We start from the raw sequence: 144,179 nt of genomic DNA, 5'->3' as shown, positions 1-144,179 counted from the left end.
GACCAGCAACTTGACACGACGATGCAACCGCAAATTCAACAAAACAAAACCCTAAAAAGATTATGCAAAGGCTCAGATTGGTTCGGATATGATGAACTAACCCTAATTTTTTTTGTGGCTTTTTCGTGGACTGTAGGTATGAAGAACAGACTCGATCTAAACTACGAAAAACTGTAAAATCTCACCGAGCAACCTGGAAATCTGATACCACTTGATAGAGGCAAAGGTGTCCCGTCTTTCGATGAGATGATGGATATCGCTTTGGTGGAAGTCGACTTTGACGATCCGACTACGAACGTGCGAGGACGTCGCGCCTTAGCAATCGCTAAACCAACTCCGAGAGGTTATCGACCACGCCGGAGCATGATCAACCTGACCACGAGGGTCTGTTTCCTGCGAGCAAACGAAGAACAAGCAAGAACCTGAGATTGCAATCCGGATATTGCGAATATAAGATGAAAGCTTTATTGATCAAGGTGGGGTTCTGTGACGCGAAGTTGCAGCTAGGACGAACTTTTAATCTAAACAAAACCCGAAGTCTAAACGACGCCCTAAGGGCTGTATATATGGAGGAAGAGGGGGGGAATTTCGTGGCCCTTGAGGAAGGGGTCCGAAACCAACCCTATCTCTTGTTTCCCCACACATACGGACTCTAAAAACAGCCTATACTTATGTATTTCGAAATTACATGGGCCTGGCCCAATAATAAGGTGACGCAGCACCTAGAATAGCCTCTGGACGAAAGTTATGAAGTAGCATCTTGTATATTTCGTCCAAGGCTTCATGCACGCATTATGGTGGCTTCAACGTCCTGAAATCATCACTTGTAACTCCGTTCTTGTTCCCCATGCGCATGCCATCATCTCCATGCTTGTTCTTGCTCCAATGTTCATCCTTCTCAAAGCTAGGCCCTTCATTTGTAAGCAAAACAAATGTATCCAATTTAGGCAGCATCATATTCTCATGAACATTAGAATCATTAGCAAGAAACGAAAGTACCTGGTAATTTAATTGGCGTGCGCGAGCTCTAGTAATTGGTCCAGTATGTATAGCAGCAGGGCCTGTGGGTGTAACAATGGTATTGATGTCCTCATCATCTGGTCCAATGAAATCGTCTCCGGCGGCAACGGTGGGATCGGGTACGTACTCTCCGTGCATAGTGCATGCATGCTGGATGTGAGGGAGGAACAGAAGAAAGAAAAATTAGACAATCATCTCACCATAGGGAAACGTGAGCTTCATGTTCATGTTGCAGCCGCCGGGGTTCCTTGCGCTTGTAGAAGCCGGCCGGATGGATGCGTGAGGTGATGTTGCGGCCGCGTGGGTTCTGGTCGTGCGTGAGTTGTCCTTTTGCGTGAGTTGTGCCCTTCTGGGTGCCAAAGTCCTTGGTATTTATAGGGAGGAGTCAAACCCTCTTGGTCGTACGTCGGCGCAAACCTTCCGATATTTGGGGTTTCCGTCTTAAAACTTGCCTTTCCATGCCATCGTTCTTCTTGCCCTGCACGGCTGCAAAACAAATCGTAACATACCTAGCTAGCTAGCTCCAGACCGAACGTGTGATTCTTTGGAAGACCAAAACATGCCATCTCCATGTATACCTGTTTAAGAACACCAAATAAAATAACACGTAAAACCCATACATGTATCCAAACTAGCGTTTGTATTGGTTTAGTTATGGACAAAAAGGCAAGTTAACCAAGTATTGTATGGGTGTTCGGGTATACGTACACCAGCAAGCTTGCCGGCCGGCCGAGATACTCGAATACGTATATACGTATCAAGTCTAGGCAAAGCTAGCCACGTACATGCAAACCTTCTTTTTCTTGAACATGCATGCATAAGGTAAGTGCATATGATAATAAACCAAATCTCACGTATAATACTCTTTTTGCCGATGAATAATGAGTCGCCCTCGGACATCTTCCTACAAGGCAAGTTCAGTTTCCAATTTTTATACAAGGAAGCTACATCCTCAACGCAGACTAAAGCTCCCGGTCGATGCTATTTCTTGACGCGTCCGACCAGGGCTCTTGCACGGATCTTGCCATGTAAACATCATATGAGCTCCTTTAAGGATGAGACCCTGGGCAGCGTCTCAAAGCTTACGAATTCGCTCATTGTCGACGACACGTCCTATTGGAAGATAAACAAAAGGTACAACTTCATTACCTCTTCACAAGCCAATGCATTGCTTTACCTATGCACGTCTTGAATACATGCAAGAAAAACATGTGTTTCTTGGTCTCCTGCTAATTTTGTATTTGTTGTCTTCCCCCGTGTCATCAGGATACCATGGGAAAGAGGTCTGGGTGGAGTCGAGATGCTGACGGCTCGACGAGTGGTACTAAGAAAAGCAAAGGTGACTCGACTCCTCCCCCACCGCCAAGCAGGTCAAAAGGTAGCTCTAGCGGTGTGGAGTATGCGAACTTGACGCCTCCGTTGCCGGGTGCACCACGATCTTCGCGACATCAACCTAGCCGAAACTCCAAAAATTCTAACAGGACGGTCCTCTCCCTTGACGCCGATGCTCCGCCACTAGGGAACCTGGAGGTAAAGAAAATAGTAATAATACTAGTAACAAATAAAACTTGTATGAATGTATTTCTTCCTTTAATCCCATGTATATCATGTGTGCATGCAGGACAAACTCGAAGATGTGTTGCCACATGTGCCTATGAGTCGCGATGTGGAGCGACTCCTAAACGAAGTGATGGAAGGCATGGACCAAGACGATCTGGTCACCAAATCGGCACCTCCAGCTGGGTCTAGTTCGGCGGCGAAACACACATCACCGTCAGCGAGTGATCCAGCTGTGAATTCTTCATCTGCGGCAGGGAACGATCTCATTGCCAAATCCACCTTCCTGATGACAAAACCCGCTTCTCTAGGAACATCAACCGGGACCACTGAAGCAAACAAAAAAGGGTCACCAGGAGCTATCAACAACAAAAACGATGTGGTGAGTGTGAATAGGCCAAGATCGTCTGCTTTTGGTACGTGTATACTACCCCACCCCTCTTGCATATTCTTTCTATCTTTTTTATATGCTCTCTTGACTCTCTTTCTTTTTTTAGATGCCACAAACAAGTCAACTAAATTAGAAGGCTTCTACTCCCCTGAAGCAAAGGAGCTCCAGGCAATACTTGAGAGACACCAGAACATCCTTGCTGGAGAAAGTACTCTGCTGGAGAAGCTCAAAGTTCCTCTAGCTAACAACATCTCGACGCCAAGCCTTGTCCTCCCGCCCGGAACAGCAGCAAAGTATATCTCGATAGGACTCAAAGATATACAAGAGGCCCTAAGGGAGCAGCCGATCAATGAGGAGCTAACCATAACTAGAATAGATTCCGTGATAAGTATGTGGAAGATCCCGTATGCAAACGAGGTCCCGCCAGACCTTGAGATTCTGATTCGCCACCTTGAAGCAGTGGTGGCTTGTCTGGGCGGAAAGGGTGGTCTTGCCACCTCCCACACATCGGCACCCACGCCGGCGCAAGTGTCATCTCTGCTGGAGATACTCGATGCGGCTCATGCGGGGATCACTCAAGGACTTCGCCGCCTCGAGAAGGAAGGGCCGCGCCTAGAGGGACACCTTGCCAACCTTGCCTCCATCTGCAACAGACAAAATAAGTTGGCTGTAGAACATCGGACATGTGAGCTAAACCAATGCTAACCGTAGTACGAAGCTAAGGGACATGTATATATAGTCCAAGGGGTAAGTTGGGGGATACATGGGGTGAAACCCCTTCAACTGCGCGCAGGCAGGGCGGTAGTACCGGTCATGGGGCCAGTAGTACCGGTTTTAGCGGATATAGCGGTTGGTCCGGTGCTGTTCCGGCCTTGCACCGGTCTCATCACAGAAGCTTGACCGGTAGTTGGGCGGTTGTACCGGCCGACCGGTAGTTGGGCGGTAGTTGACCGGTAGTACCTCTATCTCTGTGTTGGGAAAATCCATGTCCATGCTCTCGGTGTCCATCTTGCACCATTCCTTCTCCTTGGTTGCTAACATGGTACCTAAGCACACCAAGCATCTCCGTTTGTGGTAGTAGCCATGTCTCAAGTGGGTCAAAGGGAAGTTCAATAGGAGAGAGTTAACCTCGTTCTCGATGGCTCTCACACGGGCTCTTGTCATTGGTCCAAGTGGTGTCGTGGGAGATGTAGGTAGGTCCATGGGGATGGCCTTGGGATGCTCCGCATCATCTCACCCCCCCTTGTGAAAGATCCGACCTCGGATCGAAATCTTCATCACCATGGTAGGGAGAGAGATCCTTGACGTCGAAGACATCGCTCATGTTGTACTTGTCGCTTGGAAGGTCGATCTTGTAAGTGTTGTTGTTGTAGCGTGCTAGCACCTTGAAGGGTCCATTGGCGCGAGGTAGGAGTTTGGACTTGCGTTCGTTGGGGAAACGATCCTTGCGAAGGTGTAGCCACACAAGACCGCCAATGTTGAATATCATGGGTTGCTTGTTGACGTTGAGCTTGGTCGCGAGTCGTTGTACTTGGCGCTTGATGGTGTGCCTTGTATCTTCATGCATCTTCTTGAGGTGGTTGACTCGGGCACTCACGTCCATGTTGGTGCGCTCTTGTAGAGGTAGAGGAAGAATGTCCAATGGGGACAACGGGTTGAAACCGTAAACGACCTCGAAAGGGGACTTACCGGTAGTCGAATGTCTTACACGATGTAGGCGTACTCGGCGATGGGTAGGCACTCCTCCCACTCCTTGATGTTCTTCTTGATTAGCACGCGGAGAAGAGTGGAGAGCGTGCGGTTCGTCACCTCTGTTTGGCCGTCGTTTTGTGGTTGGTATGCCGTGGAGAATAGTAGCTTGATTCCGAACTTGGCGCATAAGGTCTTCCAAAAGTAACTCAAGAACTTGACGTCGCGGTCCGAGACAATCGTCTTTGGAACTCCGTGTAGACGCAATATTTCCCTACAAAAGAGATTGCAACATGTGAAGCATCGTCTATCTTGTTGCAAGGAATGAAATGAGCCATTTTGGAGAATCGGTCCACAACAACAAAAACGGAATCCTTGCCATTTCTAGTTCTAGGCAAACCAAGCACAAAATCCATGCTAATATCTTCCCATGGTTGATACGGAATTGGAAGAGGCATATATAGTCCATGAGATTGAGCTTTAGACTTAGCTTTGCAACATGTAGAGCATCAATTGGTGAAGCGATTGACGTCGCGGAACATCTTAGGCCAAAAGTAGTTCTTGGAGAGCGTAGCAAGGGTTTTGTCGTGTCCAAAATGTCCCATCAGTCCTCCTCCATGAGATTCTTGCAAAAGCAACAAACGAAGAGAAGACTCGGGGATGCATATTTTGTTAGCCCTCATAAGATAACCATCCTTGATGTAATATCGTTCCCAAGATGTATGCGTCAAACATTTGGCATAAGGAATGGCAAAAGTAGAATCATGTGCATACAAGTCTTTTATGTGCTCAAAGCCAATGACATTCAATTCAAGTTGAGTAACAATCATGCATATACGGGAAAGTGCATCCGCCACAACATTTTCCTTACCTTTGATGTACTTGATGACATAAGGAAATGACGCTATAAATTCAGTCCACTTAGCATGACGCTTGTTCAACTTAGTTTGACCCTTAAGATATTTAAGTGTTTCATGATCGGCGTGGATGATGAATTCATGAGAGCGGAGGTAATGTTCCCATTCACGCAAAACTCGCACTAAAGCATATAGGTCTTTGTCATAGATGGGATAATTGAGTTGCGCTCCGGAAAGTTTCTCACTAAAATATGCTATGCGGCGCTTCTCTTGCGTTAACACACCTCCTATGCCATTACCACTAGCATCGCAATGAATTTCAAAAGGTTTGTCAAAGTTGGGTAATGCAAGCACGGGAGCATGAGTAAGCAAATTCTTAAGCTCATTGATTGCGCTATCTTGAGATGGTCCCCAAACAAAGGGTGCATTCTTCTTGCTCAAAGCATGTAGAGGTGAAGCAATTATGCTAAAATCCTTCACAAATCTACGGTAGAAACCGGCTAAACCAAGGAAACTACGCACTTGTTGCAAATTGATTGGTTGGGGCCAAGTTTTAATAGCATTGATCTTATATTCATCTACATGAACACCCTTAGAAGACACAACAAAACCCAAGAGCCCAGTAGATGATTATCAAACTGATTTCTACCTTCAGCGCTCAGTAGATGATTATGGTAGATTGGTCTCCTGGAATAGCCCAAATATGGATCGTAGTGTGCTTCTCATCAAGGTTAAGGTTATTCACATGCGTCTGATACCCAAGAGCATTGTTGTTCGTCAGCTCGGGGGAGATAGAGCCTGCTGGACTGCTGCAGTTTATATATTGAGAGGCGCGGATCGGAATGCGCATGACCCTGAGGTACCTGTTGCAGATGAAGAACCGCCCCCAGCAAATGGCATCCCTCATCCTATGTTTGGAGATGGACTGACTGCAGAGCAACTTTACCAACAGCAACTGCAAAACTGGCTTCTTCAAAATGGTATTGGCAATGATCTGGCACCTCACAATGCCCCTCAGCAGGATGGACCTCAAAATGCTCAATGGGACCCCTGGCCTCAGCCCCCTGTGCCTCAAATGCCTGCTGCTCTGGTGAATTTTCAGGCTTGGCTAGCAGCTCAAGGCCTGCAGGTTCAAGATGGAATCATTCCGGAGGATAACCTGTCCGACATTTTGAACTCTGCCTCGCTGGAATCAAGCTCCAATGCTAGCTCTCAGGGTTCCTCTTCTCTGTCAGTTATGCAGACCAACACTCTGTTTGTGGCTCCACCTGCTCCTCAAAACATCATTAATGTGGATGTTGCCATCTCTGCTGAATCCCTCCAGGTCAGCATCTCTGTTGAAGGTAATGAGCTTACTACTGTGCTAGCTTCTGATCTGATCCCTAGGAGTATCTTCACTGCATACTTGTCAAGGTCAATCTTGTCTGTTGTTGCTGCCTATGGGCCTTGGAGTTCTGGGTATGGGCTACCCCCTTTGGATTTGCAGGTGACCCCTCCCAGGTCCTTTCTTAATGTGGCTGCTAATGATGCTAATCACCTAATATGTTTCACTGCTGGTATCCGTTACCCTGCAACTAGCTCTTCGGTTCAGATCACTGAAATCACAACTAATCAAGCTGGATCCATCATGCCTACTGTGCTGCCTGATAATTCCTCTGAAACTGAGCAGATGACGCCTGACAATGATCTAGATATGATCTCCCACAGTGCTGGTGTTTCGGTTGCTGAACCTGATGCTGCTGAGGTTGGGTCTCTTTTGGCGCCAACCGTTGATTTGAATGTTGGTCCTGTTGCTCTGCCACAGCCCATGGAGGGCGACCCTGATCTGGGCTTGGCACAAGTGCTCTCTGATGCTCCTGGGCCATCCACTTCTCGTCCCCGCCGCTCCAAGTGCAAGGCTCCACTGGTGACCACTGGCGTTCGACGCAGCACCAGATCTACAAGGTTTGATGGCTTCAGAGTGCCACAGATTACTGATGTGCGCACCACGTCCTCCAAGGTTAAACCCAGAGTAATTCCCTCTGCTGCAGCTGGCCCTTCTGAGTCCGTGGATCAACCTCCCTCACCAACCCCGCTCCGCACCATGCAAGACATCGGGATCAACCGTTGTGCCATCCCCCCCAGGAGCTTACTGTTGCGGCGCTGCTGGCCTCGGATGCTGGGGCTCCCACCAGCGCCGGCGTGAACGAGGAAACTTCCTCGTCGGCTTAATCTCTGCGCTCACCCATGACGCTTCTGCGTAGCTGGAATGTCCTGTGTTGGAACATTCGGGGTTTAAATTCAGAAAAGAAACTTCTCACGCTATCAAATGCGATTGCAGTTAGTGGGTGTGCTATCGTTTGCTTGCAAGAAACTAAAAAACCTGTTATTGATCTTGCTTTTGTTAAAACTTGTTGCCCCAAGCACTTTGATCAGTTTGCTTATATTCCTTCTCATGGTGCTTCGGGAGGTATTCTTACGGTTTGGAATAGTTCCTTGTTTACTGGCTCTGTTATTGTCCGGGAGGATTTTGCTCTAGGAATTAAGTTCACTAGCACACTCTCAGCTCAGGCCTGGACACTCTTTAATATTTATGGCCCTTGCTCTGGCCCTGCTCGGGACACATTCACACAATGGCTTTATGACAGAGACATTCACACAGATGATGACTGCCTTTTCCTGGGGGATTTTAATTACATTCGTAGCCCTGAGAATCGTAATAAACCAGGGGTGATGCTAATGATATGTCAACCTTCAATGATATCATCCGAAAGCATAATCTTATTGAGCTACCCATTAAGGGCAGGCTTTTCACGTGGAGTAACATGAAGCAGGACCCCCTTCTCGAACAACTGGACTGGTTCTTCACGTCACTTCATTGGACGCATGTGTACCCCAACACGCTGGTTAAGCCCCTTTGCAAACCCACGTCCGATCACACGCCCTGTGTTGTTTCCATTGAGACTAAAATTCCACGTGCCAATTTTTTTCGTTTTGAATCATATTGGCTCTTGCATCCTGGTTTCATGGAAGTTGTTCAGAAGGTTTGGGATCGTCCTGTCCTCTCTGACAATGCTGCCACGATTTTGTGTCGCAAGTTCAAGCTCCTACGTCAGGAGTTAAAAACTTGGAGTAAAAAAATCTCCCGCCTTTCAATTGCTATTCAAAATACCAATATAGCACTTTCTGATTTGGATGCGCTTGAGAACCTTCGCCCTCTCACACTGCCCGAGGGAAACTTCCGCAAAATCATCAAGAACCACCTCCTACGCCTACTGGATTATCAGAAACAAAATTGGCAGAAAAGATGCACCATTCGCTGGGTCAAATTTGGAGACGAGAACTCCAAGTTCTTTCAGGCAGTAGCTACGGAGAGATACTGCAAGAACAACATTGCCAATTTGCAAACTAATGACGGTCTCATGGTGGAAGACCACACCGGAAAGGAGGCACTTCTTTTTCATGCTTACACCGAAAGACTAGGTACCACAAATCCAACGCAAATGCAATTTGATCTTCCATCCTTGATAAGGCCAACCGAAAATCTGAACCATCTCACACTGCCCTTCACACATGATGAAATTGACTCGGTGGTTAAAGAGATGCCTGGGGATAGGGCACCCGGCCCGGATGGTTTTAGTGGGCTGTTCCTCAAAGCTTGCTGGCCTATCATTAAAAATGACTTCTACAACTTGTGCAATCAATTCCATGCTGGCCATCTAGATCTTCAAAGCATTAATGATGGACTAATCATGCTTATCCCAAAAAATGGGTCCCCTTTAACTGTCAACGATTATCGTCCGATCACACTTCTCAACTGTTGCCTTAAACTCATCACTAAGCTGCGGGCCAACCGCTTGCAAAAAGTCATTTTGAGGATTATTCATCGCAACCAATATGGTTTCATCCGAGGACGATCTATACAGGACTGCCTAGCATGGACCTTCCAATATATCCACCAATGTCAAGCTTCCAAACGTCCAATCGTGTTACTCAAATTGGATTTTGCCAAAGCCTTCGATACAATTGAGCATGATCCAATGATCACCATCATGAAGCATATGGGGTTTAATGATAAATGGCTTTCTTGGATCAAATCCATATTCTCCTCAGGAAGATCCTCCATTCTTCTTAATGGAGTGCCGGGCAGGCAGTTTCATTGTCGAAGAGGTGTTCGCCAGGGTGACCCCCTATCACCCCTCATCTTTGTCCTTGTAGCTGACTTGCTACAATCTGCCATCAATGATGCTTTTAGAAATGGACTAATTCAGCTCCCATTCCCTAGTAACGGCCAAATGGACTACCCGATTGTATAGTACGCAGATGACACAATTTTGCTCATGCCGGCCTGTCCCCGACAAGCCCTGATTATCAAGAATATCCTCACCAATTATGCCCAATCGATTGGCCTCAAGATTAACTTTCATAAATCAATGCTTATTCCCATCAACCTGGATCAGGAGCTTGCCATGCAAATTGCCTCGATTTTTGAATGCCCGGTGGAAGCCATGCTATTCACTTACCTTGGCCTCCCTTTGGGCACATCTCGACCCACCATTCAAGACTTCATGCCTCTGGTCTGCTCCATTGAGAGAAGCCTGTCCTCCACACTCTCTCTTATGTCACATGCTGGGAAGTTGACCTTGCTTAATTCGACAGTCACATCACTCCTCATTTATGCGATGTGCACTCTCCACTTTCCACCTAAGCTTATTGAAATGCTTGACAAAATCAGAAGAAGATGCTTGTGGATCAAGAAAACAGAGCAAGGTGACAAATGTAACTCTCTTGCTGCCTGGGATATGGTGTGTAAACCTAAAAGCAAAGGCGGCCTTGGAGTCCTCAACTTACGTATCCAGAATGAAGCTTTGCTCCTCAAATTTTTACACAAATTCTACAACAAGATGGACATCCCCTGGGTTCACTTAACTTGGAACTCATATTACACGGAGAAGATTCCTCATGCCACTGACCCAGTTGGATCCTTTTGGTGGCGGGATATCCTCAAACTCTCCCCCAAGTTTAGGGGGTCTCAAGCATTAACATTGTTTGTAGCACCACCGCTTTATTTTGGAAAGATCTCTGGGCTGATCAGATCCTGCATGACTCACACCCACGTGCTTTCTCTCATTCTTTGAACAAAGACGTATCGGTCAGGGACTTCTTGGGGATCACGTCTCTGCATGAAGCGTTCCACCTCCCGCTGTCGCCTCAAGCGCATGATGAGATCAGACAACAACAGGCGATTGCCGTGGAGCTGCAACCATCAACGACGACCTCAGATGTGTGGCACTACGTGTGGGGCAAAACAAACTTCAAGTCAACGGATTATTACAGTTTCTACTTCAAAGATCTCCATTCCCACCAAGTCTTCGGCTGGATCTGGAAATCAAAATGCACAATGAAACTTAAGTTGTTTGCTTGGCTGCTGTTCCACGATCGACTTAACACGCGCAATATGCTGAAAAGAAGGCATTACAACATCGGGGATGACCATAACTGCTTGCTCTGTGATCATAGCATCGAAGAAACTATTGAGCACATGATTTTCACCTTCGTTTTCAGCAGGCAATGTTGGAATAAACTTGGCATCACCTGGGATCCATTCCCTGGCAGACTACAAGCTATCCAAGACCAGAGGAATAACCACCCGCTACCTCTATTCCTGGAAAAATTCATTGTGGTGGCCAGGAGCATCTGGAAGGAGAGGAATAATCACCATTTCCGAGCTATACCACCCTCATTCCAGTCTTGGCTTGGGAGATTTAAGAGAGACTTTGGGCTTCTACAGCACAGGGTTAAAGAGGCACATAAGCCTTTAGTTCTAAATTTTGTAAACTCTCTTACATAGCTCTTTAAAGTAGTTTTCTTCTCTTGCCACAAAGTGGCTAAGACCTGCCCATGTAAATATCCATTTGTACAGTCACCCATATCTATTAATATATTAACACAGTAGGAGTCTTTCCTACTGTTCACGGTCAAAAAAAACAAAACCCAAGAAAACAAGTGTATCAACGCCAAAAAGGCATTTTTCCATATTAGCATAAAGACGCTCTTTTTGAAGAGTTTGTAGCATGGTGCGAAGGTGGGTGACATGCTCTTTGAGAGATTTGCTAAACACAAGTATATCGCCGAAGTAGACAACAACAAATTCACCAATGTAAGGGCGAAACACATAATGCATAAGACGCATGAAAGCACATGGCGAAACCCATAGGCATGACTGACCACTCATACAAACCAAACTTTGTTTTGAAAGCGGTTTTCCATTCATCACCCTCTTGTATGCGTATTTGATAGTAACCACTTTTAAGATCAATTTTGGAAAAGATAGTTGCACCCCTAAGTTCATCTAGCATATCATCAAGGCGTGGAATGGGGTACCTATAGCGAACGGTAATAGCATTGATAGGTCTACAATCGGAACACATGCGAAAGCTACCGTTTCTTTTTGGCATAAGAATGACCGGCACGGCACAAGGACTCAAACTTTCACGCACATGTCCATGATCTATGAGATGCTTTACTTGCCTTTGTATTTCTTTGGTTTCTTCGGGGTTGACGCGGTATGGGGCCTTGTTTGGAAGAGGTGCTCCGGGGATGAGGTCGATGCGGTGCTCGATGCCTCATAGTGGAGGTCGACCCGGAGGTAGCTCGTCGGGGAAAACATCTTGGAATTCATGCAATAGAGAAGATAACACCAAAGGAAGATTGTGAGAGGTGTTAGTTTTTGGTGCCTCGTCCTTGCACAATAGGACATAGTGTAGGACACTTGATAGGTTCTCACACACTTCTCTCATCTCACGTTTGGTGGCAAATAGAACTAAGTAGTCTTGTCGCTCATCCTGGAGTCACTCAATTTTGGCTTGTGGCGCTCACTCTCTTTTTGGTGGTTCGTTCTCTCAGTAGTCTCTCCACGATGGGTGGCTTGCTTGTCGACGATCACTTGGCTTGGAGACATAGGTCGTAGCACATACTCCTTCCCTTTCATCTTGAAGCTATAGTGGTTTGTACGCCCGTTGTGGATGACACCTCGGTCGAATTGCCATGGCCGTCCAAGAAGGAGGTGGCAAACGGCCATCGGAAGGACATCACACTCCAAAGTGTCTTCGTAAGCTCCGATCTTGAAAGAAACTTGTACTCGATGCTCGACTTGGATGGTACCGGTGTCGCTTAGCCATTGAACCTTGTACGGGTGCGGGTGCTTCATCTTGACCAATTAAATCTTGGAGCATAGTTCTTCACTTGCTAAGTTATGGCAACTCCCTCCATCGATGATGACCTTGAGGGACCTTCCATTGATGCCGGCTTTGGTGTGGAAGATATGGCATCTTTGGTCTTCGTCTTGTTGATGTTGAAGAGTCAAGACCTTGGAGACAACGAGAGCGGGGCCTGAATCTTCGTCACAAAAGACTTGATCATCTTCGTCTTCGTTGTTCACTTGCCGGTGCATGGCCACTTGCTCAAGGGCTTCCATTTCTCCTTCACTCATGGAGTCATATGTTCCGTCGTCGTTGAGGATCACGGTGCGCTTGTTTGTGCACTCAAAGGACTTGTGGCCTCGGCCACCGCATGTGAAGCATTTGAAGGAACTTGTCTTGATGGTCTCATCGGTTGGGGTAGATGATGATGAAGCTTTCGGCTTGAAGTTGCTTGTAGTTGGAGGACGACTTGAGCTTGTCGAAGTTTTCTTGTAACTTGACTTGTCGGCGTTGCTTGTAGGTGGCTTGGTTGAGGTCGAAGGTGTTGGAGTCGTTGAAGCTTGGGTGTTGGAGAAGCCATAGGACTTGGATGAGAACTTGGCATACTTGAAGTCATCTTGCACTTGTCGATCCGCTTTGGTGGCTTGGTGCACTAGCTCGATGAGGTTCGAGTATGGTTGGAAGTCGGCGATCTTCTTGATAGGATGATTGAGTCCATTCAAGAAACGTGCCATAGTTTGCTCGTCATCTTCGCTGACATTGGCTCTTATCATGGCAATCTCCATTTCCTTGTAGTACTCTTCAACGCTCTTGGTTCCTTGCTTGAGGAGTTGGAGTTTCTTGAAGAGGTCGCGGTTGTAGTAGTTTGGCACGAATCATGCTCTCATGATATCCTTCATTTGCGCCCAAGTTGTGATGGGTGGTTCACCTTTGTCCTCTCGGTGCTCAATGACTTGTTCCCACCAAATGAGGACGTAGTCTTGGAATTCAAGGGATGCCATCGCGATCTTCTTCTCTTCTTCGTAGTTGTGCAAGCGGAAGATTTTGTCAACCTTCAATGCCCATGAGATTTACTCTTTGGGGTCATTGCTTCCGGTGAACTTGGGCATGGTGAACTTTAGCTTGCCGTATCGTTGCTCGTCATTGTGTTGGGGTCGGGGATGATGACGCCCATGTCATTGATGATTGACAATCTCATGTTGCTCTTGGCGAGGAGGGTTGTCAAACTCATGTTGCTCTTGTCTAGGAGGATTTCCAATGTCTTCATGCTCTTGTTGAACTTGATGTTCTTGGCGAGCTTGTGGAGGAGCTTGTCGAGCTTGTGGAGGAGCTTGTCGATGCACACGTGCTTGGAAAATACTCTCTTGAGCTTCATCAGGAAGCGCTTCTTGAGGCTCACGAGCTTGTCGGCCTCGATTGGCCATGGTTCGACTCGAATCTCGAAGGGCACGTTGCGCCTCAAGTGCTTGAGCTTCACGTAGTTGTTGTTCTTGACATTGTGCCTCGGCATCTTGTGCATCTTGATGTTGGCGCGCCCGCTCCTCTTGTTCTTGTTGTCGTTGGCGTTGCCGTTCTTGTGCTTGCGCGAATGCAGCTTGGGTTTGACGTTGTCGGTGCTCTTGAGAGTCGTTGTCGTGTAGAGGATTGCGGTTTGCTTGACGATCTTGACGCGCGGCACGACAAAGAGTGTTCGATGTTGAGGTACTTGAGCCGGAGATAGTGTCGTCCGAGTGTTGACTCGAGCAGCTCCTTCTTGAGTAGGACGAAGTGGTAGAAGAGCGGTTGACCAACAAGGCACGAATCTCGTCCATTGTTTCATCATTATCGTGCTTGTGTTCGTCAAGCTTGTGGTCGAAGTAGTCTCTTGTACGTTGCTCGGAGAGTCGCAAGTCGGTGGCAAGGTTGTCGATGCGGTCGCTCATTGCTAGTTGCTCTTCATGCAAAGCTCGTTGTGCACCAAAGAGGTGGCTCTTTGTGACGTAGGATGACATGTCGTCGTCTTGCTCCAAGAAGAGTGGGTTGGTAGAAGTACTTGGCATATCCATCATTCCAAACAAAAGATATGTGAGTGGGAGAAAGAGAAGAACCTATACCAAATGTACCTTGACCGATGTTGAAGATGGATCAAAGATCACTCCAATGTGTAACAAGGAAATGGCACAATTGGTACCAATTCTTGTCGGTTTCTCACACCTACACAAGTAAAAGCTTATGATGGAGCTTGGTTAGGATGGTGGCACAAAATTTGATGCAATTGTTAGTGAGCTTCAATAATGTTGGAAAAGATTCACAAAATTGCAAATGCAACAAGTAGACCAATAGCAAGATAAGGGACACGGAAACACACACGCAAATACATAAGTGGGGTCGTGCAACCAAGGGATGAGCCAAAATGTGAAATCCACGAAAATGCTCTTGTTGCACAACACTAGAGAGACGCTAGCACGATTGCACAATAGGCGGATACGAACTTGTGCACCACCTACTAAGCAAAAATGCAACGACTTCTACCCCAAGTATGCTATATGTATGGCATTCCGATGATATGATCCAAGATGATCGAGTATGACAATCTTAATGTTGTATGATGCTATGGTTCTTGCTTATAAGCTCTTTGCTTATCTTTCCTTTTTGCTTAAAAGCTTGTGTGGCTCTTTGTTGTTTGAGCTCTTTTCTCATGCAATTCTTCACGAACCAAGATAGCAATTGAGTATGCGATGACAACCTTGTGACAGAAGAGATGATACCAAGAGATGCAACTCGATGATATGGTATGTATGCTATAGGAAGTATGATCACTAATGTGCACAAGTCACGTTGCCGGCAATACTCAAAGGCTAGTCTCGATGGGTAAGCTACGCAAAAATGGGCTATGGCATTATCAATGCAATTGCAAGAATGTATGATGATATCACGATACCAAGATGAGGTTACCGTTGATGACGAGTCCTTTGCGAGGATGAACGACGGTGATGTCGATGTCGAAACGTTCCTAGTTAGCCGAAACACCCTAGGAAACAATGAACCACAACTCAAAGTGACAAAACCAAAGTCAAAATGGTGGAGGCCAAACTCAAAGTATCGAAGTTGGCAATGCGGAAGTGAGATTGTTTGCGGAAAGCGGTGGTGGTATGCGGATGATATGGTGGAGGGCCTAGGCAAAGATGCCAAAATGAAAAAAGTTTCAAGGGGTCAAATTGTGTTGGAACCTATCTATGTGGATGGGGGATGTCAATAGCTACTCAATGAGCTAAAGAACGCGAAAATCGGACCCTGGATGTGGAAGTTATGGTCAAAACTGTCAATCAGCCGAGGCTGGACTTGGGAGGGGCGGAAGTACCGCCTGGGAGGGCGGTTATACCGCTCCAGGAGCTTAGCAGTAGTACCGCTTGGAATGGGCGGAAGTACCGCTGGTGTCGGGGGTAAAAATGGATGGATTTCGTGGATGGAAAGTGGTGAAACTTGGGGAGATGTTAGATCCACTCAAAACCAAGCAAATCCATGGATCAAATCCAACAAAACTTCATCACACCAACAAATCACAAAAAAAATTGGGGCTATTTTTGTTGGGGATTTTCGAATTTAGGACAAAAACAACAAAATCAAGCTAGAAAACAAAGAGGGGAGGCTCCGAAATCGTGATCAATGTGGCTCATGATACCAAGATGATACGGGGTGGAACCCTAAACGGCTGATCTTTCATGAAAGGAGCGGATTCCAACTAAGAACAAGAAGAACACGAGGGGAATCACGAGGGAAAACACAAGAGGAACTCTCAAACCAACAAGAGATAGTCACACATATGCTAGATCCAAGAACACATAGAGATCACACGGTCCAAATAAAACAAGGGACGATACATAGGTAATCGGTTCTTCTCCGTGAGGAGGTCTTGATGGGGCCACCCAAGAGGGGGTCTTGAATCCAAGGGGATCTTCTTCGTAGAGGGGTCGCGGTCTCTCTCGTGCAGTAGATCCGTAATGGATGAGCAAAGCTCTATCTCATATATGAACTAAACCAATGCTAACCCTAGTACGGAGCTAAGGGACAAATATATATAGTCCAAGGGGTAAGTTGGGGGATACATGGGGTGAAACCCCTTCAACTGCGCGCAGGCAGGGCGGTAGTACCGGTCATGGGGCCGGTAGTACCGGTTTTAGGGGATATAGCGGTTGTTCCGGTGCTGTTCCGGCGTTGCACCGGTCTCATCACAGAAGCTTGACCGGTAGTTGGGCAGTTGTACCGGCCGACCGGTAGTTGGGCGGTAGTTGACCGGTAGTACCTTTATCTCTACGCTGGGAAAATCCCTGTCCAATGTCTTGGTGTCCATCTTGCACCATTCCTTCTCCTTGGATGCGTACATGGTACCTAAGCACACAAAGCATCTCCGTTTGAGGTAGTAGCCATGTCTCAAGTGGGTCAAAGGGAAGTTCAACAAGGAGAGAGTTAACCTCGTTCTCGATGACTCTCGCACAGGCTCTTGTCATTGGTGCAAGGGGTGTCGTGGGAGATGTAGGTAGGTCCATGGGGATGGCCTTGGGATGCTCCACATCACAATCCACCACACCACACTAGAGTAGGGTATTACACCGCAACGATGGCCCGAACCAGTATAAATCTTGTGTCTCTTTGTTCCTTGGGTCCGTCGAGCTAGGCCGTGAGATCTTGATGCGAGCGAGCTAGAGGGGGGAGAGATCTTCGTGCGCACCCCAGTGTTCGAACCTCAAGGGTTTTGCCGGAACCCGAAATCCGATATTTGGCGCGCCACGTAGGGGTGTGCTGAAGCTTTCCTCTCGTTGACCCGTGTTTCGCCACTCCACAAAGTCCATGGCCGACGCTCTCCGGGCCGCTCTCGCCACCCACGTCGCTCAGACGGCCCCTGTCGGTGGGCCTCCCCGTCGTTCTCCGTCCCCCGCCGCCACCGGTCCGGCGGGAAACGAGCAGTATGCGTCCTCTCTGCACCCATCTGTGCGGCGGGATGGCCGTACCGCCACTCCGTTGCTGACCCCAGCCAGTTCGTCGTCTCACGCCCATCGCGCTCCCGCGGATGCACAGGCCGCGCTGTTCATGGCGCGCGAGCTCCTGCGCTAACGCCCTGTCGACGACCTCTACGAGGACTGGTTGGACAGCATCGCCGAGCTCATCAGCACCGCCGGGGGCTCCCCTGTGCCATCCCTCTCGCTGCCTCGCCCTCCTCCAGCTCCGGGCGACGTGGCTCGTGGAGCGCCTCCACCACCTCTGCACCAAGACGATGTTCTGGCGCCAACGCGTGTGGTCCCCCAGCGAGACCCACCGGGTCAGGCGCCCGCGCGAGAAGAAGGAAGCTGCCAAGAAGTTCCCCGACCGCAAGAAAACGCTCCACCGCTCCCAGCTCCGCCACGTCAGGATCGCTTGCCGCGGCAGGGCCACGCGCCACTTGCCGTGGCAGCGCGGGGACACCAAGATCAAGCTCCACCCCCACGACGGGCCCCGATGGCCACGGCGGGCTGCCGCGCCTTCACCCCTGAGCTGCGTGGCGTCTTCTGGCCGGGCAGGTTCAAGCCGGATCTACCTCCTCGCTACGACGGCACCCCCGACCGTGCGGAGTTCTTGTAGCTCTATGAGCTGAGCATCGAGGCGGCCAACGGTGATGAGAAAGTCATGGCGAACTGGTTCCCCATGGCTCTCAAGGACGGTGCTCACTCGTGGCTCCTGAACCTACCCCCGGGCTCGATCTCATCCTGGGGTGAGATGCATGACCGCTCCGTCGCCAACTTCCAGGGCACTCGCAATCGCCCCCCGGCTGCGGGTGACCTACGCCGCATCAAGCAACAGCCAGGAAAGACCTTGCAGAAGTACATCCAGCGCTTAAACAGCGTTCACGTCAAGATCCCCAAGGTCACAGATGAGGCCATCATTTCTGCGTTTCTGATGGTGCCCACGACGTCAAGATGAAGGAGGAGCTCGCCATCCACGAGGAGCTGTGCACGGCTCTGGAGCTGTTCAACTTGGCGACCAAGTGCGCTAGAGCTGAGGAAGGGCGCCTTTCCCTCCTTGAGCTTCCAGCTGCTGACCTGGAGGAGAAGAAAGCCAAGGCCAAGGACGTGAAGCGCAAGGGACTGGCCGTGCTCGCGGCGGAGCCAGAAACGAAGTGCGGCCGGGATCATCCCGAGTCGTCCAAGAGCAGCCGACCGTTCTGCGCCTTCTACAACGTACACAGCCACAACACCAACGACTATCAGGAGCTCAGGGCCATTCAAGATGGACGCTTCGGTCGATGCCCCGAGCGCAATGACCGGGGCTACGGCCGAGGAGGAGGACGTGGCGGAGGACGCTGGGACGACCGTGGCCCCCACCAGGAGTGGCGCGACCGGCCTCGCGAGGACCGTTGGTAGGATCAGCCTCGTGAGGAAGCCTGGAGGGATCAGCCTCGCGAGGACCGCCCTCAGGGCAACGCTGGTCTTCCTCCACTGCCGCGACCACCCAGAAGGAACGACGACCACCATCAGGACGAAGGAGCTGGGGGCTTCTAGGAACCGCGCACCATCCCCTGCATCTTGGGTGGAGCTCAGGCCCCAGCGTCTCAGCGTATCTTCAAGCAGTTTGCTCGCGAGGTGAACGCGGCTCTCCCCAAGCTTGAGGCCACACGCCCGCTCAGGTGGTCCAAGTACGCCATCACTTTCAGCTCGGCGGACCAGCTCAAGTGCGCTGGAGCCGCCGGTGCTCTCCCAATGCTCTGCTCGTCCGGCATCAGCAACGTCCAAGTCACCAAGACCCTCATCGATGGCAGTGCAGGGCTTAACGTCTTGTCCGTCCACACGTTCGATCGCCTTCAAGTACCCTATGATCAGCTGCAACCGACCAAGCCCTTCTCATGAGTGACCGATGGTTCCACCACCCCAATCGGGCAGGTCCGCCTCCCTGTCACCTTCGGTGGGCGCGACAACTATCACACCGAGCTCATCGACTTCGATGTCGCCCACATTCGTCTGTCATACAACGCAATCCTCGGGTACCCAGCGTTGGCCAAGTTCAGGGTCGTGACCCACCACGGCTACAACGTCCTCAAGATGCCCGGGACTGGCGGTGTCATAATAGTTGCCTGGGAGGAGAAGGATGCAGTGTGCTCCCTTGAGCGTGCCTTTCAGGCCGCAGCAATCGAAGACCCCGACAACGAAGGAATCTTGCACCCTCCTAAGGTCATCCCCAAGAAGAAGAAGCAGCTGCTCCGTGCAGGGCCTCAGGAGAGCGGCGTCGCCAGCAGCACCACCTCAAGGCCTGCGCCCTCAGATGGGGCGTCTCGCTCGCGCACATAGGAAGGCGCGCCCGGCGCCCTCCTTGGGCAGGGCTCGGGGGCTTTCTTCTGGAGGGCCTCAGACCTCGCCAACATCACGAGGGAGGCGCTCGGGCACCACATGGAGGCGTGTTTAGCGGCATGTTTCCCTCAGGAGGGCACCAGGCGAGGAGCGCCTGGCGCTCAAGAGTTCATCACCCAGACTACCCAGGAGCTTCAAGAAGCAAGAGCCATGCGCGGCGACCGCCGCCCACCTGGCACAGCTCCCCATCCAGGCGAGGATGGCGGGCTGCGCGTCTGCATCAACATCCTAGGGCTCAACAGGGTCGCGTCTCAGGAGCTCTTCTGGCCTTCGCGCGTGGGACGTTGCAAGGGCCCGCCCCACAGCTATATTCGCATGCCATTCGGCCTGCCGAGCATGGTGGCCGCCTATCAGCGCAACCTGCGGAGCGTCCTGGCAGCTCAGGAGGCCAGGCATCACGCAGTCCTGGAGGAGATGGGGACGGTCCTCAAGGAACCGCCTGGACCCCCAGAGCCTCCCGAGGCTCAGGGTCCCGATGGTTAGTGAGGAACAACCTCTTCGCCATGTGTCTTCAGCTACCCCAACACTCCTTCGGCAATGGAACCAGGTGACATTTTCCAAGTTTATTTAGCTGGGAGAGCCCCTCGGGCTGCATCATTCCCAGGCCGCGTGGGTCCGTCCCTGTGGCATGTATCCTTTGCATCTTTAGCTTGCTCTGCTGGGGGCACCTCTCGGGCTGCATCATCCCCAAGCCGCTCGGGTCCGGCCCAGTTGCATGTATCGTTCCTGCATCTACCTAAGCTAATTCGCTTTCCATGTGCTATCTATCTATGATTATCACCTGCTTGGTTGTCACCCATAATGGGAGCCGCACGCTGACCGTCTTTCTTCAGGATCCTTTGCATAGGAGGGTAGGCACGGCATCTATGCTCGGGCCCGTCCCTGCAGCGTCGGTAAATCCAACGGCTGGGCTCTGTCTGGCGGACTGGCCCCGTTCACGTCACCTCCTGGGGTCGTTGGTGCTTGGCCTTCTCATGTGATAACCTTAGGAAATTGATTCGGCGCAGGTTGTCTAACAATCTAGCAGGACCATCGCAGCCAACAAGAACCAAGACCAGGCGCAACCCGCCTTGAGGTAGGGCCTCGTGAGTCCCGCGCTGGCTCACGAGTGCCCATACACACCTCGTCTAGCCCTGCCGTGCAAGCCACGTGTCAGGGCGGGGCTGTACACGTCCCGGGGGCTCTCCGCAGTAGGGAGTCCCCTCCCACGCACCAGTGGAAGCACCATGCTCCGCGCTGGCCGTCGACACTGCCGTGGAGCAGCTATGCCCGTGCAAGTGCGGAAGCACTATGCTCTGCGCTGGTGATAAACAACTGAGGGCGGCCCCATAGCCGTATCAACCTCAGGGAGCCCTCGAGCTCAGTGTCTGGCCTCATCGCAACATCTCCCCTCAGGAGAGTCGCCTGAGGGGGCTGGGCACGGGGGCTGTGCTCGGGTCACGCCCAAGCATACGCCACCCTGCCAGGTCCCCCGGACCTGGTCGTCGCGCTCTCCTCCCGAGCCGAGCCTCGGCGAGGGAAAAGGTACGAGGGTCGTTTGAGCGTCAAGGGGGGCTCCTGAGCATCGCGACTCAGGAGCGTAACTGGCCACGTAGCCCCTCACTCCTTGGTCTCGTCCTGGTGGTCCAGACGACCCAACGGCGGTCAAGGTATGCGCGGGGTCGGGCCCTGCCGACGTAGAACACTAGACCTATTCCCGCATCTCCTTTCTGTAAGCTGTTTGCGCGTCAAGGGGGACTCCTGAGCATCGCGACTCAGGAGCCTAACTTGCCCACGTAGCCCCTCATTCCTTGGTCCTGTCCTGGTGATCCGGATGGCCCAACGGTGGCTGAGGTATGCGCGGGGTCGGGCCCTGTCGACGTAGAACGTAAAGCAAACGGGAAGGAAATTGCAAAATCTCAAGCAAATATTACAAGAATACTGTTCTCCCAATACCAAACGCAAGTTAAACGCCTCCACGAGGCATGGTGCAGGAGTTAAACAGGAAAGGAGCCGCCAGCAGGTCACCTCGTCATCCTTGGACGCCGCCGTCACCCGCAAAGGATGCTTCTTCCATAGCAGCGTCGCCGTCACCTGTGCCGCCTGCTGGAGTTGCAGGCTCAGTAGTACCACCGGTTGGGGGCGCAGGGTCGAAGGCGGGGAACTTCTTCAGGAAAGCTTCCACCTGGCCCTTCACAGCCTCGGCGGCAGCTGCGCAACGATCGCCATCCATAGGTTCCAGTAGCTCGTTGTGGTTGGCCACGGGATCACGAAGATGGAGGTGGCTGAGGAAAGAACGCGGGCTTCTGCCTCTGCCATGGGGCCGATGCCGCTCACTACTTCCTCAAGCGCCTCGACCAGATAGGGAAGCAGCTAGGCGGGGCTGTCCTCGTCGGGGGCCAGCGGCATCTCCAAGCCCTTCTCGTAGAGTGCTCATAGTGCCATGCGGGACCTCTCCTCGAGGAGCCTAAAGGCCGCGCGGTCCTCGGCCAGGACCTTCGCCTTGCCATCAAGTTCGGCCTTCCCCGCTTCCACCCCCTGCTCCAGCTTCTCCAGCCGGCTGCGCTCCGCGGTTTGCGCCTTCGCCAACTGCTCCAGCTCGGCGTCGCGGTCCTTGACGGCGTCCTCCCGGGCCTTCATCCTCTCCTCCTCCGCCTTGCGGCCACGAGCTTCTTCCGCACGCTCGTTGCGCAGAGTCTTCAGTTCGGCCTCCAGCGCCCGGCAACGATCATGGGCGGCCTCGACATCCTTCAGTGCCACCTCTCGAGCAGCCGTGGCTTGGGCGGCGGCCTGCTTGTCCTTCTCGGAAGTCGCCGCGACCTGGCTCAGCGCCGCCCGGACGGACACGTCAGAATGAAGCCAGCCGGAGACCAGCTCCAAGCGCCCAGTTACCAGACGGGGGTCGGCGCCCTAAAGATCTTCTCGCGGCCGGGTCATCTCAGAAAGAGCGCGCTCCAAGACGTCAGGGGAGGCAGAAGGGCCGGGAACCAGCGGCACAACAGCAGGAGGAGGAGGCAACATCGTCACCATAGCCTGGGAGACTGGGAGCTCCTAAGCTTTGGGGACCCCAGCAGCCGAGCCGGACACCGGCGCCTCCGGAGCCAGCGGGGCCACGGGGGCTGACTCCTCCCGAAGCTGCTCCCCCAGGCCTCAGGAGGACGATCGAGCCGGAGAAGCGTGAGCGCCGATGCTGCCCTTCTCCACGGAGGGAGATGCAGCCGCGGCAGGCAGATTGGCCCCAAGCAGCACCACCGCTTCCTCCTTCCTCTTCTTCGCCGCGGGCGTCGGCCTAACCGCACAACGGAGCGGCGTCAAGGATCAGCAGCATAAGCAAGAACAAGGCTGGGCAAGAACGCTTACTGATCCACCGCGGTTTAGTCCCTCCGCTTGCTAAGCTTGAAGCCCGAGAGCCTCGCAGCCTGAGGTGCGGGCGCGCGGGCTCCAGGAGCAGAAGGAGGGGTAGCAGGTGGGCCGGAAGCAGCTCCAGGCAGTGTCGGAGTGGAAGCATCAACTCGGGAGATCAGCGCCGACCTGCCCCTCGTCGGAACCTCGGCCGGTGGCCTCCTCTGGGGGCTGGCCTCGGGCCTCGAGGAGCCCCCAGCCACGGGTGGTTCCTCCCTCTCCAGAAGGGCATCGGCTTCGGCGTCATCGTCGGGCATGGTGCGGAGGATGTCGGCCTTGCGCAGGGGGGAGGTCTCCCCCAACCCCTCGGGGGTCGCCTCCAGGTCGCGCTCCTCGTCTTCTTCCTGTTCCCCCTCCCAGCGGGAATTATCAGAAGACAAGTCCACCAGCGTCGTCGCCACCGGGATCCCACGGGGCGCCGGCGGCACCAGCCTGCGACCGTTAAAGGTGGGCATGGCGGCCGCGACCTGCACGCCGTCCTCGTGAAGGAACAAAGGAACGAAGGCACTCGGTGCTTACTCCTGATCATCTCCGACCAGGAGGCGGAGGGCCACAGCCAGCTCTTCTTAAGGCAAGGCCGCCAGGCTCAAGCGGAGCTTGTCCTCCGCGCCCTCAAGCGTCCACAAGGGGCGCGAGCGCGCTTGGAAAGGAGCCACGCGCAGCATCAGGAATTCCCTTAGGAGCATGGCCCCCGTCAGCTTCGCCGTCTTCGCCTTGCCCGGTTTCAAGTCGGTGGTCATCTTCTCTAGCAACAACTGCGCCCGCTCGTCAGTGAGCTTCGCGTGAGACCACCCCTCATCCGACTGGGGCATCTCTGGAGGTAGCCTCAACCGTGGATGGACGCACTTGCCATCCATCATGACCCACTTGCTCCTGAAGCCATCGGCCTTCTTTCTGGCCTTCAAGATCACGTTGGCCTTGCCGGCAGCGACGAAGTTGGCGCACCCAGAGGTGTGGTCGCCGTTGATTCAGAGGAAGAAGAAGTGGCGTAGCAGAGCCACGGACGGCATCAACCCAATGTACGCCTCGCAATAGAAGGAGAAGATCGACAAGAGAAGAACGGAGTTGGGATGGAGATGAAGGGCCTGCAACCTGTAATGGTAGAGGACGGCATAGAAGAAGTCGGAGAAGGGGGGAACCAGGCCTGCGACGATGTTGCTCATGAAGAAGGGGTAGAAGGTGCTCCCCTGAGCCTCCGGCTCGGCGGAGCCGGCCCGGAGCTCGGTCTTCCCCTTCTCATTGCTCTCCCCTGCCCTCAGCAGGCGCGTGGCGGCGAGGTTCTTCTTCGAGACATTGGGCGCTTCCAAAGCTGGCTCGTACCAAGCAGGCGGCGCAGCAGCCTTGGCCTTTCGGGGCGCCATTGGTTGGAGGCTCGGAAGGGGCTTGAAGCAGATATGGGGATTTCAGAAGCAAGGAGCGAGAAAGGGGATCTGGAGCAAGGCGAAAGGAAGCAACGAAGGCAAACGTTGCCCGCGCTAGTCTTTTGTCAGTTTGGCGGTTGCCGAGGCGGCGTGGGGAAGCGGAGACGCCCACGTCCAATCAATCGCCACGCATCGACCAAGGCCGCAGGCTTTTGGGGCCCGCGGCGCTCCACACTTGCCCTTTGGCTTTGCCTCGAAGCCAAGTCCGAGCGCACCTTGGGCCCGGGGGCTACTGTCGGCGTCCTGGGAACGGGGGTCCCCAGACTTTCCTGCCTGCGGCCCACGGCGTGGCTCCACCAGCGGCCCACGGCGTGGCTCCACCAGCGGCCCTATACGGCCCATCTTCACCAACAAACCCACAAGACCCTCGCGAGGGGCCAAGCCTCACGAGGCGGACGACACAAGACCTCTTCGGGGGCAGCCTCACCAGGCTGGCTCGCGAGGGGCGAAGAGATCAAGGCAAGGGGAACCTCGCGAGGTTGCAAGACGTAAGCCATGACGACCAAGGCCAGGTGGGCGCCAGTGCGCACAGTGTCCTCATTTCCTCTTTGGTGCTAAAGGGGCAAGCGCAGGCGAGGAGTCCCAAGGCATCAGGCAAAGGTTTCCACATCGGTGCAACAAGACCAAGACCAGAAGGACGGCAAGACGGAGGTCATCGTGGAGCCCAAGGCGGCGTCACCACCAGAGCCTTTGGCAGGCGAAGACCACCTTTAGTTAGGATAGCTTGTACTAGCTGTCCCCCTTCAAACTGGCCGTTGTGGGATCCCTTCCCACTCAACATTTGGGAAGAGGACCAGGGCCTCTATAAATATGACTAGCCACCACAGTAGGAGGGGGAGACTGGATCCTCACACACACAAGCTCACCGAGCACAAGAACACCTCTCCCCGCGAGGCTGTTCTCCCCTTGTACTGTTCATCCTCAGCCCAAGAGGCAATCCACCACACCACACTGGAGTAGGGTATTTCACCGCAACGGTGGCCCGAACCAGTATAAATCTTGTGTCTCTTTGTTCCTTGGGTCGGTCGAGCTAGGCCGTGAGATCTGGATGCGAGCGAGCTAGAGGGGGGAGAGATCTTCGTGCGCACCCAAGTGTTCGAACCTCAAGGGTTTTGCCGGAACCCGAAATTCGACAATGTTCATTACGAGATTGTGTCTCATCATCAGGAATAGAAACATCATTACTATTGTCAGAAGGGTTTTCTACCTCAGGTTCACTAGAAGCATGCATAGTTCTATCATTTTTCTTTTTCTTTTTCTTCTTAGATGAACTAGGTGTTTCATTATTAATTCTATGAGAATCTTGTTCAATTCTTTTAGGATGACCTTTAGGATAAAGTGGCTCCTGAGTCATTCTACCTCCTCTAGTCATTACTCTAACAACATGATTATTCATATTATTATACATTTCAGTAAGCAAGTCATTTTGAGACTTAGGAACTTGTTCTAATTGAGTTTGGACCATGGATGCATGTTTACCAACATCTTTAACATCATTAGCAATTCTAAGTCACTAAACCGATCAATCATGAAAACATTATGTTTCAATTGATTGGTAACATACCTATTAAAGTGTTCATGTTTAACAATGTAATTGTCAAATTCATCCCATTGACTAGCAGATTTATTGTAAGGAATATCACCATCATCAAACCTTATAAGAGAACTTACCTCTACTACCAATGTCGGGGTATCGAGTCCATGTATTTCTTCAATAGGTGGTAAATTCCTAACATCTTCAGCTTTAATACCCTTTTCTTTCATAGATTTCTTTGCCTCCTTCATATCTTTAGGACTGAGAAATAGAATACCCCTATTCTTTGGAGTTGGCTTAGGTGGTGGTTTAGGAAGTGTCCAATCATCATCATTCCTCAATATATAATTCAGTTGTTCTTCAGCTTGTTCAATAGTTTGTTCCCTGGAAACACAACCAGCACAACTATTTAGGGAATCCCTAGAAGCATCGGTTAGTCCATTATAGAAGATATCCCGTATTTTCATTTTTCTTAAGAGGATGATCAGGCAAAGCATTAAGTAACTCGAGAAGCCTCCCCCAAGCTTGAGGATGATTCTCTTCTTCAATTTACACAAAGTTATATATTTCATGTAAGGCAGCTTGTTTCTTATGAGTAGGAAAATATCTTTCAGAGAAGTAATATATCTTATCATGGGGACTATGCGCACAACCAGGAGCAAGAGTATTAAACCATATCCTAGCATCACCCTTTAATGAGAAAGATAACAACTTAAGGATATAGTAGTAGCGATATTTTCCTCATGAGCAAATAGGGTTGCTATATCATTCAATTTAGTAAGATGTGCCACAATAGTTTCAAATTCATAACCATGAAAAGGATCAGATTCAAGCAAAGTAATTAACTCACGATCGACAAAGTATTCATAATTCTTATCAGTAACAAAGATAGGTGAAGTAGCAAATTTAGGATCATATTTCATTCTTGCATTTAGACATTTTTCTTTTAGCTTACATAGTAGTTTCTTAACATCCTCCTATCATTACAAGCAAGAAATTCTCTAGTTATTTCCTCATCCATAACATAACCCTCGGGTATCTTAGGCATTTCAATTTTAGGAGAGCTAGATCTAATAGGTGAATCATAAATTTCATCATTTTCAGCATTTCAATTTCTTTAGCTTTAACAAGTTGTTCATCAAGAAATTCACCTAGTGGCACAGTTTCATTAAGTAGAGTACTGGCATCATCAATAGCATCATTCATAGCAGAAGTAGAATCATCAATAACTTGTGACATATCAACAATAATAGCAGGTTGTGGTGTTGTAAGCCTATTCAGAACAGAAGGTGAATCAACTGCAGAGCTAGATGCCAGTTCCTTACCTCCCCTCGTCTTAGAGGATACAATCTTGGTTCTATCATCTTTCAGATTCTTCATAGTGATCAATATATATATATCCCAAGTGACTCAACAAATATAGCCATGATCCCCGGCAACGGCGTCAGAAAAAGGTCTTGATAATCCACAACTATAGCGGATCGCAACAGTTTTCGAGGGTAGAGTATTCAACCCAAATTTATTGATTCGACACAAGGGGAGCCAAAGAATATCCGCAAGTATAAGTAGCCGAGTTGTCAATTCAACCACACCTGGAGAACTAAATATCTGCAACAAGTTGATCAGTAGCACAGTAGTATGGTAGTTTAATAACACTGGTACTAGTAGCAATAGTAACAGTAACGGTAGCATTAGCAGTTTTGTAGTGATTGTAACAACAACAGCAAAGAAAGTAACTTAGATCAATTTGTGAAAAGAATAGGTATTGGATTAGTGATGGATATTTGTGTTGGATTGCATTCATCATATAACATTCACAACCTAGAGCGATACACAATAGCTCCAATTCATCAATGTAATGTAGGCATGTATTCCGTATATAGTCATACATGCTTATAATAAGAACTTGCATGACATCTTTTGTCCTACCCTCTCGTGGCAGCGGGGTCCATAAGGAAACTAAGGGATATTAAGGCCTCCTTCTAATAGAGAACCGGAACAAATCATTAACACATAGTGAATACACGAACTCCTCAAACTACGATCAACGGAAAGAATCTCAATTATTGTCAGCTTGGGGTATGCGGATCATAACACATAATAGGTGCGCATAACTTGCAAGATAGGATCAAGAACTCAAATATATTCATGAAAACATAAAAGGTTCAGATCTGAAATCATGTCACTAGGGCCCTAATGACAAGAGGTAACCATCAAGCCCTAACAAATTGACTCGATTACATGACAAATCTCATCCAACCCCATCACTGTCCAGCAAGCCAACAAAGGAATTACTCACTCCCGGTGATGAGCAACATGAAATTGGTGATGAAGAAGGGTTGGTGATGATGATGATGACAATGTATCCCCCTCTCCAAAGCCCCAAATGTACTCCAGATCAGGCCTCCCGATGAAGAACAGGAGGTGGTGGCGGCTCCATACCGTAAAACACGATGAAACTTGTTCTCCTAGTTTTTTTCTAAGAGAAAAGGAATTTATAGGCTTGAGATCAGTGTCAGCGGAGCCACATGTGCTCCACATGGTACCAGGGCACGCCCAGGGGCGCACCCTCGTACCTTGTGGGCCAGTGGCGGGTCCCCTCCAGTGGATCTTAGCTCCAGTATTTTATATATTCCATAAAAAATCTCCAAAAAAAATTGTCCTATTTCGAGAACTTTTATTTCTACACGAAAACAACACCATAGTAGTTTTGCTGAAAACAACGTTAGTATGGGTTAGTTTCATTCAAATCTTGCAAATTAGAGTCCAAAACAAGAGCAAAAGTGTTTGGAAAATTAGATATGACGGAGACGTATTAAGACTCTCCCATCGGTTCATGGATAGTGCAGTTGCTAAAACTACACTTACCCATGACGATTTTAGTACTCCTGACAAAGTCAAGATGATCTCTAACAATGATGATCTCGAGTGACTCGATAGGGACAGCGGTTGGCTTCTTCTTCTTTTCCTCCTCTTGATGTTTGAAGGGTTCCTTGATGAGGACATCAATACCATTGTTACACCCACAGGCCCTGCTGCTATACATACTGGACCAATTACTAGAGCTCGCGCACGCCAATTAAATTACCAGGTACTTTCGTTTCTTGGTAATGATTCTAATGTTCATGAGAATATGATGCTGCCTAAATTGGATACATTTGTTTTGCTTACAAATGAAGGGCCTAGCTTTGAGAAGGATGAACATTGGAGCAAGAACAAGCATGGAGATGATGGCATGCGCATGGGGAACAAGAACGGAGTTACAAGTGATGATTTCAGGACGTTGAAGCCACCATAATGCGTGCATGAAGCCTTGGACGAAATATACAAGATGCTACTTCATAACTTTCGTCCAGAGGCTATTCTAGGTGCTGCGTCACCTTATTATTGGGCCAGGCCCATGTAATTTCGAAATACATAAGTATAGGCTGTTTTTAGAGTCCGTATGTGTGGGGAAACAAGAGATAGGGTTGGTTTCGGACCCCTTCCTCAAGGGCCACGAAATTCCCCCCCTCTTCCTCCATATATACAGCCCTTAGGGCGTCGTTTAGACTTTGGGTTTTGTTTAGATTAAAAGTTCGCCATAGCTGCAACTTCGCGTACTTCGTTTGTGTTCAGCGACCAGACAAAGGCGTCACAGAACTCCACCTTGATCAATAAAGCTTTCATCTTATATTCGCAATATCCAGATTGCAATCTCAGTTTCTTGCTTGTTCTTCGTTTGCTCGCAGGAAACAGACCCTCGTGGTCAAGTTGATCGTGCTCCGGCGTGGTCGATAACCTCTCGGAGTTGGTTTAGCGATTGCTAAGGCGCGACGTCCTCGCACGTTCGTAGTCGGATCGTCAAAGTCGACTTCCACCAAAGCGATATCCATCATCTCATCGAAAGACGGGACACCTTTGCCTCTATCAAGTGGTATCAGATTTCCAGGTTGCTCGGTGAGATTTTACAGTTTTTCGTAGTTTAGATCGAGTCTGTTCTTCATACCTACAGTCCACGAAAAAGGCACAAAAAAAAATTAGGGTTAGTTCATCATATCCGAACCAATCTGAGCCTTTGCATAATCTTTTTAGGGTTTTTGCTTTGTTGAATTTGCGGTTGCATCGTCGTGTCAAGTTGCTGGTCTTAGAGTCTAGTCTTTTGGAGTTTCGAGTTCTGGTCATAAGTTGTCACGCCGCCGCCGCACCATCATCATCGCCTTGCCATCTACCACCATTGCTTATCCGCCACCGCTTTGAATCCGTATCCATATACCACCACCAATCCGTATCCATATACCACCACCGATCCGTTTCCATATACCACTACCGCTACCATATACCACCACCGCTGCCATATCCTACCGCCATATATCCACCACCAATCCGAGTTCTTTTCATATTCGGTTGGTTTTAGAGATCCATATATTTTCCGTTTCGTGTTTCCTTGCCTGAGTAGGTCTCGGAAAAAAAAGTCTGGAGACCCCCGGGCAGTTTTTAGGCCAAAATTTCGGCCACCAAAAATATTTTTCCCTATCCTATTTTTAGGCCCCGGGTAGTGTTTTGAGACACTCGCCATCATAGTGATTTTTTGTCGCACTTTTTCGTCGTCGCTGCCCTGATTTCTGAAAAAAAATAGTCCAAAAATTTTGTGCCCATCCTGTCAGTTTGACCTGGGAAGAGTTTTGGGACACTCGCCATTATAGTGATTTTTCGCAAAAAAAAAGAAAAAAAAGAGGAGCGCAAAAAAAAAGAGCGCAAAAAAAAGCGAAAAAAAATTCCAGAGTGTGCTTTTCCCTTGTTTACGTGCAGCGCCGTGATTTTGTTAGTGTTCTAGGCTCGCGTCTCTAGCACGGTCTAGCCTAGGACCAGCACAGTACCGTCGTTGAGCGTTTATTCAACTTTGCATCTCTGAATTGATTATTGCTTACCATTTTGCTACCATATTATAAGCCTTCCCAGCTCCACATAAGTCTACATCGTGCGTTTGACTCTCCCTGGTAATCGCTATATCCAAGCTTTGAGAGTTTTTGACTACAACGGTTGCCGATCACCACCTGCTGCTGGGTAAGAACTGGTAAGAATTTGAGATTCGCTTGAAGGTTTTGTGACACACCACCATCACCACCACTTCTAGTAGTCTGCAGGATCATATTCTTTTGTGTTTCTATTGCTGCTAACCATGGCAGGTTCACAAGCCGATGAGACTGATTGGGAGAACATGACGAACAAGGAGTTGCATGATAAATTTCAGCAAATGATGAGTGGCCAGGTGGGAGATGTGCTAAACAGATTTGAAGAGGCTATGGAGAAGATAGATGCCGTGGAGAAGTCGTTTGAGACAAAGCTGGATAACAAGTTTACTGAATTACTCAAGCGTCTTCCCCAACCACCACCGGCTGCACATGTCGCACCTCTACAACAACAACAACCACATCTCCAACGCCGCCTTCCAAATCAAGTGGGACGGGCACAGCGCGTTCCAATTGATATTGGTCAAAATTCGGGTGCTGCTGCACCTACTGTTGATGCTTCTTTGGCTCCTGCTCCTGCGACGGCTGAGGAGGATGACGATTATGCGGGCGATTATGAGGATGAGGTTGATCAAAATCAGAACTACGTGCAGCCACCAGCACCACCACCAGCAGGTCGACCTCAGGTATATATTCGCAACGGTAGGCCGGCACCACCACCTCAGGTACGAGATCATGACCATCTCCCTAAACTGAAACTGAATATTCCACCATTTGAGGGTAGATATGTTCCTGATATATATCTTACTTGGGAGTTAGAAACTGAACAACGATTTACATGTTTACAATATCCTGAGGAGAGACGTGTTCCTGCTGCTGTTTGTGCTTTCACTAGCTTTGCATGTGTTTGGTGGTCTGAACATTGTAGATTATATCCTGTTCCAGCTACTTGGGCTGCTTTGAAAACTGCTATGCGTACTCGTTGGGTTCCACCATATTATCAACGTGAATTACTTCAAAAATTGCAGCGTTTAAGACAAGGGAAAAATTCTGTAGAAGAATATTATCAGGAATTACAAACTGGCATGATTAGATGTGGTATTGTTGCGGAGAATGAAGCTATGCTTGCACATTTTATGGGTGGATTAAATAAAGAGATTCAGACCATTCTAGAGTATAAGGATTATAATAATATCACTCGTTTATTCCATCTTGCTTGTAAAGCTGAACGTGAAGTGCAGGATCGACAGCCATTGGCGCGAACTAACTTTTCTGCAGGTCGACCTTCATCATGGACACCGCGTGCATCTTCTACTTCCACTTCACCATCACCTCCATCAGGTGCCACCTCCAGCCGTGATACAAGAAAGCAGGCACACCCACCACTATCTGCCAAGAGCACACCTGCCGGGCCTGCACAGAGCTCTTCTTCTTCCATGGCATCGACAGGGCACACAAGTGATATTATTTGTCGTCGTTGTAAGGGAAGAGGACATTTTGCGAGAGAATGCAAATCTCAGCGTGTCATGATTGCTACTGAGGATGGTGGGTATGAGTCCGCTAGTGACTATGATGAGGAGACTTTGGCTCTTATTACACGTGAAGAACATGGTGGAGATGATTCTGAAAATGAGACGCAATACATGGCTCCTGAAGACGCTGACAGGTATGAATGTTTAGTTGCTCAACGTGTTTTGAGTGTGCAGGTCACACAAGCAGAGCAAAATCAGAGGCATAATTTGTTCCATACAAAGGGAGTTGTGAAGGAACGTTCTGTTCGCGTCATCATAGATGGAGGGAGCTGTAACAACTTGGCTAGCATGGAGATGGTGGAGAAACTATCTCTCACCACAAGACCACATCCACATCCTTACTACATCCAATGGTTCAACAACAGCGGCAAGGTTAAGGTAACACGTACTGTTCGTGTGCATTTTAGTATCTCTACATATGCTGATTATGTTGATTGTGATGTGGTACCCATGCAAGCATGTTCCTTATTACTAGGTAGGCCATGGCAATTTGATAAAAATTCTGTACACCATGGTAGAAACAATCAGTATACTCTTGTTCATAAGGATAAAAATATTACTTTGCTTCCTATGACTCCTGATTCCATTTTGAAGATGACATTAATAGAGCTAATAAAGCAAAACAGGAGAAAAATAAGAGTGAAAATCAGATTGTGGCAAAGGAATTTGAGCAACAAATGAAACCTAATAATAAACCATCTAGTGTTGTTTCCGAAATTAAATTGAAAAGTTTACTTGCCACAAAATCTGATATTGATGAACTAGATTTCAGCAAATCTGTTTGCTATGCTTTTGTGTGTAAAGAGGCATTATTTTCATTCAAGGATGTGCCTTCCTCTTTGCCCCCTGCTGTCACTAACATTTTGCAGGAGTTCGCTGACGTCTTCCCACAAGACGTGCCACCGGGATTACCACCTATTCGAGGGATTGAGCATCAAATTGACTTAATTCCCGGTGCATCGCTACCCAACCGTGCACCATACCGTACCAATCCAGAGGAGACGAAGGAGATTATGCGTCAAGTACAGGAGCTGCTCGACAAAGGTTATATACGCGAATCTCTTAGTCCTTGTGCTGTCCCTATTATACTCGTGCCTAAAAAGGATGGTACGTCACGTATGTGTGTTGATTGTAGAGGCATAATAATATTACTATTCGTTATCGTCATCCTATTCCTAGGCTAGATGATATGCTTGATGAATTGAGTGGCTCTACAATATTCTCCAAAGTTGATTTGCGTAGTGGATACCATCAAATTCGTATGAACTTGGGAGATGAATGGAAAACTGCATTTAAAACTAAGTTTGGTTTATATGAGTGGTTAGTCATGCCTTTTGGGTTAACTAATGCACCTAGTACTTTCATGAGACTAATGAACGAAGTTTTACGTGCTTTCATTGGACGATTTGTGGTAGTCTATTTTGATGATATACTGATTTATAGCAAATCTTTGGAAGAACATTTGGAACATTTACGTGCTGTTTTTATTGCTCTACGTGATGCACGTTTGTTTGGTAACCTTGGGAAGTGCACCTTTTGCACCGACCGAGTATCTTTTCTTGGCTATGTTGTTACTCCACAGGGTTGAAGTTGATAAAGCCAAGATTGAAGCTATTGAGAGTTGGCCGCAGCCCAAAACGGTCACACAAGTGCGGAGTTTTCTTGGACTCGCTGGTTTCTATAGGCGTTTTGTGAGAGATTTTAGCACCATTGCTGCACCTCTCAACGAGCTTACAAAGAAGGATGTGCCTTTTGTTTGGGGTACCGCACAGGAAGAAGCCTTCACGATATTGAAAGATAAGTTGACACATGCTCCTTTACTCCAACTTCCTGATTTTAATAAGACTTTTGAGCTTGAATGTGATGCTAGTGGCATTGGATTAGGAGGTGTGTTATTACAAGATGGCAAACCTGTTGCATACTTTTCTGAAAAATTGAGTGGGCCTAGTCTGAATTATTCTACTTATGATAAAGAACTATATCTCTTGTTCAGACTTTAGAAACATGGCAACATTATTTATGGCCCAAAGAATTTGTTATACATTCTGATCATGAATCTTTGAAACATATTAAAAGTCAAGCTAAACTGAATCGTAGACATGCTAAATGGGTTGAATTCATTGAAACTTTCCCTTATGTCATTAAACACAAGAAGGGTAAAGAAAATGTTATTGCTGATGCATTGTCTCGTCGCTATACTATGCTTTCACAACTTGACTTCAAAATATTTGGTTTGGAGACCATCAAAGATCAATATGTGCATGATGCTGATTTTAAAGATGTATTGCAGAATTGTAAAGAAGGAAGAACCTGGAACAAGTTTGTCGTTAATGATGGATTTGTGTTCCGTGCTAACAAGCTATGCATTCCAGCTAGCTCTCTTCGTCTTTTGTTGTTGCAGGAGGCGCATGGAGGAGGATTAATGGGACACTTTGGCGTGAAGAAGACGGAGGACGTACTTGCTACACATTTCTTTTGGCCAAAGATGAGACGGGATGTTGAGCGTTTTGTTGCTCGCTGCACTACATGTCAAAAAGCTAAGTCACGACTCAATCCTCATGGTTTATATATGCCTTTGCCTGTACCTAGTGTTCCTTGGGAGGATATATCTATGGACTTTGTTTTAGGTTTACCTCGAACAAAGAAGGGGAGGGATAGCATATTTGTTGTCGTGGATAGATTCTCGAAAATGGCACACTTTATACCATGTCATAAAAGCGATGATGCTGTTAATGTTGCTGATTTGTTCTTTCGTGAAATTATTCGCTTGCATGGTGTGCCAAATACTATTGTTTCAGATCGTGATACTAAATTTCTTAGCCACTTTTGGAGATGTTTGTGGGCTAAGTTGGGGACCAAACTGCTTTTTAGTACTACTTGTCACCCCCAAACTGATGGACAAACTGAAGTAGTCAATAGAACATTGTCTACTATGCTTAGGGCTGTTTTGAAGAATAATAAGAAAATGTGGGAAGAATGCTTGCCTCATATTGAGTTTGCTTATAATCGTTCATTGCATTCTACTACTAAGATGTGCCCTTTTGAAATTGTGTATGGTTTCCTACCTCGTGCACCTATTGATTTGTTGCCTCTTCCATCTTCGGAGAAGGTTAATTTTGATGCTAAACAACGTGCTGAATTGATCTTAAAAATGCATGAGTTAACTAAGGAAAACATTGAGCGTATGAATGCTAAATATAAACTTGCTGGAGATAAGGGTAGAAAACATGTTGTGTTTGCACCTGGAGATCTTGTTTGGTTACATTTGCGTAAGGATAGATTTCCTGATTTGCGCAAATCAAAGCTAATGCCACGTGCTGATGGTCCTTTTAAGGTGTTAGAGAAAATAAATGATAATGCATATAAACTTGAGCTGCCTGCAGATTTTGGGGTTAGTCCCACTTTTAACATTGCAGATTTGAAGCCTTATTTGGGTGAGGAAGATGAGCTTCCGTCGAGGACGACTTCATTTCAAGAAGGGGAGGATGATGAGGACATCAATACCATTGTTACACCCACAGGCCCTGCTGCTATACATACTGGACCAATTACTAGAGCTCGCGCACGCCAATTAAATTACCAGGTACTTTCGTTTCTTGGTAATGATTCTAATGTTCATGAGAATATGATGCTGCCTAAATTGGATACATTTGTTTTGCTTACAAATGAAGGGCCTAGCTTTGAGAAGGATGAACATTGGAGCAAGAACAAGCATGGAGATGATGGCATGCGCATGGGGAACAAGAACGGAGTTACAAGTGATGATTTCAGGACGTTGAAGCCACCATAATGCGTGCATGAAGCCTTGGACGAAATATACAAGATGCTACTTCATAACTTTCGTCCACAGGCTATTCTAGGTGCTGCGTCACCTTATTATTGGGCCAGGCCCATGTAATTTCGAAATACATAAGTATAGGCTGTTTTTAGAGTCCGTATGTGTGGGGAAACAAGAGATAGGGTTGGTTTCGGACCCCTTCCTCAAGGGCCACGAAATTCCCCCCTCTTCCTCCATATATACAGCCATTAGGGCGTCGTTTAGACTTTGGGTTTTGTTTAGATTAAAAGTTCGCCATAGCTGCAACTTCGCGTACTTCGTTTGTGTTCAGCGACCAGACAAAGGCGTCACAGAACTCCACCTTGATCAATAAAGCTTTCATCTTATATTCGCAATATCCAGATTGCAATCTCAGTTTCGTGCTTGTTCTTCCTTTGCTCGCAGGAAACAGACCCTCGTGGTCAGGTTGATCGTGCTCCGGCGTGGTCGATAACCTCTCGGAGTTGGTTTAGCGATTCTAAGGTGCGACGTCCTCGCACGTTCGTAGTCGGATCGTCAAAGTCGACTTCCACCAAAGCGATATCCATCATCTCATCGAAAGACGGGACACCTTTGCCTCTATCATTCCTCCTCCGTCTCCTTGGAGGAGGAGGTCCGTTCACGAACATGTCGGGTCCTCTCCCTCTTGGTTGCCAGAGAGACATCACCTTCGAGCTCCAGACCCTCCTCTTCTGGAGAGGAGGTTTACCTCTCGTCCCATGATTGAGCTATCACATCCTGCACTTCAAAACTCAAAAAGACTTGGGCTAGATTGGTTCGTTAGCTTTGAAGGATAATTAAGCGAAAGTGTTGTATATAATAGGTTAGGGTGCCAGGTAATCATGAGATAAGGAAGTTAAAATAATAATAAGAAAATGAGACAAAACCAACCAAATTTTGTTAAGGATCAGAAGGATATCACAGTCGACGGCGTTCCATAAAAGCACATGTGGTCGCATGAGTGCTCGTATGACTCCCCTCGGTCGAACCTCCTGATATAGATCAAATAACGGCAAAGCCCACGACCACCTTGATAACCCATAGGTATAGGGGATCGCAACACTTTTCGAGGGTAGAGTATTCAACCCAAATTTATTGATTCGACACAAGGGGAGCCAAAGAATATTCTCAAGTATTAGCAGTTGAGTTGTCAATTCAACCACACCTGGATAACTTAATATCTACAACAAAGTATTTAGTAGCAAAGTAGTCTGGAAGTAACGGTAACGGTGGCAAAAGTAACAGTAGCAGCTTTGTAGTAATTGTAATAGTGGCAACGGAAAAGTAACTAAGCAAAGATCAATATGTGAAAAACTCATAGGCATTGGATCAGTGATGGATAATTATGTCAGATGCGATTCTTCATCCAACAGTTATAACATAGGGTGACACAGAACTAGCTCCAATTCATCAATGTAATGTAGGCATGTATTCCGAATATTGTCATACGTGCTTACGGAAAAGAACTTGCATGACATCTTTTGTCCTACCCTCCCGGGGCAGCGGGGTCCTATTGGAAACTAAGGGATATTAAGGCCTCCTTCTAATAGAGTACCGGACCAAAGCATTAACACTTAGTGAATACATGAACTCCTCAAACTACCACTACTAGGAAAAGGCTAATTAGTGGCGCACCTGTTTTTGCCATTAATGGCGCACTACAGGTGCGCCACTATTATCACGCCATTAGTATCCCAGATAGTAATGGCGCACCTATAGTGCGCCATTACTATGCCTATCTGGTGCGCCATTACTATCTGACTTAGTAATGTCGCACCACATAGAAGTGCGCCATTACTAACAATTTTTTTCAAATTTTTTTCAGAATTTTTTTTCCAAATTTTTTTAAAAAAAATTCAATTTTTTTTCGTTTTTTTCTTAATCTCGGTTCACTATGGCTTAATCTCAGGTCAATGTGCTTAATCTCAAGTCAAATCGCACTCCGTGGTCAAACTTCCCGGAAGGTCACCCATCCTCACACTACTCCAGCCCGAGCACGCTTATCTTCGCAGTTCTATCCAACCCAGCACCAGCTCACTTCACAGGCATTTGGTGATATATATATCATATCAATCCTATTAAACCTTGTTGATGTCTAGAACTTTGTTCATGTTCATGAGTGTGATGAAATTTTGAAAAAATATTTCAAACTTCCCGGTCATATTACGTATCATATTTTTTTTTAAATTCCAAAATTTTTTTGAAACCAAATTTGTTTTTTGTTACTAGTGGCGCACCTAGCAAATGGTGCGCCACTAGTAAGTTTGATTTATTTTCATTTCCCCCCCTCTAGATCTTAAAAGCCCCATATCTTTCGTTCTGTTAGGTTTTTGGGGATTTTCATATAAAAAACTTTTTAATCCGAGTTCGTATGCAAAAGTTATGCCCATTTTACTAAATTCCAGAGAGATTTTGCAAATAAAGTTGAAATTCATATTTGTAAATTTTCCCAACAACTAGACCACATATCACATGGGAAATTTATTTTCTTTTATTTTTTTGACATTTCCATCATTTTCTTTTATTTATTTTAAAACTGAAAAGGCGGTCCACGGGGGGGGGGGTGCATTTAGCACCTGGGTTACTAATGGCGCACCTGGTGTGTGGTGCACCATTAGTAGTTTTGAAAAAAAAAATAAAAAAATTTCTTAGTAGTGGCGCACCATGGGATAACTAGTAATGGCGCACTGTCCACTGGTGCGCCACTACTAACAATTTTTTTATTTTTTTTCAACACTATTAATGGCGCACGGTGGGTGTGGTGCGCCATTACTATGTCAACTAGTAATGGCGCACTATCCCCTGGTGCGCCACTGCTAACATTTTTTTTTTCAAAACTACTAATGGCGGACCACACACCAGGTGCGCCATTAGTAATATGTCAATAATGGCGCACCTGTATCTGGTGCGCCACTGCTACAGTGGCGCACCACATACATGGTGCGCCATTAATGTCCAAAGCAGCCATAGCCCTTTTCCTAGTAGTGTACGGTCATCACCGGGAGTGGTCCCGATTATTGTCACTTCGAAGTTAGCGGATCACAACACATAGTAGGTGACTAATGACTTGCAAAATAGGATCAAGAACTCACATATATTCATGAAAACATAATAGGTTCATATCTGAAATCATGGCACTCAGGCCCTAGTGACAAGCATTAAGCATAGCAAAGTCATAGGAACATCAATCTCAGAACATAATGGATACTAGGGATAAAACCCTAACAAAACTAACTCGATTACATGATAAATCTCATCCAACCCATCACCGTCCAGCAAGCCTACGATGGAATTACTCACGCACGGCGCTGAGCATCATGAAATTGGTGATGGAGGATGGTTGATGATGACGACAGCGAACTGGTCATTCCGAGAACTTTTATTTCTGCACAAAAATAGCACCATGGCAATTCTGCTGAAAACAGCGTCAGTCCGGGTTAGTTCCATTCAAATCATGCAAGTTAGAGTCCAAAACAAGGGCAAAAGTGTTTGTAAAAGTAGATACGATGGAGACGTATCAACTCCCCCAAGCTTAAACCTTTGCTTGTCCTCAAGCAATTCAGTTGACAAACTGAAAGTGATAAAGAATTTTTTTTACAAACTCTGTTTGCTCTTGTTGTTGTAAATATGTAAAGCCAGCATTCAAGTTTTCAGCAAAGAATATGAACTAACCATATTCACAATAACATTTAGGTCTGATGTTTACTCATATCAATGGCATAATCAACTAGCGAGCAATAATAATAAATCTCGGATGACAACACTTTCTCTAAACAATCATAATATGATATAACAAGATGGTATCTCGCTAGCCCTTTCTGAGACCTCAAAACACAAATGCAGAGCACCGTTGAAGATCAAGGATTGAGTAAACATTGTAATTCATGGTAAAAGAGATCTAGTCATAGTCATACTCAATGTAAATTCATAGTAATGGATGCAAATGACAGTGGTGCTCTCCAACTGGTGCTTTTTAATAAGAGGATGATGACTCAACATAAAAGTAAATAGATAGGCCCTTCGCAGAGGGAAGCAGGGATTTGTAGAGGTGCCAGAGCTCGATTTTTGAAATAGAGATAAATAATATTTTGAGTGGTATACTTTCATTGTCAACATAACAACCGAGAGATCTCGATATCTTCCATGCTACACACATTATAGGCGGTTCCCAAGCAGAATGGTAAAGTTTATACTCCCCCACCACCAACAAGCATCAATCCATGGCTTGCCCGAAACAACGGGTGCCTCCAACTAACAACAGTCCTGGGGGAATTTTGTTTGCAATTATTTTGATTTGGTTTGAGCATGGGACTGGGCATCCCGGTGACCGGCCATTTTCTCGTGAGTGAGGAGCGGACTCCACTCCTCTTGAGAATAAACCGCCTAGCATGGAAGATACAGACAACCCTAGTTGATACATGAGCTATTCGAGCATACAAAACAGAATTTTATTTGAAGGTTTAGAGTTTGGCACATACAAATTTACTTGGAACGGCAGGTAGATACCGCATATAGGAAGGTATGGTGGACTCATATGGAATAACTTTGGGGTTTATGGAAGTGGATGCACAAACAACATTCCCGCTTAGTACAAGTGAGGGCTAGAAAAAGACTGGGAATCGACCAACTAGAGAGCGACAACAGTCATGAACATGCATTAAAATTAATAAACATTGAGTGCAAGCATGAGTAGGATATAATCCACCATGAGCATAAATATCGTGGAGGCTATGTTGATTTTGTTTCAACTACATGTGTGAACATGTGCCAAGTCAAGCCACTCGAATCATTCAAAGGAGGATACCATCCTATCATACCACATCACAACCATTTTAATAGCATGTTGGCACGCAAGGTAAACCATTATAAACTCCTAGCAAATTAAGCATGGCATAAGCAACTATAATCTCTAATTGTCATTGCAAACATGTTTCATTCATAATAGGCTGAATTAGGAACGATGAACTAATCATATTTACAAAAACAAGAGAGGTCGAGTTCATACCAGCTTCTCTCATCTCAATCAGTCCATCATATATCGTCATTATTTCCTTTCACTTGCACGACCGAACGGTGTGGATAATAATAATAGTGCACGTGCATTGGACTAAGCTGGAATCTACAAGCATTTTAATACAAGGGAGAAGACAAGGTAACATGGGCTCTTTGTTAGGTCAACAATAATGCATATAAGAGCCACTTCAACATTTTCATCATGGTCTTCTCCTCTCGACCCCGAAAGAAAAGAAAGGAAATAAAACTATTTACACGAGAAAGCTCACAACAAGCAAAAGAAGAACGAGAAATATTTTTGGGTTTTCTTTTAATTATTACTACTACAGGCATGGAACATAAACTAGCTAAAAGCTACAACTAATTTTTTTGGTTTTTCTTAAGGTTTTTCAAACACACAAGAAGAAAGCGAGAAAAAGAAAATAAAACTAGCATGGATAGTACAATGAAGAAGTATGAGCACCGACAACTAGAATGAGTGTGTGATCATGAATGTAATGTCAGTGAGAAATACGTACTCCCCCAAGCTTACGCTTTTGGCCTAAGTTGGTCTATGCCCATGGATCAAAGCTACCCTCTCCGGTGTGCGGAGGAGTGTCCTCTGGGTGCCACTATTTGGCGATCTCCTCCGGATCCCACTGATAAACAGACTGCCGATGAGGGTCAAGTGGTGGCTCAGGCTTAGGCTCTAGAACTTGTGTCAGGTTCCAGTATGCATAAATGGCCTCCGGCAAGATGAGGTACGTCGCTGAAAGTATGTTAAACAGAGAGGGTGCAGGCAAGGTAATAATCTCACAATATTTTTTTTATCAAATATCAATTTATACTTAAGCATGTTCTTCTTATCTTTAACAATAAAATCATGTGCTACCATACTCTTATAATCTAGAAGAATAGGGGGCATCAACTTTTCCTCCTTGTCATAATGCCTAATAGGTATGTTAAAATGTGCAGCGAGGCGCGAAGCAAAGATGCCTCCAAAAATGGGACCCTTCGTACGGTTCAGATTTAACCGTTTAGCAACAATAGCGCCCAAACTCAAAGTAGTATCACGAAACAAGGCATGGCGCAACATAACAATTTCAGGAGCACTAAGGTTTCCACTGTTCCCACGACCAATTAAACATCTACTAGCAAATATTGCAAAGTAACGCAGAACAGGAAAATGTATGCTAGTGATTCTTGCATCGAAAACTTTCCATGTTTCCCCTACAGCAATCATATCAATAAACCCTTCCACATCATTACGATGTGGTTCCTCTATGCTGCCCTCAAAGGGTAACTTGCAAACCGCACAAAAATCATAAAGTGACATCTCCTTAAACTCATCATATAAATAAAAATCCACCGAAGGTGGTGATCTCCTAGCATGGGAATGAAAATTTTGCACAAAAATATTAGTGAGGAGGAGATACCATTCGCGCTGGTCGGGGAGGAAGTCGGTGAGGCCTGCATTCTCAGCCAAATAATAAAAGTCATCGTGAATCCCGGCTGCTCTCAAGAACTCATCACAAGGCCATTCACACGGCCGAACCTCCGCGGTGCGAGAAAGATTATATTTGGGCTTCTTATTCTCTTCACTTTGCTTATCCTCCGAGCTTCGGCTCGAAGAGGCCCTCAATAATCTCTTCATCATTTTCTTTCTCTGAAAATTTCTGAAATTTTTACTAACTCAAAATAAAAGTGAACCAAACTCAACAAAATTGGTAGCAACTACTCCCACAAATGCCTAGAGACTATATCATGCATTAGAACTACTTGGGACCAAATAAATTTGACATGCAAGCTCAAGAACAGGGTCACCTAAGCAGCAAAAATTTGCAATGAATAAAGCACTAGAACAAAAACTAATTGGACCATTGGAGGAGTCACATACCGAAGAACAATCCGCCAAAGCAGTTTTGTGAATGGAGCTTTGAGCAAGGAGATCAAAAATCGCAGCAAAACGAGCTAGAACACGAGTTTGAGCTGTGTGGTGATTTTTTCTGGAGGAAGACGAAGTGTGTGGGTGCTGGAATAAGTGGAGGGGGCACGTGGGGCCCACGAGGTAGGGGGCCGCGCCCAGGGGGTGGGCGCGCCCTGGACCCTCGTGGCCAGGTGGTGGCTCCCCCTGATGTGTTCTTCATGCCAGATATTCTTATATTCTAGAAAAATCATATTTCAATTTCAGGGCATTTGGAGAACTTTTATTTTCGCGGTAATTTTTATTGCACGGATAATTCAGAAAATAGACAGAAAATACTATTTTTGCTTTATTTAATCTAAATAACAGAAAGTAAAAGGAGGGTACAGAGAGTTGTGCTTTCTAACTTCATCCATCTCATGCTCATCAAAAGGAATCCATTAACAAGGTTGATCAAGTCTTGTTAACAAACTCATTCCGAATCGCATGAAACCGGAGAATTTTTGAATAGCACTAGGTTACCTCAACAGGGATATGCACGTCCCCAATAATAAGGATATCATATTTCTTCTTGACAGTAGGAAGAGGAAATTCAAAACCTCCAATAATAATCGATGGAATTTTTCCAATAGAGTTGATACTGTGGGCATGAGGTTGTTTCCTCGGAAAGTGTACCGTATGCTCATTACCATTAACATGAAAAGTGACATTGCCTTTGTTGCAATCAATAACAGCCCCTGCAGTATTCAAAAAGGGTCTACCCAGGATAATCGACATACTATCGTCCTCGGGAATATCAAGAATAACAAAGTCCGTTAAAATAGTAACGTTTGCAACCACAACAGGCACATCCTTACAAATACCGACAGGTATAGTAGTTGATTTATCGGCCATTTGCCAAGATATTTCAGTAGGTGTCAACTTATTCAAATCAAGTCTACGATATAAAGAGAGAGGCATAACACTAACACCGGCTCCAAGATCACATAAAGCAGTTTTAACATAGTTTCTTTTAATGGAGCATGGTATAGTTGGTACTCCTGGATCTCCAAGTTTCTTTGGTATTCCACCCTTAAAAGTATAATTAGCAAGCATGGTGGAAATTTCAGCTTCCGGTATCTTTCTCTTATTAGTAACAATATATTTCATGCATTTAGCATAAGGATTCATTTTAAGCATATCAGTCAAACGCATACGCAAAAAGATAGGTCTAATCATTTCAGCAAAACGCTCAAAATCCTCATCATCCTTTTTCTTGGATGGTTTAGGAGGAAAAGGCAACTGGACTCTTTCGTCCTCTTTCCAACCCAACTGGACTCACCTTCAAATTCGTCTGGAGCGTTGAGATATGGACGAAACAATTTGACGCAGCAGCAGAATCTGAGTCAAACAACAAGTCCAAAGGTGTTGCATCACCTCCACTTGGGCCCATGAGCCTCGTACGACCTAGGGTTGGTTTTAGGCTGCCTTGGGACATCCTCCCACCTCCTTGGCCGCCACCCCTTGCTCCTATATAAGTAGATCCATCTAATAGCTTTTTGCTTGGGATTTGTTTAGTTAAAAGTTAGCCATTGCAACTTCGTGTACTTCGTTTGTGTCCAACGACCAGACCAAGACCGCTTACGGATCCCCACCATTATCAATACTTCATATATATTTGCAATATTCAGATTGCTTTATCATATTCTTGCTCGTTCTTCGATTGCTTGCAGGAATAGACCTTCGTGGTCAGGCTGACCGTGCTTCCGGCATCGTCAGTAACCTCAGGAGATTGGTTTCACGATTGCTAAGGCGCAACGTCTTGCACGTTTGTAGTCGGACCGTCAAAGTCGTCTCCACCAAATCGATAGTTATCATCTCATCGAAAGATCAGGACCCTCGCCTCTATCAAGTGGTATCAGTTTTCAGGTTGCTCGGTGAGAATTTCCAGTTATCCCTAGATTAGATTTATTTTCTTATCTATTGTCCAAGAAAAAACCACAAAAAAAGTTAGATCTATTCATCCTTTGTCCTAGCCAGTCTAAGCCTTTGCAATTTTCTTTTCATTGTTCGCATTATTGAATTATCGGTTACATCGTCGTGTCGAGTTGCTGGTCTTAGTGTCTAGTTCGTTTAGAGTTTCGAGTTCTATTCACATAAGTCACGTCGCCGCTGCATCGTTATCCCTTCCGCTGTCCACCACCCATCCATCAATTTCCACCACGTGCTACCCATCGTTCATTGTCATAATCATAGTTCAGATCGTTCACATCTTTGCTTGATCCAATCTACATCTTATCTAGTTTGTTTTGGAAAGAGGGAGATAGAAAAAAAGAGACAGAGAAAAAAAGAGAGAAAAAAAACAAAATTCGGATCTATCTAACTCAATCTCGCAGTTGAATTCAGATTGGAATCCGTTTTGTGCACTGTTCAGTAAAACAGGCATAACTTCCTTATATGAAGTCAGTTTTGGCTCCACGAGAACTCAAATGAAAGCTAGCGACGAGCCACATCTAAATAGTTGCAGAGGCTAGTTCACTATTTGGCACCTCAAAATCGGTATCTAAATAGGTCTTTTTGCCCTCCGAAATTCGCGACACAGCTTATTCCAGTTTTTCAAGCCAGTTTTATAATTTTCTGACTCCACATATCAACTCCGAATTGAGATTCTTTTTGCGTTTGAAAGCTTGAGTCAGTGCCATTCTTGAGAAAAGTTATCAGAAAATTGGCTCAAACTTTTCAAGAAGAAAGTTGGAGAGAGAGTTGTTGTATATCCTGCTTGGCAGTTGTTTTTCATCATTATCTTTACTGCCGTTGTGATCTTCACTTATATCTTGTTGTCCAGAGCTACTTAGTATCCTTCACTGATACTAGTTGTGCTACGCCGTGACCTCATTAGTGTTCTAGGCTCGCGTCTCTAGTCCGCTCTAGCCTAAGACCAGCACAGTACCGTCATTGAACGTTTATTCAACATTGCATCTCTGAATTGATTATTGCTAATCTTTTGCTACCATATATTCAAGCCTTCCAAGCTCCACATATTTCTACACTGTGTATACGTACGTTCCCCTGGCAATCGCTTTACTCAATCTTCGGAGTTATTTGACACCGCTGGTTGCCTGTCACATCCTAGTAGTTCATAGGAACATTATCCTTGAATTTTGTTTCTTTTTTCTACTAATCATGACAGGTTCCGGAGATAGAAGTTCTTGGACGACGGATACATCTTTACCATCACAAGAGGTGGGACAACACACACAAGCACATGGTCAGGTTATCTCTTTACCGTCATTTGAGGGTAGATTTAATCCTGCTATTTATCTAACTTGGGAGCCTGAAGTAGAACAAGTTTTTAGTCACCATGACTTTTCTGAACTTGAGCGAGTACGAGTTGCCACTAGAGCATTTACTGGTTTTGCTTCTGTTTGGTGGAGTGTGCATTGTAAGAAAAACATTGATAACCAACCCACAACTTGGAAAGATTTGAAAGATGTAATGAGACAACAATTTTTCCCTCCTTACTATCGTCGTGAATTGCTTCGCAAATTTGAACAATTTAAACAAGGCAACAACACAATTCATGCTTACGACCAAGAGTTCAAATCTTATATGCATCATTGTGACATAGAAGAATCTGAGGATGATACGATGAATAGATTTTTGGGTGGTTTGAACCATGATATTCAGGCACGATTTCAGTATATTCCTCGTTGCATTACTGGTATGTATGTTCGTGCTTGTACCTTTGAGAGACAGTTACAGGAGGATGCATTGGGTGACTACAACAACTACTATTCTAGTTCATGCTCACCACCACCCCTTGGTTCGTCCACCATTGCACCTACTAGAGCAGCCACACCTCAGATTGTGAGTGCGACATCATCTCAAGAGTATGGTACATTGCCATCATCCGTACCTACATCAGCTACATCTTTGCGACAAGGTAACTGTAAGGTATTGATGATATAACTTCGCATGAGAATGATGCATGGCTAGTTAACTTGAATACATCATGTGTTGAGTTACCTGTTGATTTGAGCGCATCACCTATTTTAGAGAATCATGTTACTGTCATGAATGCGTCATGTGATCAAACAACTAAAATACCAACAATTTTGAGTGCACCCAATGAATTAACTGTTGATGCAAAAGAACCAATGTTTAATCATTTTGATATGACCTCTAATCTTGGTGATGATTCTGTGTCAAATGACTTATTGCATGTTTGCTTATTTAAGCATGTTGTAGCATGTAAATTTGATGCAAGTAAGGTTTATTCACCAATGTTGGGATGGTTTAATGATGAATATTGTCAATCTTTTCATATGAATAAGAGCTTCACTTATATGTGCAAACTGAGTTGCAATACTTTCATGCCTTCTACCTCTTGTGATAATATTTTGGCTTTATATTTTATTAACTATGAAAGTTACTCATGTATACATGTGTCATATGTGCAAAATCCACGGGAAGTAAAAATGGATGACATATACATACACAACATGTACACCTTGTCTCTTTTGTTAGCCACATTTCAGATTAAGCAACGCCGAGGACGGCTTTATTTTCAAGAAGGGGAGGATGATGAGGACATGACTACCTTGGATACGACCAAAAATATTGCATACATGCATATTTGTCATGTGATTTCTAGTGCAAACTATTCAATAATCTATTTATGTTATCCAGAACAAAAATACTTTACACACTTTTGTGTTTTGTCTAATTGCAGGTGTATGGGACATTTGTACAATCCACATATGAAGATAGGGGAAAAGGAGAAGTTTAGGTTCTGTTCAAAAAGTCCTCTCACGTTACTTTTGGGCCAAGAGAAGATAGAGTCCAAGTCTCTCACGTTCTGAATTCAGATTCGGACTGCACAAACATACCTGACTCAAAACGCCAACTTTTTCATACGGACTCCGAATTGGGTGATTCTGTTTTTGTTAGAAAGTAGATTTCGTCCTCTTTCCAACCCAACTGGATTCACCTATAAATTCGTCCGGAGCGTTGAGATATGGACGAAACAATCTGACGCTGCAGCAGAATCCGAGTCAAACAACAAGTCCAAAGGTGTTGCTTCACCTCCACTTGGGCCCATGAGCCTTGTACGACCTAGGGTTGGTTTTAGGTTGCCTTGGGACATCCTCCCACCTCCTTGGCGGCCGCCCCTTGCTCCTATATAAGTAGATCCATCTAGTAGCTTTCTCCTTGGGATTTGTTTAGTTAAAAGTTAGCCATTGCAACTTCATGTACTTCGTTTGTGTCCAACGACCAGACCAAGACCGCTTACGGATCCCCACCATTATCAATACTTCATATATATTTGCAATATTCAGATTGCTTTATCATATTCTTGCTCGTTCTTCGATTGCTTGCAGGAATAGACCTTCGTGGTCAGGTTGACCGTGCTTCCGGCATCGTCAGTAACCTCAGGAGATTGGTTTAGCGATTGCTAAGGCGCAACATCTTGCACGTTTGTAGTCAGACCGTCAAAGTCGTCTCCACCAAATCGATACTTATCATCTCATCGAAAGATCGGGACCCTCGCCTCTATCAAGTGGTATCAGTTTTCAGGTTGCTCGGTGAGAATTTCCAGTTATCCCTAGATTAGATTTATTTTCTTACCTATTGTCCAAGAAAAAGCCACAAAAAAAGTTAGATCTATTCATCCTTTGTCCTAGCCAGTCTGAGCCTTTGCAATTTTTTTCATTGTTTGCATTATTGAATTATCGGTTGCATCGTCGTGTCGAGTTGCTGGTCTTAGTGTCTAGTTCGTTTAGAGTTTCGAGTTCTATTCACGTAAGTCACGTCGCCGCTGCATCGTTATCCCTTCCGCTGTCCACCATCCATCCATCAATTTCCACCACGTGCTACCCATCGTTCATTGTCATAATCATAGTTCAGATCGTTCACATATTTGCTTGATCCAATCTGCATCTTATCTAGTTTGTTTTGGAAAGAGGGAGCGAGAAAAAAAAGAGACAGAGAAAAAAAGAGAAAAAGGTAAAAAATATGAAAAAGAAAAAAGTGTGAGGAAAAAAAGAGAGAGAAAAAAAGAGAAAAAAAGTCGGATCTGTATAGACTCAATCTCGTAGTTGAATTCCGATTGGAATCTGTTTTGTGCACTGTTCAGTAAAACAGGGATAACTTCCTCATACGAAGTCAGTTTTGGCAACACGAGTACTCAAATGAAAGCTAGCGATGAGCCGCATCTAAATAGTTGCAGAGGCTAGTTCACTATTTGGCACCTCAAAATCGGCTTCCAAATTGGTCCTTTTGCCCTCCGAAGTTCGCGACACAGCTTATTCCAGTTTTTCAAGCCAGTTTTAGAATTTTTTGACTCCACATATCTACTCGGAATTGAGTGATTCTTTTTGCGTTTGAAAGCTTGAGTCAGTGCCATTCTTGAGAAAAGTTATCAGAAAATTGGCTCAAACTTTTCAAGAGGAAAGTTGGAGAGAGAGTTGTTGTATATCCTGCTTGGCAGTTGTTTTTCATCATTATCTTTACTGCCGTTGTGATCTTCACTTATATCTTGCTGTCCAGAGCTACTTAGTATCCTTCATTGATACTAGTTGTGCTACGCCGTGATCTCATTAGTGTTCTAGGCTCGCGTATCTAGTCCGGTCTAGCCTAAGACCAGCACAGTACCGTCATTGAACGTTTATTCAACATTGCATCTCTGAATTGATTATTGCTAATCTTTTGCTACCATATATTCAAGCCTTCCAAGCTCCACATATTTCTACACTGTGTATACGTACGTTCCCCTGGCAATCGCTTTACTCAATCTTCGGAGTTATTTGACACTGCTGGTTGCCTGTCACCACCTGCTGCTTGGTAAGAACTTTTAAGATATTGATATTTGCTTTACTGTGAGCACTTTACCACCACATCCTAGTAGTTCATAGGAACATTATCCTTGAATTTTGTTTCTTTTTTCTACTAATCATTACAGGTTTCGGAGATAGAAGTTCTTGGACGACGGATACATCTTTACCTTCACAAGAGGTGGGACAACACACACAAGCACATGGTCAGGTTATCTCTTTACCGTCATTTGAGGGTAGATTTAATCCTGCTATTTATCTAGCTTGGGAGCTTGAAGTAGAACAAGTTTTTAGTCACCATGACTTTTCTGAACTTGAGCGAGTACGAGTTGCCACTAGAGCATTTACTAGTTTTGCTTCTATTTGGTGGAGTGTGCATTGTAAGAAAAACATTGATAACCAACCCACAACTTGGAAAGATTTGAAAGATGTAATGAGACAACAATTTTTCCCTCCTTACTATCGTCGTGAATTGCTTCGCAAATTTGAACAATTTAAACAAGGCAACAACACTGTTCATGCTTACGACCAAGAGTTCAAATATTATATGCATCATTGTGACATAGAAGAATCTGAGGATGATACAATGAATATATTTTTTGGTTGTTTGAACCATGATATTCAGGCACGATTTCAGTATATTCCTCGTTGCATTACTGGTATGTATGTTCGTGCTTGTACCTTTGAGAGACAGTTACAGGAGGATGCATTGGGTGACTACAACAACTACTATTCTAGTTCATGCTCACCACCACCGCTTGGTTCCTCCACCGTTGCACCTACTAGAGCAGCCACACCTCAGATTGTGAGCGCGACATCATCTCAAGAGTATGGTACATTGCCATCATCCGTACCTACATCAGCTACATCTTTGCGACATGGTAACTGTAAGGTATTGATGATATAACTTCACATGAGAATGATGCATGGCTAGTTAACTTGAATACATCATGTGTTGAGTTACCTGTTGATTTGAGCGCATCACCTATTTTAGAGAATCATGTTACTGTCATGAATGCGTCATGTGATCAAACAACTAAAATACCAACAATTTTGAGTGCACCCAATGAATTAACTGTTGATGCAAAAGAACCAATGTTTAATCATTTTGATATGACCTCTAATCTTGGTGATGATTCTGTCTCAAATGACTTATTGCATGTTTGCTTATTTAAGCATGTTGTAGCATGTAAATTTGATGCAAGTAAGGTTTATTCACCAATGTTGGGATGGTTTAATGATGAATATTGTCAATCTTTTCATATGAATAAGAGCTTCACTTATATGTGCAAACTGAGTTGCAATACTTTCATGCCTTCTACTTCTTGTGATAATAGTTTGGCTTTATATTTTATTAACTATGAAAGTTACTCATGTATACATGTGTCATATGTGCAAAATCCACGGGAAGTAAAAATGGATGACATATACATACACAACATGTACACCCTGTCTCTTTTGTTAGCCACATTTCAGATTAAGCAACGCCGAGGACGGCTTTATTTTCAAGAAGGGGAGGATGATGAGGACATGACTACCTTGGATACGACCAAAAATATTGCATACATGCATATTTGTCATGTGATTTCTAGTGCAAACTATTCAATAATCTATTTATGTTATCCAGAACAAAAATACTTTACACACTTTTGTGTTTTGTCTAATTGCAGGTGTATGGGACATTTGTACAATCCACATATGAAGATAGGGGAAAAGGAGAAGTTTAGGTTCTGTTCAAAAAGTCCTCTCACGTTACTTTTGGGTCAAGAGAAAATAGAGTCCAAGTCTCTCACGTTCTGAATTCAGATTCGGACTGCACAGACATACCTGACTCAAAACGCCAACAACTTTTTATACGGACTCCAATTGGGTGATTCTATTTTTGTTAGAAAGTAGATTTTGTCCTCTTTCCAACCCAACTGGATTCACCTATAAATTCATCCGGAGCGTTGAGATATGGACGAAACAATCTGACGCTGCAGCAGAATCTGAGTCAAACAACAAGTCCAAAGGTGTTGCTTCACCTCCACTTGGGCCCATCAGCCTTGTACGACCTAGGGTTGGTTTTAGGTTGCCTTGGGACATCCTCCCACCTCCTTGGCCGCCACCCCTTGCTCCTATATAAGTAGATCCATCTAGTTGCTTTCTTCTTGGGATTTGTTTAGTTAAAAGTTAGCCATTGCAACTTCGTGTACTTCGTTTGTGTCCAACGACCAGACCAAGACCGCTTACGGATCCCCACCATTATCAATACTTCATATATATTCGCAATATTCAGATTGGTTTATCATATTCTTGCTCGTTCTTCGATTGCTTACAGGAATAGACCTTCGTGGTCAGGTTGACCGTGCTTCAGGCATCATCAGTAACCTCAGGAGATTGGTTTAGCGATTGCTAAGGCGCAACTTCTTGCACGTTTGTAGTCGGACCGTCAAAGTCGTCTCCACCAAATCGATAGTTATCATCTCATCGAAAGATCAAGATCCTCGCCTCTATCAAGTGGTATCAGTTTTCAGGTTGCTCGGTGAGAATTTCCAGTTATCCCTAGATTAGATTTATTTTCTTACCTATTGTCCAAGAAAAAGCCACAAAAAAAGTTAGATCTATTCATCCTTTGTCCTAGCCAGTCTAAGCCTTTGCATTTTTTTTCATTGTTTGCATTATTGAATTATCGGTTGCATCGTCGTGTCGAGTTGCTGGTCTTAGTGTCTAGTTCGTTTAGAGTTTCGAGTTCTGTTCACGTAAGTCACGTCGCCGCTGCATCGTTATCCCTTCCGCTGTCCACCACCCATCCATCAATTTCCACCACGTGCTACCCATCGTTCATTGTCATAATCATAGTTTAGATCGTTCACATCTTTGCTTGATCCAATCTGCATCTTATCTAGTTTGTTTTGGAAAGAGGGAGCGAGAAAAAAAAGAGAAAAAGGTAAAAAAATCAAAAAAAGAAAAAGAAAAAAGTGTGCGGAAAAAAAAGAGAGAGAAAAAAAAAGAGAAAAAAAAACAAAATTCGGATCTGTATAGACTCAATCTCGTAGTTGAATTCCGATTGGAATCTGTTTTGTGCACTGTTAAGTAAAACAGGGATAACTTCCTCATACGAAGTCAGTTTTGGCAACACGAGTACTCAAATGAAAGCTAGCGACGAGCCGCATCTAAATAGTTGCAGAGGCTAGTTCACTATTTGGCACCTCAAAATCGGCTTCCAAATTGGTCCTTTTGCCCTTCGAAGTTCGCGACACAGCTTATTCCAGTTTTTCAAGTCAGTTTTAGAATTTTTTGACTCCACATATCAACTCGGAATTGATTGATTCTTTTTGCGTTTGAAAGCTTGAGTCAGTGCCATTCTTGAGAAAAGTTATCAGAAAATTGGCTCAAACTTTTCAAGAGGAAAGTTGGAGAGAGAGTTGTTGTATATCCTGCTTGGCAGTTGTTTTTCATCATTATCTTTACTGCCGTTGTGATCTTCACTTATATCTTGCTGTCTAGAGCTACTTAGTATCCTTCATTGATACTAGTTGTGCTACGCCGTGACCTCATTAGTGTTCTAGGCTCGCGTATCTAGTCCGGTCTAGCCTAAGACCAGCACAGTACCGTCATTGAACGTTTATTCAACATTGCATCTCTGAATTGATTATTGCTAATCTTTTGCTACCATATATTCAAGCCTTCCAAGCTCCACATATTTCTACACTGTGTATACGTACGTTCCCCTGGCAATCGCTTTACTCAATCTTCGGAGTTATTTGACACCGCTGGTTGCCTGTCACCACCTACTGCTTGGTAAGAACTTGTAAGATATTGATATTTGCTTTACAGTGAGCGCTTTACCACCACATCCTAGTAGTTCATAGGAACATTATCTTTGAATTTTGTTTCTTTTTTCTACTAATCATTACAGGTTCCGGAGATAGAAGTTCTTGGACGACGGATACATCTTTACCATCACAAGAGGTGGGACAACACACAGAAGCACATGGTCAGGTTATCTCTTTACCGTCATTTGAGGGTAGATTTAATCCTGCTATTTATCTAGCTTGGGAGCTTGAAGTAGAACAAATTTTTAGTCACCATGACTTTTCTGAACTTGAGCGAGTACGAGTTGCCACAAGAGCATTTACTAGTTTTGCTTCTGTTTGGTGGAGTGTGCATTGTAAGAAAAACAGTGATAACCAACCCACAACTTGGAAAGATTTGAAAGATGTAATGAGACAACAATTTTTCCCTCCTTACTATCGTCGTGAATTGCTTCGCAAATTTGAACAATTTAAACAAGGCAACAACACTGTTCATGCTTACGACCAAGAGTTCAAATCTTATATGCATCATTGTGACATAGAAGAATCTGAGGATGATACAATGAATAGATTTTTTGGTGGTTTGTACCATGATATTCAAGCACGATTTCAGTATATTTCTTGTTGCATTACTGGTATGTATGTTCGTGCTTGTACCTTTGAGAGACAGTTACAGGAGGATGCATTGGGTGACTACGACAACTACTATTCTAGTTCATGCTCACCACCACCGCTTGGTTCGTCCACCGTTGCACCTACTAGAGCAGCCACACCTCAGATAGTGAGCGCGACATCATCTCAAGAGTATGGTACATTGCCATCATCCGTACCTACATCAGCTACATCTTTGCGACAAGGTAACTGTAAGGTATTGATGATATAACTTCACATGAGAATGATGCATGCCTAGTTAACTTGAATACATCATGTGTTGAGTTACCTGTTGATTTGAGCGCATCACCTATTTTAAAGAATCATGTTACTGTCATGAATGCGTCATGTGATCAAACAACTAAAATACCAACAATTTTGAGTGCACCCAGTGAATTAACTGTTGATGCAAAAGAACCAATGTTTAATCATTTTGATATGACCTCTAATCTTGGTGATGATTCTGTGTCAAATGACTTATTGCATGTTTGCTTATTTAAGCATGTTGTAGCATGTAAATTTGATGCAAGTAAGGTTTATTCACCAATGTTGGGATGGTTTAATGATGAATATTGTCAATCTTTTCATATGAATAAGAGCTTCACTTATATGTGCAAACTGAGTTGCAATACTTTCATGCCTTCTACTTCTTGTGATAATATTTTGGCTTTATATTTTATTAACTATGAAAGTTACTCATGTATACATGTGTCATATGTGCAAAATCCACGGGAAGTAAAAATGGATGACATATACATACACAACATGTACACCTTGTCTCTTTTGTTAGCCACATTTCAGATTAAGCAACGCCGAGGACGGCTTTATTTTCAAGAAGGGGAGGATGATGAGGACATGACTACCTTGGATACGACCAAAAATATTGCATACATGCATATTTGTCATGTGATTTCTAGTGTAAACTATTCAATAATCTATTTATGTTATCCAGAACAAAAATACTTTACATACTTTTGTGTTTTGTCTAATTGTAGGTGTATGGGACATTTGTACAATCCACATATGAAGATAGGGGAAAAGGAGAAGTTTAGGTTCTGTTCAAAAAGTCCTCTCACGTCATTTTTGGGCCAAGAGAAGATAGAGTCCAAGTCTCTCACGTTCTGAATTCAGATTCGGACTGTACAGACATACCTGACTCAAAACGCCACAATTTTTTATACGGACTCCGAATTGGGTGATTCCGTTTTTGTTAGAAAGTAGATTTCGTCCTCTTTCCAACCCAACTGGATTCACCTATAAATTCGTCCGGAGCGTTGAGATATGGACGAAACAATCTGACGCTGGAGCAGAATCCGAGTCAAACAACAAGTCCAAAGGTGTTGCATCACCTCCACTTGTGCCCATGAGCCTTGTACGACCTAGGGTTGGTTTTAGGCTGCCTTGGGACATCCTCCCACCTCCTTGGCCGCCACCCCTTGCTCCTATATAAGTAGATCCATCTAGTAGCTTTTTGCTTGGGATTTGTTTTGTTAAAAGTTAGCCATTGCAACTTCGTGTACTTCGTTTGTGTCCAACGACCAGACCAAGACCGCTTACGGATCCCCACCATTATCAATACTTCATATATATTCACAATATTCGGATTGCTTTATCATATTCTTGCTCATTCTTCGATTGCTTGCAGGAATAGACCTTCGTGGTCAGGCTGACCGTGCTTCCGGCATCGTCAGTAACCTCAGGAGATTGGTTTAGCGATTGCTAAGGCGCAGCGTCTTGCACGTTTGTAGTCGGACCGTCAAAGTCGTCTCCACCAAATCGATAGTTATCATCTCATCGAAAGATCGGGACCCTCGCCTCTATCACAGGTTGACTAGAAGCATGACAAGTCCTATCATTTTTCTTTTTCTTCTTTTTAGAAGGACTTGGTGCATCCACATTAATTCTCTGAGAATCTTGCTCAATTCTCTTAGGGTGGCCCGCAGGATACAATGGTTCCCGAGTCATTCTACCCCCTCTAGTCACAACTCTAATAGCATTATCATTTTTCTTATTATTTAATTCATTGAGCAAATCATGTTGAGCTTTAAGCACTTGTTCTACTTGAGTGGTAACCATAGAAGTATGTTTACTAATAAGTTTGAGTTCACCTTTAACTCTAGACATATAATCACTCAAGTGTTCAGTCATATAAGCATTGCGTTTCAATTGTCTACCAACATAAGCATTGAAGTTTTCTTGTTTAATAATAAAATTATCAAACTCATCTAAGCACTGGCTAGCAGACTTATAACGAGGAATATCACCTTCATCAAATCTATAGAGAGAATTTACCTTTACTACCCGTGTCGGGTTATCAAGACCATGTATTTCTTCAATAGGTGGTAAATTCTTAACATCTTCAGCTTTAATACCCTTCACTTTCATGGATTTCTTTGCCTCTTGCATATCTTCAGGACTGAGAAATAGAATACTCCTTTTCTTCGGAGTTGGTTCAGGAAGTGTCCAATTATTTTCGTTAGTCAACATATTATTCAATAGCAATTCAGCTTGATCAACTGTTCTTTCCCTGAAAACACAACCAGCACAACTATCCAGGTGGTCTCTGGAAGCATCGGTTAGTCCATTATAAAAGATATCAAGTATTTCATTTTCTTGAGAGGATGATTAGGCAAAGCATTAAGTAATTGGAGAAGCCTCCCCCAAGCTTGTGGGAGACTCTCTTCTTCAATTTGCACAAAACTATATTACCCTTAAAGCAACTTGTTTCTTATGAGCGGGGAAATATTTAGCAGAGAAGTAGTAAATCATATCCTGGGGACTACGCACACAACCAGGATCAAGAGAATTAAACCATGTTTTAGCATCACCATTTAATGTGAATTTAAGGATCTAGTAGTACCGAGTTTTCTCATCATTAGTGAATAGGGAAGCTATATCATTTAATTTAGTAAGATGTGCCACAACAGTTTCAGACTCATAGCCATAAAAAGGATCAGATTCAACCAAAGTAATTATCTCAGGATCGACAGAGAAATCATAATCCTTATCGGAAATACAGATAGGTGAAGTAGCAAAAGCAGGGTCATATTTCATTCTAGCATTCAAAGATTTTTCTTTCAGCTTAGCTAATAATTTCTTAAGATCATATCTATCATTGCAAGCAAGAAAATCTCTAGCAGTTTCTTCATCCATAACATAACCCTCAGGCACAACAGGCAATTCATATCTAGGGGGAGAATCTTCATCATCACTTTCATCAATATTATCAGTTTCAATAATTTCATTCTCTCTAACCCTAGCAAGTTGTTCATCCAGAAATTCACCTAGTGGCACAGTATTATCAAGCATAGAAGTAGTTTCATCATAAGTATCATGCATAGCAGAAGTGGCATCATCAATAACATGCGACATATCAGAATTAATAGCAGAAATAGGTTTAGGTGTCGCAAGTTTACTCAAAACAGAAGGTGAATCAAGTGCAGAGCTAGATGGCGGTTCCTTACCTCCCCTCATAGTCGAGGGATAAATTTTGGTTTTCTCGTCTTTCAAGTTCCTCATAGTGATCAGCAGATATAAATCCCAAGTGACTCAAAGAATATAGCTATGCTCCCCGGCAACGCCGCCAGAAAATAATCTTGATAACCCACAAGTATAGGGGATCGCAACAGTTTTCGAGGGTAGAGTATTCAACCCAAATTTATTGATTCGGCACAAGGGGAGCGAAAGAATATTCTCATGTATTAGCAGTTGAGTTGTCAATTCAACCACACCTGGATAACTTAATATCTGCCGCAAAGTATTTAGTAGCAAAGTAGTATGGAAGTAACGGTAACGGTGGCAAAAGTAACAGTAGCACCTTGTAGTAATTGTAATAGTGGCAACGGAAAAGTAACTAAGCAAAGATCAATATGTGAAAAACTCGTAGGCATTGGATCAGTGATGGATAATTATGTCGGATGCGATTCTTCATGCAACAGTTATAACATAGGGTGACACGGAACTAGCTCCAATTCATCCATGTAATGTAGGCATGTATTCCGAATATAGTCATATGTGCTTATGGAAAAGAACTTGCATGACATCTTTTGTCCTACCCTCCCGTGGCAGCGGGGTCCTATTGGAAACTAAGGGATATTAAGGCCTCCTTTTAATAGAGTACAAGACCAAAGCATTAACACTTAGTGAATACATGAACTCCTCAAACTACGGTCATCACCGAGAGTGGTCCCGATTATTGTCACTTCGGGGTTACCAGATCATAACACATAGTAGGTGACTAATGACTTGCAAAATAGGATCAAGAACTCACATATATTCATGAAAACATAATAGGTTCAGGTCTGAAATCATGGCACTCGGGCCCTAGTGACAAGCATTAAGCATAGCAAAGTCATAGAAACATCAATCTCAGAACATAATGGATACTAGGGATCAAACCCTAACAAAACTAACTCGATTACATGATAAATCTCATCCAACCCATCATCGTCCAGCAAGCCTACGATGGAATTACTCACGCACGGCGGTGAGCATCATGAAATTGGTGATGCAAGATGGTTGATGATGACGACGGCGACAGATTCCCCTCTCCGGAGCCCCGAACGGACTCCAGATCAGCCCTCCCGAGAGAGATTAGGGCTTGGCGGCGGCTCCATATCATAAAATGCGATGAATCCTTCTCTCTGATTTTTTCTCCCCGAACGTGAATATATAGAGTTGGAGTTGAGGTCGGTGGACCACCAGGGGCCCACGAGGCAGGGGGGCCCGCCCAGGGGGGCAGGCGCGCCCCCACCCTCGTGGACAGGGTGTGGGCCCCCTGGTCTTGATTCTTTCACCAGTATTTTTTATAAATTCCAAAAATATCATCCGTGAAGTTTCAGGTCATTCCGAGAACTTTTATTTCTGCACAAAAATAACACCATGGCAATTCTGCTGAAAACAGCGTCAGTCCGGGTTAGTTCCATTCAAATCATGCAAGTTAGAGTCCAAAACAAGGGCAAAATAGTTTGGAAAAGTAGATACAATGGAGACGTATCACACCTCCGCTCGCATGAGTGCTTGCATGATTTCTCGTACCCCCAAGAAAGAACTCCCTTTTTTAAGTGTGAAGGGGCATTAGTGCTTGAATTACAAAATGAATGATGGCCTTATAGGCTAGCGTAAGTGCTTGGATGGATGGTCTTTTGAGTTACTGATCACACATCGAGCGCTTCAGAACCAACGATTGCTTGCGGTTGTATGCCCGCTCGTATGCCTAGGAGAAATAGAAAAATCTTGACAGAAAAATGAAACCAAACTGAAAAAGAAAATACTTGATACTTCCAGGCCAACCTGCGTAAATCCCCAACAATTTGTTGATGCTTCACCCATTCCTTGTTTTTCGGGTACATCTTCATTCCTGGTTTCTTCTCTCTTCTAGGTCGAAGTGATGAAGATATTCTTTGAAGCTTGCTGGGATGCAATGATTTCGTAGACTCAAATAAATCAAAGTACCTTTCTTCCTTACTCTCAGTTTGAAGAATGGTTCTTATGCGCCGATAGATCAGGGTTCGGTATCCTCAAAGGTACGTGTAGTGGCTTTGTCCAAAGCCACAGTCATGCCATAAGGGGTACATATCCCTCTCTCTTCATAATCTCGTTCCTCTTCCAGGAGCAAGACATCAATTAATATCTCGTTTATCTCATTCTAATATAATATTTCACTTTTGAATTCCTGCAAAAGAAGAGACCATCTAACCCATCAGGGTTTTGCTTCCTTGTTGTCAAGGACCTCCTTCATTGCTTGGTGATCTATGTAGAATTTGACTTTGGTGGCTATAATGTAAGTCCTGAACTTTTCACAAGAGTGGCTAGCATAATAGATAATATTGAACTTATTACCTTCTTCTTGGCCTAATACCGCACTTATCGCATTGTCGTCTATCTCGCATACCCCTTCAAAAAAAGTTTGTCCCAATTAGGAGGTATAATGACAGGCGCAGTAAGCAAGGCTCATTCTAACTTTTCGAAGGCGGTCTTGCACTCATCATCAAACACAACTGGAACACTTTTCTGCAAAAGGTTGGTAACAGGTTTTGAGATATTGGAGAAATTTTTACTGAACGTTTGTAGAAGCATGATGCCCCAAAAAACTCCTTATCCCACTTATGTCCCGAGGATACAACCATTTTTCTATTGCATCTATTTTTGCCTTATCCACCTCAATACCTTTTCTGGATATCTTATGTCCCAATACAATGCCTTCATTAACCATGAAATTGCACTTTTCCCAATCGAGGACAAGATTGATGTCTCCGCACCTCTGCAAAACTTTGTCAAGGTTGTGGAGGCAATCATCGAAAGAGGTTCCATAGGTGGAAAAACCGTCCATGAAAATTTCCATGATCTCTTCAACAGAATCGACAAATATAGCATTCATACATGTATGAAAGTAACTGGCACATTACAATGCCAAATGGCATACGGAAATTAGAATACATACCGAAGGGACAAGTGAAGGTAGTTTTCTTGATACGACCATCTGCAATTTAACTACGAGGATAGCCGCTGATACGAGAACGTCTACACCTAATACTAGATGTGCCACAGATGTTTCCAAAGATGAAGATGGATTAGTAGGCATCACATCTATGCATGATATAGTTGTACAGATAATGAGCAAGTCTGGAGATATGTTTCTACGTTCCCCTGAATCAGGACATGTAGAAGCACGCATGCATGGAAGTGGGTCCAGCCAGAAATCAATTACTAGTAGCTACCAAGTTGAGAACTGCATGGGCATGCAAGAGTTTGTTTCAGAATAAAAAAATCAAGTTGGTTATTTCTTTGGAAGACCACGACCACCAGAGCAAGTTGCATGCACCAAGAAGTTTTTCACGTGGGATAGATTGTGTTTAAAGGAGTCAGGATGGGGTCCACCTACGGTGAGACAAATACATGGTCGATGGTGTTTGTTGCTGAGATGTAAAAGGCAACTAATAATTAAGTGTATTAGAGTCCAGAATAGATTGAAGTTTCAGTTTCCTTTTAGTTATGCGTAGCACGTATAGATAGAATATTTTCTACGTGAGGGTCAAGTTGATTAGTTGGGTCAGCTATAAGTACTAGAGGGTGCGGTCATGTAAAAGGCAGGTTATATTTTTATGAATAGACATGATGTGTTTTTAGGGTAAAATACTCGTATCAAGTTTTGGGGGAAGCTGTCTAAAAATCCCTAAGTTTTGGAGGAAGCTTTAGAAAACCTCTGTGTTGCGATTTCTCTTCGTGGAAATTGTTTTGCATGTGAGTTCCGTCGTCGAGATTGGTTCTCTCGTGCTGGACCACAAGGTTCAATCCCTCAACTTCGCGTACATCACGTGGGCGGGCGAGAGAGTACTGCTACTAAAGTTGGAGTGTCGTGGAAGGTCGGGCCACAACAACGGATCGGATCTCGCCACGAGGTTTGGTCCACATCAGGTGGTATGAGAGCATCAGGTTGTTCACGACACTATGGAGAAGATGGCGAGTTCATCATTATTCAGTAAGTTAAGCTATGGGTTTCAGCTGGAGGAGGAAGGACGTTGGACTGGGCTTTTTCACACCTGTGTGGTGGTGAGAGAGAGATCATGTGCCATGACCATCGATCACATGAATTTGATCAACGCCGCAAGCATCGAGATGGTGGAGAAGTTGGATCTACCGATGACACCACGAGCACGACCGTACTTGTTTCATTGGGGTCATGAATAGCTCACTGTGATGCACCAAACCAAGGTACCGTTTTTGTTGGGAAATTATTTTTGCGATGTTTCATGCGACGTGATTCCCACACCTATGATTTCATGTCACTTGTTATTGGGCGAGCCGTGGTATAAAGAGCATGATGTTACGTATGATTGCAAAACACATAGATATACTGTGAAGAAGGGTAAGAAGTGCAGCCTCATGCCAATGGATGAGGAGCGTTTTATTTCTTGGAGGAAAGAACATCTTGAGAAGATAAAAGAGGAGGAAGAAGCAAAGAAAAGGGAAGCCGAAGTTGCTGAAATTTTTACGGTCGTTGTTCAGTCTCCAAATAAAAATATTGTTGAAGAGATCGACTCGAAACCGAGGACGGTTTCGTTTCAAGGAGGAGAGGATGATACGACCATGTGCAATTTAACTACGAGGATAGCCGCTGATACGAGAACGTCTACACCTAATACTGGATGTACCACAGATGTTTCCAAAGATGAAGATGGATGAGTAGGCATCACATGTATGCATGATATAGTTGTACAGATAATGAGCAAGTCCGGAGATATGTTTCTACGTTCCCCTGAATCAGGACATGTAGGAGCACGCATGCATGGAAGTGGGTCCAGCCAGAAATCAATTACTAGTAGCTACCAAGTTGAGAACTGCGTGGGCATGCAAGAGTTTGTTTCAGAATAAAAAAAATCAAGTTGCTTATTTCTTTGGAAGACCACGACCACCAGAGCAAGTTGCATGCACCAAGAAGTTTTTCACGTGGGATAGATTGTGATTAAAGGAGTTAGGATGGGGTCCACCTGCGGTGAGACAAATACATGGTCGATGGTGTTTGTTGCTGAGATGTAAAAGGCAACTAATAATTAAATGTATTAGAGTCTAGAATAGATTGAAGTTTCAGTTTCCTTTTAGTTATGCGTAGCACGTATAGATAGAATATTTTCTACGTGAGGGTCAAGTTGATTAGTTGGGTCAGCTATAAGTACTAGAGGGTGCGGCCATGTAAAAGGCAGGTTATATTTTTATGAATAGACACGATGTGTTTTTAGGGTAAAATACCTGTATCGAGTTTTGGGGGAAGCTGTGTAAAAATCCCTAAGTTTTGGAGGAAGCTTTAGAAAACCTCTATGTTGCGATTTCTCTTCGTGGAAATTGTTTTGCGTGTGAGTTCCGTCGTCGAGATTGGTTCTCTCGTGCTGGACCGCAAGGTTCAATCCCTCTACTTCGCGTACATCACGTGCGCGGGCGAGAGAGTACTGCTGCTGAAGTTGGAGTGTCGTGGAAGGTCGGGCCGCAACAACGGATCGGATCTCGCCACGAGGTTCGGTCCACATCATTTCTTCTGGTCTTCAGGGTGCACTACTATTTGTGAGAATCCCGAATATCCATCAAGGTAACAAAATTGAGCATGCTTTGCCAACCTCTCCAGCATCTGATCAATAAACAACAAGGCATAATGAGCCTTATGCATCTCCTTATTGAGCTCATGAAACCAATACACATTCTATACTCAACTATTGTTCTAGTCAGAATTAGTTCATTATGCTTATTAGGAACTAATGTAAACCCTCCTTTCTTCGGCACACAATGAACTGGGCTAACCCACTTGCTTTGAAGTACTGGATATATAATACATGCGTCGAATAGACGGGTTATCCCGTTTCTTACAACTTCTTTCATTTCTGGGTTCAATTTTCTTTGAAATTTGCGTATTGGTGTAGCCATGCTTTGATATTTGGACTTAAACCCTTTAGACATCCATGGAATATCCAAAAGCCTTGCACTTCCTTAGTGTTTCCGCGAGTCCCCCTTTCTCTTCATCTAGAAGGTAGCACTTATGATAACATGATACTTATTTGTTTCATTCAAGGACTTATACCTTAATCCCTTGTGAAAGGTTTCTAACTCAGGTATCCTCATCCCCTTTTTCTCTGGTATTGCACAGGTGCTTCATTTAGAAGTTAATCAATTTCAATCTTTGTTGGGTATCAGGGCTTTGCTCATAGTCAGTTAGACTTCTTTCAAGCTCATCTTCTGGTGTCCTGAATTTAATACAGGGCAATTGTGCAACTCTTTATTCTTCATTGTCATCATGCTCTCTTGGTTGGGGCAATTTTTAAATCTTGAAAAATGGACTCTTACCTCTTTGCCCAAACTTGTGAGAGACAACCTCCCTTTCACCAATCTTTGCACCTATAGTAGGACACGAATCATCTTCTGGTATTTTCATGACAACAAAATCTACGGGGTTGTTTGGATACCTAGATTATAGGAAACTAGTTTTCCTTAAACCCGATTTCTGGTGTAACAACCTAAAACATTGTTTGGATTATCTAACTAACTCGTGGATATACTAAACTGAGTTTTCCAAAAACCCAAAAAACCAGTTTATACAAAAACGACTAATAGGCGTTTTTATACAAACGCGTTTTCTATATGCATCAGGAGATCAGCGAAGTCCGACGCGCTGATCATGGTAAACGCCGTCGGCCGCGACAGCAGCTTGACAAAGTCAAAAGACGTCGTTGCCGATCTCGGCCAGGCATCCAGAGCATGCAGGTTGCGATGCTCCACCTAGACCAACGCCTCCATGGCGGATGCAGACTTGGGCCGGCTGCCGTCGTGTCCATCAGCCGCTTCACAGCCACCGTCGTCGTCCATATGCTCCAGCTTCTACGTCATCGTCGCGCCTCCCTAGTATGTGTGTTGTGCTTTGCTGTTACCGGCCAATCGATCCATCAGCTAGCTAGATGCTACATGCGTCCCCGGCTTGAGAATCAATCAAGGTGCTTTACGTCGTGTACTCGTGTCTTGCCGTATGTTAGCTGCATGTACGTGCTTCTTTGATGGGAACCTGAGCCAACATGCATGACACCGGCGAACTAAACCGAGCACGATCAGGCAAGCAGCGCGACCACCCTGGCGGCCTCGATGATGGCCGCGCACCCTCGCGAGAGAGCAGTTTACGGTGTGGTTGTCCTCCGCTGTGCGTGTAGGTGCCAAGAGCAAGCCGAAGCACCACACCTCCATGAATTGTTTGGGAAGAACTCAAAATCGTGTTTTTCTATTTTCCCACCCAAACAGGGTATTGGGTATACTTACCTTAAAAGAATAACTAACCAAAACTGGTTTTCCTATAAATCCTCCAAAAAATCGTTTTCTAAAATCTCACATCTAATTCCCTGTATCCAAACAACCACTACAGGATAAGTAAAAAGTCTCAAGGATAACATAAACAACATGTACTATGCCATAAGGTCTCCTTAGAGTACCATCTGCTAATTTTATGTCCATGTCTATAGTCTGAAGGTCACTAGAGTAGATTTCATCTTGAAGTTTAGTATAAAGAGTATAAGGTATTACATTGATAGAGGAACCCATATCGCAAAGCCCAAATAAAGAAGTACTACCAAAAGAGTATGGTACCATCGCTTTACCTGTATTGGCTGCTTTAATGCAACATTTTACAAACGATGGTACCTCTTTCTGCATGGCGGCAATTTTAGTCTTTGTTTGCTTTTCCTTATTTTCCATCTCTTACACTCATGTTCTAGTTGTACCTTCCTCCATGGAAAGTGTTGTTCCTGCGCTGGCTCATAATCAACATCTATTGGAGCTATCGACGGTTCCACCTCAAAATTTCCACAACAACCTCTTTCTCGGGGTCCTCATCGTATAACACTCCCATTTTTTTCTTAGGAAGGTCCATGTGCTCAGCGTAGCTTTTAACAAATCGAAGCACACCAACGGGGTTAAGATAAAGTCCATCCTCATTATGCTAACTCCCCTCAATTAAAATAAGCTTTTCTGCAATCAAAATCTATTTCAACTCTACCCTCTTCTTATTCAGCACTCCCCCGAGCTTTGTGATTGGCAAGTTTTCTATTTAGTAATTCCCAAACACAAGGTGCCAAACTGGTAGTAAAAGCACCACCCGAAGCTAAATCTAATTCTTCTTTGGAATCATCCTTATGTCTTCCATTGGAGAAATTTAACACAAGCCAATCAGGGAGTCTATGATGCGAGCAATCATTAAGTAGAGTTTAATGCCTTTGATATGTCTTTATTAGACTCCCTCCGGGTCTTTGTCGAAAATTTAAATCTAACACCTAGTTTTATAAGACCACATCTCCAAATTGTATTGTGCTCGGAATATGCAGTGTGAGACACTAGCCATTCTTTCGCAGCATCAGTTATAGTATGTGAGAATAATTTAAGTTTCATATCATTAGAACTGAAAGCTTCAATTTAAATGTCCCACACACGTCATCGAAGAATTGCAAATGTTGGTAAGGGTCCTCGTCCTCCTCGCCTTTGAATTGCTTACTTTGCAATAAACCAATGACACTTGGATTCACCTCAAAAGCCACACCAATGAGTTGGGACCCAATGGTGTAAATATTTCCTCTATAGGTGATCCAGTAAATCGCATGGCATCAAGTTGGTTGTAATTCCAAAATTCAGCCATGGTTGCTCTAAACATGCAAACAAATTAGTACACAGAATTAAACCAAACTTAAGACAAAGACCAAAATTGCTCAGATCCTCGGTAGTGGCGCCAGAAAAAGCTTGATGTCCTTCAAGTGTAGAAGATTTAGTTGTAGCCTTTTCGTAGTAACATTATCTATCCCACAAGGAGCACACAAATCAACCTTTTATCTCTTGAAGAGTTTAAATAGCTATGCCTGCCAGTTGTAAGAAATCCAAAGCAATGGTAATATGATGGAGATGGTAGCAAGCATAAAGGTAAAATAATGAAATGAAATATCGTAACAATGGACGCAAAGTAGGGTGTCAAAATCAATAAGACTAAAGCGTCCCCAAGGAGTTTGGATTCCCCACTAATGTGTATCTATAGCGGTGTCTAAACGCAACGCTATGTTGGATTCCTAAGCCACTTTCCAATTTTTGTGTGGGCAGAACCGGTACACATACATACATACATGCAGCAGTCCCATATCACATACACCACCACCGTTCTTCCCAGCTCTGGTTACCAAAATAATGACTAAGGGGGGAAAGGTCCCGGTGGACGTAGGATATAAGTGGTCTCTATTTACCCCATGTTGCAACGATCCGGGATGAAGGGAGATAAGCCCTGTCACGTACCTACCTCCGCGACTAGCTGGTTCGCCAACAGTAATAACCTTCCGTCCAAAATTGGCATAGGTTGGATGGTAAACTTCACCCAACATCAAGAATACTATTAACATAAACATGCAAAGATGACATTAAATCCTAGTACCAAACGATCTATTACACGCTAGGGTTCCTCCATATCCCAAAGAACTATAAGGACTACACAAACATCAAGGGCATCAAAGAGGTGAAGTGAATCATGATGAACGAGGTAATTCCACACAAGTAACAGAAGATTGAATGCACTCACACTAGTGTATTACAAAGGGATGGGGTGAAATGATGATGATGATGATGGTGAAGCCCTCTCAATGCAGAGTAGTGGTCGCGGAATCTTGGCTGGGGTCTCCTCTGGAAGTCTCCAGAGGCTAGGGTTCTCCCTATGGATGCCTTTTGTCCCCTGCCTCTTTCATCTATGATCCGATTTCATGGGGTGGAAATAGTAGATGAGGCGGCAGCGCTGGCACCTCAAACTACTGCCCATACGAGCGGGCGCGCTCATATTTAGGGTCGTGTGTTGCTCCGGAGGTGCCACGGGGTCTCTTCCCTTGGTCCCTTTGCTTCATTCTTTTATGGTAGTTAGTTATCACATTAAATAACATGGTTCCATCACCATTTCCTAGGATACCTTCCATTAAACTTTATTTACTCCAAAAGATGTTACCTAGAAAATAACAACAAAAAGCAACGCGTGGATGCGGTAAAATTCCACAAAGCCTACCATGTAGGCACAAAATAACAAACATAAATGTCGCATAATTGATCTCATCACTCCCCCTAAGGGTTTTTAGATTACCAAGTAAAGGAGGGAGGGAGGTACCATGGTTTCCTTCTTTTGTTGAATACCAATAACACGAGTGACCATCTAAGTGAGAAGTTAGGTAAGCCTTGCCAATGGCTAAAGCCTTTAATCTTGACTTCTTGACTACACTAATAGTAAATAATGTCACTAGATTTCGGCATATATAATAGCCATGTATCATTTCCTAACTTAATTTCCCTTTATGCACCTAGGTCATTGTTCACAAACTAATACGGCTTAGCTGCCTTTCTTTGGGCCATATCAAGGAAGTACTTCAACGAATGGGTAGGCCCCCAACGCAACATTATAGACAGGAAGTTCTCCTTTCTCCAATTATGCTCATTAGACCTATAGGTGAGCAGCTAGTATAGTAATAGCCAATACAAAAAACTGATAGTAGAAGGGTCGGTGGATGACCCTTGTGAAAGTGGCCACGCCACATCCCTTTTGTAGCCAATCATTTTTCTCAACAATGTAGTTAACCAAAATGGAAAATTGCGCAGTACTGTCACGTAGCGGCATATCACTAGTTGATCGGTTCATCATGAAGATTAGTGCAACACTCTGCAATATAAAAAGGTACTCATTTTGCTTGGAGAATACACAACTATATAACCTGTCAATACGATACGCGGGTCCCACCAATGTCAACTTTTAGTCAGATGGTACCGGGGTTTTACATGCATGTGCTGCCAATTCTCTCTATTCTATCTCCCAAACTAATTCATCCTTTTATTTCACCTTTGCTAACTTAATAGCATTCATATCTCTTAAAGCAAAATTCCAATTTCAAAACTTCTTGAAATTTGAACTCCCGTCACAAAGACCTTTAAAAGCACACCGATTTTGGGTACATTCTAAATCTGTTCAAAATTCATGAAACATATTTCACATAAATCACATCTAGTTCAATTACACATTTTCAAAATAACACATTTCACTCTTATGAAATAAACTGCTACACCTTTCCAAATAATCAATTTCACAAGATGAGATTTTGGTTTCATATTGTTTTTGTTTTCAAAACCCACATTTCACTTTTCGTAGGCTTGTTTCACAAAAATCTTATCTATTTCAATACCATAGTTTTGAAATAATAGATTTTGCTCTTTTGAAATAAACTGTTACACACATCCAAATAATCAGTTTCATATGTTGACATTTTAGTTTCTTATTATTTTTATTTTTAGAACCAACATTTCATTTTTCACTCGCTTGTTTCACAAAAATCACATATATTTCAATTTCATATTTTTGAAATACATATCTCGCTCTTTTGAAATAAACTGTTACACATATCGAAATAATCAGTTTCACAAGTTGTCATTTCAGTTTCGTATTAGTTTTATTTTCAAAACTCATATTTCACTTTTCACCGATAGTTTCACCAAATGACATATTTCAATTCCACATTTTTCAAATAATGTATTTCAATATTTTAAAAATAATTGTTACACGTTTTGAAATAATCAGTTTCTCGAGTTAAATTTCAATTTACTATTGTTTTCATTTCCACTGGCTTCTTATATAAAAATCACATATATTTCAATTGCGCATTTTTAAAATGACATATTTTTCACTCATTCAAAAGAAGACTTTATAATAACACATTCCAGTCATTTCGAAAAAGATTTCATAATAACATGTTTCACTAATTTCGTACTAACATATTTCACTCATTTCTAAAAAGATTTCATAATAATATATTTGACTCATTCCAAAAAACCAGTTTCAAAAGCTGACATTCAGTTTCATATTTGGGTTGAAATCGATTTCTAGTTAAGTAGTTTGCATCACATATGGAATATGAAATGTTGAAATTTAAACGTGTTTGAAATCTTCTAAGATTTATCTAGTTCTAAAGGTCTCGGCATCAGGTGTTCAAATATATGAAAAGTTTTTAAACTGATATTACAGTTTAAAAGATGTGAATGATTTACTTTGCCAAGGTAAAAGAAAAAAGTGGATTTATTGTGTAAGATAGTGGAACTAACATTTGTTGCATCCTTGCATGTAAAGGACCAGAGGATGATTTGACTACATTGAAATACCGGCAGCTGAGAAATCAGTACAAGGACTATACATGCAGGTGGGCCATAGGTTAGCACAAATCTCAGAACTCGCATGTGGTGCTAGATCTACCAGTATGAGGGGTTAGCATGCAAAATGACTTTGTGTGCAGTTCACTTGGAACGAGGCACAAGGTGTGAAGTTCCAAGCTGTGGAGGAGAACCTATTTGTTGTTCTAGTTTTCTGCACTAGCAGAAGCTCATGAAAGAAGGGCCGCGGTAGTCCGCAACCACAACGTGTAAAGAAGCCTGCCGACGGGGTGGCTTACCCGCGGTTTGTGGTTCTGAACCAGAATCACGTATGGTCACACATTCATAAAATCCTGGGACTGTTCTGGCTGAAAAACCTGGTGTGGGATCTGTCTAATAAGAAGCAACAATAGAGAATCTCGCCTATTTTGAGATTACGTCTGAGTGTCCTCTGTAAGTATTTCTAGTAAAAAGAACTACCTTTCAAAACACATATCATTATGGCCAGCCAAAATCGAAAGAGTGAGAGTACAAGATATGGGTCTACGCTTCCAGCTTGCTCCTGCTGACACCTGGCAAACGAATCTCAAAGCACCCTCCCCCTTTCTTCCACCTCTGACTTCGCTCTCTCCTCTTTTGTATCCCCCCAGCAGCCTCCGTTCTCGTCGACTTCTGCATAGGCTCGTCGTCGGTCCGAGGGCGTAGATGACATGTGGTGTCAATAAAAAGGTCGTCCACCTGCCTATGTCATTTCTTTGTGGACTCCATATCTTGCGACGCCGGGATCTTGCGGATCCTGCTTGATTTTTGCACGGGCCCGCCCCCGAGCCTGCCATGGATGGCTGCTGCTAGAAGGGGTGACATGGGCACTACTAGGAAAAGGTTAATTAGTGGCGCACCTATTTGGGCCATTAATGGCGCACTACAGGTGCGCCACTATCATCACGCCACTAGTAACTAGTACTAATGGCGCACCCCTGGTGCGCAATTAGTATACCAGACAATAGTGGCGCACCTGGGAGTGCGCCATTAGTATGTCAAACGGTGCGCCATTACTATGCCTCCCAGGGGGCCATATTTACCTTGTGCTCTGGGTTACTAATGGCGCACTTCTAGTTAATGCGCCACTAGTGTGTTTATTGCAGTGTGCCACTAAAGTGCAGTATGATGCGCCACTAAAGTGCAGTATGATGCGCCACTAGTATGAATATTAGGAATTTTTTCTTTTCTTTTCTGATATTTGCACAGGTTACAAAATATATTACTGCACAGAATATAGACAGCACAACATATAAACAGCAGATTTATCGAATACAATAGAAGATTAGTCTCCGAATACAATTCATCATATTAGTCTCCGAATTCAAAATACCGAACAAAGTTAGAACATTACAAGTCTCGAGACCGTGAGTAGCGAGTTTGTCTTCACATTACAAGTCGATATCGATAATCTAAACTACCATCACATAGAAGAGAGCTACGGTCATCACGATGAGCATCATCGCGATGAAACTGGTCTTCAACCGGTTCCTCCTCCGCTCCCTCCTCTCTCCCGCTAGATAGCGCGCGTATCTAGCTTCCGCCTCCGCCCTAGTGGTGTACCCTTTGTAACTGTTACCGCTGAAATGGTGAACCTGTCTCTGACACTCCTCCCAGTCGTCGTAGACTCCGGGAACCTTACCCTTGTACACAACATACGATGGCATCTCTATGCACTAGACAAACAAAACGTTAGTAGCAATTCACACACAATACATAAGCAATATATAAGTATGCAACAAAAGGATCGAAAGAGAAAAGCAACACAGTAATAGCATGATTCATGGTCCTACTAATAAATAGCATCGATTACATATAAGTTGAACGACTGTCCAAACCAAAGAGACATACAAGTTCATTAAAGTTTAATTACAACATGAGCTAATCGATATTTCAGAACTACATAGCATCACTACTTTCAACTCGACTCAGGGACCGGAGTGTGGATGAAGCCGCCGTCTTTCGTGATGGTCATGAATGTGCGTTCGTTGTGAGCCTGCATTTGTAGTGTTGTTTCTATTTCACCGTTGGATGGTTGATATTTGAGGTAGAACTGCCCCGAAGTACGAAGGACATCTTGATGGATGATTTTCGCAAACTCTGACTGGATGCGAAAGAATTCTTGTCTGAGGTCCGCGTCCTGGATTGCCGACAAGCGTGCGGCACAATCTTTGAGACTATTTGGCAGCAGAAGGTGATTATGGTCCCGTACGATCGCCCGCATGTGATGGAGGGCGTAGTAGGCATCCTTATGACCACCAGGCGGCTGCTTGACGCAGGGGAACATCGTTACGTGGGTGAACACGTGCTTGCTGTACCTAAAAATTGGCCTCTTGAAGGTGCCTCCAGATTTGGCGTAGCCGGGGAGAACATCATCAAGAACTTTCTTGATATTTGTGTAGTCTTTCTTCGACTGACGGTCCGAGTCGAAATACGTGGCCATGGAATAGTTCGGGCTTAAGAGGATGATAGAGGCAAAGGTGTCCCGTCTTTCGATGAGATGATGAATATCGCTTTGATGGAAGTCGACTTTGACGATCCGACTACGAACGTGCGAGGACGTCGCGCCTTAGCAATCGCTAAACCAACTCCGAGAGGTTATCGACCACGCCGGAGCACGATCAACCTGACCACGAGGGTCTGTTTCCTGCGAGCAACGAAGAACAGGCAAGAAACTGAGATTGCAATCTGGATATTGCGAATATAAGATGAAAGCTTTATTGATCAAGGTGGGGTTCTGTGACGCCTTTGTCTGGTCGCTGAACACAAACGAAGTACGCGAAGTTGCAGCTATGGCGAACTTTTAATCTAAACAAAACCCAAAGTCTAAACGACGCCCTAAGGGCTGTATATATGGAGGAAGAGGGGGGAATTTCGTGGCCCTTGAGGAAGGGGTCCGAAACCAACCCTATCTCTTGTTTCCCCACACATACGGACTCTAAAAACAGCCTATACTTATGTATTTCGAAATTACATGGGCCTGGCCCAATAATAAGGTGACGCAGCACCTAGAATAGCCTCTGGACGAAAGTTATGAAGTAGCATCTTGTATATTTCGTCCAAGGCTTCATGCACGCATTATGGTGGCTTCAACGTCCTGAAATCATCACTTGTAACTCCGTTCTTGTTCCCCATGCGCATGCCATCATCTCCATGCTTGTTCTTGCTCCAATGTTCATCCTTCTCAAAGCTAGGCCCTTCATTTGTAAGCAAAACAAATGTATCCAATTTAGGCAGCATCATATTCTCATGAACATTAGAATCATTAGCAAGAAACGAAAGTACCTGGTAATTTAATTGGCGTGCGCGAGCTCTAGTAATTGGTCCAGTATGTATAGCAGCAGGGACTGTGGGTGTAATAATTGTATTGATGTCCTCATCATCCTCCCCTTCTTGAAATGAAGTCGTCCTCGACGGAAGCTCATCTTCCTCACCCAAATAAGGCTTCAAATCTGCAATATTAAAAGTGGGACTAACCCCAAAATCTGCAGGCAGCTCAAGTTTATATGCATTATCATTTATTTTCTCTAACACCTTAAAAGGACCATCAGCACGTGGCATTAGCTTTGATTTGCGCAAATCAGGAAATCTATCCTTACGCAAATGTAACCAAACAAGATCTCCAGGTGCAAACACAACATGTTTTCTACCCTTATCTCCAGCAAGTTTATATTTAGCATTCATACGCTCAATGTTTTCCTTAGTTAACTCATGCATTTTTAAGATCAATTCAGCACGTTGTTTAGCATCAAAATTAACCTTCTCCGAAGATGGAAGAGGCAACAAATCAATAGGTGCACGAGGTAGGAAACCATACACAATTTCAAAAGGGCACATCTTAGTAGTAGAATGCAATGAACGATTATAAGCAAACTCAATATGAGGCAAGCAGTCTTCCCACATTTTCTTATTATTCTTCAAAACAGCCCTAAGCATAGTAGACAATGTTCTATTGACTACTTCAGTTTGTCCATCAGTTTGGGGGTGACAAGTAGTACTAAAAAGCAGTTTAGTCCCCAACTTAGCCCATAAACATCTCCAAAAGTGGCTAAGAAATTTAGTATCACGATCTGAAACAATAGTATTTGGCACACCATGCAAGCGAATAATTTCACGAAAGAACAAATCAGCAACATTAACAGCATCATCGCTTTTATGACATGGTATAAAGTGCGCCATTTTCGAGAATCTATCCACGACAACAAATATGCTATCCCTCCCCTTCTTTGTTCGAGGTAAACCTAAAACAAAGTCCATAGATATATCCTCCCAAGGAACACTAGGTACAGGCAAAGGCATATATAAACCATGAGGATTGAGTCGTGACTTAGCTTTTTGACATGTAGTGCAGCGAGCAACAAAACGCTCAACATCCCGTCTCATCTTTGGCCAAAAGAAATGTGTAGCAAGTACGTCCTCCGTCTTCTTCACGCCAAAGTGTCCCATTAATCCTCCTCCATGCGCCTCCTGCAACAACAAAAGACGAAGAGAGCTAGCTGGAATGCATAGCTTGTTAGCACGGAACACAAATCCATCATTAACGACAAACTTGTTCCAGGTTCTTCCTTCTTTACAATTCTGCAATACATCTTTAAAATCAGCATCATGCACATATTGATCTTTGATGGTCTCCAAACCAAATATTTTGAAGTCAAGTTGTGAAAGCATAGTATAGCGACGAGACAATGCATCAGCAATAACATTTTCTTTACCCTTCTTGTGTTTAATGACATAAGGGAAAGTTTCAATGAATTCAACCCATTTAGCATGTCTACGATTCAGTTTAGCTTGACTTTTAATATGTTTCAAAGATTCATGATCAGAATGTATAACAAATTCTTTGGGCCATAAATAATGTTGCCATGTTTCTAAAGTCCGAACAAGAGCATATAGTTCTTTATCATAAGTAGAATAATTCAGACTAGGCCCACTCAATTTTTCAGAAAAGTATGCAACAGGTTTGCCATCTTGTAATAACACACCTCCTAATCCAATGCCACTAGCATCACATTCAAGCTCAAAAGTCTTATTAAAATCAGGAAGTTGGAGTAAAGGAGCATGTGTCAACTTATCTTTCAATACCGTGAAGGCTTCTTCCTGTGCGGTACCCCAAACAAAAGGCACATCCTTCTTTGTAAGCTCGTTGAGAGGTGCAGCAATGGTGCTAAAATCTCTCACAAAACGCCTATAGAAACCAGCGAGTCCAAGAAAACTCCGCACTTGTGTGACCGTTTTGGGCTGCGGCCAACTCTCAATAGCTTCAATCTTGGCTTTATCAACTTCAATTCCCTGTGGAGTAACAACATAGCCAAGAAAAGATACTCGGTCGGTGCAAAAGGTGCACTTCCCAAGGTTACCAAACAAACGTGCATCACGTAGAGCAATAAAAACAGCACGTAAATGTTCCAAATGTTCTTCCAAAGATTTGCTATAAATCAGTATATCATCAAAATAGACCACCACAAATCGTCCAATGAAAGCACGTAAAACTTCGTTCATTAGTCTCATGAAAGTACTAGGTGCATTAGTTAACCCAAAAGGCATGACTAACCACTCATATAAACCAAACTTAGTTTTAAATGCAGTTTTCCATTCATCTCCCAATTTCATACGAATTTGATGGTATCCACTACGCAAATCAACTTTGGAGAATATTGTAGAGCCACTCAATTCATCAAGCATATCATCGAGCCTAGGAATAGGATGACGATAACGAATAGTAATATTATTAATGCCTCTACAATCAACACACATACGCGACGTACCATCCTTTTTAGGCACGAGTATAATAGGAACAGCACAAGGACTAAGAGATTCGCGTATATAACCTTTGTCGAGCAGCTCCTGTACTTGACGCATAATCTCCTTCGTCTCCTCTGGATTGGTACGGTATGGTGCACGGTTGGGTAGCGATGCACCGGGAATTAAGTCAATTTGATGCTCAATCCCTCGAATAGGTGGTAATCCCGGTTGCAAGTCTTGTGGGAAGACGTCAGCGAACTCCTGCAAAATGTGAGTGACAGCAGGGGGCAAAGAGGAAGGCACGTCCTCGAATGAAAATAATGCCTCTTTGCACACAAAAGCATAGCAAACTGATTTGCTGAAATCTAGTTCATCAATATCAGATTTTGTGGCAAGTAAACATGCACTTTTCAATTTAATTTCAGAAACAACACTAGATGGTTTATTATTAGGTTTCATTTGTTGCTCAAATTCCTTTGCCACAATCTGATTTTCACTCTTAGTTTTCTCCTGTTTTGCTTTATTAGCTCTATTAATGTCATCTTTCAAAATGGAATCAGGAGTCATAGGAAGCAAAGTAATATTTTTATCCTTATGAACAAGAGTATACTGATTGTTTCTACCATGGTGTACAGAATTTTTATCAAATTGCCATGGTCTACCTAGTAATAAGGAACATGCTTGCATGGGTACCACATCACAATCAACATAATCAGCATATGTAGAGATACTAAAATGCACACGAACAGTACGTGTTACCTTAACCTTGCCGCTGTTGTTGAACCATTGGATGTAGTAAGGATGTGGATGTGGTCTTGTGGTGAGAGATAGCTTCTCCACCATCTCCATGCTAGCCAAGTTGTTACAGCTCCCTCCATCTATGATGACGCGAACAGAACGTTCCTTCACAACTCCCTTTGTATGGAACAAATTATGCCTCTGATTTTGCTCTGCTTGTGTGACCTGCACACTCAAAACACGTTGAGCAACTAAACATTCATACCGGTCAGCGGCTTCAGGAGCCATGTATTGCATCTCATTTTCAGAATCATCTCCACCATGTTCTTCACGTGTAATAAGAGCCAAAGTCTCCTCATCATAGTCACTAGCGGACTCATACCCACCATCCTCAGTAGCAATCATGACACGCTGAGATTTGCATTCTCTCGCAAAATGTCCTCTTCCCTTACAACGACGACAAATAATATCACTTGTGTGCCCTGTCGATGCCATGGAAGAAGAAGAGCTCTGCACAGGCCCGGCAGGTGTGCTCTTGGCAGAGAGTGGTGGTTGTGCCTGCTTTCTTGTATCACGGCTGGAGGTGGCACCTGATGGAGGTGATGGTGAAGTGGAAGTAGAAGATGCACGCGGTGTCCATGATGAAGGTCGACCTGCAGAAAAGTTAGTTCGCGCCAATGGCTGTCGATCCTGCACTTCACGTTCAGCTTTACAAGCAAGATGGAATAAACGAGTGATATTATTATAATCCTTATACTCTAGAATGGTCTGAATCTCTTTATTTAATCCACCCATAAAACGTGCAAGCATAGCTTCATTCTCCTCAACAATACCACATCTAATCATGCCAGTTTGTAATTCCTGATAATATTCTTCTACAGAATTTTTTCCTTGTCTTAAACGCTGCAATTTTTGAAGTAATTCACGTTGATAATATGGTGGAACCCAACGAGTACGCATAGCAGTTTTCAAAGCAGCCCAAGTAGCTGGAACAGGATATAATCTACAATGTTCAGACCACCAAACACATGCAAAGCTAGTGAAAGCACAAACAGCAGCAGGAACACGTCTCTCCTCAGGATATTGTAAACATGTAAATCGTTGTTCAGTTTCTAACTCCCAAGTAAGATATATATCAGGAACATATCTACCCTCAAATGGTGGAATATTCAATTTCAGTTTAGGGAGATGGTCATGATCTCGTACCTGAGGTGGTGGTGCCGGCCTACCGTTGCGAATATATACCTGAGGTCGACCTGCTGGTGGTGGTGGTGGTGGCTGCACGTAGTTCTGATTTTGATCAACCTCATCCTCATAATCGCCCGCATAATCGTCATCCTCCTCAGCCGCCGCAGGAGCAGGAGCCAAAGAAGCATCAACAGTAGGGACAGCAGCACCCGAATTTTGACCAATCTCAATTGGAACGCGCTGTGCCCGTCCCACTTGATTTGGAAGGCGGCGTTGGAGATGTGGTTGTTGTTGTTGTAGAGGTGCGACATGTGCAGCCGGTGGTGGTTGGGGAAGACGCTTTAGTAATTCAGTAAACTTGTTATCCAGCTTTGTCTCAAACGACTTCTCCACGGCATCTATCTTCTCCATAGCCTCTTCAAATCTGTTTAGCACATCTCCCACCTGGCCACTCATCATTTGCTGAAATTTATCATGCAACTCCTTGTTCGTCATGTTCGCCCAATCAGTCTCATCGGCTTGTGAACCTGCCATGGTTAGCAGTAATAGAAACACAAAAGAATATGATCCTGCAGACTACTAGAAGTGGTGGGATGGTGGTGTGTCACAAAACCTTCAAGCGAATCTCAAATTCTTACCAGTTCTTACCCAGCAGCAGGTGGTGATCGGCAACCGTTGTAGTCAAAAACTCTCAAAGCTTGGATATAGCGATTACCAGGGAGAGTCAAACGCACGATGTAGACTTAGGTGGAGCTGGGAAGGCTTATAATATGGTAGCAAAATGGTAAGCAATAATCAATTCAGAGATGCAAAGTTGAATAAACGCTCAACGACGGTACTGTGCTGGTCCTAGGCTAGACCGTGCTAGAGACGCGAGCCTAGAACACTAACAAAATCACGGCGCTGCACGTAAACAAGGGAAAAGCACACTCAGGAATTTTTTTTTTCGCTCTTTTTTTTTTTTTTGCGCTCTTTTTTTTTTTTTTGCGCTCCTCCTTTTTTTTTTTTTTTTTGCGAAAAAAATCACTATAATGGCGAGTGTCTCAAAACTCTTCCCAGGTCAAACTGACAGGATGGGCACAAAATTTTTTGACTATTTTTTTTTTCGGAAATCAGGGCAGCGACGACGAAAAAGTGCGACAAAAAATCACTATGATGGCGAGTGTCTCAAAACACTACCCGGGGCCTAAAAATAGGATAGGGAAAAAATATTTTGGGTTGCCGAAATTTTGGCCTAAAAACTGCCCGGGGGTCTCCAGAAATTTTTTTTTTTTTCCGAGACCTACTCAGGCAAGGAAACACGAAACGGAAAATATATGGATCTCTAAAACAAACCGACTATGAAAAGAACTCGGATTGGTGGTGGATATATGGCGGTAGTATATGGCAGCGGTGGTGGTATATGGATACGGATTCAAAGCGGTGGCGGATAAGCAATGGTGGTAGATGGCAAGGCGATGATGATGGTGCGGCGGCGGCGTGACAACTTATGACCAGAACTCGAAACTCTAAAAGACTAGACTCTAAGACCAGCAACTTGACACGACGATGCAACCGCAAATTCAACAAAGCAAAAACCCTAAAAAGATTATGCAAAGGCTCAGATTGGTTCGGATATGATGAACTAACCCTAATTTTTTTTTTGTGGCTTTTTCGTGGACTGTAGGTATGAAGAACAGACTCGATCTAACCTACGAAAAACTGTAAAATCTCACCGAGCAACCTGGAAATCTGATACCACTTGATAGAGGCAAAGGTGTCCCGTCTTTCGATGAGATGATGAATATCGCTTTGATGGAAGTCGACTTTGACGATCCGACTACGAACGTGCGAGGATGTCGCGCCTTAGCAATCGCTAAACCAACTCCGAGAGGTTATCGACCACGCCGGAGCACGATCAACCTGACCACGAGGGTCTGTTTCCTGCGAGCAACGAAGAACAGGCAAGAAACTGAGATTGCAATCTGGATATTGCGAATATAAGATGAAAGCTTTATTGATCAAGGTGGGGTTCTGTGACGCCTTTGTCTGGTCGCTGAACACAAACGAAGTACGCGAAGTTGCAGCTATGGCGAACTTTTAATCTAAACAAAACCCAAAGTCTAAACGACGCCCTAAGGGCTGTATATATGGAGGAAGAGGGGGGAATTTCGTGGCCCTTGAGGAAGGGGTCCGAAACCAACCCTATCTCTTGTTTCCCCACACATACGGACTCTAAAAACAGCCTATACTTATGTATTTCGAAATTACATGGGCCTGGCCCAATAATAAGGTGACGCAGCACCTAGAATAGCCTCTGGACGAAAGTTATGAAGTAGCATCTTGTATATTTCGTCCAAGGCTTCATGCACGCATTATGGTGGCTTCAACGTCCTGAAATCATCACTTGTAACTCCGTTCTTGTTCCCCATGCGCATGCCATCATCTCCATGCTTGTTCTTGCTCCAATGTTCATCCTTCTCAAAGCTAGGCCCTTCATTTGTAAGCAAAACAAATGTATCCAATTTAGGCAGCATCATATTCTCATGAACATTAGAATCATTAGCAAGAAACGAAAGTACCTGGTAATTTAATTGGCGTGCGCGAGCTCTAGTAATTGGTCCAGTATGTATAGCAGCAGGGACTGTGGGTGTAATAATTGTATTGATGTCCTCATCAGAGGATGAGTGTGCAATGTGTGTCACTGCACAAAACACGGAATGTTAGAAAAAAAAGAACGATCAAAATCTAAGAAATCATATGTTACGGGGCGGTGAGGGGATGACTTACTCGGGAAAGTAAGGCACGAGGAAGTTATCCTTATCTGGGTTCGCCAGAATGACGCCTTCGAGGTATGAACTCGCGACTTGCCGGTCCCCAGCGCTGCCCAAGATATTGGCACGCATGTAGAAGGGGTCGACTATCACGATGTCCGGGGTCTTGTCTCTAATGATCCGCATCTCCATACTCAGCGAAAATAGCCGAACGAAGGTGTAGTGCAGCGGATGAAGGTTAAACATAGCGAAGATGTCATCAAACCGCTGGACGATCATACCCCCGATGGCGCTATCCACAAAGCCCTTGCCCTCTGGCACCTTGGCCACGAAAACCGGGTATGCCACATCATTCTCGGAAAGACGCCGCTTCTCCAAAGAAAGAACACTGTCATGCCGACTCCGCATAGCATCGGTTGCAGCATTGAGTAGATTAGTCGGTAGCATCGGCCTACCCGCCACATGCACGCTCCTCGAGATATCCTTAGGTGAAGGTGGCCCGTCCTGAGCATGGATCGTACTCGGTGGCGGCTGGCTCGCACCCTTGTTATTCTTTCTTTTTCGTCCCTTCTTCTTCTGCTGTAATGGGATCGAGTTCTGCTCAGAGACCGCCTTCTTGAGTGTGTTAGGGCTGATAATATTTTGCACCTCGGCTATCTGAGGCTCAGTGAAGGCGGCAGCTGGAGGCGTCTCCTGAGAACTGAACGCCAGACGACGCCTATTGCAATTGGGTTTCTCCGCGGTACCAGCTAGATCACGATCGTCTTTTGCAGGGTTGGGTTCTTGAGAAGGAGGCCCCAAGAATTCGTCACCGTACCCATGTTCGTTGAAGTACTTATCGACGTTGGTAAATGTACCGTCGTCATCGTCGTCCGGATCCTGTGCCATATGCATGTCCGGCATGTCCGGTAGCGTTGCGGCGGTCTTGCCATGGCTTGGCGTCGGCACGACTGGCGGTGTTGTCTGTGGGGTGGTGTCCCCCGCCCCCAAACGAATCTGGCTCTTCGGCCAAAGCAGGGGCCGGCTTAAGCAGGCGCTGAGGGTCATCACGTCATCTTCGTCGGCCCAGGGGGTCGAAACGGAGGTAACAAGTCGTCCCAGCCCCGGAGCACCCGAACCAGTTGAACCCTATACACGGTGGGTGGCATCGGATTACCGTGGAACACGCGGCTGCCCGGTTGAACGATTCTGACCTTGGCGACATCGATCAACTCGCCGTCCACGAAGTGCAGGAGAGTGCATGGAACGTCGGCGGCGCCCTGCGAAAACATGTAGGGCGTCAGGGATGCCCGGTCAAAGGCAAGGAGATAAAGTCATCAGCCGAGAGGCCTAATTAGTTACTGTGATGCCGTCGAGCTCGGCTAATGTCGAGGCACCGCCAACGGTGGGCGTGCAAGTGACGGAGGGGCCGCTTGCTACTGAGGTGCCGACCGGCGTATTCTTCCCACACCCGGGTGCATTAAGCTGCAATGCCGGCACCGACGCGGGATACACCAATGCCGCCTCCGCCGGAGACACCAATGGCGCCGCCGGCGCGTTGCGCGAGTTGCTGCCCGTGAAGCTAGGAATCGGGGGCGGTCCCTGTTGGCCGCCCGCCATCCACGCCTGCAGCCCCTCAATAAAGGTAGGCACAATGGCGGTGATCGTCGCTCCCAGTTGGTCTCGCACTTGCTCTTCGACTATCTCCGGAATCCGCACCACTTGTGCCTTGAGTTCTTGAACCTCGCGCTCCTGGCTTTCCGAGCTAATCTTTCTCTCCTTTCACCCAGCGGTATAGTATTCCGACCATTTCGTGGACAAGCCTTTGCCGGCCACACGACGAGCTGACGACGGCTTACTGAGCTTATCCTTGTTTTTCATTACGTTCAACGCCCTATTTAAAGTGGTGTCCCAAGGGGAGCTCTACTACCCCGCGCTACTGCTTTCAGTTTCCTGCGGAAGGAATGTGAACCATTTAGAAATTTGGCTTCATTAATTAGAATGCAACCATGTGGAGCTAATTACGCGGGGGGGGGGGGGGGGGTTTATTCCTTACCAGAACAAGCTCAAGCGCCTTGGTCTTCGGATCCGTGGTAAGCTCCTTTATTACCGGGTCAATCTTGTACCGGGCCCTGACATAGTTCCTGGTATGCTTGTCACGGTATTTATTGAAGAGGGGCGGTAGGCCTTGCTCGGCACGCTCCGCGTCCTCCTTGTCCCATATAGGTTCCGCCACTCTGTAACCGCCGGGACCGAGTGTGTGGACCCCTAAGTTCAGGTCCCGCATATCTTTCCCCCACTGACTTGATTCCTTGGATGCGTTGCTCTCGCACTTGATCTTGAACTCCAGGTAGTCAGCTTCGCTGATCGAAGGATTTTTCTCCTTGATCTTCTCATAACTATCACCTTCTTCAATCCTTCTCTTCACCGCGGCTCTCCAAGTAGCCAGGGCCGTGCTCATCTTCGTGAGGGCGACACTGTTCACTTTATTCCCTGAGAGGCGTGTGTTTGCGAAGTCACCGGGGAACTTGTATCGTTCGTGCAGCTTCGTGAAGAGGAGGTTGCGCAAATTCCCTCGGTCACGATGCCTTAGGTTCTCGGTGTTGATTGAGACGGTGCTCCGGAGAATGCACCCGAGCTATCCTGCGTACCCCTTGACTAATTCTTTGGGCGCCGTTGGATGCCCACCGGAGGACACTTCAGTAAATTCCTCCTTGACGGTGCCGAGCACGTTCGGGCGCCGGTCCTTCCGTTGCCTCTTCTGTTGGCTGCCATCTGTGCGTGCGCTGCCATCATCAGTGGTGGCATCCTCGGCGGCACCATCAGTGGTGTCATCCCCGACGCCACTAGGGGTTGTGTAGTCAGGATCGGTGTCTTCCACGGCGTCCTCGTAGCGGTGAGGTTCTTCCTCCATCTCCTGGGACAGCTCCCAGAATGCCTTGCCCGAACCGCCGGCCTCATCGTTGTGGGCCATGTTTCGCTCTAAATAGGAAAAAAGGCTACTAGACTTATTTCTTAAATGTAGTCTAGGAAAAAATAAATCCACAAGTCAATATATCAGGACCCATCACATCTTCATAGACTCGATGGGGCCTCAAATGCCCTTCCTCATCTACAACTAGTTGTCCGCCTCAATCGATATTGGATTTTCTCACATTTTTCTGATTCAAACTAGATTTCGATGGCTGTTAGGTTATTCAGCATGTAATCTAAAATAAATACAAAAATATCGGCTGATTCTACTGTAATGCATTATTAGTCTCAAAACTTCCAGTTATGTTTGCAATATTAACAGGAGTACACTACTAGAGTTAACAAATTGGGCATCTTCTAGGTCAAACTATAAATGTTGATTAATTTTTGTTTCGGTTGAGAATCGGGCACCTTCTAGGTTAAAAAATTTGGGCATGACCTTTGCTAATTTTCTTAACCTAGGAGTGCCCCATTCTCAACCGAAACGGAAATTAATCAACGTTTTAGGAGAAAGGGGTCATTTCACATCAGAAGTTGAGCAGGTTCAACAGTAGCAGCAGCATTACAGTAGAAACAACAGTAGAAACAACTACAGAAAAAAGTAGCAGTAGCATCACAAGTTTGGGATCTACAGTAGCAGCAACATCAGAATATTGGGATCTTGCCACTGCCCAAAAAATAGGTGCAGTAGGCAGGATTACATACATAAAATAGAGCACACTCTCTGTAATTCTCTGACCTTATAGCTGCTTCTCCTTGGTCTTCTGGATCTTCAAAACCTTCTTCACAATCTAGGCCTTAGATGAGGTATCTAAAACAAGTAAAACAAATATTGAGTAGGCCAAATAGCAGTAACAAGTAAACTATGACAACAATGAGTAACTCCAGCAAGACATAGCAGCACATATATAGCAGCACATATATGAACTGCAGCAATGAGTAACTGCAGCAAGATATAGCAGCAAATCATTTTCCAGTAGTGGATATTTGTTTGTCGTTGCATATGGAAGGAACACTGTGCGTGTGGGTGGTGAGTGAGGGAGAACCATAAACAGCAGGGCAAAATCAATCAATCCTTTCCTAACCACTAGGCCTTGTCCATATGCAAGCAGAGAACCATATGTTCTGTGGCCTTTTCATCCATCATTTACACCGTGAATCCAACATCTGTTACCCATGCTGATGATTCACTTCAAACAGGCCACCTAGGGGCACAAAGCTCCATCAACAACAGAATCAAAGATGGCCAATTGGCCATGCCATGCTTGGCGGCAGAAGTACTGAAGAAGTGACATGGAGCAGTATAGTGGCATGGTCATTGACCTGTGGCTAGCATCTAAACAGCTCACACATATACAGAGACACACCATGTGGCACCAACAGTTAGTAATCACAAGCACACACACACACACCCACTAGCACCCAGGATTATGAATTAACACCATAATTTGCACTATAGTGATGTCATAAAAAAAGCACTGTTGTGATAATCAGTATAAGAGCTATAGAATGGAAAGCAACCAAGAACAGATGCAGGTCCAGGCCACCACCAGAGCACATATGTTCATCTAACATGTAATAGAGAGAAGAAACAAAAATATAGGACAGGAGATACCTTATATATATCACGAACATATATATATATATATATATATATATATATATATATATATATATATATATATATATATATATATATATATATATATCACAGGTACAGGTACATAGGTAATACAGAGACTACAAATTGAACTAGCACGGTTATGCGGCAAGTGCAGTACACAACTTACAAAATTTAACTAATTCTCACATGAAAGAACAGAGTAACAAATTCAGTTTCACAGATCAACACATAATCACTAGACAAACACGAATCTAAACTGAACAATTAATAGGTTGCAAGAATATATAAAATCTGAACATTACACAATTCTGAACAGTACACTTCTCAAATTCATAGAAATTTGAGAGAGAGAGGGAGACAGCAAGGATTCAGATTCAGAGAAGTGCACCAGGAGGGAAGTGGAGAGGAGGAGGAGCAGCAGTTTTGAGGTTTCAGAGAAGAGCAGCAGCAAGACGTTGACAGGAGGAGCAGCAGGAGTAAAGCAAGGGGGAGGAGCAGCAACAAGGCGAGGGAAGAAACACGGCCGACAGAGGGCGAGCGCGGCCGTGGGCGGCAACACGCAAGTGTGTGTGTGCGCGGGCGCGACCGACTGCAGCGACAGCGTAGTGGCGAGGCAACGCAGAAGCTCGGCGATAGCGGCTACGACAACGAACCCGACGGGGGAAGGGGGAAATCGGTCGAGGGCCTCACCGAGGTGCTCGACGACGAGCTCGGGAGGTCGGGGGTGGCCGGGGCAGAGCGATGTGACGAGGTGGACGAGGGCGGCCGAGGTTGGGGAAGACGGCGATGGCGACGATACGGTGTAGCTCCGGTCGATTGAGAGCCCGTAGATGAAGTAGGAGTCGATGGCGGTCCTCCTGGACGTCTTCGTGCGGCGCGGGGTGACTGGTGGCCGCGCAGTGGGTCGGGGCGGCGACGGAGCAGCAGGTCGAGGGCTCGGGGGATTGGGGATTTCGGATCGATGGTGTTTTTTATCATTGCCTTTTTTAGTGGGGAGAGGGTTAGCAATGGCGCACCATCTAGGGGTGCGCCATAAACACAGTGGTAGCAATGGCGCACCTTCCCCTGGTGGCCATTACTAACTTTTTATTATTATTTTTAGTTGCATCTAATAATTTTTTAGAAAATGACGATCAAATTTGAAAACATTTATGAATGTGAAAAAATATCATCAAATTTGTTATTTGAAAATATTTATGAATATTAAAAAATATCATCAAATTTGTTATTTGAAAATATCATCAAATTTGTTATTTGAAAATATTTGAAAAATATCCTAAAAATTGGTATACCAATGGCTATATCTAGCCATGGGCCGGGCCGGGCCGGGCTTGGGCCGGGCCTGAAAAAGCCCATGGCAGAAAACTGAGGCCCAGGCCCTCCCAGGCCCTATCATCGGGCCTACTTTTCAAGCCCAAGCCCGGCCCATCTGGTAAAAAGCCCTGAAAAGCCCTTAGGGCTTAGGGCCGGCCTCTTCCTTAAAATGCCAATATGCCAAGCCCAAGCCCGTCCAGGCCCTGCTGGTGGGCTCAAAACTCAGGCCCAAGCCCGGCCCACGGGCAAGCCCATCGGGCCTAGGCCCTGGATTTTAGGGCCGGGCCTGAGATGGCCAGGACTACCAATGGCGCACCTCCTAGGGGTGCGCCATAAGTACCTTGATAGCAATGCCGCACCTTCTCCTGGTGCGCCACTACTAACTTTTTTTAATTATTTTTAGTTGCATCTAATAATTTTTTAGAAAATGACGATCAAATTTGAAAACATTTATGAATGTGAAAAAATATCATCAAATATGTTATTTGAAAATATTTATGAATATGAAAAAATATCATCAAATTTGTTATTTGAAAATATCATCAAATTTGTTATTTGAAAATATCATCAAATTAGTTTTTTTGGATTTTTAATTGCATTCATTTGTGAATTGGTAAAACATTTATGAATATGAAAAAATATCATCAAATTTGAAAAAATATTCATGAATTCAAAACGTGCCCATGAAATTTAAAAATATTCATGAGTTCAAAAAATATCATCAAATAAAAATTGGTATACCAGAATAAACATAAATAAATATTCATGAGGACTAGAACAGAAGAAATATCATTTCAATATGTCGAAATACAATCGAGAAATGAAGACTACAATTTAAATACAATCGATCTTAGCTAGCTATCTTTTCACAATCTTCTTGCCCTTCTTTTTCGCAAATGGAGTTCTTCTGTTGAACGGACGTCCTTTAGGTAGGGTGGTCCTGCTTCTTCTTGTGGTGTATGGCACTTCATCGTCGTCATCATGTTCCATCTTCGGGTCGCCGTACTTGTCGAAGTCTTGCTCATTGGCGACTCCATCCATTCCGATGATCTTCCTTTTGCCTCTCCTCACGACAACACGACTGGGCTTTGACGGGTCGGTAATGAAGAAGCATTGGTCCACTTGGGAAGCCAGTACCCATGGCTCATTTTTCGCGGTGACGTTTGCGCCCGCGGTCTTGGATTTGGCTTCGGGTATAACCATGGTGGTGAAATACCGGTCTTCTTTTAGGACGCTCTTGGCCCATCTGACACGGAACATCGGGACCTTCTCTCCAGCGTAGCTCAGCTCCCAGATCTCCTCGATCCTTCCGTAGTATCTGTCCTTGTCGTTACCGGTGTAGGATTCCATCGTTACCCCGGAATTCTGATAACCATCGCTCTTCATGTCCTTGTCCTCGGTGTAGAATGTGTAGCCGTTGATATCGTACGCCTCATAGGTCATCAGGTTGTGCTCGGCGCCCTGTGACAAGGCGAATATGAGTTTTTCTTCCGCGGAAGAATCCTCATGTAAAGGGTACGACAGAAGCTTCTCCTTGAACCAACGCGTGAAACATGAGTTATGCTCTTTGATTATATCTCCGTCCGTCCTTTGTTGGCCTCGGTCATTGTACGTCTTCTCAATAAAGGTTTTGTGCTCTACCACCCAAGGATCAACCACGTCTATGTGTTGTAGCGCGACTAGGTTTGCTCTTTCAAAGTCGGCGAGTCGACCCTCGAAGTCGACATGCATTTCGCGGTGACCATCGCGGTGACCCCATCCAGCGAGCCTGCCGAGGTGCCTGTTGACGGGCAGACCAACAGGGTTCTCGATGCCTAGATAATTCGTGCAGTAGGAGATGCACTCTTCGGTCAGAAAGCTCCTGGCTATGCTTCCCTCTGGACGTGACATGTTGCGAACGTATCCTTTGATGACACCATTCATCCTTTCGAACGGCATCATGCTGTGCAGGAACGTCGGCCCGAGTTGGATGATATCCTCCATGATATGGACCAGCAGATGCACCATCGAAGAATGCGGGCGGGAAGTACATCTCAAGCTCGCATAGTATCACCGTGATCTCTTTCTGTTGCCTTCTGAGTTGCTTCACGCCAACCGACTTCCGAGAGATGACGTCGAAAAAGTTGCATAGGCCAAATAGCGTTTCACGGACATGCGCGTCCATGATCCCACGGATTGCAACTAGAAGTATCTGCGTCATCAGCACGTGACAGTCGTGAGACTTCATCCCGCTGAACTTCTGCTTCGCTGAGTCTAGGTATCTGCTTATCTTCCCCGCGTAACCGTAAGGAAGTTTTACTCCTACGAGGCAGGTGAAAAACTGCTCGATCTCCTCCTGACTTAGAGTGAAGCACGCGGGAGGGTAGTCATTTCCGATCTTCTTGGCCTTTTTGCCTTTGCGATGACTTTCCGTGTCCTGCTTCGCCTCACCATCATCACCATTTGCGTGAAGCTCCTCCCTGATGCCCATTGATTTCAAGTCTGCCCTTGCTTTCGTCCCATCTTTGGTCCTCTCTGGCATATTGAGCAGGGTACCAAGTAGACTCTCGCACACGTTCTTCGTGATATGCATGACATCAAGGCTATGAGGACACGGAGGATCTTCCAGTACGGCAAGTCCCAGAAAACAGACCTCGTTTTCCATACCTTCAGCAGCGGCTCTGGCGCCTTTCGCCTCTTTCCCGGCTCTGGCGCCTTTTGCTTCTTTCCCGGCAGTGGGCAGTCTTTCCAATTTTTGAACAGCTCGTCTATTTCCTCGCCGCTCCTCGTACGCGGGCGTCTTCTTGGTTCGGTTTCACCATCGAACAGATCCTTGCACTTTCTCCATGATTCATCGTCGCAAAGCCACCTTCGATGTCCCATGAACATGGTTTTCGAAGACCCGGGATCTCTATCTAGCTGGCGATACATTGTGTCATCCATGCACCTGACGCATCCAGAAAATCCGTGGACCACCTGCCCCGCGACATATCTGTAACCGAGATAGTCGTGCACCGTCGTGAGCAGTGCGGCTCTCATAGGGAAATATTCTTTCTCTGCGGCGTCCCACGTATTGGCTGGCGTTTTCCACAGCGTGTCTAGCTCCTCTTTCAGCAGCCCCAGATACAGATTGATGTCGTTCCCTGGTTGTTTCGGCCCTTCAATTAGCATACTCATGTGAATGTACTTCCTCTTCATGCACAACCAGGGGGGAAGGTTGTACATCCACACAAACACAGGCCGGGTGCTATGTGTGCTTCTCTGGCTGCCAAACGGATTGACTCCATCGGTGCTCGCGCCCAGCATGATGTTCCTTGGATCGTCCCCAAATTCTGGGTGTTCGAAGTTCAACGCTTGCCACTGGCTCCCATCCTTAGGGTGACTCAGCATCTTGTCTTTTCTATTTATCTTCGGATCATTTCCGTCATCTTCTCGCTTCTTCTCCTCCCTATCCGCGTGCCAACGCAGGAGCTTTGCTAGCTTAGGGTCCGCGAAATACCGCTGCAGACGAGGAGTGATCGGAAAGTACCACACCACTTTTCGAGGAGCTTTCTTCCTCTTCTTGTATCGAGTGACGCCGCACACCGGACATATGGTAGACTCCGCGTGCTCGTCCCGATAAATGATGCAACTGGTCATGCACACATGGTATTTCACGTGCGGTAAATCCAGAGGACACAATATTTTCTTCTCCTCCTCGAAACTGGTAGGGCACTTGTTCCCCTTGGGAAGACGTTCGTGCCAGAATGACATGTTCTCGTCGAAGCATGCGTCGGTCATTTTGTGTTTTACCTTCATATCCAGAGCCATGAGCGTTACTTTCAGGCGGGTATCCTCGGGCCTGCATCCTTCATACAATGGAGTAACCGCGTCTATATCCAGTTGATCCAGCTTGGCTTTCTCTCGGGCGGCAGCTCTTGCGTTATCCGTCTGCTTGAGAAGCAGCTCTTGAATATGAGGGTCCTGCACCCAGCCCATCGATGGTCCATCGTCGTCTGCTCCGGCATCTTCATCTTCATGATCATGCCCTTCGTCTTGATCTTCCTCATCATCATGTCCGGCATCTTCTACATGATGACTGTGTACTGCATCACCATCGTGATCATGTCCTGGAGATTCTTCGTCTTCTCGCCCGCCCCGTCGCGGTTGTCTTGCTGCCCTTCCTCATTTCTTGCCCGGCCCCCATGGACGACTTCATAGTCATCTTCATCACCTTGCCACCTATAGCCATCCATGAAACCACGCAAGAGCAGGTGGTCCCGCACCTGTCCGGAATCCGGGTCCGTAATAAGGCACTTCAGCTTGCATCTTCGACACGGACATCTTATCTCCGTCTCGTTCTTTTGAAGCATCTCGGCCTTCGCGGAGCTCAAAAACCTATTCACGATGCCTTCGGTCATCGTGCGGACCATGTTCGCCTGCGGGGTAGAGCAAAACGATATTTTAGAACCAAAAAAAATTTCGCATGACTTTGCCTAAAAATAGGACAAAAAAGAATGCATAGTGCCAAGTTCTCGCCGAAACGGAAATGAATCAACATTCCGGTTAAATATTGGCAACTATCGCATTTCAAATACCGGTACCTGCAAACACAAACATATGCAACACCACAAACATACGTAGATCTAGGCCATAAAAAGTGCATGTGCATATTGTTGGAGGGAGAAAAAAGTAGATTTACAACATAAAGAAGCTTTCCCCTTACTTACCTATCAAAAAAAGGAAATTTAACCACTTAATTTGGGTGAATTTATGGTGCAAATGAGGTGAGGAGGAGGAGGCAGCCGAGACAAGCTTGGAGGAGGTGGTGGAGAGAATGAAGTGGGGAAAGTGAGTGTGGTAGGTGACAGTCCAAAATATCTAGCTGCTCTCAGGTTACCAATGGCGCACCACCTAATAATGCGCCATTAGTAACCCTAGTTACTAATGGCGCACCTGTTACGTGGTGCGCCATTACTAGTTTTGCATATATATATATATATATATATATATATATATATATATATATATATATATATATATATATATATATATATATATATAATTGTTAGTAATGGCGCACTATACCCTGGTGCGCCATTACTAGTTTTGAAAAAAAAGTAAAAGAATTTTTTTAGTAGTGGCGCACAGAGTGTGTGGTGCGCCATTACTAGTTTGAACTAGTAATGGCGCACTTTGCCCTGGTGCGCTATTACTAGTTTAGGAAAAGAAATTGTTAGTAGTGGCGCACCGTGGGTGTGGTGCGTCATTAGTGATATGGACACTAATGGCGTACCTACACATGGTGCGCCACTGCTATATTGCAGTGGCGCACCATATGTGGTGCGCCGTTAATGTCCATATTAGCTATAGCCCTTTTCCTAGTAGTGGGGAGGAGACGACGGGGTGTAAGGATGCAATGATGGAGGGTTCTGATATGGTATGGCTCCTGTTGGTGCTACTTGGTGGAGCTGGCTGCTCCATGGGACGAGAGAGAGGGAAAGAAATTACAGCATGTTTTTTTGGGGTAATTAGATCTAGGGAATGATAATTGAAGGGGTGTGAGTCATCAAATCTATTGTTTGGTTCGGGGATTGGGAATTCAGAAGGAAATAGACATGTGACTTTAGACTCCAGCTCCCACCGTTTTATTAACAAAGGAGGGGTGGGAATTGGAATGGAATTGTTTTAGTGAGTCGATCTTCGCCCTTCATCATAACTTACGTTAACTTTCCATGTCTAGTCCCTCGCTAATGCCCATAAACCAAACAAGGGAATACAGTTTCTCCTCAAATCTCACATATAATTCCTATTATGTGCCAAACAAAAGATTGGGAATAAAACGTCTCATCCCATGTTTAATCTCAATACAATTTCCTACTCTAAACTCCCGTTCCCCTGCCCAAAATTACAAAACACTTTGAGATTCATTTTTGCCAACTTTCAGTGGGAAGCGGGTCTCACGACGGGGCGTACGGCCCAAGTCATATAAGATCTTTCTCCCTTAAATTGGATCTCTCTCGGGAGCCTACCAAGCAGGAAAGAGCTAGAAATGCAACGGTAGCGGTCACCAAAAAATTGTACTACCAAGTTTATAGTTGTGATTAATAGAGTTGAGTTGCCTGTGGTGAGAATGTGATATCCCAGGGGCGTGAAAGTCCTCAAGAGGTGTGGGTAGTGAATCCACCACGCGACAGGTTCCCTAGGGTTGATCACGGATTTTCAATAAATTTTCTATCAAAAACGAGATGAATTACAGACAGGTACAAATGGGTCTCACATTCAGTAGCACTTTTTTGCTATCTGAATCAGAGAGTTGGCCTTCCTCTGCGCTCTACTGGTGCCAGTCTTGGCGATCTGTGAGAGGTGCTCGTGGAGGCCGAACCTGAGCGCGTGCACCAGGAGCGTCTGCTTCTTGGAGCCCAGCTCCAGCAGGACGGACAGCGCGCACTCCTTGTTCTTGGGTGTGCCTTCCTTGATAAGCTGCACGAGCTTCTCCACGAATGGCGTTGTCCCGATCTCTCCAAGACAGGTTGGATGCGACGACAGCAGCAGAAAGATGGAGAGCGCCTCGTCGACCATTCCAAGGCTCCTGTCGTCGATGACCTTCATTAGCGCTGGGACGATGCCGGCTTGGGTGGCCCTGACCTTGTTCTGCTGGTTGAGGATGAGGTTGAAGATAGCCGTGGCGGCGTCCTTCTTGCCCCGGACGGTGCCGTTGGTCAGGAGCTCCACCAGCGGCGCGATGCCGCCAAGGGTCCCGATCGTGGCCTTGTTCTCGTCGAGCATGGACAGGCTGAAAAGCGTCGCCGCCGAGTTCTCCTGCCCCTCCGCGCTGCCGTTCCGGAGGATCTCGATGATGAGCGGGATGGCGCCCCCCTTGGTAATTAGAAGCTTGTTGCCATGGTCAATGGACAGGTTCAGCAGCGAGGTCACCGTGTTCTCCTGCACCTTCTTGTCCGGGTAGGCCAGCAGGCCGATCAGGGCGGGGATGCCGCCATTGCCAACAATGAGAGCCCTGTTCTCCGGGGACTCCTTGGAGAGCATCCGGATCTTCTTCGCCGCTTTTCGCTGGACATCAGGGTGGATCGACGACAGCGCTTCCACCAGCGACGGGATGTCCTCTCTCGGGTGCCCGTCCTGCTCGGCCACGGGCTCCGGCTCCCTCCTCTGCAGCTCCACCTTGTGCTTGTCGCACCACTGCAGGATCAGGTTCTTGAGCGCGTAGTTGGGCGCCAGCGAAAGGTGCGCCAATGGCTGCCGCGTCTTCGGGCATGTCCTCTCCCCGCTGTCCAGCCACTTCTGGATGCTTCTCCTCTCGTACGTCTGCGTATTTCAAACCAACTTCTTATCTAAACCAAAAAATATTTAAAGGAAAACAATAATTTCGTTTCGAACATGGTTCATCTGTTGTAGTACGACTAAAGCAAGAGGAATCAAGATTCGGCAATGCGCGTGCCTGTCCACTGGCGACAATGACAGGATCCGTCATGATCTCCAACGTGATAGGGCAGAGGAAGTCGTCCGGGATCATCAACGAGGGGCACTTGTCGAGGGACTTGGTCACGAAGACCTCGCCACCGAGGACGTTCTTCTCGTCAATGCCGGCGATCGCCTTGAACTTGTGGAGGAGCTCAATGATCTGCTTGGTGCTGTCCGCATGCTGCCCGTTCCGCTCGCTGATCAGCTTCTTTATGGCCACCGTCTCCGCCCTCAGATCCGGCAGCATCTGCAGCTCCAGCTTGCTGGCCAGCCTATCCACTATTGCCCCGTCCGCATTCCTCTCCTCGTCCTTGTTGTTCTGGAGTATCACCATGAGATCCATTGACAACTCCATGTCTTGCGTGTCCGTTCTCTTCTTGCATCTCATCAGCTGAGCGTTCATCAGCTCCACCTTAATCAACAGGATCATATGTGTGATTGTGTGATCCGTACGTAAATAGCTTTCCAGGAGCATTATTGATGATGCACTTACCTGCTCGGTGACTTCATCGGAAATGTCGAGCTCCGCGTAGGGCATTCCATCCAGCGCAGAGTTCATCTTCTCGTACACAGCGCGGAACCTCCCCAGCACGGCCTCGCTCTCCAGCGCCTGAAAATCGATTGGCCTCAAATCAATTGGTCAAGGCCACGCATGGCAAGAAGGGGCAAGGAGAAAGACATCAGGTCATGGCCATCTGATCGGACCAGAAAGATTTTGCTGCCGTCGTTGCAGGATCGGAGGAGGCGGCGCGCGGCGGACAAGGCCCGGCCGAGGAGGGTGAGGCGGCGGTAGGCGTCATCGGTGAGCCGGGGCGCGGAGTCGCGGAGCTCCTCGAGCAGCGGAAGGATGAGCTGCAGCCAGCGGAGGAGGTTGTGGCATTCCTTTCGCTGCGTGCGGCGGAATTCCGAGTAAGCGCGGGCCGAATTGACGGTGGCGAGGAGCTCCTCCACGAGGTCCTCGTCGTCCATCTCCCTTGCCGGGGTCCCGGATGGCTCGGGGTCAGCGGTGGCCGCCGCCGACGGTGGCAGCGCCGGTTGGGGCATGCGGCATCAAGCGGTTGGCGAGCTGCGTACGGAGAAACGAGAGGCGCGCGTGAGTGAAACGGAGGCGAGAGCATGAAAGGCAAAGCCAAAAATAACAAGGGATGAGGAGACTCGGTCGATGGAGAATGCTTTTTGTGCGCTAAATCACTGGGAAGCGCTTCTTCTGTCGTCGAGACAAGCCATAAAAATGGAGAATACTACAGAGTGCATGCAGTTTGCATAAGATCTGTAGCGTCCGATCTATAGGGCTTGTTTTTTTTTTCCAACACGCCAAGTTGGCGTATCATTGCATTGATAGGTAGAAAGAATACAGGTTTAGAGGACACCTAGTTCGTACACAACTAGGCGTGCCAGGGGTCCTCGTGAGCAGAAGAAGTGGGATGCTCGGCCCAGTTACAATGGTTTACAACGCGTCAATTACAGCTTGGAGTCCTTTGGCGCCGGCCGAGGCCCAGGTGCGCACGTCGTCCTGGATCGAGGCGAACAAGCGGCTAACAGAGGGTTGTTGAAGGTCAAAGATGCAAGCATTGCGGTGCTTCCAGATGGCCCAGGTGACCAGTGGCACTAGGGACACAAGGGCCTTCCGGAGCGATACTGGGATGGAGCCAGTAGCGTCTCGCCACCAGTCGTAGAGGTTGAGGTCGCGATTGGGGGGGCTGACAGTGAGTCTGCACCAAGCAAGAGAGCGGTGCCAAATCTCCCTGGAGAAGACGCAGGCGGTCAGGAGGTGATGTATGTCCTCGAAGTCTTGATCGCATAGGACGCAGCGGGGAGGGTGGGCTAGTCCTCGCCTAGCAAGTCTTTTCGCCATCCAGCAACGGTCTTGCTTGGCGAGCCATAAGAACACTTTGACATTGGTCGGGGCCCAGCCCTTCCATGTCATCCTCCAGTCCATGTGCGCAATGGATCCATGGAAAAGAGCCAGATAGCAGGATCAGGCCGAGTATGAGCTGCTAGCAGTCCACCGCCAGCGTATGCGGTCGGGGTCAGAGGAGAGGGTGACCTGAAGTAGACGCCTCCAAAGATAGATGTACTCGACAGTGGCCTCGACTCCAAGCGCGCCACAGATGTCCTGGATCCATGCCCGATTGAGGAGTCCCTCCTGGACTAGGCGCTTATTGCGGCGTCTTCGAGGAACCAAAGCGGTCAGGCTCGGAGCAAGCTCGGCGATCGACTTGCCATCCAGCCAATGGTCAGTCCAGAATCTACATGTGAGTCCGTCTCCAATGGTCCAGGATGTAGAGGCACGAAAGGCCGCGCACATCGGCGTCGTCTGGCAGGTGTAGATGATGACAGGGCCGCATGGGGTCAATGATGCGAAGCCAGAGCCACCTAACCCGGAGGGAGATGCCAGTGCGTTGAAGGTCACGCACGCCAAGGCCCCCAAGCTCGAGGGGGCGGCACACTTCTTGCCAGTTAACCACATAGTTGCCAAAGCGGGCCTCTTTGCATCCATGCCAGAGGAAATCGCGGATCAACCGGTTGACGAGCCTCAGGATGGATGGCGAGAGGGCCATGGCTAGTAGCAGGTGGACGGGCATGGCACTCAGGACATGCCGAACAAGGGCGGGGCGCTCGCCACGAGACAGTAGGCAAGCTTGCCAAGTGCCAAGGCGCTTGGCCATCTTCTCCACAAGGGGTAGCAACGCCGACGTGGGAACCTTCCTGGTGGAGAGCGGAAGTCCAAGATATTGGATGGGGAAGTGCGTGGTCTGGCAAGAGAGCGTCACACCGGCATTGGTGGCTGACTCATCCGTGCAACAAATGGGCGTCGCGGAGCACTTAGCGAAGTTAGTCTTGAGGCCAGAAGCTTGACCGAACACCTTGAGAATGCCTTGCACGGCCCGGAGGTCATGCTCGTCGGGGTGGCAGAATAGGACGACGTCGTCCGCAAATAGCGAGATGCTGGGAATAGCGCGCCTGGTCGTAAGGCGATGGAGAATGCCACGCCTAGTGGCGTGCTGGACCAAGGTGTTGAGCACGTCAATAACCAGGACGAAAAGCATGGGCGAAATCGGGTCGCCCTGCCGCAGTCCGCTAGCATGATCAATGGGAAGTCGGGGGTTCCATTGATGAGCACTCTCGTGGAGGAGGTTGAGAGGAGGATTGCCACCCAAGCGCACCATCTCCGCCCGAAGCCAAGGTGACGAAGGACCTCGAAGAGGAAGGGCCAGGAGACGGTGTCAAAAGCCCGGGCGATGTCGAGTTTGAGGAGGACTCGCGGCGCCTTGAGGTTGTGGAGGAGGTGCGCTGTTTGCTGGACGAGCATGAAATTGTTGTGAACACCACGCTCGGCGATGAACGCGCTCTGATTGGCAGACACCATGTTGCCGAGGCGGGGAGCCAGCCTCGTCGTCCTTGATGATGCCCAGGCGGCGGAGGAGCACACGCTTGGCCTTGGCCTCGGAGTTTAGTCCACGATCTGACTGGGTGATGCGGTCGCTGCGCCTGGGAGTGAAGTTAGGGGGTAGCTCGAGGCGCCGACGCCGCGTGGACGGCGTTGGGAGGATCGGAGTTGTGCGCGTCTGGATGCCGTCCAAAAATTCCTGCTGGCTGGCTAGAGGAGGCAGAGCTGGGTAGGATAGCGAGCTGGCCATCCGGAGAGACGCGTGAGGGTTGCATGGCGGCGTCACAATCCATGCAGCGAGAAGGGCCAGGATTGGGCAAGGGGGCGTCCACATGCATGTTGGGGTTGCATGGGACTTTCGGCCGCTCAGTGGGAGTGGCGCCAAAAGCGCTTTGCGGGCCCACCGGTTCATGCGCTGGCGGGGGAAGATCCTACGATGCGGCGCCCGAGGGAGATTCGGGGCAGGGGCGGCGATTGGCGGGGAGTCGGGGCATGGTCCACAACTGTCGGGCGGCCCACGTCCGGGGTCGCGCATTGGTCGACCGCGGTCAAGGTGCGCACCGCCTAGTGGCGCAGGGCGACATGACCGGGCAACCCGCCTCCACAACGGCCACTTGGCGCTGCGCGATCAGGCTGGAAGGCTCTGGAATCGCCGGATCCGAGGCAAGTGGGGCCGAGGGCGCGGTGGTTGGGCAAACGACAAGAGCGGCCAGCCTGTTTGAATCGCACGGCGCCAAAGTATTCTGGTTGGTCACGGGGTCACGCGCTGATGCGGGGACAGGGTGGGGCCCTGCTTTATCCAAAGCAGAGGAGCCCACATGTAGTAGGGCGGAGACCCGGTTGGCGTCAGCGACAACACCAGGGTGGGACCCGAGGATGCCTTCCCAGCCACGGCATGCGGGCGGCGCAAACGCACGGCGGTGGTGGCGCCGACGACCACCATTCGCCTGAGGCGACCGGGGATCGGGATTGGCGGGCGGAAACTGGTGGTGCTGCGGCCAGCGTGGAGGGACGGGCGGGGAGCTATGGTTGGAGTCGCCGGAGTCGTCAGCCGCCGGAGGGGGCGGTGGTGGCACTGGCCGGCGGTAGTCAACGCACTTGGCCAGGTGGATACGGACTGGGAAGCGAGCCAGGTGGAGCGCGAGCCGCTCCGCGCGTTCAGGACCAGCGTCGACCCCAATCCCATCGTCTTCGAGGAGCAGCAGCTCGGCGGTGCGCGGGATCGCGTCCGGATTAGTGGTCCAGGCCGAGAGTTTGAAGACGGCCATGTTAGCCCCGCTGCACGTTTCATGGGCTAGGTGCTCTACCTTGCAGAAGGGGGAGAGCAGGATCTCTGCGGAGGAGCGGTGCCACGCGTGATCCGGTATGCCGTAAAGCTCGAGGTTGACGAGGAAGAGGGCGGTGACCGGCTCAGAGCCCGCCGAGTTGCTCCAGGGGTGGAACAGCAGCCGGAACCGCGGACAACGGGTCTTGCCAGCGATGGCCACGCGAGCCCGGAGCGCGGGGTCGGAGAACCAGATGAGAAAGTCTTCTGGAGCGTGGGGATGAACTGAGAAGTCGCGGCTGTTGAGCTCGAACTTGGCGCACAGCAGGGTGGCAACCTCACTGCAGGAGACATCGGTGCGGCTGCCGGCGACCGTGGCAAGCAAGGCGCGCGCAAGGGACTGCTCGGCGGCGACAATCTCTGCGGAGCGCGGGAGATAGCAGACGGAAGCCGCGGGCCGGCACGCGGGGTGGCCGGACAGGGGGGTGGCACGCGACGATGCCGAAGCAGCCGGGGAGCCCGAGCGCGAAGCCGAGCATGAAGGCAACCTGGAAGACACAGGTAAACCAAGGCGGGACGGGGCCTGTGTCGGCCCGAAGGACGCGGGTGTCGGCAGGCCAGACGTGGAGCGCGTGGTCGTCGCAGAGCCGGAGAGCACGGCGCGGTCACCAGACTCGCGCGTCGGCAGCCCAGACGTGGAGCGCGTGGGGGTCGCTGAGCCGGAGAGCATGGCGCGGTCACCGGGAGGGGTGGGGGAGCCAGCCGGGGAAGAGGCACCGGTGAGCAGGGCGGTGCAGTTCTTGGCCTTGTGCCCAAAGAAACGACACCGCGCACAGCAGATGTCGTGGCGACACTCGGAGCGGGGATGGGCAGTGCTGAAGCAACGCGGGCACTCGCCGTCTCGGAGCCAGGACGGTCACTGGCGGGGGAGTTTGCTGGAGCCGCGGCGTGACCGATGGGGGCGCGCCTGGCGTGGCTGCTTCCGGCTCCTGGCCACCTGCCAATCATCCCGCGGTCGGTCCTCGGTCAGAGGCCGGCAGATCTCGGAGCGGACACTGGGACGCGCAGACGATGGCGACGAGGAGGCGGCAGGCAACGGGGAGGCGAGGGACGCGGGGGCCACGGGCCTGCAGAGGACCTGCCTGTAGGAGGCGGGCGGAGAGCCGGCAGAGCCGCCCGACGAGGGCCTGGACTCGAGCCAACGGTCGGAGCGCGAGCGGCCAGCCGCCGCAGGGGGAGGGGTGTCCATGGGGTGGTCGACGGGGCCGGAGAAACCGCCGCCGAGGTGGGTGGACGCCGGGGCCGGAGTGGCCGCCGGCGAAAGGCGAGGCAGCGGGGAGCGGGGAGCCACCCACGGAAAATATACTCCTTACAAAATTAGACACCCATGTTTTTTTCTTTTTGAACCGGAACACACTGATTCCATCCAGAAACAAGAACCATAGGATCCCCTGATCTCTCTCAGGAATTTGGAAGATCTAACCGTCCATTTCGTTTCTTTGATGCGATTTGGGCCATCGGATCGAGCAGCTGGAGGACCCAGGCTGTCTGTAGCGTTCAAGATGTAATTCTATTCCGATCACATAAAGAATTCATGATTCGGGCAGAATCACATTTGGAGCGCATAGCAAGGTGGATATCATTACAACATACCATGTACTGAATAGATGATAATACCAGATAAAGGCTTACACTCGCCACAAGCTACAGTATGAATACATCAATACATAGTAATTATAATACAGAAGAGCAGGATCCGACTACAGATGAAATCAAACGAAAAAGAAGAACGAAATCCATCCTGCTAATCTCAGGCTCTCGACCCGGAACTCATCCTATTATTGACGAAGAGCTCTAAATAGATCAAGCATCGCTCTCACGTCAAATCCTCGTGTTACCTGTACCTCCACCTGTTGTGTAGTAATCTGTGAGCCATGAGGACTTAGTAATCCCATTACCATGGGTATCAAGACTAGCGAAGCTTAATGTGTATGGAAAGGTCACGTGGTGAGGTTGCAGCATAAGGAAATATGCCCTAGAGGCAATAATAAAGTTGTTATTTATATTTCCTTATCTCATGATAAATGTTTATTATTCATGGTAGAATTGTATTAACCGGAAATTTGATACATGCGTGAATACATAGACAAAACACAGTGTCCCTAGTAAACCTCTACTAGACTAGCTCGTTATTCAAAGATGGTTAAGTTTCCTAACCATAGACATGAGTTGTCATTTGATGAACGGAATCACATCATTAGGAGAATGATGTGATGGACAAGACCCATCCGTTAGCTTAGCATAATGATCATTATGTTTTATTGCTATTGCTTTCTTGATGACTTATACATATTCGTTTGACTATGAGATTATGCAACTCCCGGATACGGGAGGAATACCTTGTGTGCTATCAAACGTCACAACATAATTGGATGATTATAAAGATGCTCTACAGGTATCTCCGAAGGTGCTTGTTGGGTTGGCATAGATCGAGATTAGGATCTGTCACTCTGAGTATCGGAGAGGTATCTCTGGGCCCTCTCGGTAATGCACATCATGATAAGCTTTGCAAGCAATGTGACTAATGAGTTAGTTGCGGGATGATGCATTACGAAATGAGTAAAGAGACTTGCCGGTAATGAGATTGAACTACGTATGAAAATACCGACGATCGAATCTCGGGCAAGTAACATACCGATGTCAAAGGGAATGATGTATGTTGTCATTACGGTTTGACCGATAAAGATCTTTGTAGAATATGTAGGAACCAATATGAGCATCCACGTTCCGCTATTGGTTATTGACCGGAGAGGTGTCTCGGTCATGTCTACATAGTTCTCGAACCCATAGGGTCCGCACGCTTAACGTTCGATGACGATTTGTATTATATGAGTTATGTGATTTGGTGAGCGAATGTCGTTCGTAGTCCCGAATGAGATCACGGACATGACGAGGAGTCTCGAAATGGTCGAGAGGTAAAGATTGATATATTGGATGATAGTATTCGAACAACGGAAGTGTTTCAGAATGTACCAGGTACATATCGGAGTACTGGGGGGTTACCGGAACCCCCCCGGGGAAGATATGGGCCATATGGGCCATAGGAGGCATATTGGGGTGGCGCCCCCCCACAAGGGAGGAGTCCGAATTGGACTAGGGGAGGGGCGGGTCCCCCCTTTCCTTCTCCCTCTCTCTCTCCTTTCCCCTCTCCCCCTCCGGTAAAAGGAAGGGGGGGCGAATCCTACTAGGAGCCCAAGTAGGACTCCTCCTACTCGGGGTGCGCCTAGGGCCGGCCTCCTCCCCTCTCCCTCCTTTATATACGGGGGTGGGGGCGCCTCTAACACACACTACAGGAATCAGGCACTTTGTCGTATGCCATGGCTGACGGCAAAGGCATGCCTGGCTGACAGCAAAGGCCTTTGCCGTCCGCCAGCAGACAGCAACAGGTCCGGCTAAATAGGCTAAGACGAAGAGCTCTTTGCCATCTACTGGAGGACGACAAAGATGGAACACTCTTTGCCACCGGCCAGCACATGGCAAAGAGCCTGGATGGCACAAGTGCTAGGTTAGGTCCGTTAAGGAGTTAACGGCGTGCTTTGCCGTCCGCCAGCAGATGGCAAAGACCATTGCCCGTTTGCCGTCTGCCAGCGAATGGCAAAGTGGCGAAAGAGGCCAGCCCCCAGGTGCTGCCACATGTCATTCAATGCCGTCCGCTGGTGGACTGCAAAGGTGCAACGTTCTTTGTCGTCTGCCAGCAGACGGCAAAGTAACCAAATAGGCCAGCCAGTGACCCAGGTTACACAGGTAGCTGCCATGTGGCAGCTTTGCCGTGTGCTGGTTGATGGCAAAGCTCTTTGCCGTCTGCCAGCGGACGGCAAAGAGCCTGTATAGCCCCTGTTTTTTTTTCTGTTTTTTCTTATATTCATTCAATTTCAACACACCGGTTTGAACACACAAATTTCACAGCAGACATATGACATATCCAACACACAAGTTTCATCATACATACATAACCAACATATAGTTCCATCCATACATAACCAACACATAGTTTCATCACATTGTTCATCCAACACCTATCCATCCATCCATATAACTAGTTCCACATTGTTCAGCGTTACAAAAGAAAAGCAGAAAGGGAACACTCCATCCATGCAAGCTTCTGTGAAGTAAATGAAACCTGCAAAATGGGAAACAAGAAAGTTTCAACAAGAAAACTAGAAGAAGAAGAAGAAGAAGAAAATGAAGAAGCATACTTAGGTAAAATGGAGCTAACCTAGCTAATTATGCCTTTTTTGAGTGAACTAAGCATATTATGCCATTTTTTTTATATAAAGCAGCTAAGTATAGGTCATTATTGAGCTAACCTAGGTAACTAAGCATATTAGAGCTAACTTAGATCTAACTTAGGTCATTTTGGAGAAGAAGAAGACTAGAAGAAGAAGAAGAACAAGACTAGAAGAAGAAGAAGACTAGAAGAAGAAGAAGAAGAAGAAGAAGAAGACTAGAAGAAGAAGAAGAAGAAGACTAGAAGAAGAAGAAGGTTTTTACCCTTTTCCTTCTAATTCTTCTGCTTTTATTCTTTCTTTTTCTTCTCTTTCTTCTTCTATTCTTTCTTTTTCTCCTCTTCCTCGTTTTTCTTCTTCTTATTCCTTATTTGTGTCATTTTAGAGCTTACATAGGTAATTATGCCATTTTTTAGCTAAGTTTATTATGTCAATTTGGAGGAAATTAAGGTAAGTATAGGTCATTTTTGTGCTAACATAAGTAATTATGCCATTTTTTAGCTGCAGTGGTGGGGGGCGCGGGGGCGGCGGGGGTGGAGTCCGGCGGGGGTCGGGGCGGCGGCGTCGTGTGGGTCGGGGCAGCGGGCGGGTGGATCTGGCGCGGGAGAGGGACGAAGGGGATCTGGCGAGGGAGAGGGAGGAATTAGCTAGAGGGGAAGCTTACTAATGGCGCACCCCGCAGCGGTGCGCCATTAGTATGTTTTTTTAGATAGCAATGGCGCACCCACGATCGGTGCGCCATTAGTAATCTTTTTTTTATATAGCAATGGCGCACCAGCCAGAGGTGCGCCATTAGTAATCTTTTTTTATATAGCAATGGCGCACCAGCCAGAGGTGCGCCATAAGTATTTTTTTATTTTTTTTTGCATCTAATAATTTTTTAGAAAATGAATATGAATATGAAACAGTAATAATTTTTTATAAAAACAGTAATAATCTTTTAAAAAATATCATCAAATTTGTTATTTGAAAATATTTATGAATATGAAAAAATATCATCAAAATTATTATTTGAAAATATCATCAAATTTGTTATTTGAAAATATAATCAAATTTGTTTCATTTTTGCAATTTTAGTTGCATTCATTTGTGACGGCGGAGCGGGCCGGGGAGGGTGCGGGGGGTCGTCGGCGGCGGTGGAGCGGGGGAGGGTGCGGTGGCTCGTCGGCGGCGGTGGAGCGGGGGAGGGTGCGGGGGGTCGGCGGCGGCGGCCGGTGGAGCGGGGGAGAGGGTGCGGGGGGTGCTCGGCGGCGAGGGGGACCGGATCTGGCAAGGTGGGATAGTGATCGAGATGGAGGGGGATCGAGATCGAGTGTCCATGAAATTTAAAAATATTCATGAGTTCAAAAAGTGCCCATGAAATACAATCGAGAAATGAAGGCTACAATTTAAATACAATCGATCTTAGCTAGCTATCTGTTCACAATCTTCTTGCCCTTATTTTTCGTAAATGGAGTTCTTCTCTTGAACGGACGTCCTTTAGGTAGGGTGGTCCTGCTTCTTCTTGTGGTGTATGCTGGTACTTCATCGTCGTCGTCATGTTCCATCTTCGGGTCGCCGTACTTGTCGAAGTCTTGCTCATTGGCGACTCCATCCATTCCGATGATCTTCCTTTTGCCTCTCCTCACGACAACACGACTGGGCTTTGACAGGTCGGTAATGAAGAAGCATTGGTCCACTTGGGAAGCCAGTACCCATGGCTCATTTTTCGCGGTGACGTTCGCGCCCGCGGTCTTGGATTTGGCTTCGGGTATAACCATGGTGGTGAAATACCAGTCTTCTTTTATGACGCTCTTGGCCCATCTGACACGGAACATCGGGACCTTCTCTCCAGCGTAGCTCAGCTCCCAGATCTCCTTGATCCTTCCGTAGTATCTGTCCTTGTCGTTACCGGTGTAGGATTCCATCGTTACCCCGGAGTTCTGATAACCATCGCTCTTCATGTCCTTGTCCTCGGTGTAGAATGTGTAGCCGTTGATATCGTACGCCTCATACGTCATCAAGTTGTGCTCGGCGCCCAGTGACAAGGCGAATATGAGTTGTTCTTCCGCGGAAGAATCCTCATGTAAAGGGTACGACAGAAGCTTCTACTTGAACCAACGCGTGAAACATGAGTTGTGCTCTTTGATTATATCTCCGTCCGTCCTCTGTTGGCCTCGATCATTGTACATCTTCTCAATAAAGGTTTTGTGCTCTACCACCCAAGGATCGACCACGTCTATGTGTTGTAGCGCGACTAGGTTTGCTCTTTCAAAGTCGGCGAGTCGACCCTCGAAGTCGACATGCATTTCGCGGCGACCCTCACGGTGACCCCATCCAGCGAGCCTGCCGAGGTGCCTGTTGACGGGCAGACCAACGGGGTTCTCGATGCCTAGATAATTCGTGCAGTAGGAGATGCACTCTTCGGTCAGAAAGCCCCTGGCTATGCTTCCCTCTGGACGTGACATGTTGCGAACGTATCCTTTGATGACACCATTCATCCTTTCGAACGGCATCATGTTGTGCAGGAACGTCGGACCGAGTTGGATGATATCCTCCACGATATGGACCAGCAGATGCACCATAATGTCGAAGAATGTGGGCGGGAAGTACATCTCAAGCTCGCATAGTATCACCACGATCTCTTCCTGTAGCCTTCTGAGTTGCCTCACGTCAACTGACTTCCGAGAGATGACGTCGAAAAAGTTGCATAGGCCAAATAGCGTTTCACGGACGTGCGCGTCCATGATCCCACAGATTGCAACTGGAAGTATCTGCGTCATCAGCACGTGACAGTTGTGAGACTTCATCCCGCTGAACTTCTGCATCGCTGAGTCTAGGTATCTGCTTATCTTCCCCGCGTAACTGTAAGGAAGTTTTACTCCTACGAGGCAGGTGAAAAACTGATCGATCTCCTCCTGACTTAGAGTGAAGCACGCGGGAGGGAAGTCATTTCCGGTCTTCTTGACCTTTTTGCCTTTGCGACGACTTTCCGTGTCCTGCTTCGCCTCATCATCATCATCATTAGCGTGAAGCTCCTCCCTGATGCCCATTGATTTCAAGTCTGCCCTTGCTTTCGGCCCATCTTTGGTCCTCTCTGGCATGTTGAGCAGGGTACCAAGCAGACTCTCGCACACGTTCTTCGTGATATGCATGACATCAAGGCTGTGAGGCACACGGTGGATCTTCCAGTACGGAAAGTCCTAGAAAACAGACCTCGTTTTCCATACCTTCAGCAGCGGCTCTAGCGCCTTTCGCTTCTTTCCGGGCTCTGGCGCCTTTTGCTTCTTTCCTGGGAGTGGGCAATCTTTCCAATTTTTCAACAGCTCGTCTATTTCCTCGCCGCTCCTCGTACGCGGGCGTCTTCGGGGTTCGGTTTCACCATCGAACAGATCCTTGCGTTTCCTCCACGGGTCATCATCGCGAAGCCACCTTCGATGTCCCATGAACACGGTTTTCAAAGACCCGGGATCTCTATCTAGCTGGCGATACGTTGTGTCATTCATGCACCTGACGCATCCAGAAAATCCATGGACCACCTGCCCCGCGAGATATCCGTAACCGAGATAGTCGTGCACCGTCGTGAGTAGTGCGGCTCTCATAGGGAAATATTCTTTCTCTGCGGCGTCCCACGTATTGGCTGGCGTTTTCCACAGCGTGTCTAGCTCCTCTTTCAGCAGCCCCAGATACAGATTGATGTCGTTCCCTGGTTGTTTCGGCCCTTCAATTAGCATACTCATGTGAATGTACTTCCTCTTCATGCACAACCAGGGGGAAGGTTGTACATCCACACAAACATAGGCCAGGTGCTATGTGTGCTTCTCTGGCTGCCAAACGGATTGACTCCATCGGTGCTCGCACCCAGCACGATGTTCCTTGGATCCTTCCCAAATTCTGGGTGTTCGAAGTTCAACGCTTGCCACTGGCTCCCATCCTTAGGGTGACTCAGCATCTTGTCTTTTTTATTTATCTCCAGATCATTTGCGTCATCTTCTCGCTTCTTCTCCTCCCTATCCGCGTGCCAACGCAGGAGCTTTGCTACCTTAGGGTCCGCGAAATACCACTGCAGACGAGGAGTGATCGGAAAGTACCACACCACTTTTCGAGGAGCTTTCTTCCTCTTCTTGTATCGAGTGACGCCGCACACCGGACATATGGTAGACTCCGCGTGCTCGTCCCGATAAATGATGCAATTGTTCATGCACACATGGTATTTCACGTGCAGTAAATCCAGAGGACACACGATTTTCTTCGCCTCCTCGAAACTGGTCGGGCACTTGTTCCCCTTGGGAAGACGTTCGTGCTAGAATGACATGTTCTCGTCGAAGCATGTGTCGGTCATTTTGTGTTTTACCTTCATCTCCAGAGCCATGAGCGTTACTTTCAGGCGGGTATCCTCGGGCCTGCATCCTTCATACAATGGAGTAACCGCGTCTATCTCCAGTTGATCCAGCTTGGCTTTCTCTCGGGCTGCAGCTCTTGCGTTATCCGTCTGCTTGAGAAGCAGCTCTTGAATATGAGGGTCCTGCACCCAGCCCATCAATGGTCCATCGTCGTCTGCTCCGCCGGCATCTTCATCTTCATGATCATACCCTTCGTCTGCTGCGGCATCTTCCTCATCATCATGTCCGGCATCTTCTACATGATGACTGTGTACAGCATCACCGTCGTGATCATGTCCTGGAGATTCTTCGTCTTCTCGCCCGCCCGAGCCGCGGTGGTTGTCTTGCTGCCCTTCCTCATTTCTTGCCCGGCCCCCATGGACGACTTCATAGTCATCTTCATCACCTTGCCACCGATAGCCATCCATGAAACCACGCAAGAGCAGGTGGTCCCGCACCTGCCCAGAATCCGGGTCCGCAATAAGGCTCTTCAGCTTGCATCTTCGACACGGACATCTTATCTCCGTCTCGTTCTTTTGAAGCATCTCGGCCTTCGCGGAGCTCAAAAACCTATTCACGATGCCTTCGGCCATCGTGCGGACCATGGTCGCCTGCGGGGTAGAGCAAAACGATATTTTAGAACCAAGAAAAAGTTTGGCATGACTTTCCCTAAAAATAGGACCAAAAAGAATGCATAGTGCCAAAATTCTCGCCGAAACGGAAATGAATTAACATTCCGGCAAAATATTGGCAACTATCGCATTTCAAATACCGGTACCTGCAAACACAAACATATATGAAACACCACAAACATACATAGATCTAGCTAGGCCATAAAAAGTGCATGTGCACGTTGTTGGAGGGAGAACAACATAAAGATAGCTTCCCCCTTACTTACCTATCAAAAAAGGTAATTTAACCACTTAATTTGGATGAATTTATGGTGCAAATGAGGTGAGGAGGAGGAGGCAGCCGAGACAAGCTTGGAGGAGGAGGTGGAGAGAATGAAGTGGGGAGAGTGAGGGGGTAGGTGTGGCTGTCCAAAATATCTAGCTGGTCCCAGGTTACTAATGGCGCACCACCTACAAATGCGCCATTAGTAACCCTGGTTACTAATGGCGCACCAGCTGGTGGTGCGCCATTAGTAGTTTTGCAAAAAAAATTATAGTAGTGGCACACTATGAGGCTGGTGCGCCATTACTAGTTAAAACTAGTAATGGCGCACTGTGCCCTGGTGCGCCATTAGTATGTTTGGATAAATAAAAAAAATTGGGTTACTAGTGGCGCACCGTGTGTCTGGTGCGCCATTAGTGTCTTTCACACTAATGGCGCACCAGCACATGGTGCGCCACTGCTATCTAGTAGTGGCGCACCACATGTCTGGTGCGCCATTAGTGGCCATTTCATCTATAGCCCTTTTCCTAGTAGTGCAATACCCCATTGTCACCACGAGTATTCATATGCAAGACATATATCAAGTGCTCTCAAATCCATAAAAGTATTCAATCCGATAAAACAAAATCTCAAAGGGAAAACTCAATTCACAACAAGATAGAGAGGGGAAAACACCTTATGATCCCACTATATTAACAAAGCCCACGATACATCAAGATCGTGACATCCCAAGAACACGAGAGAGAGCGATTAAACACATAGCTACTGGTACAAACCCTCAGCCCCGAGGGTGGACTACTCCCTCCTCATCGTGTTGGCCGCCGGGATGATGAAGATGGCAACCGGCGATGACTCCCCCATCCTACAGGGTGCCGGAACGTGGTCTAGATTGGTTTTCGGTGGCTACATAGGCCTGCGGCGGCGGAACTTTTGATCTAGGTTAAACCCGAGGGTGTTTGGAATATTTGGGAATTTATATGGTAAAGAGGGGGTGCGGGAGGCCAGCGAGGTGGGCACAACCCACCTGGGCACGCCTGGGCCCCCAAGCGCGCCCTGGTGGGTTGTGCCCCCCTCGGGACACACCCTAGGTGCTGCTCTGGCCCATTCGTGGTCTTCTGGTCCATCAAAAATCCACAAAAAGTTTCATGGTGTTTGGACTCCGTTTGATATTGATTTCCTGAGATGTAAAACACATGCAAAAAACAACTACTTGCACTTGGCACTATGTCAATAGGTTAGTACCAAAAAATGATATAAAATGATTTAAAACATCCAAGAATGATAATATAACAACATGGAACAATCAAAAATTATAGATATGTTAGAGACGTATCACGCTCCCGTTCTCGCCGGGCTACCTCTCCTGGAGCCCGAGGGAAGCGGGTTGGGCTCCCGCCCAGGTGCTCCTTTTGCCCTCCTCGCCTTCGACGGCCGTGCTTAGGAGGAGAGGGACAAGAAAGGGCATTACAAAGCACTTATGTGTTTTCAATCTTAAATCGGTTGGCACTTGCCAAATTTTAATTCAAATAACGTAATCACTCGAGTCCATGTTTGTGTTCTGTAATGCTTGTACTTGTATTAGCATATTAATGAAAAAGATGAACCTTGCCGGGAACCCGTGCGTGCGTATGTCGATGCAGAGGTGAGATGCCTCTTTAATATAAATAAACGAGTTTTTCCCCGACAGGCTATCCTTTCGGTACCCTTCTTGTCTGCCGGAAAGCTCTGTCTGCCGGGGAATAGATAGAGGGGCCAGCCCCCCGCCAACTTTATTTTTGTGGACACATGTTGGGCCTCCAAGCACAGAGTTTTGTAGGACAGTAGCAATTTTCCCTCAAGTGGATGACCTAAGTTTTATCAATCCGTGGGAGGCGTAGGATGAAGATGGTCTCGCTCAAACAACCCTGCAACCAAATACAAGAAGTCTCTTGTGTCCCCAACATAGCTAATACAATGGCAAATTGTATAGGTGCACTAGTTCGGCGAAGGGATGGTGATAAAAGTGTAATATGGATGATAGAAATATATTTTTATAATCTGAATAAATAAACACAGCAAGGTAGCAAATAGTAAACGGGCACAAAAACGGTATTGCAATCCTTGAAAATGAGGCCTAGGGTCCGTAATTTCGCTAGTGCAATCTCTCAACAGTGCTAATATAATTGGATCATATAACCACCCCTCAAAGTGCGATGAAGAATCACTCCAAAGTTCCTATCTAGTGGAGAACATCAGAAGAAATCATTTGTAGGCTACGAAACCACCTCGAAGCTATTCTTTCCGATCGATCTATCCAAGAGTTCGTACTAAAATAACACCAAATAATTTCAGATTCATAATGCTCAATCCAACACAAAGAACTTCAAAGAGTGCACCAAGATTTCTACCGGAGAAGCAAAGACAAGAACGTGCATCAACTCCTATGCGTAGATTACCCCAATGTCACCTCGGGAATCCGCCAGTTGAGTGCCAAAACATATATCAAGTGAATCAAAATAATACCCCATTGTCACCACGAGTATTCATTTCCAAGACATATATCAAGTGCTCTCAAATCCATAAAAGTATTCAATCTGATAAAACGAAATCTCAAAGGCAAAACTCAATTCGTCACAAGATAGAGAGGGGAAAACACCTTATGATCCGACTATATTAACAAAGCCCGCGATACATCAAGATCGTGATATCTCAAGAACACAAGAGAGAGAGAGATTAAACACATAGCTACTGGTACAAACCCTTAGCCTCGAGGGTGGACTACTCCCTCCTCATCGTGGCGGCCGCCGGGATGATGAAGATGGCCACCGGAGATGATTCGCCCTTCGGCAGGGTGCCGGCACAGGGTCTAAATTGGTTTTCGGTGGCTACAGAGGCCTGCAGCGGCGAAACTTCTGATCTAGGTTAACCCCGAGGGTTTTTGGAATATTTGGCAATTTATAGGGTAAAGAGGGGGTGCGGGAGGCCACCGAGGTGGGCACAACCCACCTGGGCGCGCCTGGGCCCCCAGGCGTGCCCTGGTGGGTTGTGCTCCCCTCGGGGCACGCCCCAATTTCTACTCTGGCCCATTGGTGGTCTTCTAGTCCATAAAAAATCCACAAAAATTTTCGCGGTGTTTGGAGTCCATTTGATATTGATTTCCTGCGATGTAAAAAATATGCGAAAAACAGCAACTGGCACTTGGCACTATGTCAATATGTTAGTACCAAAAAATGATATAAAATGACTATGAAATGATTATAAAACATCCAAGAGTGATAATATAACAGCATGGAACAATCAAAAATTATAGACACGTTGGAGACGTATCACTGGCCCTCGAGCGCATTCGCCACACCACATCCAGGTGGCCGCCCCACGGCAAGAGCGGGGGCGCAACGCTACCACCGCTGGCACCGTCAGGAGCCGAGCGACGGTACAATCGACTTCATCATCATCCATGCCAAGTACAGCTTCGAAGGCCATGGCTCGAGCTCAGCTGATGCTGAGGTTTCCACCAGCGGCCGAGCAGATGGACGAATGGCCTGCCACCATCCAAAGCCTGCTCGGTTTCGCCAAAGCTGGGGGCTCGCGGCGAGCTGGCCCGCCATGACCTCCCCAAGCGACAGCAATAGCCCATGCTGCTGACCGTACGGAAGGGTCCATCCCCACGGTGCAGTCCCCACCATGGTAGCCAGCACGAGCGCAACAGAATCAAGATCCCGACGACGTCTCGATGGCCTCTTCTGACCCTCGAGTACGTCCAGGCCAACGTCGAGCCCCGGAGGATGGGCAGAGAGGAGACGCGTGTGTCGTCGTCGAGCAACGCCGCGACGACCTCCGCCGACCGACGGGTGCGACGGCCTCAACGTCGACGAGCCTGCGCTCGGTGTTGGCGGGTGCCTACGTTTCGAGGTTGGCTATCCTGCCTTTACACGAGAGCTGTGGCAAGTCCTATGGCCGTCCGTTCGCACGTTCAAGCCAGAGATACACGAGAAGTACGATGGGAGGCTGAACCCGACAGAGTTCCTGAGCATCTACACCATCGCTGTTCAGGCTGTCGGGGGAAGAGATGAGAAGGTGTTTGCCAACTACTTCCCTTTGGCCCTCAAGTCCAATGTGAGGTCTTGGCTGATGCACCTACCGGAGAACTCCATTTCGTCATGGGCTGACATGTGCTATGAGTTCATTGGCGCCTTCACTAGCGGTCATCAGTAGAAGGAAGGAGAAACCCTCCATAAGTATTTACAGAGATTCAGCAAAGTTCGTAGAAATATCCCAAATATCCATCCGGCAGCCATAATAGCTGACTTCCAGTCCAATGTGCGCAACCGTCGGATTCGTTCCAAGATGAACATGCAGTTGCCCAAGACTGTGAAGGAGCTTTACAATTTAGTGGATAAGTGTGCTTGGATGGAGGAGGGAAGAAAGTTGCCCAGAGATGAAGATTGCGCCAATGTTGATTCAGAAGATGATGATGAATCTGTCGACGTCCTGGGAATGGGGGTCCCCAGACTTACCTGCCTGCGGCCAACGGCGTGGCTCCACCAGCGGCCCTGTACGGCCCTTCTTCACCAGCAAACACTCAAGACCCTCGCGAGGGGCCAAGCCTCACGAGGCGGACGACACAAGACCTCCTCGGGTGCGGCCCCACCAGGCTGGCTCGCGAGGGGCGGAGAGAACAAGGCAAGGGGCACCTCGCGAGGTTCCTGTGACGTAAGCCATGACGACCGGGGCCAGGCAGGCGCCAGCGCGCGCAGTGTCCTCGTTTCCTCTTTGGTCCTAAAGAGGCAAGCGCAGGTGAGGAGTCCCGAGGCATCAGGAAAAGGTTTCCATATCGGTGCAACGAGACCAAGACCAGCAGGACGACAGGACGGAGGTCACTGTGGAGCCCAAGACGGCGTCACCAGAAGAGCCTTTGGCAGGCGAAGACCACCTTTAGTCAGGATAACTTGTACTAGTTGTCTCCCTTCGAATTTGGCCGTTGTGGCATCCCTTCCCGCTCAATATTTGGGAAGAGGACCAAGGCCCCTATAAATAGGACTAGCCACCACCATAGGAGGGGACGAATCTTGGATCGGGGCCATTCCATCCAAAGCCTCCACACAAGCTCACAAAGCACAAGAGCACCTCTCCTTAGGAGGTTGTTCTTCCCTTGTAAATGTTCATCCCCAGCCCGAGAGGCAATCCACTACACCACACTAGAGTAGGGTATTACACCACAACGGTGGCCCGAACCAGTATAAACCTTGTGTCTCTTGTTCTGTGGGTTCGACGCGCTAAGCTTTGAGATCGCAGCGAGGGCATGAGTTAGGGAGAGGAGAAATCTTCGTGCGCACCCCAGTGTTCGAACCTTAAGGGTTTTGCCGGAACCCGAAATCCGACATTTGGCGCGCCAGGTAGGGGTGCACCAAACCTTTTCTTCCGCCGATCCGCGTCCCATCGCTTCATCGCATCCATGGTGGACGCTCGTCGAGCCCGCGGTGACCGTCGGTCCGCCCTCGCTGCCCGCGTCGCTCAGACACCTCCTGTCGGCGGGCCTCCCCATTGTTCCCCGTCGCCCACTGCCAACGCCACCACCGGTTCGGCGGGAAACGAGCAGCAAGCGTCCTCGCTGCACCCCTCGGTGCGGCGGGATGGCCGCACCGCCACCCCGTCGCTGACTCCGGCCGGCTCGTCGTCCCACGCACGTCGCGCACCTACAGACGCGCAGGCCGCGCTGCTCATGGCACGCGAGCTCCTGCGCTACCGCCCGGTCGACAACCTCTACGAGGACTGGTTGGACCGCATTGCCGAGCTCGTCAGCGCCGCTGGGGGCTCCCACGCGCCATCCCTCTCGCTGCCTCGCCCTCCGCCAGCTGCGGGCGACATGGCTCACGGAGCGCCTCCACCACCTCTGCACCAAGGCGGCGCTCTGGAGCCAAGGCGCGCGGCCCCCCGGCGACCCACCGCGTCGGGCGCCCGCGCGAGAAGAAGGAAGCTGCCAAGAAGTTCCCCGGCTGCAAGCGAATGCTCCCGCGCTCCTGGCTCCACCGCGACAAGACCGTGCACCGCCTACGGCGGCGGTGCATGGACACCAAGGGCAGGCCCCACCTCTGCAAAGGGTCCCGGTGGCCACGGCAGGCTGTCGCGCCTTCACTCCTGAGCTGCGTAGCGTCGCCTGGCCGGGCATGTTCAAGCCGGACCTTCCTCCTCGCTACAACGGCACCCCCGATCCCGCAGAGTTCTTGCAGCTCTACGAGGTGAGCATCGAGGCGGCCAACGGCGACGAAAAAGTCATGGCGAACTAGTTCCCCATGGCTCTCAAGGATGGTGCTCGCTCATAGCTCCTGAACCTGCCCCCGGGCTCGATCTCCTCCTGGGGCAAGATGTGCGACCGCTTCGTCGCCAACTTCCACGGCACTCGCGACCACCCTCCACCCGCGGGTGACCTACGCCGCATCAAGCAGCAGCCAGGAGAGACCCTGTAGAAGTACATCCAGTGCTTCAACAGTGTTCGCCTCAAGATCCCCAAGGTGATGGACGAGGCCATCATTTCGGCGTTTTCTGATGGCGTCCGCAACGTCAAGATGAAGGATGAGCTCGCCATCCACGAGGAACTATGCACGGGTTTGGAGCTGTTCAACCTGGCGACCAAGTGCGCAAGAGCTGAGCAGGGGCACCTTTCCCTCCTCGAGCTCCCTGCTACCGACCCAGAGGAGAAGAAAGCCAAGGCCAAGGACGTGAAGCGCAAGGGAGTAGCTGTACTCGCGGCGGAGCCGGATACGAAGCGCGGCCGGGACCATCCCGAGTCGTCCAAAAGCAATCGACCGTTCTGCGCCTTCCACAACGTGCACAGCCACAACACCAACGACTGTCAAGAGCTCAGGGCCATTCGAGATGGACGCTTCGGTCGACGCCTCGAGCGCAATGACCGGGGCTACGGCCGAGGAGGAGGACAAGGCGGAGGACGCAGGGACGATCGCGGCCCATGCCAGGAGTGGCGCGACCGGCCTCGCGAAGACCGCTGGCAGGACCAGCCTCGAGAGGGCGCCTGGAGGGACCAACCTCGCGAGGACCGCCCTCAGGGCAACACCGGTCTTCCTCCACTGCCGCCGCCACCAAGAAGGAACGACGACCACCATCAGGACGAGGGGGCTGGGGGGCTTCCAGGAACCACGTGCTATCGCCTACATCTTGGGCGGAGCTCAGGCCCCAGCATCTCAGCCTATCTTCAAGTAGTTTGCTCGCGAGGTGAATGCAGCCCTTCCCAGGCTTGAGGCCACGTGCCCGCTCAGGTGGTCCAAGTGTTGGGGAACGTAGTAATTTCAAAAAAATTCCTACGAACACGCAAGATCATGGTGATGCATAGCAACGAGAGGGGAGAGTGTTGTCTACGTACCCTCGTAGACCGATAGTGAAAGCGTTAACACAACGCGGTTGATGTAGTCGTACGTCTTCACGATTCGACCGATCAAGTACCGAACGTACGGCACCTCCGAGTTCAGCACACGTTCAGCTCAATGACGTCCCTTGAACTCCGATCCAGCCGAGTGTTGAGGGAGAGTTTCGTCAGCACGACGGCGTGGTGACGATGATGATGTTCTACCGACACAGGGCTTCGCCTAAGCACCGCTACGATATTATCGAGGTGTAATATGGTGGAGGGGGGCACCGCACACGGCTAAGAGATCAATAGACCAATTGTTGTGTCTATGGGGTGCCCCCCTGCCCCCGTATATAAAGGAGCAAGGGGGGAGGCGGCCGGACTAGGAGGAGGGCGCACCAAGGGGGGAGTCCTACTCCCACCGGGAGTAGGACTCCTCCTTTCCTTGTTGGAGTAGGAAAAGGGAAGGGAGAAGGAGAAAGAAGGAAGGGGGCGCCCCCCTCCCTAGTCCAATTCGGACCAGTCCATGGGGAGGGGTGCGGCCACCCTTTGGGGCCTTTCTCTCCTTTCCCGTATGGCCCATTAAGGCCCAATACGAATTCCCGTAACTCTCCGGTACTCAAAAAAATACCCGAATCACTCGGAACCTTTCCGATGTCCGAATATAGTCGTCCAATATATCGATCTTTACGTCTCGACCATTTCGAGACTCCTCGTCAAGTCCCCGATCTCATCCGGGACTCCGAACTTCTTCGGTACATCAAAACTCATAAACTCATAATAAAACTGTCATCGTAACGTTAAGCGTGCGGACCCTGCGGGTTCGAGAACTATGTAGACATGACCGAGACACGTCTCTGATCAATAACCAATAGCGGGACCTGGATGCCCATATTGGCTCCCACATATTCTACGAAGATCTTTATCGGTCAGACCGCATAACAACATACGTTGTTCCCTTTGTCATCGGTATGTTACTTGCCCGAGATTCGATCGTCGGTATCTTAATACCTAGTTCAATCTCGTTACCGGCAAGTCTCTTTACTCGTTCCGTAATACATCATCTCGCAACAAACTCATTAGTTGCAATGCTTGCAAGGCTTAAGTGATGTGCATTACCGAGAGGGCCCAGAGATACCTCTCCGACAATCGGAGTGACAAATCCTAATCTCGAAATACGCCAACCCAACAAGTACCTTCGGAGACACCTGTAGAGCACCTTTATAATCACCCAGTTACATTGTGACGTTTGGTAGCACACAAAGTGTTCCTCCGGTAAACGGGAGTTGCATAATCTCATAGTCATAGGAACATGTATAAGTCATGAAGAAAGCAATAGCAACATACTAAACGATCGAGTGCTGAGCTAACGGAATGGGTCAAGTCAATCACATCATTCTCCTAATGATGTTATCCCGTTAATCAAATGACAACTCATGTCTATGGTTAGGAAACATAACCATCTTTGATCAACGTGCTAGTCAAGTAGAGGCATACTAGTGACATTCTGTTTGTCTATGTATTCACGCGTGTATCAAGTTTCCAGTTAATACAATTCTAGCATGAATAATAAACATTTATCATGATATAAGGAAATAAATAATAACTTTATTATTGCCTCTAGGGCATATTTCCTTCAGTCTCCCACTTGCACTAGAGTCAATAATCTAGTTCACATCGCCATGAGATTTAACATCAATAGTTCACATCACCATGTGATTAACACCCATAGTTCACATCGTCATGTGACTAACACCCAAAGGGTTTACTAGAGTCAGTAATCTAGTTCACATCGCTTATGTGATTAACACCCAAAGAGTACTAAGGTGTGATCATGTTTTGCTTGTGAGATAATTTTAGTCAACGGGTCTGTCACATTCAGATCCGTAAGTATTTTGCAAATTTCTATGTCTACAATGCTCTGCACGGAGCTACTCTAGCTAATTGCTCCCACTTTCAATATGTATCCAGATTGAGACTTAGAGTCATCTAGATCAGTGTCAAAACTTGCATCGACGTAACCCTTTACGACGAACCTTTTTGTCACCTCCATAATCGAGAAACATATCCTTATTCCATTAAGGATAATTTTGACCGCTGTCCAGTGATCTACTCCTAGATCACTATTGTACTCCCTTGCCAAAATCAGTGTAGGGTATACAATAGATCTGATACACAACATGGCATACTTTATAGAACCTATGGCTGAGGCATAGGGAATGACTTTCATTCTCTTTCTATCTTCTGCCGTGGTCGGGCTTTGAGTCTTACTCAATTTTACACCTTGTAACACAGGCAAGAAACTCTTTCTTTGACTGTTCCATTTTGAACCACTTCAAAATCTTGTTAAGGTATGTACTCATTGAAAAAACTTATCAAGCGTCTTGATCTATCTCTATAGATCTTGATGCTCAATATGTAAGCAGCTTCACCGAGGTCTTTCTTTGAAAAACTCTTATTCAAGTATCCCTTTATGCTATCCAGAAATTCTATATCATTTCCAATCAGCAATATGTCATCCACATATAATATCAGAAATGCTACAGAGCTCCCACTCACTTTCTTGTAAATACAGGCTTCTCCAAAAGTCTGTATAAAACCAAATGCTTTGATCACACTATCAAAGCGCTTATTCCAACTCCGAGAGGCTTGCACCAGTCCATAAATGGATCGCTGGAGCTTGCACACTTTGTTAGCTTCCTTTGGATAGACAAAACCTTCCGGTTGCATCATATACAACTCTTCTTTAATAAATCCATTAAGGAATGCAGTTTTGTTTATCCATTTGCCAGATTTCATAAAATGCAGCAATTGCTAACATGATTCGGACAGACTTAAGCATAGATACGAGTGAGAAACTCTCATCGTAGTCAACACCTTAAACTTGTCGAAAACCTTTTGCGACAATTCTAGCTTTGTAGATAGTAACACTACTATCAGCGTCCGTCTTCCTCTTGAAGATCCATTTATTTTCTATGGCTTGCCGATCATCGGGCAAGTCAACCAAAGTCCACACTTTGTTCTCTTACATGGATCCCATCTCAGATTTCATGGCCTTAAGCCATTTTGCGGAATCTGGGCTCATCATCACTTCCTCATAGTTCGTAGGTTCGTCATGGTCAAGTAACATGACCTCCAGAACAGGATTACCGTACCACTCTGGTGTGGATCTTACTCTGGTTGACCTACGAGGTTCAGTAATAACTTGATCTGAAGTTCCATGATCATCATCATTAACTTCCTCACTAATTGGTATAGGCGTCACAGAAACTGGTTTCTGTGATGAACTACTTTCCAATAAGGGAGTAGGTACAATTACCTCATCAAGTTCTACTTTCCTCCCACTCACTTCTTTCGAGATAAACTCCTTCTCTAGAAAGGATCCATTCTTTAGCAATGTATGTCTTGCCTTCGGATCTGTGATAGAAGGTGTACCCAACTGTCTCCTTTGGGTATCCTACGAAGACACATTTCTCCGATTTGGGTTTGATTTTATCAGGATGAAATTTTTTCACATAAGCATCGCAACCCCAAACTTTAAGAAACGACAACTTTGGTTTCTTGCCAAACCACAGTTCATAAGATGTCGTCTCAACGGATTTAGATAGTACCCTATTTAACGTGAATGCAGCCGTCTCTAATGCATACCCCAAAACGATAGTGGTAGATCGGTAAGAGACATCATATATCGCACCATATCTAATAAAGTACGGTTACGATGTTCGGACACACCATTACACTGTGGTGTTCCAGGTGGCGTGAGTAGTGAAACTATTTCACATTGTTTTAACTGAAGGCCAAACTCGTAACTCAAATACTCTTCTCTACGATCAGATCGTAGAAACTTTATTTTTCTTGTTACGATGATTTTCCACTTCACTCTGAAATTATATGAACTTTTCAAATGTTTCAGACTTATGTTTCATTAAGTAGATATACCCATCTCTGCTCAAATCATCTGTGAAGGTGAGAAAATAACGATATCCGCCACGAGCCTCAATATTCATTGGACCACATACATCTGTATGTATGACTTCCAACAAATCTGTTGCTCTCTCCACAGTTCTGGAGAACGGCGTTTTAGTCATCTTGCCCATGAGGCATGGTTCGCAAGCATCAAGTGATTCATAATCAAGTGATTCCAAAATCCCATCAGTATAGAGTTTCTTCATGCGCTTTACACCAATATGACCTAAACGGCAGTGCCACAAATAAGTTGCACTATCATTATTAACTTTGCATCTTTTGGCTTCATTATTATGAATATGTGTATCACTACGATCGAGATCCAACAAACCATTTTATTGGGTGTATGACCATAGAAGGTTTTATTCATGTAAACAGAACAACAATTATTCTCTAATTTAAATGAATAACCGTATTGCAACAAACATGATCAAATCATATTCATGCTCAACGCAAACACCAAATAACACTTATTTAGGTTCAACACTAATCCCGAAAGTATAGGGAGTGTGCGATGATGATCATATCAATCTTGGAACCACTTCTAATACACATCGTCACTTCATCCTTAACTAGTTTATGTTCATGCAACTCCCGTTTCGAGTTACTACTCTTTAGCAACTGAACCTAGTATCAAATACTGATGGGTTGCTATAAACACTAGTAAGTACACATCAATAACATGTATATCCAATATACCTTTGTTCACTTTGCCATCCTTCTTATCCACCAAATACTTGGGGCAGTTCCGCTTCCAGTGACCAGTCCCTTTGCAGTAGAAGCACTTAGTCTCAGGCTTAGGTACAGACTTGGGCTTCTTCACTTGAGTAGCAACTTGCTTGCCGTTCTTTTTGAAGTTCCCCTTCTATCCCTTTGCCCTTTTCTTGAAACTAGTGGTCTTGTTAACCATCAACACTTGATGCTCTTTCTTGATTTCTACCTTCGTCGATTTCAGCATCGCGAAGAGCTCGGGAATTATTTCGTCATCCCTTACATACTATAGTTCATCACGAAGTTCTACTAACTTGGTGATGGTGACTAGAGAATTTTTTCAATCACTATTTTATCTGGAAGATTAACTCCCACTTGATTCAAGTGATTGTAGTACCCAAACAACCTGAGCACATGCTCACTGCTTGAGCTATTCTCCTCCATCTTTTAGCTATAGAACTTGTTGGAGACTTCATATCTCTCAACTCCGGTATTTGCTTGAAATATTAACTTCAACTCCTGGAACATCTCATATGGTCCATGACGTTCAAAACGTCTTTGAAGTCCCGATTCTAAGCCGTTAAGCATGGTGCACTAAACTATCAAGTAGTCATCATATTGAGATAGCCAAACGTTCATAACGTCTGCATTTGCTCCTGCAATAGGTCTGTCACCTAGCGGTGCATCAAGGACATAATTCTTCTGTGCAGCAATGAGGATAATCCTCAGATCACGGATCCAATCCGCATCTTTGCTACTAACATCTTTCAACATAGTTTTCTCTAGGAACATATCAAAAATAAACACAGGGAAGCAACAACGCGAGCTATTGATCTACAACATAATTTGCAAAAATACTATCAGGACTAAGTTCATGATAAATTTAAGTTCAATTAATCATATTACTTAAGAACTCCCACTTAGATAGACATCCCTCTAATCCTCTAAGTGATCACGTGATCCATATCAACTAAACCATGTCCGATCATCACGTGAGATGGAGTAGTTTCAACGGTGAACATCACTATGTTGATCATATCTACTATATGATTCACGCTCGACCTTTCGGTCTCCGTGTTCCGAGGCCATATCTGTTATATGCTAGGCTCATCAAGTTTAACCTGAGTATTCCGCGTGTGCAACTGTTTTGCACCCGTTGTACTTGAACGTAGAGCCTATCACACCCGATCATCACGTGGTGTCTCAGCACGAAGAACTTTCGCAACGGTGCATACTCAGGGAGAACACTTATACTTTGATAATTTAGTGAAGGATCATCTTATAATGCTACCGTCAATCAAAGCAAGATAAGATGCAAAAAAGATAAACATCACATGCAATCAATATAAGTGATATGATATGGCCATCATCATCTTGTGCTTGTGATCTCCATCTCCGAAGCACCGTCATGATCACCATCGTCATCGGCGTGACACCTTGATCTCCATCGTAGCATCGGTGTCGTCTCGCCAACTATTGCTTTTACGACTATCGCTACCGCTTAGTGATAAAGTAAAACAATTACATGGCGATTGCATTGCATACAATAAAGCGACAACCATATGGCTCCTGCCAGTTGCCGATAACTCGGTTACAAAACATGATCATCTCATACAATAAAATTCAGTATCATATCTTGACCATATCACATGACAACGTGCCCTGCAAAAACAAGTTAGACGTCCTCTACTTTGTTGTTGCAAGTTTTACGTGGCTGCTACGGGCTTAGCAAGAACCGTTCTTACCTACGCATCAAAACCACAACGATAGGTTGTCAAGTTGGTGCTGTTTTAACCTTCGCAAGGACCGGGCGTAGCCACACTCGGTTCAACTAAAGTGAGAGAGACAGACACCCGCCGGTCACCTTTAAGCAACGAGTGCTCGCAACGTTCAATAACCAATAGCGGGACCTGGATGCCCATATTGGCTCCCACATATTCTACGAAGATCTTTATCGGTCAGACCGCATAACAACATACGTTGTTCCCTTTGTCATCGGTATGTTACTTGCCCGAGATTCGATCGTCGGTATCTTAATACCTAGTTCAATCTCATTACCGGCAAGTCTCTTTACTCGTTCCCTAATACATCATCTCACAACAAACTCATTAGTTGCAATGCTTGCAAGGCTAAAGTGATGTGCATTACCGAGAGGGCCCAGAGATACCTCTCCGACAATCGGAGTGACAAATCCTAATCTCGAAATACGCCAACCCAACAAGTACCTTCGGAGACACCTGTAGATCACCTTTATAATCACCCAGTTACGTTGTGACGTTTGGTAGCACACAAAGTGTTCCTCCGGTAAACGGGAGTTTCATAATCTCATAGTCATAGGAACATTATAAGTCATGAAGAAAGCAATAGCAACATACTAAACGATTGAGTGCTAAGCTAAGGGAATGGGTCAAGTCAATCACATCATTCTCCTAATGATGTGATCCCGTTAATCAAATGACAACTCATGTCTATGGCTAGGAAACATAACCATCTTTGATCAACGAGCTAGTCAAGTAGAGGCATACTAGTGACATTCTATTTGTCTATGTATTCACACATGTATCAAGTTTCCAGTTAATACAATTCTAGCATGAATAATAAACATTTATCATGATATAAGGAAATAAATAATAACTTTATTATTGCCTCTAGGGCATATTTCCTTCTCCAAGTGCGCCATCACTTTCAGCTCGGCTGACCAGCTCAAATGTGCGGCCACTACTGGAGCTCTCCCGATGCTCTGCTCACCCGTCATCAGCAACGTACAAGTCACCAAGACCCTCATCGACGGTGGCGCAGGGCTTAACGTCATGTCCGTCGAGACATTCGACAGCCTCCAAGTGCCATACAATCAGTTTTAGCCTACCAAGCCCTTCTCAGGAGTGACTGATGGCTCCACCACCCCGATAGGGTAGGTCCGCCTCCCTGTCACCTTCAGACAGGGCGACAACTACCGCACCGAGCTCATCGACTTCGACGTCGCCCACATCTGTCTGCCATACAATGCCATCCTCGGGTATCCAGACCTAGCCAAGTTCATGACGGTAAACCACCACGGCTACAACGTCCTCAAGGTGCCAGGAAGCGGTGGGATCATCACAGTCCCCTGCGAAGAAAGAGATGCGGTGTGCTCCCTCGAGCGCGCCTTCCAAGCCGCAGCAATCGAAGACCCCGACAACCAAGGCACCATATACCCTCCTGAGGCCATCCCCAAGAAGAAGAAACTACTCCGCGCAGGGCCTCAGGGGAGCGGCGCCTCTAGCAGTGCCACAACAGGATCGGCGCCTCCCTCAGTCGCATAAGAAGGCGCGCCCGGCGCCCTCCTCGGGCAGGGCTCGGGGGCTCTCTTCTGGAGGGCCTCAGACCTAGCCAGCATCACGAGGGAGGCGCTTGGACACCATATGGAGGCATGCTTTGCGGCACGTTTTCCTCAGGAGGACACCGGGCGAGGAGTGCCCGACGCTCAGGAGTTCATCGCCAAGACCACTCAGGAGCTGCAGGTTGCGAGGGCCATGCGCGGCGACCGCCGCCCACATGGCGTGGCTCCCCATCCAGGCGAGGATGGCGGGTTGCGCGTCTGCATCGACATCCCAGGGCTCAACTGGGCCGCCTCTCAGGAGCTCTTCTGGCCTTCGTGCGTGGGACGTTGCGAGGGCCCACCTCACAGCTATGTTCGCATGCCATTCGGCCTGCCGAGCATGGCAGCCGCCTTCCAGCGCAACCTGTGGAGTGTCCTAGCGGCTCAGGAGGACAGGCATCACACAGTCCTGGAGGAGATGGAGACGGTCCTCGAGGAACCACCTGGACCCCCAGAGCCTCCCGAGGCTCAGAGCCCCGGTGGCTCATGAGGAGCAACCCCTTCGCCATGCATCCTCAGCTACCCCAACATCCCTTCGACAATGGAACCAGGTGACATTTTCCAAGTTTATTCAGCTGGGAGCGCCCCCCGGGCTGCATCATTCCCAGGCCGCATGGGCCCGTCCCTGCGGCATGTATCCTTTTACGTCTTTAGCTTACTATGCTGGGGGCGCTCCTCGGGCTGCATCATCCCCAGGCCGCTCGGGTCCGACCCAGTGGCATCTATCGTTCTTGCATTTTCCTAAACTAGTTCGCTTTCCATGCATAATCTATCTATGGTTATCACCTGCTTGATTACCACCTGCCACGGGAGCCGCGTGCCGATCGTCTTTCTTCAGGATCCTTCGCATAAGCAGGCTAGGCACGGCGTCTGTGCTCAGGTCCATCCCTGCAGCATCGATAAATCCAACGGCTGGGCTCTGTCTGGCGGGTCGGTCCCGTTCACGTCACCTCGTGGGGTCGTTGGTGCTTGGCCTTCTCATGCGATAACCTCAGGAGATTCATTCGGCGCACGTTGCCTAACCATCTCGCAGGACCACCACAGCCAACAAGAACTAAGACCAGGCGCAACCCGCCTTGAGGTAGGGCCTCTTGAGTCCCGCGCTAGCTCATGAGTGCCTAGACACACCTCGTCTAGCCCTGCCGTGCAAGCCACGTGTCAGGGCGGGGCTGTACATGCCCCGGGGGCTCCACTCAGAGGGAGCCCTGACCCACGCACCAGTTGAAGCACCATGCTCCGCGCTGCCAGTCGACACTACCGAGGACCGGTTATACCCGTGCAAGTGCGGAAGCGCTATGCTCCGCGCTGGTGATAAACAACTGAGGGTGGCCCCATGGCCGTATCAACCACAGGGAGCCTTGAGCTCAGTGTCTGGCCTCATCGCGACACCTCCCCTCTGGAGCGTCGCATGAGGGGGCTGGGCACGGGGGCTACGCTCGGGTCACGCCCAAGCATACGCCACCCCGCCAGGTCCCTCGGGCCTGGTCATCGCGCGCCTCCCGAGCGGGGCCTCGGCGAGGGAAAAGGTATGAAGGTCGTTTGAGGGTCAAGGGGGACTCCTGAGCATTGCGACTCAGGAGCTTAACTGGCCACGTAGCCCCTCACCCCTTGGTATCGTCCTGGTGATCCGGACGACCCAACGGCGGCTGAGGTATGCGCGGGGTCGGGCCCTGCCGACGTAGAACACTAGACCTATTCCTGCGTCTCCTTTCTGTAAGTTGTTTGCACGTCAAGGGGGACTCCTGAGCATCGCAACTCAGGAGCCTAACTCGGCACGTATCCCCTCACCCCTTGGTCTCGTCCTGGTGATCCGGACGACCCAACGGCGGCTGAGGTATGCGTGGGGTCGGGCCCTGCCGACGTGAACATAAAGCAAACGGGAAGGAAATCGCAAAATATCAAGCAAATATTACAAGACATATTGTTCTCCCGATACCAAACGCAAGTTTAAACGCCTCCATGAGGCATGGTGCATATTGCAGAAGCTAATCAGGAAAGGAGCCGCCAGCAAGTCATCTCGTCATTCCCGGACGCCGCCGACGCCCGCAAGGGATGCTTCTTCCATGGCGGCGTTGCCCTCACCTACACCACCCGCCGGAGTTGCAGGATCAGCAGCACCGCGGGTTGAGGCCGCGAGATCGAAGGCGCGGAACATCTTGAGCAGGGCCTCCACCTGACCCTTCACGGCTTCGGCAGCAGCTGCGCAGTGCTCAGCGTCCACGGGCTCCAGCAGCTCGTCAAGATGGTGATAGAGGCAAAGGTGTCCCGTCTTTCGATGAGATGATGAATATCGCTTTGATGGAAGTCGACTTTGACGATCCGACTACGAACGTGCGAGGACGTCGCGCCTTAGCAATCGCTAAACCAACTCCGAGAGGTTATCGACCACGCCGGAGCACGATCAACCTGACCACGAGGGTCTGTTTCCTGCGAGCAAACGAAGAACAGGCAAGAAACTGAGATTGCAATCTGGATATTGCGAATATAAGATGAAAGCTTTATTGATCAAGGTGGGGTTCTGTGACGCCTTTGTCTGGTCGCTGAACACAAACGAAGTACGCGAAGTTGCAGCTATGGCGAACTTTTAATCTAAACAAAACCCGAAGTCTAAACGACGCCCTAAGGGCTGTATATATGGAGGAAGAGGGGGGGAATTTCGTGGCCCTTGAGGAAGGGGTCCGAAACCAACCCTATCTCTTGTTTCCCCACACATACGGACTCTAAAAACAGCCTATACTTATGTATTTCGAAATTACATGGGCCTGGCCCAATAATAAGGTGACGCAGCACCTAGAATAGCCTCTGGACGAAAGTTATGAAGTAGCATCTTGTATATTTCGTCCAAGGCTTCATGCACGCATTATGGTGGCTTCAACGTCCTGAAATCATCACTTGTAACTCCGTTCTTGTTCCCCATGCGCATGCCATCATCTCCATGCTTGTTCTTGCTCCAATGTTCATCCTTCTCAAAGCTAGGCCCTTCATTTGTAAGCAAAACAAATGTATCCAATTTAGGCAGCATCATATTCTCATGAACATTAGAATCATTAGCAAGAAACGAAAGTACCTGGTAATTTAATTGGCGTGCGCGAGCTCTAGTAATTGGTCCAGTATGTATAGCAGCAGGGACTGTGGGTGTAATAATTGTATTGATGTCCTCATCATCCTCCCCTTCTTGAAATGAAGTCGTCCTCGACGGAAGCTCATCTTCCTCACCCAAATAAGGCTTCAAATCTGCAATATTAAAAGTGGGACTAACCCCAAAATCTGCAGGCAGCTCAAGTTTATATGCATTATCATTTATTTTCTCTAACACCTTAAAAGGACCATCAGCACGTGGCATTAGCTTTGATTTGCGCAAATCAGGAAATCTATCCTTACGCAAATGTAACCAAACAAGATCTCCAGGTGCAAACACAACATGTTTTCTACCCTTATCTCCAGCAAGTTTATATTTAGCATTCATACGCTCAATGTTTTCCTTAGTTAACTCATGCATTTTTAAGATCAATTCAGCACGTTGTTTAGCATCAAAATTAACCTTCTCCGAAGATGGAAGAGGCAACAAATCAATAGGTGCACGAGGTAGGAAACCATACACAATTTCAAAAGGGCACATCTTAGTAGTAGAATGCAATGAACGATTATAAGCAAACTCAATATGAGGCAAGCAGTCTTCCCACATTTTCTTATTATTCTTCAAAACAGCCCTAAGCATAGTAGACAATGTTCTATTGACTACTTCAGTTTGTCCATCAGTTTGGGGGTGACAAGTAGTACTAAAAAGCAGTTTAGTCCCCAACTTAGCCCATAAACATCTCCAAAAGTGGCTAAGAAATTTAGTATCACGATCTGAAACAATAGTATTTGGCACACCATGCAAGCGAATAATTTCACGAAAGAACAAATCAGCAACATTAACAGCATCATCGCTTTTATGACATGGTATAAAGTGCGCCATTTTCGAGAATCTATCCACGACAACAAATATGCTATCCCTCCCCTTCTTTGTTCGAGGTAAACCTAAAACAAAGTCCATAGATATATCCTCCCAAGGAACACTAGGTACAGGCAAAGGCATATATAAACCATGAGGATTGAATCGTGACTTAGCTTTTTGACATGTAGTGCAGCGAGCAACCAAACGCTCAACATCCCGTCTCATCTTTGGCCAAAAGAAATGTGTAGCAAGTACGTCCTCCGTCTTCTTCACGCCAAAGTGTCCCATTAATCCTCCTCCATGCGCCTCCTGCAACAACAAAAGACGAAGAGAACTAGCTGGAATGCATAGCTTGTTAGCACGGAACACAAATCCATCATTAACGACAAACTTGTTCCAGGTTCTTCCTTCTTTACAATTCTGCAATACATCTTTAAAATCAGCATCATGCACATATTGATCTTTGATGGTCTCCAAACCAAATATTTTGAAGTCAAGTTGTGAAAGCATAGTATAGCGACGAGACAATGCATCAGCAATAACATTTTCTTTACCCTTCTTGTGTTTAATGACATAAGGGAAAGTTTCAATGAATTCAACCCATTTAGCATGTCTACGATTCAGTTTAGCTTGACTTTTAATATGTTTCAAAGATTCATGATCAGAATGTATAACAAATTCTTTGGGCCATAAATAATGTTGCCATGTTTCTAAAGTCCGAACAAGAGCATATAGTTCTTTATCATAAGTAGAATAATTCAGACTAGGCCCACTCAATTTTTCAGAAAAGTATGCAACAGGTTTGCCATCTTGTAATAACACACCTCCTAATCCAATGCCACTAGCATCACATTCAAGCTCAAAAGTCTTATTAAAATCAGGAAGTTGGAGTAAAGGAGCATGTGTCAACTTATCTTTCAATACCGTGAAGGCTTCTTCCTGTGCGTTACCCCAAACAAAAGGCACATCCTTCTTTGTAAGCTCGTTGAGAGGTGCAGCAATGGTGCTAAAATCTCTCACAAAACGCCTATAGAAACCAGCGAGTCCAAGAAAACTCCGCACTTGTGTGACCGTTTTGGGCTGCGGCCAACTCTCAATAGCTTCAATCTTGGCTTTATCAACTTCAATTCCCTGTGGAGTAACAACATAGCCAAGAAAAGATACTCGGTCGGTGCAAAAGGTGCACTTCCCAAGGTTACCAAACAAACGTGCATCACGTAGAGCAATAAAAACAGCACGTAAATGTTCCAAATGTTCTTCCAAAGATTTGCTATAAATCAGTATATCATCAAAATAGACCACCACAAATCGTCCAATGAAAGCACGTAAAACTTCGTTCATTAGTCTCATGAAAGTACTAGGTGCATTAGTTAACCCAAAAGGCATGACTAACCACTCATATAAACCAAACTTAGTTTTAAATGCAGTTTTCCATTCATCTCCCAATTTCATACGAATTTGATGGTATCCACTACGCAAATCAACTTTGGAGAATATTGTAGAGCCACTCAATTCATCAAGCATATCATCGAGCCTAGGAATAGGATGACGATAACGAATAGTAATATTATTAATGCCTCTACAATCAACACACATACGCGACGTACCATCCTTTTTAGGCACGAGTATAATAGGAACAGCACAAGGACTAAGAGATTCGCGTATATAACCTTTGTCGAGCAGCTCCTGTACTTGACGCATAATCTCCTTCGTCTCCTCTGGATTGGTACGGTATGGTGCACGGTTGGGTAGCGATGCACCGGGAATTAAGTCAATTTGATGCTCAATCCCTCGAATAGGTGGTAATCCCGGTGGCACGTCTTGTGGGAAGACGTCAGCGAACTCCTGCAAAATGTGAGTGACAGCAGGGGGCAAAGAGGAAGGCACGTCCTCGAATGAAAATAATGCCTCTTTGCACACAAAAGCATAGCAAACAGATTTGCTGAAATCTAGTTCATCAATATCAGATTTTGTGGCAAGTAAACATGCACTTTTCAATTTAATTTCAGAAACAACACTAGATGGTTTATTATTAGGTTTCATTTGTTGCTCAAATTCCTTTGCCACAATCTGATTTTCACTCTTATTTTTCTCCTGTTTTGCTTTATTAGCTCTATTAATGTCATCTTTCAAAATGGAATCAGGAGTCATAGGAAGCAAAGTAATATTTTTATCCTTATGAACAAGAGTATACTGATTGTTTCTACCATGGTGTACAGAATTTTTATCAAATTGCCATGGTCTACCTAGTAATAAGGAACATGCTTGCATGGGTACCACATCACAATCAACATAATCAGCATATGTAGAGATACTAAAATGCACACGAACAGTACGTGTTACCTTAACCTTGCCGCTGTTGTTGAACCATTGGATGTAGTAAGGATGTGGATGTGGTCTTGTGGTGAGAGATAGCTTCTCCACCATCTCCATGCTAGCCAAGTTGTTACAGCTCCCTCCATCTATGATGACGCGAACAGAACGTTCCTTCACAACTCCCTTTGTATGGAACAAATTATGCCTCTGATTTTGCTCTGCTTGTGTGACCTGCACACTCAAAACACGTTGAGCAACTAAACATTCATACCTGTCAGCGTCTTCAGGAGCCATGTATTGCGTCTCATTTTCAGAATCATCTCCACCATGTTCTTCACGTGTAATAAGAGCCAAAGTCTCCTCATCATAGTCACTAGCGGACTCATACCCACCATCCTCAGTAGCAATCATGACACGCTGAGATTTGCATTCTCTCGCAAAATGTCCTCTTCCCTTACAACGACGACAAATAATATCACTTGTGTGCCCTGTCGATGCCATGGAAGAAGAAGAGCTCTGCACAGGCCCGGCAGGTGTGCTCTTGGCAGAGAGTGGTGGTTGTGCCTGCTTTCTTGTATCACGGCTGGAGGTGGCACCTGATGGAGGTGATGGTGAAGTGGAAGTAGAAGATGCACGCGGTGTCCATGATGAAGGTCGACCTGCAGAAAAGTTAGTTCGCGCCAATGGCTGTCGATCCTGCACTTCACGTTCAGCTTTACAAGCAAGATGGAATAAACGAGTGATATTATTATAATCCTTATACTCTAGAATGGTCTGAATCTCTTTATTTAATCCACCCATAAAACGTGCAAGCATAGCTTCATTCTCCTCAACAATACCACATCTAATCATCCCAGTTTGTAATTCCTGATAATATTCTTCTACAGAATTTTTTCCTTGTCTTAAACGCTGCAATTTTTGAAGTAATTCACGTTGATAATATGGTGGAACCCAACGAGTACGCATAGCAGTTTTCAAAGCAGCCCAAGTAGCTGGAACAGGATATAATCTACAATGTTCAGACCACCATACACATGCAAAGCTAGTGAAAGCACAAACAGCAGCAGGAACACGTCTCTCCTCAGGATATTGTAAACATGTAAATCGTTGTTCAGTTTCTAACTCCCAAGTAAGATATATATCAGGAACATATCTACCCTCAAATGGTGGAATATTCAATTTCAGTTTAGGGAGATGGTCATGATCTCGTACCTGAGGTGGTGGTGCCGGCCTACCGTTGCGAATATATACCTGAGGTCGACCTGCTGGTGGTGGTGCTGGTGGCTGCACGTAGTTCTGATTTTGATCAACCTCATCCTCATAATCGCCCGCATAATCGCCATCCTCCTCAGCCGCCGCAGGAGCAGGAGCCAAAGAAGCATCAACAGTAGGGACAGCAGCACCCGAATTTTGACCAATCTCAATTGGAACGCGCTGTGCCCGTCCCACTTGATTTGGAAGGCGGCGTTGGAGATGTGGTTGTTGTTGTTGTAGAGGTGCGACATGTGCAGCCGGTGGTGGTTGGGGAAGACGCTTTAGTAATTCAGTAAACTTGTTATCCAGCTTTGTCTCAAACGACTTCTCCACGGCATCTATCTTCTCCATAGCCTCTTCAAATCTGTTTAGCACATCTCCCACCTGGCCACTCATCATTTGCTGAAATTTATCATGCAACTCCTTGTTCGTCATGTTCGCCCAATCAGTCTCATCGGCTTGTGAACCTGCCATGGTTAGCAGTAATAGAAACACAAAAGAATATGATCCTGCAGACTACTAGAAGTGGTGGGATGGTGGTGTGTCACAAAACCTTCAAGCGAATCTCAAATTCTTACCAGTTCTTACCCAGCAGCAGGTGGTGATCGGCAACCGTTGTAGTCAAAAACTCTCAAAGCTTGGATATAGCGATTACCAGGGAGAGTCCAACGCACGATGTAGACTTATGTGGAGCTGGGAAGGCTTATAATATGGTAGCAAAATGGTAAGCAATAATCAATTCAGAGATGCAAAGTTGAATAAACGCTCAACGACGGTACTGTGCTGGTCCTAGGCTAGACCGTGCTAGAGACGCGAGCCTAGAACACTAACAAAATCACGGCGCTGCACGTAAACAAGGGAAAAGCACACTCAGGAATTTTTTTTTCGCTCTTTTTTTTTTTTTTGCGCTCTTTTTTTTTTGCGCTCCTCCTTTTTTTTTTTTGCGAAAAAATCACTATAATGGCGAGTGTCTCAAAACTCTTCCCAGGTCAAACTGACAGGATGGGCACAAAATTTTTTGACTATTTTTTTTTCGGAAATCAGAGCAGCGACGACGAAAAAGTGCGACAAAAAATCACTATGATGGCGAGTGTCTCAAAACACTACCCGGGGCCTAAAAATAGGATAGGGAAAAAATATTTTGGGTTGCCGAAATTTTGGCCTAAAAACTGCCCGGGGGTCTCCAGACTCTTTTTTTTTTCTTTTTTTTTTCCGAGACCTACTCAGGCAAGGAAAACACGAAACGGAAAATATATGGATCTCTAAAACAAACCGACTATGAAAAGAACTCGGATTGGTGGTGGATATATGGCGGTAGTATATGGCAGCGGTGGTGGTATATGGATACGGATTCAAAGCGGTGGCGGATAAGCAATGGTGGTAGATGGCAAGGCGATGATGATGGTGCGGCGGCGGCGTGACAACTTATGACCAGAACTCGAAACTCTAAAAGACTAGACTCTAAGACCAGCAACTTGACACGACGATGCAACCGCAAATTCAACAAAGCAAAAACCCTAAAAAGATTATGCAAAGGCTCAGATTGGTTCGGATATGATGAACTAACCCTAATTTTTTTTGTGGCTTTTTCGTGGACTGTAGGTATGAAGAACAGACTCGATCTAAACTACGAAAAACTGTAAAATCTCACCGAGCAACCTGGAAATCTGATACCACTTGATAGAGGCAAAGGTGTCCCGTCTTTCGATGAGATGATGAATATCGCTTTGATGGAAGTCGACTTTGACGATCCGACTACGAACGTGCGAGGACGTCGCGCCTTAGCAATCGCTAAACCAACTCCGAGAGGTTATCGACCACGCCGGAGCACGATCAACCTGACCACGAGGGTCTGTTTCCTGCGAGCAAACGAAGAACAGGCAAGAAACTGAGATTGCAATCTGGATATTGCGAATATAAGATGAAAGCTTTATTGATCAAGGTGGGGTTCTGTGACGCCTTTGTCTGGTCGCTGAACACAAACGAAGTACGCGAAGTTGCAGCTATGGCGAACTTTTAATCTAAACAAAACCCGAAGTCTAAACGACGCCCTAAGGGCTGTATATATGGAGGAAGAGGGGGGGAATTTCGTGGCCCTTGAGGAAGGGGTCCGAAACCAACCCTATCTCTTGTTTCCCCACACATACGGACTCTAAAAACAGCCTATACTTATGTATTTCGAAATTACATGGGCCTGGCCCAATAATAAGGTGACGCAGCACCTAGAATAGCCTCTGGACGAAAGTTATGAAGTAGCATCTTGTATATTTCATCCAAGGCTTCATGCACGCATTATGGTGGCTTCAACGTCCTGAAATCATCACTTGTAACTCCGTTCTTGTTCCCCATGCGCATGCCATCATCTCCATGCTTGTTCTTGCTCCAATGTTCATCCTTCTCAAAGCTAGGCCCTTCATTTGTAAGCAAAACAAATGTATCCAATTTAGGCAGCATCATATTCTCATGAACATTAGAATCATTAGCAAGAAACGAAAGTACCTGGTAATTTAATTGGCGTGCGCGAGCTCTAGTAATTGGTCCAGTATGTATAGCAGCAGGGACTGTGGGTGTAATAATTGTATTGATGTCCTCATCAGATGGGCGGTAGGATCACGAAGATGGAGGTGGCTGAACACGCGCGTCAACGCGGCTGAGGAAAGAATGCGGACTTCTCTCTCTGCCAAGGGGCCGATACCGCTCACGACTTCCTCAAGCGCCGCGACCAGATAAGGAAGCAGCTCGGTGGGGCCCTCGTCGGCGGTAGCCAGCGGCTCCTGCAAGCCCTTCTTGTAGAGTGACCGCAGTGTCGTGCGAGCCTTCTCCTCGAGAGACTTGAAGGCCACGCGGTCCTCAGCCAAGACCTTCGCCTTGGCGTCAAGCTCGGCCTTCTCCGCCTCCATCTTCCGCTTCAGCTTCTCCAGTCGGCTGCGCTCCGCGGCCTGCGCCTTTGCCAACTGCTCCAGCTCGGCGTCGCGATCCCTGACGGCGTCCTTCCGGGCCTTCTTCTTCTCCTCCTCCGCCTTGCGGCCTCGCGCCTCGGCCGCACGCTCGCTGCGCATCGTCTCCAGCTCGGCCTTCAGGGACTGGCAGCGATCTTGGGCGGGTCCGGCATCCTTCAGCGCGGCTTCGCGGGCAGCGATAGCTTGGGCGACAGCCTACTTGTCCTTCTCAGAGCCCACCGCAGCCTGGTTCAGCGCCGCCCGGACGGCCACGTCGGAATGGAGCCAGATAGAGATCAGCTACAGGCGCCCGGCCACCAAGCGAGGGTCAGCCCCCCGAAGGTCCTCTCGTAGCAGGGTCATCACGAAAAGAGCGCGCTCCAGAACGCCAGGGGAGGCGGAAGGACCCAGAGATAGCAGTGCGACAGAAGAGGGAGGAGGCGATGTCGTCACCATGGCCTGGGAGGCCGGAAGCTCCTGAGCTTTGGGGACCTCGGCGGCAGAGCCGGGCGTTTGCGCCTCCGGAGCCAGCGGGGCCACAGGGGCTGACTCCTCCCGAGGATGCTCCCCCAAGCCTCGCGAGGATGATCGGGCCGGAGAAGCGCGAGCGCCGTCGCTGCCCTTATCCATGGAGAGGGGTGTGGCCGCCGTAGGAGATCTGGTCCCGAGCAGTACCACCTCTTCCTCCTTCCTCTTCTTTGCCGCGGGCGTCGGCCTAATTGCACAACGGAGAAGCGTCAAGGATAAGCAGCAGAAACAAGAACAAGGCAGGACAAGAACACTTACTGGTCCATCGCGGTGTAGTCCCTCCGCTTCTTGAGCTTGAAGCCTGAGAGCCTTGCAGCTTGAGGCGAAGGCGCGCGGGCTCCAGGAGCGGAAGAGGGGGCAGTAGATGGGCCGGAAGCAGCTCTAGGCGGTGCCGGAGCAGGAGCGTCGTCTCGGGAGATCAGCGCCGACCTGCCCCTCGTCGGAACCTCGGCCGGTGGCCTCCTCCGGGGGCTGGCCTTGGTCCTTGAGGAGCCCCCATCCACGGGCGGCTCGTCTCTCTCCGGGGGGACATCGGACTCGTCATCGTCATCAGGCAGGGTGCGGAGGATGTCGGCCTTGCGCAAGGGGGAGGTCTCCCCCATCCCCTCGGGGGTCGCCTCCGAGTCGTGCTCCCCGTCCTCCTCCTCTTCCCCTCCATGCGGGAATCGCCAGAAGACATGACCACCGGCGCCGTCGCCATCGGGACCCGAGGGGGCGCCAGTGGCACTAGCCCGCGCCCGCAAAGGTAGGCAACGCAGCTGCGACCTGCGCCCCGCCCTTGCGAAGGAACAAGGGAACGAAAGCACTCGGCAGATACTCCTGGTCGTCCCCGACCAAGAGGCGGAGAGCCACAACCAGCTCTTCTTCAGACAAGGCCTCCGTATAGAAGCAAAGCTTATCTTCTTCGCCCCCAAGCATCCACAAGGGGCGTGAGCGCGCCTGGAGCGGAGCCACACGTAGCATCAGGAATTCCCTCACGAGCATGGCCCCCGTCATCTTTGCCGCTTTCGCGTTGCCCGGCATCAGGTCGGCGGTCATCTTCTCCAGCCCTGGCTTCGCCCGGTCGTCAGTAAGCTTCATGCAGAGCCACCCTTCGTCGGACTGGGGCATCTCCGTCGGCAGCATCAACCATGGGTGGACGCACTTGGCATCCATCATGACCCACTTGCTCCTGAAGCCCTCAGCCTTCTTTCTAGCCTTCGAGATCGCGTTGGCGTTGCCGGCCGCGATGAAGTTGGCGCACCCTGAGGTGTGGCCATCATTGATCTGGAGGAAGAAGAAGTGGCGCAGTAGAGCCACGGACGGCATCACCCCGACGTACACCTCATAGTAGAAGGCAAAGATCGACAGGAGAAGAACGGAGTTGGGATGAAGATGAAGGGCCTGCAGCCTGTAATGGCTGAGGACGGCATAGAAGAAGTCGGAGAAGGGGGGAACCAGCCCCGCAACGACGCTGCTCATGAAGAAGGGGTAGAAGGTGCTTCTCGAAGCCTCCGGCTCGGCGGAGCCAGCCCGGAGCTCAGTCTTCCCCTTCTCGTTATTCTCCCCCGCCGTCAATAGACACGTGCCAGCAAGGTTCTTCTCTGAGACATTGGGCGCGTCCAGAGCCGGCTCGTACCAGGCGGGCGGCGAAGCAGCCTTGACCTTTCGGGGCGCCATTGTCGCTGGCTCGGAAGGGAATTGAAGCAGATCTGAAGATTTCGGAAGCAAGGAGCGAGAAAGGGGATCTGGAGCAAGACGAAGGAAAGCAATGAAGGCAAGCGTTGCCCGCGCCAGTCTTTTGTCAGACGGGCAGTTGTCGAGGCAGCGTGGGGAAGCGGAGATGCCCATGTCCAATCAATCGCCACGCGTCAAGCGAGGCCGCAGGATATTGGGGCCCGCGGTGCTCCGCACTTGCCCTTTGACTTCGCCTCGAAGCCAAGTCCGAGCGTGCCTTGGGCCCGGGGGCTACTGTCGGCGTCCTGGGAATGGGGGTCCCCAGACTTGCCTGCCTGCGGCCCACGGCGTGGCTCCACTAGCGGCCCTGTACAGCCCATCTTCACCAGCAAACACTCAAGACCCTCGAGAGGGGTCAAGCCTCGCGAGGCGGATGACACAAGACCTCCTTGGGGGCGGCCCCACCAGGCTGGCTCGTGAGGGGCGGAGAGATCAAGGCAAGGGGCACCTCGCGAGGCCAGGCGAGCGCCAGTGCGCATAGTGTCCTCGTTTCCCCTTTGGTGCTAAAGAGGCAAGCGCAGGCGAGGAGTCCCGAGGCATCAGGCAAAGGCTTCCATATCGGTGCAACGAGACCAAGACCAGCAGGACGACAGGATGGAGGTCACCAAGCCCAAGACGGCGTCACCACCTTTAGTCAGGATAACTTGTACTAGTTGTCTCCCTTCGAATTTGGCCATTGTGGCATCCCTTCCCGCTCAATATTTGAGAAGAGGACCAAGGCCCCTATAAATAGGACTAGCCACCACCATAGGAGGGGACGAATCTTGGATAGGGGCCATTACATCCAAAGCCTTCACACAAGCTCACCAAGCACAAGAGCACCTCTCCTCAGGAGGCTGTTCTTCCCTTGTAACTGTTCATCCCCAGCCCGAGAGGCAATCCACTACACCACATTGGAGTAGGCTATTACACTACAACGGTGGCCCGAACCAGTATAAACCTTCTGTCTCTTGTTCCGTGGGTTCGACGCGCTAAGCTTTGAGATCGCGGCGAGGGCGTGAGTTAGGGAGAGGAGAGATCTTGCGCACCCATGTGTTCGAACCTTAAGGGTTTTACCGGAACCCGAAATCCGACAGAATCAACCAGTCGGAAGAAGAGCAAGAAGCGCAGTAAGAAGCGAAGAGATAAGGCAGTGATGACTGTTGAAGGATCGGGTACGCCTAGTACCGGCAAGAAGGCCAAAGCTGAGGCTCCCGGCAAGGAAGCTGCCGCGTGCACTGACTGCCGGGAAGCCGCTGCTGCTGAGAAAGCTGGGAAAGGCGATGGGTCATACTGCAAGATTCATCGGACCAAGGGCCACGACCTTCAAGAGTGTTACCAGGTTGAGCAGCTTGTCACGAAACAGAGAGCAGAGTATGAGAAGCGTCATAAGGAAAAAGGTCAGAATGTTGCTGGCGGTAAGGGCCGGGGTGTTGAGGTAAATCGCCCCGGCAAACCCTTTCGGAACCTAGGAAAACCCGCCAGAGGTCGAGAGAAGGAAACCTGTGATGATGAGAGTAATGGAGGGGATGAAGAGGAAACCAGTGAGCAAGAGTTTCAGAAGGCCACAGACGCCCTGTGCATTGACGGAGGTGCATCTCTACACACTTCTAACCCCCAGCTCAAACGGTGGGCATGAGAAGTCAATGCCGTGGAACCAGCGCCAGAGGCCCGGAAGCCACTCAAATGGTCCCGTACGCCCATCATCTTTGACGAGGAGGATCATCCTAACTGTACCATTGCGGTAGGATGTTTGCCATTCTTGGTCTCCCCAACAATTCGCAACCCCAAGGCCACAAAGATGTTGGTGGGCGGCGGGGCCGGGTTGAATCTGATTTCCCCGGCAGTCATCAGCAAGTTTCAGATAGGAGAAGAAGAGCTAGAGGTTACCGGTATGTTTCAAGGAGTTAATCCTGGCAGGAGCATCCTAAGGGAAAGATCACGTTACTAGTAATGTTTGGGGGAGAACTGAACTACCGGACTGAGATGATTGTGTTTGATGTGGTTGATCTCCCCCAGCCGTACAATAGAATTCTTGGACGCCCGGTCCTGGCTAAGTTCATGGCGGCATCCCACTATGCCTACAACACCTTGAAGATGCCTGGACCACTGGGAGTCATCGCCATCCCATCAGATGAGAAGGATGCAATCGTTTGTGTGGACAAGATGTACCGGTATGCGGTCGCGGCAGCAGGGGCTGTGGGTGTAACAATGGTATTGATGTCCTCATCACCGGTCGTCGTATAATTATGTACATGCTCCTCAAAGGAACCATCAACTATTCTATGACTCAACTCATTATTGATCAAAATGCTCCATCAAGCCTCCGCCGAACAACGTCGGTCTCCTAACTTGGATCCTGCAGACAAGAGATGATTTCTCCAGCCAGCCATACGACTCGCACTAGATCCGTCAATGGCCGAGTCAACCCTAGAGTCGGCTGTAACACCTCATGGACCGACTTTAATAGTAAGTCAGTTGTGAACTTGCCCTACACGAGCCGGTCACAAACAACATCGGTTGTAATAACCAGATGTGTATTGTATTAACCCGTTTGGCGAGTCAACAAGGTGAACATTCGAGTGGTTCGTCGATGCATATAAAGATGACATCCGTTGGAGAGCTGGCAACGAATCATTGTGAACCTTGATTATTAGCGTGTAAGATCTAGTCAGCATGAAGTTTTTAAATCCAACCGTGAAGTAATATGTCAATAATGAGGACTCCGGGCGCGGCTAAACTAAATCAAGAAAATAATCTCCACGGTACTTTGACTTGTCATCTAGTGAGCGCCGACTGATAAATGTGATGTCACGCCCCCTTCCTTCGGTCTCCTGAGTCAACATTGCCTCTCTCCCCAAGTGAAGAGAGCTTCGTTCATCTCGGGGACTCACTTTCTCTAGATCCTGCAATAAACCAACAATAGGAGTCAGCAACTTTTGCTGCACTAGACCTTCGATTAGTGACCGTATAATTAGTCGGCCTTGCCGGTGTTGGCAAAACTAAGAATCGGCTTTTGGAATACGAGATACACCACAATGAGCACTATTAGCTAGATGCCAGCTTTGTCAACACAATGTACTCTTTAGGGCGATATGCAAATATCGGCCATATGTCCTTATCTCATAGGACCTGGTGAACCCGTCCACCAAAGTGTGAATAGCCTAAATAATTCAGATGTTTCGGCTGGGGATAAGTTCTGGGACGCTGGCTTCGATGGAACGATTGAAGAACATGGACGCTGTGCCATTTGGGGTCTCCTATAGTGAGATGAAAATTGTCGACTCCGCCTGCCGGCTTCACACTTGTCCTCTTTTACTCTTGCCGGCTTCACAATAGGAGATGTGGTGCCACTTTTGACTCGAGGATTTCCCTTGGGAACCCAAGCCATGTTCCTCTTCTCCAACTCTTTGGCCCTAAGCCGATTCAGCTTTTTCTCTTTAGAATATGGTAAGCCGAGTGGGCATCCTAGTTGTGTCTTTGGTTTATGCACTGGCAAGTTCTTCCTGGCTTTGGGCACCTCCAGCTTGGCCTTTCCAAACTCGGCGATTGGATCCTTGAAAGTTACTTGCTTCACTTTCTTGTCCTTAGTAGCCAACATAGACTTGACTGTCTTTTTGTCATCTGGAGTTGGATCTGAAATAGCACACTTGTGGTCATCCTTTTTCACTCGGTTCACTTGCTTGACCACGTCCATCTTCTTCGCTGAGCTCCAGACCAATTCTTTTTGGTTGAGTCGGTCTTTAACATGTGGTTGTTGAACAAACGATGATCCTCTCGGAGCTGCATAATTTTGTTGAGGTGGTTTAGAATATGATGGATGGTGTGCCCTTGATTTAAACTTGTCACATGATTGATATGAATAATAGTCGATATGGGGATGTATCCATGACATCGGCATTGGTGGCCCAAAATGAGGATATGGAGTCTGTGTGCTCAACTTCTTCCTTCGCCAATCCCGGTCCTCAAATTTATGCCTTAGGGGTGACTTCGATGCTTTCTTTCACTCGGCCGATAAGCACTCTTTGCCTCACTTATATTCTGATATTTTTCTAATAACTGCGCGAAAGTGACTTTCGGCTTTTTACCTTTGTGCTTACCACTGCCTTTGCTTTGTTTAGTTGTGCGCGCATCGGTCTTTGAATTTTCTCGTTGCCCCCCAGTGCTAGATGTCGCTATGGTAGCTTTGATGGAGTTCCTGTCTTCAAGATTTTTGTTGATGCACTTTTTAACCATATCCTTGCTCGAAGACTTGACCCCGTCATCATTGGTGTGTACCCGTTGACCTTTAGATGAATCGGCTTGGGATAGCCGAATCAACATTTGATCGCCATCAAGGCCAATCTGATACGACTGGCCATATGCTCGTGCCTCAGCAAACTCCAATCGTCCTATGTTGTCCGATTGTGCGGCTTGATGAATCACGTTGTTGTCTTTGATATTCTCTTCAAACAAACATTGCATTTGTTCTTGCCCTGATGGCTCGACATCGTGATCAATTATAATAGGATTTGTTGACGATACACCAACGACGTGATTACCCATGCCCAGACTGAAGGTACATTGTTCGTCCATTAACTGATACTGTGATACTGGTTCTGAAACAAAAGAACCGAGTAGTGTCGGCTTAGCGTCATCCGACTCGGCTATGCATTGATTTTCATCATGTTTTCCCGATGCTCTTGAATCGGCTATCTCGAAGGACTTTGGACCTGGCTTTATATTCCTGCAACTAAAATAATCACAGAATATACGTCTCACCTGAGACCAAATGTTAGCCAGGCATGAAACAAACAAAGTTGTCCATATGAATATAAATTTCAGTTGGCATGACGGGATCAACTTTGGTTGCGATAAGTTGTCACTATTTGCCTCTATGAATGATACCACGTGTTGCCTAGCATGACTAGTGACAAGATCATTTCTAACAAACAAATTACTCATTTTGATTGGTCTTTTAAAATTAATTAGAATCTTACTAACGGGTGCAGCAACAATATGATTTTGACCGAATCGAAATTGAGTAAACTGTCGGCTATGTGTACCTTTGTGAAGACTTTGGAAGGAGAAGATGGTTGCACCACTGGAACAATACCTTGCTCCACTTCTGAATAATTCTCCAACACCTCTTCCTCTTCTTCTGGATCTCGTGCCTCATCACTCAGATTGCCTGAGTAGATTTCAGTCGGATTGCCCGAGTATATTTCAGTTGGATTGCCCAAGTGGATTTCACTCGGTCGCTCTTTGTTAGTTGAACTTTGCTCGGCTGCATTTTCTTGTTCTTGATGTTCATCGTTAACTGAACTGTGTTCGGCCATATTACTTTGTTCTTGATGCTCATCAATATCTTTAGCACGAAACTCATAGGGTAGCATGTAAGCTCCCTTATATCCAGAAAAATCGAGCACGACCAATTTGTTGCGTTTGCCGTTCCTTTGCTCAGTGAAGCTTGCATCTTCTGTTTTGATACGCTCGGCAATAACTGGCTTGATGCACTCGGCATTAGCTGTCTCAGTGCTCAATCCGGTTTCAACCGAATCTACTGTATTAGCTGAGTGAATCCTTTTTTGCCGATTTGCCTGTAAAGCTTCTTTTTTATCTTGCCTCAAAAGTGCAGAAGGGCCAACATGGTTTCTACATGGAGGAAGGCACTTGACGTACACTTGCAAATCATCATCTCCACGCTTCTTCTTGAGTGCTTCATAAGCCCGTCGATATTCTGCTAGTAATTCCTCAAGGGTAGGTGTAGTAAATTCGTTAACACTATTCCCTATGAGCTCTGGCTTGATCTTGTCCACTTGGGCCACATATTTTTCTTTAAACTCAGCCCTGCTTGGATCGGCTTGCCCCCCAATACTTTTAGGATCTTTCGGCAATGAATTGATGTTGCCGAAATTTTGCGATTGTATAGGGGGTGTATAACATGCTGCAATGATAGGTGAAGGCATGTGCATTGTTGTTGAATATTTTCTCTCGACAATTTGATCAATCGGCAACACTTCGTCTTCTTTCAAAACCCTAGCTCTTATTGCCTCATAATCAGGAACCAATCCCTTGTCGTGTTGCTCAAGGCAAATAGCACTAATCTTCTTATTTTGGGCTACAAATTTTAATGCAGCCAGAGCCACCTCATCTCCTGCAATATTAGGCACATATGCTCCTATAGAATCTCCATTCACTTAGCCATAACCATGAAGGTGAGCCGAGTCATGAATATTTTTAGTTTCATACGCCACTGAACAATTAATCTGATGAGGTGTAGTATATGATGTTTGAGGATAACTGGCCAAATAGCTAACAGAAGCATGGCCGATTCCCCCATTCATCGGCATGTTTGGGGATGAACCCGCATATTGCGAGTCGGCTGCCGATGGATAAAACTTTGAGATGCCCTCATGTACATGAGGTTTCCTATATTGATCACTCGAACAAATCGTGTTGTTCACCGGCATATTGAAAGATGTTGCCGATGCACGAAAGTTCAGATTCATAAGTTGCATGTCACGATTCTGTAAATTCCAAGTTTCTCCAACGGAATAACTAGTCGGTCTTTGCTCATTAGGGCTAGCCGACATCACATGTCCGTTGAAAAATCTAGCAACATCAACATAATGGCTATTTGCATCTACGCAAGGAGATTGATGATACATGTTACCGTTGTAGATTGTAGCCGCTTGATGACGCTCTCCTCGTAGCAAGAACAGGCTGGAGACTGTTCAAAGCTTCATCCCCAGCGGAGTCGCCAAAAAGTGTGTTGACACACGAACACGTCACCGTGTACCCTTGACGTTGGGGGTGATGCACCGTAGCTCACGTCGAAGGAGACCCGACCGACTGCGCAATACGCAGGACAGTCGGCAGGCGCTTTTGCAAACCCGAAACCCCCCACGCCCGGGAGGGACCCCGTCAGGGAGTGCGGCGGCTATGGGCTGCCCTAGGTCGATTCGCTCTCCCCTAGAGCCTCTTGGATTGTTGCCCTCCAACGTGAAGAACAAACGAAGAACGAGAAAGAAAGATACAAGGGTAAGGGATAAAGATAGATGAACACAAAAGTGTAATACATTGATTGGTTCGATTGATGTTGTTCAATCGGCCGTGACCCCCAACATATATAAGAGGCGGCTGGACTTCCCGTATAAGTAAAGGATTCATCTAGGATTTCCTTACAAAAAATTACATCAATTCACGTCCTAGAGTCCTAGTTCTATTCCAACTCGGATTCAGTCTGAATCTGGCCCAATTTCTGTCCTCCTCCTTGTGCGGGCCGTCGAGCCTCCATATGACCTCCGATCGAGACGGCCCAATTATGAAATTTGTGCGTCTCGACGAGACGAACAACTCTTGTGTTGATCACTTTTCCAAACAAGGCCATCTTCAATACTTTACGAGGTCATCTTTACCTTCCAGTCGGACTCGGTCGTGTAGCAGACTGGATTGTCCGAATTTCGTAGTGAATTTACATGCCATATACTATCTCTGATGATGATGACTCCAAAACCAAAGTTTATCATTTTGACAATAGGCACAACTTCTGTATTGAACACTTATCCAGCCGAGGTCATCTTGAGAAACTTTCGGGCACATGTTCAGTTTCACTCGGATTCGAGCTCAT

At 46.9% G+C, this 144,179-nt stretch overlaps 2 protein-coding genes across 2 annotated transcripts; both read right to left on the bottom strand.

Annotated features, from left to right (window-relative positions):
- Positions 1–92,907: 92,907 nt before the first annotated feature.
- Positions 92,908–95,514, bottom strand: LOC109783242 (U-box domain-containing protein 15-like). The gene is made up of 4 exons (XM_020341843.4): positions 95,028–95,514; positions 94,816–94,932; positions 94,300–94,734; positions 92,908–94,166 (listed from the first exon to the last, which is right to left on the bottom strand). Exons 1-4 carry the CDS (start codon positions 95,364–95,366, stop codon positions 93,123–93,125), a joined length of 1,935 nt encoding a protein of 644 aa, XP_020197432.1. The 5' UTR covers positions 95,367–95,514; the 3' UTR covers positions 92,908–93,122.
- Positions 95,515–95,769: 255 nt separating this feature from the next.
- On the bottom strand, positions 95,770–96,261 carry LOC141027147 (uncharacterized). The gene has a single exon (XM_073504114.1). It carries the CDS (start codon positions 96,259–96,261, stop codon positions 95,770–95,772), a length of 492 nt encoding a protein of 163 aa, XP_073360215.1.
- Positions 96,262–144,179: the final 47,918 nt, after the last annotated feature.

The sequence above is a fragment of the Aegilops tauschii genome, chromosome 7 (assembly GCF_002575655.3).
Source record: "Aegilops tauschii subsp. strangulata cultivar AL8/78 chromosome 7, Aet v6.0, whole genome shotgun sequence".
Classification (NCBI taxonomy): domain Eukaryota; kingdom Viridiplantae; phylum Streptophyta; class Magnoliopsida; order Poales; family Poaceae; genus Aegilops; species Aegilops tauschii.
Note: the sequence above shows the minus strand (reverse complement) of the source record. Positions and strands in the feature narration are given on the sequence as shown.

Bases quoted from the DNA above. Each gene is read 5' to 3' on its own strand.
- LOC109783242 (XM_020341843.4), bottom strand. From the start codon at position 95,366: ATGCCCCAACCGGCGCTGCCACCGTCGGCGGCGGCCACCGCTGACCCC. The intron at 94,735-94,815 runs GTAAGTGCATCA...CTGTTGATTAAG, and splicing joins CCGATGAAGTCACCGAGCAG to GTGGAGCTGATGAACGCTCA. The intron at 94,167-94,299 runs GCACGCGCATTG...TGAAATACGCAG, and splicing joins TCATTGTCGCCAGTGGACAG to ACGTACGAGAGGAGAAGCAT.
- LOC141027147 (XM_073504114.1), bottom strand. From the start codon at position 96,261: ATGGACTGGAGGATGACATGGAAGGGCTGGGCCCCGACCAATGTCAAA.